This window comes from Taudactylus pleione, unplaced genomic scaffold (genome assembly GCF_031769625.1).
Source record: "Taudactylus pleione unplaced genomic scaffold, aTauple2 ptg000170l, whole genome shotgun sequence".
NCBI classification, from domain to species: Eukaryota; Metazoa; Chordata; class Amphibia; order Anura; family Myobatrachidae; genus Taudactylus; species Taudactylus pleione.
The window spans coordinates 6330032-6458743 of NW_028284572.1; the positions used below are offsets into that span (position 1 = coordinate 6330032).

General features: G+C 43.3%; 2 protein-coding genes across 3 annotated transcripts; one reads left to right on the forward strand and one right to left on the reverse strand.

The window, feature by feature from the left end:
* Nucleotides 1-64372: 64372 nt before the first annotated feature.
* Nucleotides 64373-101545, forward strand: CTSO (cathepsin O). 2 transcript variants are annotated; one of them, XM_088475355.1, is made up of 9 exons: nucleotides 64373-64740; nucleotides 72482-72587; nucleotides 75346-75485; nucleotides 76603-76743; nucleotides 87147-87314; nucleotides 87575-87696; nucleotides 94428-94591; nucleotides 97662-97754; nucleotides 99448-101545. In XM_088475355.1, exons 1-9 carry the CDS (start codon nucleotides 64480-64482, stop codon nucleotides 99480-99482), a joined length of 1230 nt encoding a protein of 409 aa, XP_088331481.1. In that variant the 5' UTR covers nucleotides 64373-64479; the 3' UTR covers nucleotides 99483-101545. The 2 variants fall into 2 exon arrangements, with proteins under 2 accessions (XP_088331481.1, XP_088331482.1); XM_088475356.1 differs by lacking the exon at nucleotides 76603-76743.
* Nucleotides 101546-101958: 413 nt separating this feature from the next.
* Nucleotides 101959-112930, reverse strand: TDO2 (tryptophan 2,3-dioxygenase). Its single transcript, XM_088475357.1, has 12 exons — nucleotides 112896-112930; nucleotides 112684-112789; nucleotides 112094-112184; nucleotides 109766-109836; nucleotides 108602-108729; nucleotides 107916-108102; nucleotides 107546-107653; nucleotides 106880-106991; nucleotides 104817-104874; nucleotides 104624-104703; nucleotides 104037-104127; nucleotides 101959-102210 (listed from the first exon to the last, which is right to left on the reverse strand). The coding sequence occupies exons 1-12, from the start codon at nucleotides 112928-112930 to the stop codon at nucleotides 102057-102059; spliced, it is 1221 nt and encodes a 406-aa protein (XP_088331483.1). The 3' UTR covers nucleotides 101959-102056.
* Between the last annotated feature and the right edge of the window lie 15782 nt (nucleotides 112931-128712).

A 128712-nucleotide genomic window follows, 5' to 3' on the forward strand; every position in this document is an offset into this window, starting at 1 on the left:
TGCAGTCTAAGTCGTCTTGTGATCCCAGACTTACACACATTTACACAGACCCCTTGGCCACACAATGTAGGAAATAGCACCCAAAGTCATCACATTCCTCCATGGATATCTGGGTATTCCGATTATGGAGTACTGTAGCAACAGTAGGGATCCCATTAGGGCATTTACAGTGTCCAATAGCACTACATTATGCATTTTGTCACTTCGGTACTTAGAGCATCTAAGTCCTAAGAGGATTTTCTATTCTTTCTGTATCATATTCTGAGTACTCAGATATCCAAGGGAGAACCCGAGGACTTTGGAGGCCCAGAAAAGCTTTTAATAAATTGACTTGTATGTGAATTTTTTTTTTTTCTATATTCAAGTTTTCATAATTATAACACTATGGAGCATAGTCATCTAAGTTCCCTGAAGTAGCCCAATACTTTGGTATCCGACTCCCTGTGAGTTGCGGCATTAGATACTATGCTACCGAAACAATTCACGATTTCTCTTTTATGGGAACAGCTGCTTCATAAAGCAGAATAAGCCCCTTTGTATCATTGTTTCTTCTCTTCCTCTGTCTGACATGTATGGCCAAGGAAATATTACTCCAGAGAAGACTTATGCAAGAAACCGTTGATAACAAACAAACACAGATAAGCCTGAATCAATATACAGTATCCAGTTGGTACAAGCATATCAGTACTTTATTCAGCACAATTATTGATTAATGATAATATACCACACTATCAGGCACCTGCTTGTTTTTTATTATTAATTCTGACTGGATCAGATCTGCTTGTAACAGGCCCTTTAAGGACAACTGCCATCTGAACATAACAGGGAGTGTTTTCAATTATTATTATTTTTTATTGACCCATTTCATTTTTATATATGTATTTACATTTGGCACTGTGATTTTATTTACTGCTTAACCAAGTGCTTATCTCACTCAACTGTTGTCATTTAAACAAATGGCCTTATTCATCTTCCTGTAGAGAAGAAACATTATGGGGTCTATTTACTAAGCCTTGGAGAGAGATAAAGCGGAGAGAGATAAAGTACCAATCAATCAGCTCCTAACTGTCATGTTACAGGCTGTGGTTAAAAAACTACAGTTAGGAGCTGATTGGTTGGTAGTTTATCTCTCTCCACTTTATCTGTCTCCAAGGCTTAGTACATCTCCCCCTAAATATGGTATGGTCACATAATAATATCCATTTTACACCAGAGCTAAAACCCGGGTTATTGCAGGGTTAACCCGGGCAGCTCCCTGGTGTAAAAGGGGAGAGGGTTGGATCGCCGGGTCGAGTGACCCGGCAATCCAACCCAGGTAACTAGCAGGGTTTAACACGGGCGTAGCCCGTGAAACCCTGCTGTGAGAACAGCGCACTCCGGGTCACGATGACCTGGAGTGCGCTGCAAACCGGCCGATTGGTCCGGCTTCAGTGGCGCTTGGAGATGACGTCATCTCCAAGCATCCACTTTCACGCCGGGAAAGCCGGGTCTATGCAGACGCGACTTTGGTGTGAGCATCGCCGACTCGAGAATATCCCGAGTCAGCACCGGCTAAATTCCGGATCTGATCCGGATAGGAACTCTGGCCCTGATTCAGAGCCGGACGCTCTGACAGAGCGCTCGCTCTGAATCAGGGCCATCCCTCCTACCTTTTGGAGCGGCCTCCTGGCCGCTCGCATAGCTGTGGGTGACCACCCACAGCTATAGCGAGCGGCCAAAATGATGGTCACGATGGTCAAGACCATCGCGACCATCGGGCTTGCGACGAGACCCTTTTGGCTCTATCAGAGCCAAAAGCACTCCCACTGACATCACTAGTGTCAGTGGGTCACTAGTGATGTCAGTGGGGCCGGCCCCAGACGGTAGGCTTTCCCATGGGAATGCCTCCATCCGGGCAGTCATGCCCCCGGCACGCCCACCAAAGGGGGAATGCTGTCAATCACCATCGACAGCACGCCCCCTTTGGTGCGAGACCCATAACGACGGCTTGGCCGTCATTATTCGGGTCTCGCGCATGAGCACGACGGAGCCGCCTCCGTCGTGCGTATGCGCATTTGGGCAACATCGACCCGCTTGCGAGCGCTCAGTGCTCGCGAGCTGGTCTGAATTAGGCCCTCTGTTCCAACTCCAGGTCAGACCCAGAATTTTGGTGGAAAAGGGGTATTAGAAAGTTGGCAAGAAGAGTAAATTAAAATGGACATTGTAACATACTGTATGTGCATTTATTTGGGATTATTAATATGTTTCAAATCATTTAATTATTAATTACATTTTTCAGATCATCTAACTGTGCTTTGCCGGGCCAGCCTCTCTATAAATAGGGATGCGCAATGAATACAACTGGCTGAATTTTGTATTTTGAAGTCAAACTGCTACAGTATGTACAATATACTACTACAAATAAGGAATATTCATGTAAACCTAAACCAGCTCACTGGCTGCTGGCTCAAAATACTGTGATCTGAGTAACAGTATGTGATTACATTTATCATTCATTCATAATCGGGATCATTTAAAGCTGGACACTATTTTTTTGCATAAGATAAGCATTTTTGTACTGAGCATTCATTTGATAAGTGTATCCTTAGTATATATCAAGAATTTTTAACTTATGAAGCATTACATCTGGCAGAAAGGGAACAGACAAAGGGCCTGATTCAGAGCCGGACGCAATTAGCGCTCGCTCGTCCAGAAAATAGGGGTGGCTATTCAAATCAACCGTTCGCTCTTTGCGGTCTGAACGAGCGAACAAAACTTGCGGTCGTTTTTTTAAAAAATACGCCCCCTGGTCGCTCGCATCCTACGTCATGTCCGCTATTTATTAGATTAATCGAGTACATCGACCAGGGTATGAACTGCTCGCTATTCGTGTGGTTGGTTTTTGCTACCACAATTTTGCGAGCAGTTCTGGCTATAAAATAACCCAGTGACGTGGTCAATGACGCTGCTGTTTTAATTATGCACACCCATAAAATGCCCGTTTTGACCTTTAAGCACGCCTGCGTTCGGATCTTCACTCCCCGTTTTCAAGCACCTTCCCCCGTTACCACCCACATATGCCTACTCCTGTCACTCAAATTATCAGGCATTCGCTATTTTGTGAGCACATGAATTTCGGCCGCACTGACTGGTTCGCGCATGCATATAACGATCCGTACGCATGCGCAGTTGGGCAAACATCGCTCGGAGCGAACGAGCGGCCACTTACGAGCGGCTCTGAATCGGGCCCAGAGACGGTTATGAATAGGTGGATTACACAGTGAGTTAGGACATATTCATGTAATTGCAGCATAATTAGATGTAGATGTATCCGCAGGTATGCCTTTGAGGAGACTTACCTCATGGTGGAACTGGAGAGTTATGGCCTGATTCAGAGATGTATGCTATGCCAGAGGTTCCCAAACTCCACTATTACAGTCCAGGTTTTAAGGATATCCATGCTTGAGTCCAGGTGGTTAAATCAAATTGACTGTGGTATTAATTAAGTCACCTCTGCCCAAACATGGAAATGCTTAAAATGTGGATTGTAATGGCGGCGTTTGGGAAACTCTGCGGCTATGCACACAGCTGCTGTGTCTTTGGACACTTTTTCTGCCTTACATTCTATCCATGTAAAAGGTTGTGCCAATATTATCAGGAGCCTGCTCATCATTATTTATTATCTGTTGCTAACAGACATCCTTCAGTATATCCTTTGTCTGTGAGTTTTTACTGCATTCCAGAATATCCCAGGTTGTGATAAGTGGGAAGAGGCCGGGATTCTCATGCCCTCTCTGTGAGCATCCCGCTCTGTGAGCATCCGATAACTCAGCCCACGCAGACGCACTTACCCTGTCTGTGATAAGTAATAAGTAGCAGCAAAAGTGGTCAGTGCTGGGGATCGTGGGACAGCTGCCTTTCAGAGCTCCACAGTCAGTAGTGCATAATGATTGCACCTCCATTTCTATTCTTTGTGTTAAGCTGTAATGAAATGATTCAATAACCTGGCTGATAAAACAAATATCACTTGCAACTGATTCAGTTGTGTGGTATATACTGCACAAGTAGCGTCCATATAATTACTCATACAGTATACGTATAAAACAGCAGTAAAACAAAATGGCATAAGAATATATTTGTTTGTATGCAATTACTACAATTAAAACATTTTTAAGGATGCTTCTTTATCAAAGCTACACTACCATGTCCAGCTTATTAGCTCTGCCTCTTTCCAGAGACCTGTGGTACCCTGACAGAAGTTGTTTTCGTGGACATTGTGGTTGTGTAATGCTTTGTGATCAGGAAGACCAATGAGAAGTGCAATCACATCATTGAGACTTCCCTCACCCTTCCACCAGTAGTAAGTGGTTTATTAAATCTGTTACATACTGTAACTACTGTGACAACACTCACATTTTAAAATTAACATTTAGGAACGAATTCACTTTGTAGAGAATTTTTAAGTGGTACGTCATCATGTTCCATGGATATCACATGTTTTTTTTACATCACTGTCTATGGTAGAACTCCCCTCAATGCATTAGATGATGGCCTATACAAGGTGCATGGGTGGGATTAATTTGTAGTCTAAAAGAAATTTGGACCTGAATAAGAGGTTCCAGCAGAGTTGATGCCACACTCACGTGGCTGATGTTTTCAGTCTGCGTATGCAGGTAGTTATCACCAGGAGCCGCAGAACAAATTTGGATGCAGAGAGGCAATTTTGTTGGACATTTTTTGGTGGCAACGGGGATGACTAGCCAGATGTGGTCATGTCTGGTGGTACTAACCTCTTTAGCCATGTTCAGATGGAGAAATTGTACTAGCAATATAGCTGGTGAAATCTACGATGGTGTGTCCCATGATGTGTCTGATGGTGCACAGCTGCGGATTATCACCACAGTCGGTGGACTGCTCTGTATGAATCCCAACGGCTGTTGCTTTAGCATAAAGATGCAGTCACGCTGTATCAAAAGACGCAGTAGTGTGTACTTCTGAGTAAGACCCATTGCGTGGAACTGTTGCAACAATGCCACGGAGCCCACCTTCAGTACTGAAGTGTGCCAGGGGCAGGGACATTGACAATATGTGCAGCAAATGGGAAAGATTTCTGGACTGCACAACCTGACTATATATATAATGGGAGGTGCTACCTGATGATACTAATTGCAGGCACAGAAACAGACAAATCTCAGGTGCACAACTCCAAATTATTAATAATATATATATACTTTGGTGGTGCCCTGGGGCAGCTTGGCTGGGCCAGTTTTGGGGGGTCCTGTGCTCTGAATTTGAACCCTAGTATGTTAGGGACCTACCCGAAAGAGGTTACCTGGATATGGTGGGTAGGCCCATAACCTTGGCCATGATTATGCTAAAAACCTCTATTGATTGCAAAATTTTATTGCATTTATATATATTATTAATAATTTGGAGTTGTGCACCTGAGATTTGTCTGTTAATATGTTGGACTGGGCGATGACACATTGGGAGAATCCCCAAAGTTCTGTTCTTGGACCTCTCCTATTCTCCCTCTATATGTCCTCTTTAGGTGAGCTCATCAGTTCTTTTGGCTTCCAATGCCATCTCTATTCTTATGATACACAGATCTACCTCTCCTCACCTCCCCCCTCTCTATTCACTCATTTCTCCAGGCTCTCTGCTATCTCTACCTGGATGTCCCAGCGCTTTCTTCAACTTAACATGTCTAAGACTATCCTTGACTCCTCCCTATCCTTCAAAACACACATTTAGTAACTTTTGCAACATTGTCATTTCCATCTCAAAAATATTTCCAGGATCAGAACCTTTCTCACCCTGGATGCTATTAAGACCCTCATCCACTTACTGGTCATCTTCAGATTGGACTACTGTAATAACTTTCTCCTATCTGGCTTCCCTGGCACCCACATTTATCCACTCCAATCTGTCCTCAATGCTGCTGCCCGGCTCATCCTCCTCTCCAAATGTACCACATCTGCCTCCTCTCTCATACAAGCCAACAACTTGCTCCCCTTCCCTTTCTGAACCTAATTCAAGCTTCTCATACTCACTTACAAAGCCCTCACCCATTTCTCTCCCATTTAAATCTCTGACCTTATTTCTCTTCACACTCCTGCACGTCCTCGTTTCTCTGCAAATTAATGCCGCTTCTCCTGCCAATTGATTACTTCCTCCCGCTCCCACCACCAATACTTTGCCCGAGCTGCTACCTACCTCTGGAATTCTCTACATCTCCCCACCAGACTCTCCCCCTCTCTACAAAACTTCAAACAGGCTCTCAAGACCCACTTCTTCAACAAAGCCATCCATTTTCATCCTAACCCTCTGTCCTATTCTCACCGTTTACCCCATCTATGTCACTCCTGTATGTCTGTTCCTCTCTTTAAAATGTAAACTTTCACAAGCAGGGTCCTCTTCCCCATGTGCTTACCTTCCATTACTTATACTATCTACTGCATACACCTTACAACGGCACCTGACCCCACCCTGCTACTTATTAGAGGTGCAGCAATATTAATATACCAAGTACTTGTCCTGCATTGTCTTCTACTGTAAGTCACTATTCTCTTGTTCTGCTCAACTGTTTATGTACTTTGTTAGGCACAGCAAAACCCTTATGGAACCATATAAATAAAGGATAATTATAATAATCCAACAATTAGGACACATGAAATAGCTTGTGCGCCGATGAAAAGCATGGCCAGCCACCAAAGAGTGTGACCAGTCCATTGAGGACATGTGCCCAGAGCAGGCAGTATTTAGGCAATTACAGTGCATGAACTGGAACCCAACCCTAGGGACTGTCTGTCAAATGTTAGCCTGGGAGCAAGGACACAGCACTGGCCCATAATGCATAGCAAACGGCCATCTCTTATTTTAAGTATCATAAATATGACTGCAGTTCTACTATCCCTCCCATCCTGGGTATAGCCAGTAATGTTCATCATAAGGTCTCACTTGGAATAATTTTTTGATGAATAGAATCCTTAGCCACGGTTGTATCTTTTACAACAGTTACATCTGCGTCTTATGCTAAAACACGGTCGATATTCTACAGACACCTACTTTCAGCGTCTTAAGACGATGCATTTCCATCGTGGAGGATCTTTAGATGCATCATTGATGTACCATCGATACTTGTACGAGCCCTATGGCATATGCAATTTCTGAATCTGAGTATGGCCGCTTTCAGAGTCATGCCTGCATCTGCTTAGCCACATCCCTGTTACTCCCAGATACGCCCACTAAACATACAGACGTCTAACGCTGTACTGCGTTTCTGAGCAGTAACAATCGGGACATATGCACAGTGTGACTCAGATGCATGTACAGTACAGACTTAACGCATTGACCGTTTGCAGGTGACATTGCCACTGCGTCCTCCTCTGCACTAGGCCCAGAGTCACAGGATCGATTCAGCTGCACTGACTCTGAATATTAAGCGTTTCTTGGCGGTGACTGTGAGTTGGCTAACAGATGCATGAAGATATTCTGTCTAATGGTTATGTAATGGGAGTGTCGCCGACATGTTGCAGGAGTGGTTTTAGACTCAGACGCATAATCCTGTACTGTACATTGGAGGCCATACTCTGATTCTGTGCATGGCATGTGGCTGGTGCAAGACCCAATGGTACTTTTGATGGTTGAGGCTGCAAACACTCAAAGTGAGCGTCCCAGCCCTTGCACATTCAGATGCACGCTTGTACACCAGTGGAAGGGCTTGTATTAGCAATAGCATAAAGTCGCTGATGCGATTATGGTAAAAGACGCTAATACAGCTGCTGCAGTGTGGGACTAAGAATTAGCCCCTTACTATATTAATTTATGTAAACCTATGGCTCTCCAGATATTTTGGAGTTCCAGAATGACCTCTGGCATGACATGTCATGTGTACTATAACAATAAAGAGACAGAGGGCCTGATTCAGCGCCCGCTCTGAATCAGGGCGGGGATTTATTTTTTTTTCCTGCCCGCTCGCTAATCTGTGGGTGCCCACCCACAGCTTGTGCGAGCGAGCTGGAGATGGTCGCTATTATCACGACCATCGGGCTTGCGAGGAGACCCTGTGGTAGGGTCTCAGCTCTCGCAAGCCCGAGTAGACTCCCTGCTCTAATAGAGCAGGAAGTCCACTACTGACATCATGAGTGATGTCAGTAGGGCCGCCCACAAACGCCAGGCGTTCCTTTGTGCAGCCACCCCCCCTCCCCACCTACAAAACGGGGCGAGCTGTCAATCAACATCGACAGCCGCCTCGTTTTGTAGCGAGACCTGGAGCAACTGAACTTCAGTCGCTCGCTGGGGCTTGCGCATGCACATGTCGAACACGGCGCATGTGCAGGGGCCAAACATCGACCCGCTTGCGAGCGGGTCTGAATCAGGCCCAGAGTTGCTGATAAAAATAAATAAATAAATCTACTAAAATAAATGAAAAAATAAAGTGTCATGGACTGAAGACCCATATACTTTGCAGCTTGTATTCTGACCCCTATGTTTCACCTCTGTAGCTTCAGTACAGGGAGTCTATCCACGTGGAAAGCCTGCATTGCTATGCAAAGTAAACTCTGATATATTTAAGTCTCTTTTTATACTATAAAAATATGTCCCAAGAACTTCAATTAAAATGTATTTATTTTTGTTTTTCTAGCAACATAGGCCCTCATTCAGAGCCGTACGGAAACAGCAGTACGCTCGTTGCGTTCCGATGTTGACTAACCGCGCCTGCGTCGGTGTAACACTGCGCATGTGCGTACGGCAGATTGCGAGTTTTTTTGGTCTCGTTCGTCAAATAGCGTACAGGAAGTGACATGTCAAATGTGATTGACAGAACAGGGCTTTTTGGGTGTTGACGGGGGTGGAGATGGAAAAACGCAGGCGTGGCGAAGCGTTTTTGGGGCGTACATACATTAGCAGATGCGAGCGTAAAATGTGTACGGACTGACTCATACGTCACTGGATGATCCTCTTTCCCTTCAAAATGCTCGCACAGCTTAGGGTCTGGATTACTCGACCACATTGGCGATGGCCTTCTCCTCCATCCCGGCACTCCACGATGTTGCTGCGATTAATCGCGGATGGTCTGAACAGCAATTAGTGGTGGATTGAAAACCGGCTTGGTATGTGTTTTGAAAGCAGTTTTTTGTGTTAGCACAAAAGCGTACGCAGGTGGAAATCATAGCTGCTAATGTGATGATTACACAATCAATTTACGTACATTAGTGGTAGTTTCTTTTGGGCTTAATTTGTTGGTTAGGGCCTATTGTAACAATAATGTCATCATGTTTTTTTGGTTTTTACCTTTTTCTTTTGGCCTGTTGAATTTGCATCGTTATGTTAAATTTGAAACGTTCCTTAAAGAGCCCTTTTTTTTTTGGCCATGTAAAATGTGGTTTTTGCCAGTTTGTGCATTTTGGCCCAGGATTAAATGTAATCCATTTTGACAATAATGTGAGAATACAATGTCAGTTTTTTACTTTTTTTTTATTGCTCAAACAAAAACTAAAAAATAAAACCAATTTGTGGCAAAGTTTTTTTGCAGGGTTCATTCCCAAAGTTACAATAATTGGGCCAACATAAAAGATTTATGAAATGTAGAACACAAAATTAAAAACAATTCACAAGAAAGGAGAGGGAAGTTTTGACCAGAAAGGAATATGAGCCAAGCACAGAAGTAGTGTGGGAAAAGTCGCCATTGCTGTCACCGTTTTTTCACCCGTTTGGCTGGGGAGGGAGGGCGCCAGACCGGGTCCGGGATGTCATCGGGCTGGCCTGTCCAGAGGCAGATGTTGTGGCCTCTGGACTAGGCACAGGGCTAGGCACATTTGGAGGATTGGCTGATGTTGTGCCAGAGGTGGAGGATCCTGATGTTCCGGCAGGAAGGGAGGTCGGCTCCACCATGTGCTGGCGAACGAGCTGCTCGAGGGCATTGGCGATGCGGATGTTGGCCCTGGTATTTTCCGCCAGGGCCTGACCAATGGTCACATTGGCCGCAGCATTTTGCTCCAGGGCCTCAGCCACCCGTAGCAGACTGGCGTCCATCCTCTGCAGAATCTCCGTATGGAAATCCGATTTGAAATTGAGTTCTGTGAGGAGGGCCACTGCCTGCGAAGGGGATTGCCCTGGACTGGCTTCAGCAGGGTCCTCAGCCGGATGTACTGGTTCCTCCCCTGCAGAGCCAGCAGAAATTCGGCGGCCAAGGCTCCCCTCTGGAGCAGACTCATCCGTGTCTCTGTTAGGAAAAATGAGAAAAGACTCACATTAGAGTCTACATATTGGCCCACTAACATTTCAGAGTTGGTGACATCACAAGATTTACCTGGGACAACATGAGGAGCCGCAAAGTCTGGCATGTCCGTATCCATGTTGGACATGCCAAACACCTCCACAGGCTGCACACACCCCTGTGCCAGCTCTTCTAAATCCGTCAACTCCAATGACACAGGGGTGGGACCCCCACCTGTCCCCCTTGCATGCCTAGCCCTGTCCGCGAGTTTTTGCTTTAGGCGATATTTGAAGTCGCCCCATCTGTGGGATAAAATGGGAAACATTATCCTTTTGTTTAAAATGGGGTTTGTTTTTAGGGGGGGCAAGTGTTTACTTACCGCCGTTTGACATCCCGGGCTAGACGGACATAATCACCCACCCTATTGACAGCAACGGCTACCTCTTCCCACATTCTCCACTTCTGGCTTGTACTCATATTCCTGTCTGCCTGTGGCAGGATGTCCACACACTTCTGAATCAAAACCTCCATCTCCTTTCTTGTGAAATGTGGCTGCCTTTTCTTTTTGGCAGCTTTGGCCGGAATACTGGGCCCAGCAGCCTTTTCCATGTCATCCTCCTCACCTATTTGTGTAAATATGCAGATTTCTCTAATTCACAACTTGCCCAATCTTATGTTTCAAAGTAATCATTGAGACAAAATGCATGAAAGACTTACCGCCTGACTCTTGTCCATTGTTTCCCTGGTCTGTAGCCATGTCTGAGGTCCAAACAAGAAATACACCAGAATTTAAATGTGTTTTCGTGACGTATTTATACATGCGTCCTTATTTTGCGGCCGCATCATTTATTGTGCGTTCCTATGATCCCTCCTTAATTTGTGCGGGAAACGAAACACTATTTATGGCTTGGTGTGTCTCGAGTCGAGGTGGCGTTTTTGGATTGTTGGAGGTTACCTTGGTTGGAGTTTCTTGTTTGCGGATTAAGGAGTTGGCGTTTGGAGTTTATTTAGTTTGCTCGATTTGCGTTTTTATTTTCCGTTCTCTTTTTTTTTTTTTTTTTTTTTTGGCCTCGTTTCTTGATTTGGTAAGTTTTGGGAAGTCTAACTTTGGTTGAATTGGTGTCTCATTTTGTTTCTTCTTGTTTTTATTTTTTTGATCCATAATTTCATCTCTTTTAGGTTTTTTTTTATTTCGGACCCAAAGACCTTTTGATTGGGAATCTCATATATTTGCTCTTGGTAAGTCCATTTTTTAACTTGTATTTGCGACCTAATTTGCGCATTTTTCTCTGTTTGTATAGTGACTTGTATTTGCGAACTAATTAGCGCATTTTTCTCTGTTTGTATAGTGACTTGTATTTGCGAACTAATTAGCGCATTTTTCTCTGTTTGTATAGTGACTTGTATTGGCGAACTAATTAGCGCATTTTTAAAAGCTTATTAATCCTGTAAAATTGTTTGTGGTTGCCCTTTAGCATTTCTGGCTTACATTTCACCCCAATTTGATGTACTGTGTGCAATGTCGTTTTGCTCTTTGCCCAAATGTGTGTTTCGCCTATTTTATGTTTTGTCTAGCACCGAATTTAGAAACATAAATGCACAGACTAAACTTTTACAAATTAATATAGGGATTATTTTCAGTTTGGACGTATCATGACAATACCCCGGCATGTAAGCAGCAATGGATGGTATCATCAAGCTAAGTTGTTCTTATTTTACTGTTGGGGTGGGTCCAAAGCCTTACATTCAAATCTTGCCATTTCAGGTTGATCTTGGGCGGATTGTTCTGGCCATGCTCCCGGAAGCCGACCAACCTCAATCTCGTCCCAGGCATAGGCATCGTAGGCGTGCAAGGCCCCAGATATTTCGAACACGTGTCACCCTTTTTGGAATGCCCGATGATGAGGTTTTAAGACGCTACCGTCTTCCTCCCAAAATCATCATAGACACTCATTAATAGAGAGTGATCTTGAGCGGCAAATTGACAGTCCAACAGCAATACCACCACTTACGCAATTTATGGCGGTGTTACATTTCTGTGCCTCAGGATCGTTTCAAACAGCGGTGGGAATAGTGGCGGGCATCTCACAATCCTCCTTTTCCAGGATCCTGAGGGCAGTGATGGAGGCACTTTTCAAGCACCTCCATCATTTTATTAAAATGCCTTTGGATATGGGTGCCCTTAGTGTGGCCAAGGCCAATTTTTACCAAATAGCTGGCTTCCCACACATCATAGGGGTTGTGGATGGTACTCACATACCACTTCAGCCTCCAGCACGGCTGGAGGCAATATTTCGCAACTGTAAACACTATCACTCCCTGAATGTAATGGTGGTATGTGATGCCTCCCTCCAGATCCTGTCCCTGAATGCAAAATTACCAGGAAGTGCACATGACTCATTTGTCATCCGGCAATCAGGGATATGGCACAAATTAAACAACCTACAAGCTGGTGATGCGTGGCTTCTGGGTAAGTGGAGACCTTTAGTACATAACAATGTTAAGCTTGATACACAGTGATCGTGATGTAGTCTATTGTTTTTCACAGGAGACAGTGGATACCCTTGCATGCCCTGGCTGCTCACTCCTTATTTGGCTCCCACATCAGGCCCACAAAGTGAGTTTACAGCCACCAGGCAAGTGGTGGAGCGCTGTATCGGCCTTTTAAAAGGCCGATTCAGATGCCTCCACCGCTCTGGTGGCGAGCTCATGTATTTGCCGGATATGGTTTCAAAAATTGTGGTCCTGTGTGGGATCTTTCACAACATCGCCATAAGGAGTGGTGTTCCAATGCAGCCAGAGGATGCCTTACCTGAGGATGGCCCCCCCGAGGTTGGTCGGAGGTCAGTATGTGGTAGGGCCATACGCGATGATGTGGTGGCCCGATATTTTAGGTAATTATTGACCAAACAGCAGTGTGTATACCCAATGTGTTACTGTTTTTTGCCGTTCATCTTTTTTAATATTAATTCTTGCACCATCTTCTGTTTGTTTGCATAATCTTTGCCACTCCCACGATGACTACTTCCTGCTACCCTTCAAAAACCTTTATGTGGAAACTTCTGGAATATATTATGACACCCATATTGCAACGCCATATTTTTGAAATCATGTGGGCATGGACCTTCGTCAACCAGTTCTTGATTTGTTGTGTGTTTGTTTCCTGTTTTTGGTATGTGGTGTATTTCTGATTATCACTGTGTGTTTTGTTTGTGAGTGACCACTTTGTTTTTTGTTTTCTGTTGTGAATAAATTTTTGGAGAGTGTAATTTGTTTCCTTTTTGGGCACGTTAGAAGCAAGTGTAAACAAACTCCCAAACGTTAATTTTACCTAAGGGGTAACCCAGTAATGAAGCAAGTGGAGCTAAAATGAAATATGTTTTCGGGGTACTAACCAACACACCAAGGAATCCTGTACAATCAGTTGCCTTCGTAAGATTGGCCACCAAATAGGAACCTGTAAAATGTTGTAAACTATCATGTTGTCCACCCCAAAAAAGGAAAATGACATTGGTACTGGGAGGTGTTTCTTGTGCCTGTTTGCCTTCAAAATACAACACACAATCTGTAGTGAGATTCTTTGGCAATCCTTGCTTGAAGAGTCTACTTATGTCAGTGTAAAGAATCTTGGATTTACTAAAAACGCATGAGACAGAGCGTGAATTAAAAGTGATTTATTTGTAAACAATTAGAAAAAATAAATAAAATAAAACTAATTCCTAAGGAGGACCGCCAGATGGTCAAGGCCCTGCAGAAGCCCGGTGACTTGCTCCCGCATACGGGCCACACACTCACAGATTTCTGCTCGACGCCTCTGTTCCTCTGTGGGTGACAAAAGTTTGGGGATTAATAAATCAATAATGAAGCAACATTCCAAAAAAACACAAAACAAGCAAACCAAAACTTAAAAGCTTGTGGCCAAAAAAAACATTACACGGATAAAACCCAGCACCCCAAAATGTCCTAGGCCAAAAATACAAGGGCCCTAAAAAAATGCACACAGGTGTGATATGTGTATGGTGAAATCAGCAGGAACAGGTAAAGACAACCCCCAAAAATACCCTAAGGCGACAGAAAGCCAACAAAAATGGGGACGACACATGATTACATACAAACAGTTTGTGGTGCCCAAAACAAAAAAAAAAACATACCGTTCGGCAAAACGCCAGAGCGAGAAGCCATTCCCTCGACCACCTCGGAGGTGGCTACATTCCCCAAACCTAGGGGCAGGGTGTTTGAAGAATCCTGGGGGGGGGGTATTTGGAGGAGGGGCAGATGGAGGAGAGGGGGAATTGGGCTGGAGGGGAAGTAGACCAGAAATCTCGGCCACAGGGTCTGGGGAGGAGGGGGTAATTGAGGAATTGGGGGTTGGAGAGAGGGGCCGGGACCGGCGTCTTGTCTGGCGATGACGCCGTAGTCCTTGCTGTGCCCCTAAAAGATGAAAAAAAATTTGTGGTTAGTTTCAACAGGAATCCGAAAAAAAAAAAAATGTACAATGACTAAATAGGACAGACATGAAAACATGCACATGCAGATATGACTACAATGACTAAATAGGACAGACATGAAAACATGCACATGCAGATAAGACTACAATGACTAAATAGGACAGACATGAAAACATGCACATGCAGATATGACTACAATGACTAAATAGGACAGACATGAAAACATGCACATGCAGATATGACTACAATGACTAAATAGGACAGACATGAAAACATGCACATGCAGATATGACTACAATGACTAAATAGGACAGACATGAAAACATGCACACGCAGTTAGGGCCCACAAGATAAACTTGAAAACCACAGTCCCTAAAACTTACTTTCCTCGATCTGCATGCGAAAGCATGCCAGCAAGCGGGGCGTACGCCGGTGCAGGTCCGACCACCTGCGCTCCAGCTGGCCAATATGTCGGCGTGAGCCGAAGGAGCGCAGGCGGCGACGTACCTCCGCATATGCAGAACACTTTCGGCTATTTGAGATGGGTTGAGGCTGACTGGTGATCCGCCTGTCCATCACCTCCGTGAGCACCAGCAGTTCGCGCCTGGTGAATGCGGCGGATCTCATGATGGCAATGGTGTATTTTTAGAAAATTTATTTTAATAAAGCACCCAAAAAAAATTTGATTGGCTAATGTATTTGGGAAATGAACAGGACCAATTCTATTGGTTAGTGTATGAGTTATGTGTTCGACAGGGCCACAAATCTCTTGAGAGTTATGATAGGCTTGATGCAGTGACATGCGTAAGCAAATTTAAATAAAGAAATGAACCACAGAAAATTTGTGGGGATACAAACAAATAGAACAATTATTTAATTGGGGCTAACATGTCTTTTGAACAATAAAAGCGAAGGTTTCAGCCGTACGTATTCTGCGAGTAAACACAAACACGGACAAGATTAAAGTTTATTGCATTGTGTTGAAAAAAAAAAACAATTAAGCGAATTGATACATTGATTGGCATGATACGATTGAGGGAGGTAGGCAGAAAAAACGAGCAGGTAATCGGAATCTGACAGGCCCACTTCCGGTTTGTACTTGTGCGTGCGTTCCCTTCAAGCCATTTCGGGGATGTACGCTCGCTATTTGGCATGCTCGTTAGTTAGAGGAGGGGTCGCCTGAGTTTGGGGCGGATTTTTAGCTGCGAACGAAAATACGAGCGAGTGCTTGAATTTAAATATTTTTTTACGTACGCCGAACGTACGTACGCCCACTTGCGAGTGGGTCTGAATCAGGGCCATAATTTTGATATTGCTTGTTATCAAGATGGCCAAATAGTTTGATTTTATCCCAGTTAAATGAAAAAGTGGAAGTTCTAAGATATACAGTTGGGAACTATTTGTCATGAACAGCCCCTGAGCGGTGACCATTGTCATAACAGGACGGCAGTGCTCCCTGTGCCAGCCCTGCCACCTGAATGCATAATGTGATGACGTTGCGCTGCCTCAAACTGCTGTACAGGCTGTGGAGTGTTCCAGGAACCCTGCTAGCCAGATGCAGGGGCTGCATGGCAGCAACGGTGCCGCCCCAGGGCCCTGCTCCATAGGCGTCGCCACCACTCACACACCCCTAATGATACTCCACTGCCTCGGTGATGATAAGCTCTAAGGGTTAAGTTACCAGTTTGCCAGGCTAGACTTCAGTTATCATATTAGCTAAAGTGGAGATTTTATTTTTTTAAACAGTTTAAAAATAGATAAAAAAAATTTATAATTTTTTGTTAAAACCTTTAGCTCAAGTCTACAGTTTGATCATTTCAGTACATAGAAGGAAGAAAATGTACTTACACCATTTCATTATACTTTATAAGGAGTGAATGACCTTTTCTTGTTCCAGTTTTGAAATTATGGGTATAAAATGAGAAAAAAATGTAAAGTTGATTTCATTTTACTCAATGATTGTGGCTGAATATTTCATTGAATTGAAATGTGTCCAAAACGTGAAACTTTTTTTTAATGATAATTCAATATTTTTTCAGCATAGAAAAATTGTCTCTGATAAATGATTATTTAAGATATTTTCCAGTTCTATTTTGTGCTCAAAGTAAATTTCAGCATAGTTCTCATGAAACAGGTGCTAGAAACAGATGTACAGTGTACTGCAGCAACATTAAAAAGGACAGTTTGATTTATAGGTGTATTAAAATGACCCAGACAAATTGATATTAAGCCAAATTTATGCTCAGGTCATTTTGCTTCAGTTGGGGAGATTTTTGCTCAAGGCATTTACATTTTCAGACTCTTTTTCTGAAGTTATTCAATTTTATTGTACATTAAAACATGGTTTGATATTCAGTGACACAATGTTGCATTAACTGAAATTAATATACATGAACACAACTGTCTTATTCACCATAATAAGCATTGTTTATACAAATCCTTCTGATTAGACATTCTTGACCATTTTGCACAGATATTGCTCGGTGTGGTGGGTCCCACAATGACCAAAATCCCTAATAATAATCCAACTTTGATAAATGTGCAAATCAGCTAATTACTGTTATTTTTATTTGTTTCATATTGATGACAGCAATCTTCATCTGTTATTGACAATTGAACAAGATATGACCTACTGGTATTTGGTTGTGAGTTGTCAAATTAGATTCAGATCCAGAGGGGGATGTATCAAATCTTGGAGAGAGATAAACTGGAGATAGATAAAGTACCAACCAATCAGCTTCTGTACTTTTTAAAATACAGCCTATAAAATTACAGTTAGAAGCTGATTGGTTGGTACTTTATACCTCTCCACTTTATCTTTCTCCAAGGGTTGATACTGTACATCTTCCTTCCAGTCATTCTGCATTCAAATAACATGACTATCGCTGCACATTTGTGAAGAATTTAAAGAGACACTATCATCAATTATCATAACCTATTGCAGTTGTGTATTTTATATACTGTCAGATATAATTTTGCACAATAGCCAGGGGCGCCAAGAGGGGGGAGGGGCGGTTACTATTTATCCGAGCCCGGGCTTCCTCAGGGGCCCGGCGGGGGCCTGGGTCCGGTGCCGCCCCCCCTCCCTTCTCCCTCCCTTCTCCCTCCCTCACAGCAGCCCAGCATACAGCGTGTGCTGAGCTGCAGTGGGAGACTGCTCGTGGCTTCTGAGCAGCAGCCACAGCAGTCTCCTATGCCTGTGGGGGGGAGCGATCACACTGATCGTGCCCCCCTGGCTTTGTGCCGGGCTGAGGGGCTCACAGCGCCCCCCTCCCCAGTGCGCACTGAGTGGCGCTGCAGAAGTGTTTTGTGTTTTTTTTTTCTCAAAGGGGTGTGCCCACGCCTCCCGTGATTGGTCACACCCCCTCTTCACCTGGGCCCGGCAGGGCTCTGTATGCCCCTGACAATAGCCAATAGTGCTTCACTGGGAAGAACGGCAGGAGGTGGCTGCATTACAAGGCAGCAGACTGAACTCTAGAGACTTTGGTGCTGGGCTATTTGAGTACACCAGTTTATTTAATTTCTAGGCCTGCTATTCCAGGCTACTATCTGTGTATGCTAAAGAGCAGTGTCTGCTTCCATTAAAAGACACTGGTACACCAGGAAGGTGCCTGTCCTGTGTCCTTATTTCTCCGACCCTGTTAAATATTTGGCGGCCCGTATAGAGAAACTGCGCTACTGAGACGCAGCACAAATGCTCCGGTATACTTGAGTACGGCTGGCGAGCCATAAAAGCCGTAGTGGTATCAAAACTCTATATAAATTACTCTGCTGTGGGAAATTTTGGTGTGTGTATGAGAAAGAGAGCAGAGGAAAAAAAAATGTTTCCCTTTACTGTGGTGCCGAATTCATGTGTTGCAAGTCAAATGCTGTTAGCATAATATCCAGGTGTTAATTGCATGCTGTGTAGTTAAAATCCACATGCTTTCTGAACCAGAGCAAAGCTCACATTAACCATTGCATTGCTGGAGAGGAAAAATAGTGCTTTATTTTTCCTGACTATTATTCTTGAAAAATGATTTGTTATACTTTATCACTGTTGCATGGCTGAAAATGAGAACAGACTTTGTTGTGAAGCTATAAAAGTGTACCACACATTTATGTTTGTTTGTTTTTTGGTAAATGATGGCTGCTCATTGCTTAAAACCACATAAGTCTTATGGTGGGTACACACTATACGATATGCTCCCTGAGCGATATCGTGTAGTGTTGTCCCCGGCAGGCTGTGCTCAATGTCGTTCATGACATTGAGCACAGCCGCTGAACGATATCATTAACGATATCGTTCAGCGTCGGGCTCTCTCCCCCATTCCCTGACATGCAGCAACCTGACGAGATCGTCAGGTTGGCCTGCATGTCAGCCCGATGAACGATAATGACGAACGACCCGCGGGAACGCGCGTCGTCGTTATCGTTCATCTTTTTGTGGTTAAAAATGGACGATAAAGTGGGCGACTTAACGATAACGATACCGTTATCGTTCAGTCGTCCACTTTATCGCCCAGTGTGTACGCACCATTTGATAGGCCTCCTGAAGTAACAATGGCGGAAGTATTTCATACTATAGCAACTTTGTTGCCCTCTCATCAAAAGACAGAGGAACAAATATTACAGCTGGTGACCCAGTCAGTGGGCATGAATGCTGCAGGGCATTTAAAGAAAATGACTGCCTCAGATGATCCAGAGGCGTATTTGTTAATATTTGAGAGGTGGGCACAGTGTTTAAAGTGACCAACCGCTTATTGGGTGGATAGACTTGCCCCCTATCTTACTGGCGAAGCACAAAAAGCCTATGCTGACTTATTCTCCACTGATGCAGAGAGGTATGATCAGGTCAAAAATGCCATTTTGACCAGGTCAGGATTTACTCCAGCTGGGAAGGTGCAGCGCTTTCATGAGTGGGCCTTAATACCTGGGGTCCTTATTGCCAGACAGGGATGGAGTTGGCTTTAGCCAGAGGTCCGCGCTTCTGCACAGATTGCAGGAACGGTAGTTATCGACCAGTGCATAAGGGTCGAAATATGCAGCGCTGGGTCGTACACGCTAATCCACAGAACCTGGAGGAGTTAGTTGTTTAGTTGGAGTGGTATGAAACCGCAGGAAATATGATAAAAATGCCAGAAAAGAAACCAGGGAATGGGCGTCCCATTAATTTGGCACCCCATTGGCCTGTGAATCCCATCTACACTCACTGTTAGCAGAGACCACAACGGAGTCTCTGTGGTCATCTGCTATGAGTTTGGAGAGCCAGGTCACGTAAGGCGGGCCTGTCCAAAGAAATCAGAGCCTATGGACCGGGATGTGGCTAACATGGCGCTATGTACCCAGCCTTCTGTACTATAGTACCCCTGGACTCCAGACCCCCATTTATATGGGAGTCTGTTTTGCTAGATGGTCAAGACCTACTGGCTATAATTGATTCAGAGAGTGAGCTAACCCTGATTTCAGAGGATGTCCTACCCAGGCCAAAAGAGAAAGTGCCAGGGTTAGTGGAGGTTATTTGTGTACATGGATCTATATGAAGTTTTTCCCATGTGCGTATGAGTCTCACCCTAAAGGGGTGCACTTATGAGTTAGTAGCCGCGGTTGGGCCCAAGCTCCCTTACCCACTTAAATTGGGATGCAACTTCCCAGGGTTCGCTGAGCTCTTAAAGGCACCTCAGAGACTGGACAGAAATAAAGTTTCTAAAGCCCTACCTCACAAAGTGAAGAGGGGTGTGTTAAGATGACCAGTCCTCTTTGGAGAGGGAACCTCTAAGCAATTCATATCAGAGGAGGATACTTTTTCTCCGGACTGGGGTACTTTACCAGATGACAGAGATCTGCAAAGATTTGCCCGGGTACAGCAAGATAAAATTACCCTCAAGAATGTTATACCCAATATGGATGATGCCAAGGGAATGCTGGAAACCATCTTCCCTCAGGTACCTGAGCACCTTTTAAGTTTGCCTGGACCTTAAGATGTCCCACTGGCAGACACATTATCAGCAGAACAACAAAAAGAAGGTCTTGGTCCGCAACATTTGGGATGTGTTTTCTTCTCAGCCGGGGCGCACTACCTTGGTAGAACACGACATAAATGCACCTGAAGGGGTGGTCATAAAGCAGCAACCGTATTGCATTCTTGAGGCATGGTGGCAAGCTGCCCAGCAAGAAATGAAAGAGCTGCTCCAACTTGAGGTCATTGAGGAGTCCAGAAGTAACTGGTCAAGTTCCATTATCCTGGTCCCAAAGCCATCAGGGGCATTACATTTCTGTAATGACTTTAGGAATCTGAATCAAGTTTCCCAGTTTGACGCATACCCACTACCCCAGGTGGACAAACTAGTGGAAAATTTGCAGAGTAGCCAATGTCTTATGACCCTAGACCTCACAAAGGGGCATTGACAAATTCCTCTAAGCGAGACGACCAAGAGGAAGACTGCCTCTTCAATGCCTGTTGGCCTGTATCAATATAAAATACTTCCTTTTGGCCTTCATGGTGCACCAGTGACATTCCAGCACACATGGATCGCCCCAGAGGTATGCCATAGCTTATCTAGATGACATTGTCATATATACGGAAGTTTGGGAAACACACATGCCCAAAGTCCAAAAAGTACTGGACAACTTAAGAGAGCACAGGTTTACATCTAATCCTGCCAAGTGCCATCGATCTTTAAGAGGCCAATTACCTCGGGTATTTGATTGGCAATAGACAAGTGAAACCCCAACAGCGGAAAGTGGAGGCGATTCATTCCTGGCCAAGACCTTCCACCAAGAAACAAATGAGAACTTTCCTTGGGCTTTTACGCTATTGCAGCAGTTTCATTCTGAATTTTGCGTCCAGAGCTTTACTCTTAACTGAGACCCTAAAGAAGGCTCAACCAGAAAAATTCTCTGTCAAAACAACTGAAGCAGCCTGGGAAGATATGAGGACATCCCTGTGTTCGCAACCGGTCTTACAGGCACCTGATTACCAAAAACCTTTTGTCCTGCAAACAGACTTCTCCATGACAGGCTTAGGAGCTGTTTTATCACAGTTCTTTTCGGGCGTCACAACAAGAAATAAAATATGCCATAGTTGAGTTAGAATATTTGGCGATAAAGTGAGCAGTAGAAGCCCTAAAGTATTATCTCCTGGGAAGGGAATTTGTTTTGGTCACGGATCATGAACCTCTGAAGTGGATGCACCTCAACAAAGAAGTCAACCTCAGGGTTACGCACTGGTTCTTGACCATTCAACAGTATAAGTTTATCGAACAACATCAGGCAGGAGTGTAATATACAAATGCGTACATATAATTTGAAAGAACTGAATGGTGTTGGTCGTCACAAAAAAAAATGTGCGCTTCTCCAAGTTTGGAAAACTGAAAGGGGGGAATGTGTGGTGAGAGGGGTTGTCTCTCACCTGAATTACCCACATTCTGGTGGGATCAGCTCTCTCCAAGGGAGATGAAAGCAAAGCTTGTGCAGTTTGCAGCAGCAAAGGAGATTTGGAACTCCAGGTTTTTAAAGTTGTTACTGAAGACAGGAAGAGTTTAAAACTTTAATTCACCCAGTGCTCTGAGCACTGATGCCAAACAGCGGCCAGTGACTAGGCCGAGTGTGATTAGTGCCAGGGACTGACTGAATAGCTATGCTGAAAAGCATGGGTGGCTGCATTCCATGGCAGCAGACTGAACTCTAGAGACTTTGGTGCTGGGTTATTTGAGTACAGCTGTTTATTTAATTTTTAGGCCTGCTATTCCAGGCTATTATTTGTCTTTGCTAAATTACAGTGTCTGCTTCCATTAAAAAACACTGGTACACCGAGAATGTGCCTGTCGTGTGCCCTTATTTCTCCCACCCTGCTACAATACATACCCGGCATTGGCCGTGTTTAAATCTTCAAGTTATTATGTTTTATTACGTGATGTGGTCTAAATCAAGAAGGCCCAGAAAATTTGCTTCCTCGGTCAAAGTTCTGCCCGGCGCACTGATCAATGAGTGTTGATCAGTGTTATTTACTACAGTTAAGAGAGCTGAGATACTTATAAAAAAGGGAAAGATCACTTTAAAAAACAAACAAAACAAAAACACAACATCCTGTTTGCTTTGTAGCACTAGATTGCAGATGCTACTATGTCTGACAACACACAGTAGCCTGTTTGCACTGCAGTGCACTGGATTGCAGCTGTTTCTGCTAGCTAGTGTGTCTGACACATACACAGTGAGAAAGATGCCTCCAGCTAGTCATCCTTCCCAACTATTACTACAACTATATCCTAATGGTTTAATAATGGTTTTTTTTAGACCAACTAAGCCCACATCCTCTCCCTATAGTATCCTGTGTGAAATGGTCAAAAGGGAGGGACTCTGATATGCACTCCAAAACACGCGAGATCCGTCATTTCAGGGAAATTTACGTTTTGCCTCACTCTGATAACTGAGCCGGGAATGCTAACTGTGTCCATCTTTGAATCAAGCCCAGTGTCATGAAGAGAAATAAATTAACCTTGTGATATAGGGAAGTCAGATAATCCAAACTCTGGGGTTAGCCATGTTTGGATTCATGTGTGATGTATTACAGTTCTATATTGTTAGTCATGATGTTAAGCCATTGTTGGGACCACCTGATAGTATTAAGCCTGGTTTGATACACTTAAAACTAGTATTGCACATACTCCAACAAAAAAAAATCCAGAATTGAAGACATTCAATAACCTGTTTGCTAGTAGCACCATTGTCAAACTACTACTGATCTGCCATATGTGACTAGATGAGTGAGTCATTTCCACAAACTTTGCTCCAAGACATATTCTGGTAGCCATGAAAGATAAAGTCATTGTAGAACTTGTTTGCATACCACTTTGGTCATTACCACTCTGAAGAAACAACACAATTGGTGTCGGCAATGGTGCTGCAAATAAAAAAAGAAAAGCACTGTTAGAATGTGCATCATTCTCAACAAGGCTCTCATCGCCCCCTCAGGACTGTTGGACAATTGCTAATATTCCTGAGTCTAAGGTTTTCAGTAATCTTGATGCTAAATGCAGGTTTTGGAAAATTTCCTTTGGCACTGAATCATCCAAGCTCACTACCTTCATGATGCTCATCTGTAGATATGATTTCCTATGCATGTCCTATGGTCTAGCCACAGACATCGAAGTGTTTCAGCAAGACATTGAACAATTATTTGCTGGCTCATGTGAGATGCCTAAATCTCAATCCTGACAATGTTGATTCAGAGTCTCAGAGGTCTTTATGTTGGTCACCTCTTAACCAACACTGGAGTCAAGCCTGATCCAATGAAAACTGCAGTCACATGGTAATTGTCACCACTGAAAGATAAGCTTTGCCTACAGTGATTCTTTGGTATGACCAATTACTTGTCCAAATGTATACCTCATTAAAGTGACATCATACCGTAGCACCTTTATGTCAGTTTTTACATCACGATTGGCAGTATCACCACAGTGCAGCAATCATAATACTTAAAACCTTATATTTTCACATATCCCATTAAAGCTTCTTAGATATGATCTGAAATTACACAAAACCCACTGAATTTCTACCACTTAAACTTAAAAAAGCAATGAAATTCTGATCACTAACGCTGACGCCTTAATGGATGTGTTCCTTGCGCAATACAGATATGGTATGCCATCATACCTTGTGGTTAACTGCAGATTCAGCAATTTCACAGAGTGAGATTGCTGTCACTCACAAAATGGTGGAGCTGCTAATTCACAGAATTGTGTGCTCATTAGAATACACACATGCAGTCTATGTGGCACACACATCCCACTCAGTGCCCACAATCTCCCCATTCATTCACCACAACAATCCCACTGGGTCAGTGATATCCGTCTATGCATCTGTGTTAAAAAACTGAATAAAAGTATATATTAAAAAAAAATGTGTGCCCCCCCACCAAGAAACAACCATCTCCGGTTTCTTGAGACCCAGTACTGGTTGTGCTGAATACAGGGGACAAACAAAGTAGGGGTCCACTTGTATGAAGCACAACCAGCACCTGGCTTTTCAGAACCAGTCCTGGTTGCCAAAATACAGGGGACAAACGATGTAGGGGTCCCCTGTATTAAGCGTAACCAGCACTGGGCTCTGAGATGGTCCTGGTCCTGGAAATACAGGGGAAAAAAATGATTAGGGTCCCCCTGTATTAACCAGCAGCTGACCCTTTCCAAAGGGGGGGTAATGCCACAGCCTGGGGATCCCTTTCACGGGTCCCCAGCCAAAGCATCACCCTGATTGCTAGTCAGCCCAGGCTGGGGATACCTGGGGAGCAGGATACCCCCTAATAAACTGGTCCCCCTCTCCAGCCATTTTGAGTACACCCCCTGCTGGAGGCACCTACTGAGGCTGCACATTTGTGAGGTAATAGTTTAAAAACTGTAACTTTCTCAAGTACCTGAGCCCCAAAAGGCCCTACACTGGCACCTAATAAAACAAACCCTAAGTCTAAATTCGCCCTGTACCCTGACTTATACCTTCCCAAAAATCTCCCATCGAGAACAGCAGAAAAGTGGTCCTAACTGAAAGTGTCAGAAAAAATTGACAGTTGGAACTTTACATTGTTCTTCTGTACATATTGCTGCCTCATTACTTTCCTCTTCTCTTACAAACACATATGAGCTTTTAACTTATCTATACACATTGACAATAACATCCACAACCTGTCGCCATAACAAACATTCAGACAAATCCAACAAATATATTTATATCTCGCTCCTGTTACTTCTATTAGCTGGTGACATATCTCCAAATCCAGGCCCAACCCACATGCCACACCCACAACGAACTATAAATCCTGCTAACCTCATAAACATTGCATGCCTCCGTTCACCATCCAAGTCACTAAAATGTGCCTTATGGAATGCACGCTCTGTCTGCAACAAACTAACATCCATCCATGATCTCTTTATTTCAACTAACCTCAACCTTCTGGCAATAACAGAAACATGGCTAACACAATCAGACACTGTCTCCCCTGCTGCACTTTCACATGGTAACCTACACTTCTCACACATCTCCAGGCCTAGCAATTGTAAAGGAGGTGGGGTAGGAATATTACTCTCCCAATCTTTCACATTCACAGTTCTCCCACAGGTACCTTCACTCACATTTACATCATTTGAAGTACATTCTATCAGGACTTTCACCCCTTTCTCTCTGCGAGTTGCTGCTATCTATCGCCCGCCTGGGCCACCGCAACAATTTCTGGAACATTTTTCAGCCTGGCTCCCTCACTTCCTATCCTCAGACATCTCCACCATCATTATGGGTGATTTCAATATCCCCATTGACAGTCCACAATCTCCTCATGCCTCCAAACTACTCTCTCTAACCTCCTCTCTTGGCCTCTCCCAATGGACTGACTCCTCTACTCATAAGGAGGGCCACTGCCTTGATCTTGTATTTACCAGACTATGCTCAGTTTCTGATTTCACTAATGCTCCTTTCCCTCTCTCAGATCACAATCTTATCACCTGCACACTCTCCTCCATTACATCAACCTCAATGTCAGTGAAATCAACCAAACCTCCTAAAACCCGCAGAAATATTAATGTGATTAACTTTCAACAACTATCTACCTCTCTACAACAACGACTCTCACCAATTTCTGAACTCACTTCTCCTGAGACTGCTGCATCACACCTAAACCAGATTCTAGTAAAAGCCCTCGATGAAGTAGCTCCAGCTAACCATCACACTCCGCGTAGACTTAGACGTCAACCATGGCATTCTAACTTAACAAGGCATCTACAAAAACTCTCACGTAAAGTAGAATGTCAGTGGCGAAAGTCTCGCACTCCAAGTGACTTCCTCACATATAAGTCTATCTACAACTCTTATCGTACTGCTCTGGACACTGCCAAGCAAATATATTTCCAATCTCTTATCTCTGCTCAAGCCTCTAACCCCAAATGACTTTTTAATACATTTAAACTGCTTCTTACCCCTCCCTCACCCAAGCCACCTGCTACTATCTGTGCACAAGATCTTGCTTCCTATTTCAAGGACAAGATTGATAATATCCGAAATGAAATGTTATTCTCTTCCTCAGCTAGTGACCTTCTCAATTCCCTACCTGAAACCTCTGGCACATTCTCTTCATTTGACCCCACAAATGAAGATGAAGTATCTACACTCTTATCATCCTCCTACTCTATTACCTCTCCTCTAGATCCTATACCCTCACAAATTAGTAAAGCTCTGTCTCCTGTGCTCATCCCAACCCTAAATAAAATCTGTAATCTCTCTCTTTCTACTGGCATCTTTCCATCACTGTTCAAGCATGCAGTGATAACTCCCATTCTGAAAAAACAAAATTCTGACAATAACACTCTCTCTAATTACCGTCCTATCTCCCAGCTCCCATGCCCCTCCAAGCTACTGGAGAGACTTGTCTACACCCGCCTCGCACACTTTCTTAACACCCACAACTTATTGGACCCACTTCATTCTGGCTTCCGTTCCCAGCACTCCACAGAGACAGCACTGACTAAGGTAGTGAATGATTTGGTCACTGCCAAGGCTAAAGGCCATTACTCACTCCTAATTCTTCTAGATCTCTCTGCTGCTTTTGACACTGTGACCACTCTCTTCTCGTACAAACATTACAATCCCTAGGTCTTAAGGACACAGCTCTTTCTTGGTTCTCTTCCTACCTATCTGATCGCTCTTTTTCTGTTCGTTTTTCTGATTCTGCCTCCTCTTCGCTACCTCTATCAGTTGGAGTACCGCAAGGCTCTGTCTTAGGTCCTTTGCTATTCTCAATCCATACCACCTCTCTTGGCAAACTAATCCGCTCTTTTGGATTTCAGTACCATCTGTATGCGGATGATACTCAAATCTACCTATCCTCTCCAGATTTATCACCATCTGTATTGGTCCGTGTCACTGAATGTATTTCTGCCATTTCATCTTGGATGTCATCTCGCTACCTGAAACTTAATATTTCTAAAACAGAATTAATTATATTTCCACCGGCCAATAACAGTTACCAATCTGATCTCTTTATCACTGTTGATAACTCAACAATCCACCCCACCCCACAAGCTCGCTGCCTTGGTGTCATCCTTGATTGTGAACTGTCCTTTGTTCCCCACATTCAATCTGTCTCAAAATCATGTTACATACATCAAAAAAAAATATACAAAATTCTACCATATCTCACACAAGACAATGCAAAATCTCTAATCCATGCACTCATTATTTCCCGCATTGACTATTGCAATAGTCTCCTTACTGGTCTTCCCAAAAACAGGCTATCGCCATTACAATCCATTATGAATGCAGCTGCAAGGCTTATCTTTCTTGCCAAACGTTCATCGTCTGCTGCCCCACTCTGTCAGTCCCTCCATTGGTTGCCGGTTTTCTACCGTATTCAATACAAAATACTGTTACTTACACATAAGGCCATTAACCGAATTACACCAACATACATCTCTTCACTCATCTCAAAATATCTCCCAACCCGACCTCTCCGCTCAGCACAAGATCTGCATCTCTCATCCCCGCGCATTACTTGCTCCCATTTACGGTTACAGGACTTTCTTCGGGCTGCACCCACTCTATGGAATGCCTTACCACACACAATAAGACTTACCTCTACTCTTCAATCCTTCAAGCGTTCCCTGAAAACTCACCTCTTCAGACAAGCTTATCAGATTCCAGAACTGACCACATAACCTTCATAGCTTCCATGTCTTATTACATCCCCTCTCACAGTCCACACATAACCTCACATATTGTCTTTCTTTCACATACTCCTGACATTTTGCCGACGTTCCTGTGTGACTGGATCATGCAGCCAACCAAGGAACTCTGCATTCTGGCCGGTCCAAATTGCAATATATATAGCACCTATCCTTGTGTATCAATGCCTATTTCCCTATAGATTGTAAGCTTGCAAGCAGGGCCCTCTTACCTCTATGTCTGTCAGTTATTACCCTGTTTTGTTCTATCAATGTTTCAATTGTAAAGCGCAACGGAATATGCTGCGCTATATAAGCAACTGTTAATAAATAAATAAATAAAATAAATTGTTCCCAAATCCTCATTTTACTTTTTTTTTGCCCTGAAATTTGGCATGCAGCACCAAGGAACAGTTCTACCTGTCCTGGCCAAATTTCAGCTCAGTAACTCATATAACTTTTGAGGTGTAGCCCCTTAAACACCATGACTCCCTTTGGGAGTTCTCTATGGAAGAATGCCGTTTTTTTCGATTCAGCCTTAATATAAGGACACGACTGTGCCCTTATAATACTGCACTACAGAAGAATCAGTTATGTTGTCTTCAGATACATCACAAAATGGACTAGGTGTCAGGGCAAGGTACAGTAAGCTCCCAGAGCTTTGTCCCTAATAAATCTAAGTATACTCAGAGAAATAACGGTTAGCTTTGGTGTTTGCCTAAAAGAAATTTGAAACTTCATTCACTCAGTTACAGTTGAAGTGGATCATCAGCCCCTCATAACCATCTGGCAGAAAGCTCTCTACAATGCTTCCCGTACAGAGGATGATGTTAAAAAACTGATAAGATATAATTTTGATGTATTTACAAGCATGGCAGGGAAAAAGTTGTGGCTAGCGTCCTGCCCAGTGCCTATTTAACTCTGGCTGACAACAAATTAATTGTAAAATCGGTACAGGTTCTTCCATCCAACAGGAAGGTAGAAATCAGAAAGGAAACTGTGGTTGTTGACTTCTGCCAATATAACAGATTGAGGGCCTGATTCAGAGCCGCTCGTAAGCGGCCGCTCGTTCGCTCCAAGCGATGTTCGCACAACTGCACATGCGTATGGGTTGTAGTACGCATGCGCGAACCATTCATTGTGATCGGAAATTGTGTGTTCTTGCAAATTAGCGAATGCCTGCTAATTTGAGTGACAGGATGAGCCGTTTGTGGGTGGTAACAGGGGAAGGTGCTTGAAAACGGGGAGTGGAGATCCGAATGCAGGCGTGCCAAAAGGTCAAAACGGGCGTTTTAAGGGTGTGCATAATTAACAAAGCAGCGCCATCGACCACGTCACTTGGTTGTTTCTTAGCCTGAACTGTTCGCATGATTGCGGTAGGAAAATCCAACCACAAGCACTGCGAGCAGTTCAGACGCCTTTCGATGTACTCGATTAAACTAATAAATAGCGGAGATCACGTAGGATGCGAGCGGCCAGGGGGCGTCTTTGCAAAATAGCGAGCGCATATTTAATTTGCTCGCTCAGACATAGAGGCGTCAACAGACCGCAAAGAGCGAGCGCTCAATTTAAATAGCCGGCCCCTTTTTCTGAACGAGCGAGCGCAAATAGCGTCCGGCTCTGAATCGGGCCCTATATTACATGGTTCATCATTGTCTTCTATGGAATTCAAGCAACATTTGAGCCCATTGTTCCTCATGAAGGATGAACCCACCTTCTCAGATGGGATTTCTGTGGACAGAGGTTAATTATGCCAAATACCATCCAGAAGTACTACACCCAACAGTTACACCATAGGCATACTGGTCTTGAGGCAACCAAACACGTGCCCTGATTCAGAGCCGGATGCTCTGAATCAGGGCCGGCCTTCTTGTTTTTTAGAGCGGCCTCCTGGCCGCTCGCATAGCTGTGGGCGACCACCCACAGCTATAGCGAGCGGCCAGGAAGATGGTGGCGATGGTCAAGACCATCGTGACCATCGGGCTTGTGACGAGACCCTTGTGGTAGGGTCTCGTTGCCACAAGCCCAAGAGAGATTTCGGCTCAAACAGAGCCGAAATCCCTCCCACTGACATCACTCGTGATGTCAGTGGGGCCGCCCCCAAACAGAGGCGTTCACATGGGAACACCTCCGTTTGGGCAGCCACTCCCCTGGCCCTCCCACCAAAGGGGGCGTGCTGTCACTCAACATCGACAGCATGCCCCCTTTGGTACGAGACCCGGAGCGACGGTTTGCCTGTCACTATCCGGGTCTCGCGTATGCGCACAACGGAGCCGGCTCCATCGTGCGCATGCGCACTGGGCCACCATCGACCCACTTGCGAGCGCATAGTGGGTCTGAATCAGGCCCACAGTGCTTAGTAGTCATGATTCTAGTTCACAATGTCATGACACTAGGAGGATTGAGAATCGAGTCAGGACCCCTTGCTGTAGCTAAGAGGTGGGCTGCTGCAGAAGAGAGATTGACATGGCTGGATTACAGGTAGTAGGAGCAGTATTAGGTGTAGGCACTTCAGCAGAATGCAGGTTTGCAGAACACACTGTGAGTGTGCAGGTTCAGTCTTTTGGGATTACCTGAATGCTGGATCAACAGACAGGTGCAGTTTTACGGGATTGCCTATATGCAGGAACTCAAGGGCAGATGCAGGTTTTCAGGATGTCCAGTGCAAAAAACAGCAGGTTTTCATGATGTCCAAAGTTGGAACACTGGAGCAGGTATTCAGTATACCCAATGTAGGAACACAGGAGCAGATATTTAGTATACCCAATGTAGAAAAACTGAAGCAGGTATTTAGGATGACCAAGTGGGCCTGATTCAGAGTTTAATGCGAATGCTCTGCAGCTGTGATTTTTGCAACTTTGGAAATGCGAAGATAACTAATGCAACAGCGGCCGGGACTTGTACCAAGATGCCCATCTGAGCCATAACAATTGTCTGCAACTGCGTACTGATACACAGCATCGGGCGCAGATCATGCAAACATCAACTTCCTGAGTGAGTCTAAGGTTACTCAGAATGGCTGCTGTAAGTGAGACTCAGGAGGAGCCATGTTTCCTGCATACAGGATCGCAGATGCAGGATGTGACAGGACCCCAAATGTGACACATCTGTGGTTTTAGCCAACACTCTGTTACCTCCCCAAACACACCCTGACTGTCAATCACACTGCAAATAAAGACTTGCAGTATGAGACTACAGTAATTTACCTTGACCCATTCGCAGTGTGACTCAGAAGCACGTGCAGTAGCTAAAAAAAAAACGCTCCATTTTCAAAAACATCGGCATAGCTTTCAACTCTGAATCAGGCCCATTACAGCAGGTAGTCAGGAAGTCCAATGTAGGAATATTGGAGCAGGTATTCAGTATATACAATGTTTAAATCAGAAGATTGTGTTTGCTGCCATGCTCAGGTTTCTCCAGGTCGCTTCTGATTGTCAGCCAGCAGGACTCCTTCATCTTCAGCAAGAGAGGAGGATGGTAAGAGGTGAGGAAGAGAGAAGTGGAAGATGGTGGGATGAGGGGCAGGGCAAGAGGAAAGGTGGTTTGTGAAGGACACAGGGGAAAGGGTGATGGTAGGGGCAATATATATGGGAGAGTAGTGATGTCTGGATATGGGAGGGCTGCAACTGGATGGTCACAGGAAAGGAAGACTGGAACTAGGGATGCAGGGCAGGAACTGCTGGACCAAGGGAGATGCAGGACAGGGAAAGTTGAACCTGGGCAAGGCAAACGCAGGATTTTTAAAGGGGGGCTCCAAATACTTTGTTACAGAACCAATCCAAAAATTCTAACCAGAATAAGCCTGCAGCATACACTTTATTGTGTAGTTCAAGTGTTATAATATATATCTATATATATACAGTATATCCCCCTCCCCCAGCACCCATTTACATGTGAGTCAGACAAATACCTGCATCGGCCATCAGGACATTGGGAGTGGAAGACAGTGAGTGCCTCACCCGGCCAACATCATTTATTAAAGACTACCCACCCCCCGCCCCAGGGGGCGTTACAGGGAGAGCGAGCACAGGGATAATGAGAGGGAGTTACAGGGATACAAAGGGCAGGGACACAAATATATATATATTATAGACAGGGCTTAAAGAACTCCTGGAGAGGTGGTGGAATTCATCTCTCCCGCCAAATGTTATATATCAGTGTTATTTTTCTGCTGTGCCTCTGATTTTTTTTTATGGGGTCCCCACAAACTAGTCTATGTCACTTGGATGCAAAATGTTTTTTTGCAACCCCAATGTATTGCCTTCGCTTGATTCTTTCCTTACCTATATGCTGGTTTCTCTGGAGAAATTGAGCTTCCCTAGGCACAGTGAGTGGCTCTCTGTCTGTGGGACTTCTGTGCAGGAACTTGGTGGAGGTAGAACTAGTTCCACCTACCATTAGAGATGACAGAACTCAGTTCCACCCAGTTCCTGCACACTTTAAACTAGGGGTGAGCGGGTTCGGATTTCTGACATCCGAACCCCCCCGAGCCCCCCCGATCCGAGTCCGATCCGAGTCAGGCTCGACTTTTCCCGCCTGACTCGGATCTGAAATCGAGGCAAAACGTCATCATCCCGCCTTCCGAGTCTCGCGGGTTTTGGATCCTATATAAGGTACCCGCGTCGGCGCCATTTTCTCACTCGGCTGTGGACAGTGAAGAGGGAGGGTGGGAGTTAGGGCTGTGTAGTGTAGTGTAGTGTAGTGTAGTGTAGTGCTGCTGTTGTCCACTACTTCAAAGTCCATAGGGGCTGGCTGTGTTGTGCTGTGCTGCTGTTGTTAATAGGGGCTGTGTCCACTACTTCAAAGTCCATAGGGGCTGGCTGGACTGTGTTGTGCAGTCAGTTCTCCATAGGGGCTGTGTCCACTCCAAAGTCCTGTGCAGTGTCCCAGACCTAAAGGGGTGCTGTAGTGTTGTCCAGGGGGTGCTCTGTCCATCAGGGGTGCTCCCCCCAAGTGCTAAAAAAATAATATATTTTCTGTGTTTGTGAATTGTGTGCGCAGTAGCCGCACGTGCATCAACAAAGTAGTGCCAAGCGTGCGCCTGTGTCATAAGTAAAGGGCCGGCTGGCTTGACCGTTAAAGGGTGCTGTAACCCCCGAAAGTACACTCCAGTCCAAACCAAAAAAAAAATATTTTCTGTGTTTGTGAATTGTGTGCGCAGTAGCCGCACGTGCATCAACAAAGTAGTGCCAAGCGTGCGCCTGTGTCATAAGTAAAGGGCCGGCTGGCTTGACCGTTAAGGGTGCTGTAACCCCCGAAAGTACACTCCAGTCCAAACCAAAAAAAAAAATATTTTCTGTGTTTGTGAATTGTGTGCGCAGTAGCCGCACGTGCATCAACAAAGTAGTGCCAAGCGTGCGCCTGTGTCATAAGTAAAGGGCCGGCTGGCTTGACCGTTAAGGGTGCTGTAACCCCCGAAAGTACACTCCAGTCCAAACCAAAAAAAAAATTATTTTCTGTGTTTGTGAATTGTGTGCGCAGTAGCCGCACGTGCATCAACAAAGTAGTGCCAAGCGTGTGCCTGTGTCATAAGTAAAGGGCCGGCTGGCTTGACCGTTAAGGGTGCTGTAACCCCCGAAAGTACACTCCAGTCCAAACCAAAAAAAAAATTATTTTCTGTGTTTGTGAATTGTGTGCGCAGTAGCCGCACGTGCATCAACAAAGTAGTGCCAAGCGTGCGCCTGTGTCATAAGTAAAGGGCCGGCTGGCTTGACCGTTAAAGGGTGCTGTAACCCCCAAAGTACACTCCAGTCCAAACCAAAAAAAAAATTATTTTCTGTGTTTGTGAATTGTGTGCGCAGTAGCCGCACGTGCATCAACAAAGTAGTGCCAAGCGTGCGCCTGTGTCATAAGTAAAGGGCCGGCTGGCTTGACCGTTAAAGGGTGCTGTAACCCCCGAAAGTACACTCCAGTCCAAACCAAAAAAAAATTATTTTCTGTGTTTGTGAATTGTGTGCGCAGTAGCCGCACGTGCATCAACAAAGTAGTGCCAAGCGTGCGCCTGTGTCATAAGTAAAGGGCCGGCTGGCTTGACCGTTAAAGGGTGCTGTAACCCCCAAAGTACACTCCAGTCCAAACCAAAAAAAAAATTATTTTCTGTGTTTGTGAATTGTGTGCGCAGTAGCCGCACGTGCATCAACAAAGTAGTGCCAAGCGTGCGCCTGTGTCATAAGTAAAGGGCCGGCTGGCTTGACCGTTAAGGGTGCTGTAACCCCCGAAAGTACACTCCAGTCCAAACCAAAAAAAAAATTATTTTCTGTGTTTGTGAATTGTGTGCGCAGTAGCCGCATGTGCATCAACAAAGTAGTGCCAAGCGTGCGCCTGTGTCATAAGTAAAGGGCCGGCTGGCTTGACCGTTAAGGGTGCTGTAACCCCCGAAAGTACACTCCAGTCCAAACCAAAAAAAAAATTATTTTCTGTGTTTGTGAGTTGTGTGCGCAGTAGCCGCACGTGCATCAACAAAGTAGTGCCAAGCGTGCGCCTGTGTCATAAGTAAGGGCCGGCTGGCTTGACCGTTAAAGGGTGCTGTAACCCCCAAAGTACACTCCAGTCCAAACCAAAAAAAAAATTATTTTCTGTGTTTGTGAATTGTGTGCGCAGTAGCCGCACGTGCATCAACAAAGTAGTGCCAAACGTGCGCCTGTGTCATAAGTAAAGGGCCGGCTGGCTTGACCGTTAAGGGTGCTGTAACCCCCGAAAGTACACTCCAGTCCAAACCAAAAAAAAAATTATTTTCTGTGTTTGTGAATTGTGTGCGCAGTAGCCGCACGTGCATCAACAAAGTAGTGCCAAGCATGCGCCTGTGTCATAAGTAAAGGGCCGGCTGGCTTGACCGTTAAGGGTGCTGTAACCCCCGAAAGTACACTCCAGTCCAAACCAAAAAAAAATGATTTTCTGTGTTTGTGAATTGTGTGCGCAGTAGCCGCACGTGCATCAACAAAGTAGTGACAAGCGTGCGCCTGTGTCATAAGTAAAGGGCCGGCTGGCTTGACCGTTAAAGGGTTCTGTAACCCCCAAAGTACACTCCAAAACAAAAAAATATATATTTTCTGTGTTTGTGACTTGTGTGCACTGTGGCTGCACGTGCATCAACAAAGGAGCAGCGCCAAGCGTGCGCCTGTGTCCCATAAGTAAAGAGCCGGCTGGCTCATTTCTTAAAGGGTGGTGTAACCCACAAAGTGCACTACTCTCCAGCAAAAATAAAAAAATATTTTCTGTGTTTGTGTGCGCTTTAGCCGCACGTATATATCAATATAACATAAATGGAGGACCAAACTTTCTCCGATAAAAATAAAATAGGGAAAGATCAAGAACCACTTCCTCCTAGTGCTGTTGCTGCTGCTGGGAGTTGTTCATCATCCCAGAGAGGAAGTAGGAACATCACTACTTTTACTAAACAATTGACCCTCCAACAGTCCCTAGCGATGAGGATGAAGTACGACAGCAGTCATCCTTAAGCAAAACGTATAACTGAGGCCTTGACTGCTATGTTGGTGTTAGACGTGCGTCCGGTATCCGCCATTAGTGCAGTGGGATTTAGACAATTGATGGAGGTAGTGTGTCCTCGGTTCCAAATCCCGTCTAGATTCCACCAGCATCCTCAAAGCAGCAGCGACAAGCGTGCGTCTGTCTGTTAAAGGGTGGTGACACCCTCAAAGTGTGCTACACAAACAATTAAAATATTGTTCTTTTTTTTTCTGTCTTTGTGAAATGTGTGGGCTGTAGCCACACCTGCATCCTTAAAGCAGCAGCGACAAGCGTGCGTCTGTCTGTTAAAGGGTGGTGACACCCTCAAAGTGTGCTACACAAACAATTAAAATATTGTTCTTTTTTTTCTGTCTTTGTGAATTGTGTGGGCTGTAGCTGCACTTGCATCCTCAAAGCAGCAGCGACAAGCGTGCGTCTGTCTGTTAAAGGGTGTTGTAACTCTCAAAGTGCTCCAAAAAATAAAATAAAAATTTTAATGTGTTTGTGACTTGTATGGGATGTAGCCGCACTTGCATCCTCAAAGCAGCAGCGACAAGCGTGCGTCTGTCTGTTAAAGGGTGGTGACACCCTCAAAGTGTGCTACACAAACAATTAAAATATTCTTCTTTTTTCTGTCTTTGTGAATTGTGTGGGCTGTAGCCGCACCTGCATCCTTAAAGCAGCAGCGACAAGCGTGCGTCTATCTGTTAAAGGGTGGTGACACCCTCAAAGTGTGCTACACAAACAATAAAAATATTCTTCTTCTTTTTTCTGTCTTTGTGAATTGTGTGGGCTGTAGCCGCACTTGCATCCTCAAAGCAGCAGCGACAAGCGTGCGTCTGTCTGTTAAAGGGTGGTGACACCCTCAAAGTGTGCTACACAAACAATTAAAATATTGTTCTTTTTTTTTCGGTCTTTGTGAAATGTGTGGGCTGTAGCCACACCTGCATCCTTAAAGCAGCAGCGACAAGCGTGCGTCTGTCTGTTAAAGGGTGGTGTAACTCTCAAAGTGCTCCAAAAAATAAAAAACTATTTTTTTAATGTGTTTGTGACTTGTGTGCGATGTAGCCGCACTTGCATCCTCAAAGCAGCAGCGACAAGCGTGCGTCTGTCTGTTAAAGCGTGGTGACACCCTCAAAGTGTGCTACACAAACAATAAAAATATTCTTCTTCTTTTTTCTGTCTTTGTGAATTGTGTGGGCTGTAGCCGCACCTGCATCCTTAAAGCAGCAGCGACAAGCGTGCGTCTGTCTGTTAAAGGGTGGTGACACCCTCAAAGTGTGCTACACAAACAATAAAAATATTCTTCTTCTTTTTTCTGTCTTTGTGAATTGTGTGGGCTGTAGCCGCACTTGCATCCTCAAAGCAGCAGCGACAAGCGTGCGTCTGTCTGTTAAAGGGTGGTGACACCCTCAAAGTGTGCTACACAAACAATTAAAATATTGTTCTTTTTTTTTCGGTCTTTGTGAAATGTGTGGGCTGTAGCCGCACCTGCATCCTTAAAGCAGCAGCGACAAGCGTGCGTCTGTCTGTTAAAGGGTGGTGTAACTCTCAAAGTGCTCCAAAAAATAAAAAACTATTTTTTTAATGTGTGTGACTTGTGTGCGAAGTAGCCGCACTTGCATCCTCAAAGCAGCAGCGACAAGCGTGCGTCTGTCTGTTAAAGGGTGGTGACACCCTCAAAGTGTGCTACACAAACAATAAAAATATTCTTCTTTTTTCTGTCTTTGTGAATTGTGTGGGCTGTAGCCACACCTGCATCCTTAAAGCAGCAGCGACAAGCGTGCGTCTGTCTGTTAAAGGGTGGTGACACCCTCAAAGTGTGCTACACAAACAATTAAAATATTGTTCTTTTTTTTTCTGTCTTTGTGAATTGTGTGGGCTGTAGCCGCACTTGCATCCTCAAAGCAGCAGCGACAAGCGTGCGTCTGTCTGTTAAAGGGTGGTGTAACCCTCAAAGTGCGCTCCACAAACAATAAAAATATTCTTTTTTTTTTTCTGTCTTTGTGAATTGTGTGGGCTGTAGCCGCACTTGCATCCACAAAGCAGCAGCGACAAGCGTGCGTCTGTCTGTTAAAGGATTACATCGGTGACAGCATCCAAGTAGGCATGTCAGACAGTCCGTACCTGTACTGGCAGGAAAAAGAAGCAATTTGGAGGTCCCTGTACAAACTGGCTCTATTTTACCTCAGTTGCCCCCCCTCCAGTGTGTACTCCGAAAGAGTGTTTGTGCAGCCGGGAACCTTGTCAGCGAAAGGCGTAGGAGGTTGCTTCCACAAAATGTGGAGAAGATGATGTTCATAAAATGAATTATCAACTCTTCCAGGGAGACCAGCCTCCAGAACGTACAGAGGGACCTGTGGTTCCAGCAGGGACGAATTAATACTCTGTGAGGATGAGGATGTACACACTGAAGAGGGTGAGGAATCGGTGGATGAGGAGGATGAGGATGACATCTTGCCTCCGTAGAGCCAGTTTGTGCAGGGACAGATTAATTGCCAGCTTGTTTTGTGGGGGCCCAAACGAACCAATCATTTCAGCCACAGTTGTGTGGCAGACCCTGGCGCTGAAATGATTGGTTTGTTAAAGTGTGCATGTCCTGTTTATACAACATAAGGGTGGGTGGGAGGGCCCAAGGACAATTCCATCTTGCACCTCTTTTTTTTCTTTGCATTATGTACAGTTTGGGGCCTAGTTTTTCAAACTGCCATCCTGTCTGCCACTGCAGTTTCACGCCTAGATGGGTCACGTGTTTGTGCCGCCCACTCGTGTCGCTTAGCATAGTCATCCAGCTACCTCGGTGCAACCTTTTGGACATAAAAACACTATTGTGAGGTGTGAGGTGTTCAGAATAGACTGGAAATGAGTGGAAATTAAGGTTATTGAGGTTAATAATAGCATAGGAGCAGAAAAACCTACAAATTCTGTGATTTTAGCTGTTCTTATGCTTTTTTTCAAAAAAATACAGATCCAAAACACAAAACCCAGAACCCAAAACACGGAAGGGTGGTTTTGGCAAAACCAATCCAGATCCAAAACACGAAGAAAGATCCAGATCCAAAACCAAAACACAAAACACGAAAAGTGGCCGGTGCACACCCCTACTTTAAACCCTGATAATAGATAAACAAACACACACACAGTATATATACTTGTCTTTTCAGGGTCTTTCTAGCTGTGATGGCACTACAAGTCCCAGCACATCCAGTTGACAAAGTATGATGGGACTTGTAGTCTCATCACAGCTGGACAGTCAGTGATCTAGTTGCACATACTACCTTATAGGACACCTGCTTTTTACCTTTCCAAGTAGAGCTCGAGCAGGTCATGTTGTTACAGTGCAGCTGCAGCAGGGTCCAGGATCACTGTGGTCAGATTGGACTGCTCGGAAGGGGAGCTGAGGAGGATGAGGTGGCTACTTCCGCAATCGCGACCCGCTCCTGAGTCCTGACAGCTTTGGCGAGTCGGTTTCAATTAGAGACAATTAGTTAGATTTCTTTCTACTTTCAGTTTATTGGTAAATAGTCATTTAACCTAAAAAAAGCAAATTAATTATTTTTCACACTCCAAATGATAACCAGATTGTGTTCCCCCTACCATAATGGCAACCAAACCTTGGATGGTCAGCACAAAAGTGTTAACCTCCCAAAAATAGAACCCCCTTCCCCAAGGTCAACCAGCCCTGGGTTGAAAACCTAAATAGAAAATAATATTGTTCTTTACAGTTGACTACAGGTCCCAGGAGATCTGCCATGGCACACAAGTACCAGCATGCCCAGATATTAAGAGCCCACTGGCCCCTGTACTCCACCTGTAAAAATAAGTATTAATAAAAAGACAGGACTCACAAACCAAATATTGTAGTGTTTTATTAAATAAAGACACGCTGACACATTTACCCATTTATTACTCACAAAATGAAGGGGTTCAAGACCTCTATGGTTCCTGTATCATCTATGAATCTTGGCAAAACTAAAAAATAGAGCTTCTGCTCCTCTGGTAGCTCAGTCGTGAATGAGAGGTCACTCAGGGACACTTTATAGGAATGAATGCTGCCACAGTAATTGGCAAGAGGGTGGGAACTGACCAATCTTAATGATCTGTGCAGTGCTTCACATCAACTCGTCTGCCAGAGGCAGGTCTATTATTTGGGTGGGTTTGCAGTTGGCTTTGCGGCTAGTTCTAAACCCGTCGTATAACAAAGCATCACGGAGCTTGACCTCGGCACTTAAAGCCATCATCAGACAGTATGGGCTACACTTCCTATAAATTACCAGGAGAGTGTTCTGTAGGTCAGCAGATCATGCATGCGCAGTAATATGGCAGGGTACCGAAAGAGAAGTGAAGAAGTGATCGCTAATGCCCCTGTCCCTGGAAGTGATTTTAAATACATTGGGTGAAACCAAATTAGTAGTGTCTACAAGAAATTATAATTATTAGGTATAAAACCCAATAATTTGTAAATATGCCCCTAAAGGAGAGAAGACGTTTGATAAATATAATAGGCCTCATATTGTATTCTTGAGGTTTTCCTCTCACAGGCTCACAGACAGGACCATATCACTGCACCACTGACTGTATATAAATCATTGGTGCCATCATGTGGACCTTAATAAGCACTACACATGATGTGTCCAAAAATGCAAAATAAATAAAATAAGTGTTTCAATACAGACTTTCTTCATTTATCACCAAAAAATATAGCTTGTATAGCAGAGAGAAGATAAATAGTCCTGGTCATAAAACCGTTGTACAGATTTCCAATCATTTAAAAAAAAAAAACCTCTAGTGTTCTCCTCGCTCTGCACTTTATTGTTGGTGTATCAAAGCATTTAAAAATGTTTTAAAGACCTTTGGTTCTGAGAAGATATGAATAATTTACAATATTACATACAGATACAATTGTAATGGCATGTATGCATGGAGGGGATTTTACCACATACAGGTTGAGTCTCCCATATCCAAATATTCCGATATACGGAATATTCTGAAATACTGAATTTTTTGGCATGACTGAGATAATAAAACCTTTGATTTTTGATGGTTCAATGTACACAAACTTTGTCTAAGGCACAAATTATTAAAAATATTGTATAAAATTACCTTCAGGCTGTGTGTATAAGGTGTATATGAAACATAAATGAATTTAATTTCTGTACACAAACTTTGAGCCACAAAATTATTGAAAATATGGTATAAAATGACCTGCAGTCTGTGTGTATAAGGCGTATATAACACATAAATGCATTCTGTGTGTATATTTGGGTCCTATTCCCAAGATATTTCATTATGGTATGCAATTATTCCAAAATACCAAATATTCCGTTATCCAAAATACCCCTGGTCCCAAGAATTTTGGATATGGCAGACTCAACCTGTATTACAGTGTCAGGCATAGGAACAGTATACTAGTAGAAATAGCAAATGTTTACATACAAAATACATATAACGTTTAGTTATTAATATGGAAAATATAAAAATTGCCCCCACGCTACTAACCACATATATCGATGTACTCAAACTATCCAACACTAGTGGTCAATCTCCCCACCTATTCCAATACATGAATCATATTCAGTATGAATAATCATATTCATATTCAGTCCCATCACAATATACAGTACATAACAAATGTTTACATCTATGTTTTTTTTCCTAAGAAAAAATGTGCTGGTACTCCCCCAAAGTTACAAGTTGATACAAGATTTATAGTACCTTCTATACTCTGGAAAAATCTCAGGGGTCTATTTACTAAGCAGTGTTAGGAGACAAAGTGAAATTAGATAAAGTACCAGCCAATCAGTTCCCAACTGTCTCTTTTCAAACACAGCCTGTGACATGGCAGTTAGGAGCTGATTAGCTGGTACCTTATCTCATTTCACTTTGTCTCCTAACACTGCTTAGTAAATAGACCCCTCAGACAGTTAAGCTCTATGTGGCATAATGTGAACTGGAGACACTGTGTGGCATAATGTGTTTTGTCAGCACTACAATGTGTGTTGTGATATGGGGGGAATGCAATATGGCATAATATGAAGTGGTTGCACAGGTATAATGTGAACTAGGGCACTATTACCGTATGGTGCATAAGATGAACTAGAGCAATGTCAAATGATAAACAACTGCGAAGAGAGGTGTCTCTCTAGAACCATTGATGAGGTCCCTATTCAAAATGTTGCTATGGGTCCACAAAGTTCTGGCTGCGCCTCTGGGCTAAGTGGTTCTTATCTGCCATCAAATACTATATTTCAATCAAATAATCTCAAGTCATTGATGATCTAAATATATACATACAACCTTTGTTTATAGGACTGCGCCATTTTCTACAAGAGTGCTGAGGTTTAAATACATTCATTTGTTTCATTCCCCATCATGAGTTTGAGAAGAAGGAAGGCCCCTCTGCCTCTGGCTGGATCATATGGTCCAAGTCCCACAGTGTCTTTGCGTATGTGTTCCCCAAAAGGTCCTGCTCATCCTCATCCATTGAAATGAGCCTGTTGGCAGACACTAGGATCTGGGGAGTCATGGCCTCAGACTGATCCCCTTCTTGCCACTGCATTTTTTGCATCCTCTCCTCATGCTGACATCCGGTTGCTGTGGGGGTTGCTGGGGGAAGGGGTTGAACATGGAGGCTGGTGGGATGGTTGCTGGATACCAGAGATGGGGGGGGTCGAACAGAGGTCTGTTGATGGAATATCCATATGCTCCTCAATAGTAGACAATGTACCTTCTTCCTTAAACACAGAAGGCTGTAACAAAACATTTTTTCAATATTATTTAATTGATGTATCAATTGATACTTCATTTACTATTTTTGTTTTTATTTCAGTTTCCTAAAATGCTGGAAGAGTGGTTAGCTAGTGTCAAAGATTTTGAAGATCAATGGAATTTCCCTGAATGTGGTGGAGTCATTGACGGGAAACATATATACGTATAATGCCACCAACTAATAGTGGATACTTTTACTACAACTGCCTGTACAAAGGATTCTTTAGCATTGTTCTAATAGCCATGTGAATGTCAAATATGAATGATTGTTTGTGGACATTGGTAAAAATGGTAAAGTGTCTGATGGCGGGGCATTGGAGCGGACACTGTTCCATGACGAGCTCAAAAACAACACACTGGACTTGAACAAGAGCAAAATACATACAGCCTTAATGTTGTTTTTGTAGCATAATATGGCAGTCACTACGATGCTCCGCATTATTTGGTGACCAATGTTACTTACTATACATTATCTGGTGGTCAGTGCTACACTCTCTGCATTATCTGGCATTCATTGCGGCGCTCTATGCATTAGCTGGCTGTCACTGTTACGCTCTATGGATTATTTGGCGTCTCTGTTACGCTCTGTGCATTATCTGGAGGTCACGGCTACGCTCTGTGCATTATCTGGAGGTCACGGCTACGCTCTGTGCATTATCTGGAGGTCACGGCTACGCTCTGTGCATTATCTGGAGGTCACGGCTACGCTCTGTGCATTATCTGGAGGTCACGGCTACGCTCTGTGCATTATCTGGAGGTCACGGCTACGCTCTGTGCATTATCTGGAGGTCACGGCTACGCTCTGTGCATTATCTGGAGGTCACGGCTACGCTCTGTGCATTATCTGGAGGTCACGGCTACGCTCTGTGCATTATCTGGAGGTCACGGCTACGCTCTGTGCATTATCTGGAGGTCACGGCTACGCTCTGTGCATTATCTGGAGGTCACGGCTACGCTCTGTGCATTATCTGGAGGTCACGGCTACGCTCTGTGCATTATCTGGAGGTCACGGCTACGCTCTGTGCATTATCTGGAGGTCACGGCTATGCTCTCTACTTTATCTGGGGGTCACTACGATGCTCCCTGCATTATCTGGCGGCGACTGCAATGTTACTTGCTTTTTGTGGTGGTCACTGGGATGCTTCCTGTAGTATCTGATGGTCCCTTCATTAAAAAAAACGGTACTTTATTTACTGCAAAATGCTAAATGGTTTCTGCCATGATGGTAGATGGAATAATAATGCAGTTGTCATTATGTTATATTTTGTATGTGTTAATGATACATATGTTCCTGGTGTTTATGTTACTGTAGGTAGCAGCCATCCCACCAGGCACAGAGTAGGAAGAGGTCATGTTCTTATAGAAGATCCAAATGGAGGCTAGAGGAAAGAAAAACCGTATACATATGCAAAAACAATAAGGTGTATACTCACTGAAGAATCTCAAAAGTTCTACTGGACTGTATAAAGTATTCCTAATTATTGCTGAAACCAGAACTCAAATGTACCTGCCCAGGATTGTAATAGCAAATAAAGATTCTTTTAGTGTTTACATCTCTCAATGATTCGTGATTGGTCCGCACTGAGTGAAACCTAACCCACTGCCCATGCTTGTCATAGATGTTGAATGAGAAGCCATGATTTCTGGCAAGGAGCATGGAAGATGGAAAGGAGAAATTACTAAATCTAGAGTAAACTGGTGCTGACAGCAGTATGGAGAAAAACAAAGTGAACGAAGGACATGTCGTCCAGTGAGATGGGGCGGATGGTGAAAACTCTGGATCAACATGATTATGACTGTGTTCGGAGAAATTATCTGAGGATCAACTATAGAAGATAACTATTACTACAGCGACTCATTAGAACACTGAAAGAAGAATTCAGGAAAACACACAGTAAATACCAGGTCCACAAAATATGGTCCGATCTCGAACACAAGGAGCAGCACAAACTCCAGAGAATTTGTGCAAACATTAAAAAAAGTGAGTATTTCAACCTCTGGCAATAGTGTTCAAAAGCTGACATTTGTTTGGATTGGTGACATCTGTGGTTGGCACTGTCACTTTCTTGCAGAATGGAAAAATTATGACAAAAAAACATGAATCTTCTGAAAGAAGCATCAACCCAGATTCCAGAACCTGTATGGAAACAGAGCAAAAATCACAAGAAGGTACATACATAAATACACTCATTGGCCTAGTTATTGATAAATATATGTCCTACTGTACATGTATCTATAGGTGAACATATCACTTCTCTTTTCCACAACAGCTGAAATTACACACACCGCACAAGACACAAGCACATCTGGGGGCAGGAGCACAAAGTCATTACCAGCAGTGTGGTGAGCCTAGACCACTAGTCAAGTGGAAGGCAGAAGGTGTCATAAATTATCTGTGCCACTAAAATATTATTCTGTTTTTCCCCATTTAGATATAATAGAGATCTAGGATGAAAGCGTGAAAGGGGACAAGAAGGGAGCAGACATAAACCCACCAGAAAGTTCCAGCATCAAAAGTAGCATTAAGGAATTAGGAGAAAAAATGACAGTGGTTTCCAAACAAATTATTAGAATTAAAAAGAACTTTACACATGCATATTATATTTATGACCAGATAATACAAGGGCACCGTAATAAGGAAAGTGTCTGAATAAATTCTATTTTGTTTTATTCTATGTAGGCCCTGCAGTGTAATTTGGTAAGTTTGGGGGGTTGGGTGTTTTATAATTTTGCTGTTGTATTATGTGCAATTGTCTGCAAACACATACTGTTATAGGTTGTACATATAGGACCATGCCAGTGATGCATCACATGGAAACAGGCTGGGATGTTGATGTGTGAAGCATTGCTGGCATGGGACTGTATGAGTGACATATGCCACTATATGTTTGCAGATTCCCAATTGGCATTGTGCACAACCATAGATATACAATGGTAATAACAGCGCTCCAGAGGAAAATGACTGTTTCAATGGTAGCAGCTTGGGAAGCGGGCAGTCCTACCCACGTATTTTTATCTAATATATAATAGCTCCAAATCAGCAAAATTACCAGCCTGACATATAAACACAAAGGGTTGACATATCAACAATACATGACATTACTACATACCAAGACAATTAGTAAGGAATCACAATTGCAAAAAAAGACACCAGTGGAGTTAGATTCAGACAGGTCATTTTCGGTCTACAATTCAGAAGAAGACAATTTATACAAAGATCTCATAGACCTGTCCTTCGACATTGGTAACATCAACACCCAGAGAAGAGAATACACCCATCAACAAGGGTCAGCATTAACAGTAACAGATACACAGAAGGAGATACCTGCGTCATCCACCAATCAGGAAGGGGGGCCCACCATATTGGAAGTGCAAACCCACAGTAGTCCTAAAGGGGGGGATTCTTTTTTAGATCTGGAGGCAGGCGTCCGAGCCTGCCACACACCCACTTCAAATCACAAGGGAAAAAGAAAAACACAGGATGTAGAAGAGGTTGTAGAGGTCGGAAACACTCCCAAAAAACAAAGACAAAAAAAACACAAACCCAAGAACAAAATAAACAAAGTATATTCAATCTTAACACCTTCTCTTGATCAGTGCGGTGGTGCTATCAAAAGGCCTGAAATTCGCACCCACAAGAGGTCCGTACAAATTCGATACACGATACATACTGTGATTTGCAGGCTTTCATTAGAAAACTGACTCTCAATAAGTATTTCGCAAGCAATCCCATCTTAAGGAATACAACAGATTCAGATCAGTCAGGACACGTAGAATACACGCATACCCAATTCAAACCCAGATCGAATTTTTTTCCCCACCAACATAACAATCATCTAATCAAAACTTTCAAACTACTGGTCACAGAAGACATTGAGAAATTAGAGGTTAATAGCATTCCTACAAAGAACAGACAAAGACAAAAACTATACCATGACAACCACAACAACCTCACTAATAATGAAAGAAGGGCACTTAAGGAATTAGAACGGAATGATAAAATTGTTATCAGGCCGGCGGACAAGGGAGGGGGAATAGTCATACTAGACAAGAAACAATATATTGATGAATCACTAAGACTTCTGGGAGACACTGAGACCTACAAACCATTGAGATCTGATCCAACCAAGGCATTCCAAATCGAACTTGATACACTACTTAAGCAAGGTTTGGATACAGGCATACTCAATAAGACAGAATTCAATTACCTACAAACAAAAATCCCATCATACCAGTCTTTTATCACCTCTCAAAAATACATAAAGACCAATATAATCCACCAGGACAACCCATCATTTCTGGGATACAATCCATTACATAAAATTTAGCACAATATACAGATTCCTTCTTACAAGATATAGTGAAAAATCAACCATCGTACATCAAAGTTACTACAGATATTATCAATAACAAACAGTAACATGGAAACCCGACTATTGGCTCATCACCTGCGATGTAACTTCACTATATTAGCGTTCCCGCTAGGCTGTTTTAGCGAGGTGCGGCGCCCTGCCCTCCTTCTGGAAGGCAAAAAGCGCCCTGCCCTCCAGAAGGAGGGCAAAAGGCGCCCTGCCCTAACAGCCTGCGGGAGCCGTCTTCACCCACGGGTCGCAGTGTCCCGCGGGTGAAGAAATGTTCGGTGACCCGGTCAACACCGGAGAATAGACGCCGGGCGCATGCGCCCGGCATCTATTCTCCCTGTCTGCAGGGCTTGGGGGCTGCCCGGCGTGTCCGTAAGTGCCGGGCATGCCCCCAATAGTGACAAAAAGGGGATGCGTCTTATAGACACGCCCCCTTTTCAATGACCATGCCCCCTTCTCGGTCGCGCACGCGCCTTCGGCACGCACACGAATGTGCCCTCTCTAGCTCCGGCGCCCTGTCTCACGCCGGAGCTAGAGTGAACACTACTATATACTATAATAAATCAACAAGGACTTGACAGTACTAGATATTACTTAGAAAAGGACACTGCTTTACACCAAGAACAAATCAATTTTTTAGTTTCATCAATAGATTTCATACTCTATCATAATTATGTGTGGTTCAACAGCACATTTTATCTACAGACAACTGGCACTGCCATGGGATCGAGGGTGGCCCCGAGTTATGCCAATCTCTTCATGTGTAAATGGGAGGAGGAGTGCGTATGGGAGGGCCATGACTCGGGGCAACACCTCAACCTATGGTGGAGATTTATAGACGACATCTTATTTATATGGCAAGGTACACGTGACACACTAGATGAGTTCATCAATCACATATCCATGAATGATCGGAATCTTAAATTTACAATGAACATCAGCCAGCACACCGTCCAATTTCTGGATCTAGAGATCTTTATTCAAGGGGGTACCATTCAGACAAGGACATTTAGAAAAAACGTGGATGTTAATGCTATGTATTAGCCACAAGCGGCCATCATTGAGCATGGCTAGATAACATCCCTAAGGGACAATTTTGCTGAATCAAAAGAAACTGTTCACAACAAAAAGATTATTTGATACAAGGTAGTCTCATGAAACAACAGTTCTTAGAAAAACAATATAATGTAAAAATAGTTGATAAGGCATTTTCAGAAGTAACAATGATGGAGAGACACAAGCTCCTGAAACATAAACAAAAACAGACGAGAGAAATGGACAATCATATTCAATTTATCACACAATACAACAATTCGGGTAGGGCTATCAAACAAATTGTTCAAAGACACTGGGGGTTACTGATGAAGGATGAAGTCCTAAAAAAACATCTTTCAGAAACACCACATGTCATTTACAGAAAGGCCCTGGATCTGAAGAAAAAAAACTCATCAGGAATCATATAAAACCCAAGACTCTAGTGCAGTCCACCATGTTCTCAGTAACCCATCAGAAAGGTTGTAAAATGACAAATTCTAATAGAAACTGTAGGAAAATAACAGAATTTACATCTACTACCACGAACATGACATTTAAACTAAAATATGAAATGACATGCAACATGAAGGGAATAATTTATTTACTCAGATGCACTTGTGGTTTAGAATATATTGGTAGGACCACTAGACCACTAAAAAACCAGATATATGAGCATATAAGAAATATCAGAATTGGTTACTCAAATCATAGTGTATCACAGCATTTTAAAGAACAGCACAATTCAGACCCATCAGGGCTGTTCTTTATGGGCCTTGAACATCCTCAGCCAAATTGGAGAGGAGGTGATTATAGGACAGAAATGAAATGGGTCTTCTTGCTAAAAACTATGACACCTCAGGGACTTAATATTGAATTCAATACTAACGCACTGCTTTAAAATTCAAAGTCCCAGCATGTTGCGTGCTTATTTTGACTCACATCTGGTTTACTAATATAGTTTGCACAGCATATGATTTGAGATCATTAGCTGTCATTTCCATTTTTACTTATGTAAACAGAAATACTCTGATATAGACCAATATCATGTGGCTACAACTGATTACCTATGTCATTCATTAATCTTAGTTGAATAGGTAACGTACGGTAAGGTTACACAATATCCATTAGACAGCCACCTATTAGAGACATTAATACACATGGCATTATTCCCATTTCCATCTCTGATACAATTCACTAATTGGCTTAGTTTAGGAATTTAGATTAGTTTAAACCAACTGTTTATATGCAAAACATGCAATTCCTGACTACAAACATTATTCACAATGTTGTAGTTTGATTACTGATGTTAATCACACTCACCTACACTGATTGGAGATTGACAAGTTATAGGTCGACCTCTGACACACACGGTTATCCTTGACAAAGGCCGATACAGGCTGAAACGCGTTGGGGACACTGCTGGAGACACTATTCCAACAGGCCATCAGTGGCAGCATCTCCCCCTAGCTATCATTCACTCGGGATCCCTATCACGTGACGAAGGACGCAGACGGTGATGGAGACCGTAGCGACTACACCAACAAACGGCATCACCGAGAATCCACGGGAACAGAGAACGGAACATAGGACCAGAGGACTGAACCGTGAGGGTTTCCTAGGAGGTGGGAGGACAACACACGAGTGGTCAGACCAGGTAAGATCCCATCAGTGGAGGAAGCACCCAGCGTAAGGTTCACATACCTGAGCTGGGAGTCGCTTCCTCCCAAGACTTTTGCATACCCACGGGGCTGGACTGAGCGGCTTGCACTTTCAGAGAAGCGCATTGCCGGTCGGATCCACATTGCTGGCAGCACGGTCCGGGACGCACCGGTCAGACCCGCACTCGCCCCCCCCCTAGCCCGAAGGCAATGATCTCATATGGAGTCGCAGACTAGCATCCCAATAGAATAGATTATTAACTCAGCCCTTAGAGATCACGGGATGCCGTATCTCTATAGAAATTATCCTTTATACAACACAGGTCACAAACAGTTCACGAAGGTGACATACCAGGACATATTGCATTTATCCATCACACCAAGATCCATCTTGCAACCATTTTTCTGCTTACAGCTGCCACTTATTGCTGATCATACAGATACTTACACCATTTCTGTATGTTTTACTAATAAATAGATCAATATCTTATCCACGTTTTTTTTCTGTTTATAGCATCTGTTGCATTATAGGGGAAGTAAGAGTAGGAGGTTGCACATCACACTTCTTCCTTTCACTGCATGTTCATATTCTCAAATTTTAAATTTATTCTAAATAACATACAGCATTTAGAGTATATTACATAACATCTACCAAGGTTTATCTTCAGAGGTTAGCGCTTGACAAACTCCCTGTTTGATTGTGCACGACCATATAGGATGCAGTGTTATTTGGCTGTATTCAATTAGGTGCGAAAAGCAGTTTTCGGCGATAAAGTTTTGCGAGTGACGTCATTTCGCCATATGAAAAGTTTCCTCCATATTCAATTCCGGAGACTTTTTGCCGGTGTGGAAACTCAATGCAATGGAACCGACGAAAAAGTTTTGCCTATGAATAGGTGTCGAAAAAAAAAAGTGCAGAATTGGGGTTTTTGGGTGCAAACTTCGAAAACCCCTTTTTTTGGGGGTGAAAAAGTTAAAAAGTAGCAAAATAGACTCCAGGGGGTCCCCTAGTATGCCCCGTGTGTTTTTAAGTTTGCAGGTGGTTGCGGCAGGTGGATTTTTTATGTTTTTTAAACTTCACTTTAGCAACTTTAAAATATGCTAGCACCCATTTTCAAGTACCCCAAATTTGCTGGGACTACTTATTTTCTTCCCAAAAACTGCTAAATGCTATTCTTCACCACTTCTGCTAAGACGCTAATTAGCAGCTATTGAGAGCATTTAACTACCCCAAATACCTTCAGCCCTTTTTGAAAAAGCACTTGCGAAATGCGCGTCAAGGTATTCAATTGTGCCAGTTAAATAATGCCATTTACATTATGTGACTGAAATGTATATGGTCTGTGTTTGTGATTAGCCGCGGCCTTAGAATAACGAGCGGGACACTGCCCGACGCTGCAGAGTCAGAGAGGGTAATAGTAACCACTCGCCTCCACAAAGCTCTGCTGACAGCCCCGTATATACGGTGATGATAGAGGCTGTGTCAGCGAGCAAAGGGGGAGAACTGTACTAGCCGTGTGCACCACGTTGACAGACGCACGAGAGCAACATGCTGAGTATGGCTGTGTCAGCGCTAAGTGAATAGTTACCTCTAATTATAACCCACTCCAAGTGTCACAATATTATCAGGATAATATAGAATTCCCACTAGTACTAATTTGCTATAAGATCAATAAATAGCTACTTATGTGGAATGATTCTAAGTGTTATACTTAATAGGATAACACCCCGATCAAAGATTGGTGAGATAATGGGCCTGATTCAGATCCGGACGCTATTTGCGCTCGCTCGTTCAGAAAAAGGGGCTGGCTATTTAAATTGAGCGCTCGCTCTTTGCGGTCTGTTGACGCCTCTATGTCTGAGCGAGCAAACGAAACATGCGCTCGCTATTTTGAAGAGACACCCCCTGGCCGCTCGCATCATACGTCATCTCCGCTATTTATTAGATTAATTGAGTACATCGAAAGGCATCTGAACTGCTCGCAGTGCTTGTGGTTGGATTTTCCTACCGCAATCTTGCGAACAGTTCATGCTAAGAGACAACCAAGTGACGTGGTCGATGATGCTGCTTTGTTAATTATGCACACCCTTAAAACGCCCGTTTTGACTGTTTGGCACGCCTGCGTTCAGATCTCCACTCCCCGTTTTCAAGCACCTTCCCCTGTTACCACCCACAAACGCCTCATCCTGTCACTCAAATTAGCAGGCACTCGCAATTTTTTCGAACACACATTTTCCGACCGCAATGACTGGTTGGCGCATGCGCATTTTACGACCCATACGCAGATGTGCGAACATCGCTCGGAGCGAACGAGCGGCCGCTTACGAGCGGCTCTGAATCAGGCCCAATGCGAGTTGAATAACCAAATTGTAATCTCCTAAAGAGCTTTTGGAATTAATATACTGCTTATCAAGGCCATAATGAATGTCTTTAGGAATAATATACTCACAGCATATGCAGCAATGCAGAGATCTATTTGATTTAGAATATTACATAGAGGACATACGTAACTATTCAGTTGACTAATGGAGATTGATTTAATATTAGTTGTATAACAATAGGAGATCCAAACACTACGAATTCAGGTTTTGAGACAATGTTATGGAATGAATAAATAGAGACTGCTCTATTGATAAATAATATCCTGAACATTTCTCTACCTAATAAAATATTTAGACATATATGAACTAGCACAATTCTATATTTAATCACTTTTCATACTTTATGTTTCATACTTTATTACTGTATTTCGTTTTTTATTTTGCTGTGTTTTAACACCACTTGAGCGGATACTATTATAATAAAAGTTAAGTTTTAACTACAATTATTGCAAGACTGCTGTGCACTCGTATGGGACAATCTTTTTTCTTCTTATGTATTATTAACTATTATGTCCCGGAGTAGCACCCCTACTACAAATAATAGATGATATTACATATCGGTATTAGTCATTAGTGGGGTGAAGTCTAACCAAATAATATATACCTTGGTGCGACCCCAATTTTCCTTCTTCTTTTCTCTATCCCTTTTGTAAATTTGATACCTTCAGCAGGCCTATTCAGGGGCATCTATAGTGATCCCCAATGTCAGTGCATCTTTTGGGAGGTGTCAGGCCGATTTTCCTAAATCGAATACGGGGATAAGCGGGGACGAGCACCATACTTTTTTGGATGGAAAACCAGCGATGTCGGCAAAAAGTCCGGCATTCGAAAAGTACAGGACTTTTCGCACCTAATTGTTATTTGAAAAAAAAATATTAATTTAAAGGTAAACTGATAGTATTGTAAGGTAAATAAACAATATTTATTTTCCGCAAATACCTATACATAAAGATAGATAGATAGATAGATAGATAGATAGATAGATAGATAGATAGATAGATAGATAGATAGATAGATAGGCAGTCTAGTATATATCAGGGGTGGGCAATAAGCGGCCATCCAGGTGTTGTGGGACTACACATCCCAGCAATCCCTGATACAGTTTTTTCCAATAGGGCACATTATATAGAGGACCTGATTCAGCAAGGATCGCTATTCTGCTAGAACGCATGCACAGCAGTTGCTAATATTAGCGGTGAAATGCAAATGTTTGCAATCTCATTGCGATCACAGCTTACCATAAGGACGCCCACTTCCCCTTACACACATCCGTATACTTGGGCAATATAGCGAAACAATCGGTAACATCAAGTAACATCGGACCCATATGCACAGTTAAGGCAGGTCAGACCTCACTCAGGAATTGTTAACTTCAGGTCATGCCATGAGGCCTCAGGCTGCGTATGGAATTGCAATGGATAATTTATGCACACCCCTGCAACGCCGTCCCAACGCACTGCCACGCCTGCGTTCGCCCGACCACCCCCCCATCATCACCCACAAACGGCACTTCCTGTCAATCACTGTGCTCGGAGTCTGCGTATCCTCTGCAAATGCATTTTGCATCGCAATTGCTAGTGCGCACATGTGCACTACGATGCATACGCATGCGCAATGCGAATTAATCAACCGATTGCGTGCGTCTTTGCAACTGCGATCCTTGCTGAATCAGGCCCTGGAGTATTTGTGCTGGGGAAAGGTGTATGATGTATGCTTTTAGCCAATTCCACTTTCATTAGTGGTTGTGGGACTAAACATCCCAGCAAGTCCAGACAAAGTTTTGAATAAATAATATTTTGTATCACTATATGGGCCAAATACAGTGTTGACAAACGAAACAAGGGCAAATATTTACATCAACAAAGAGGCCAGTTTACACAAGAGCAGGTAGCAAGCCACCGGACTTTGGTTAATTATGCACTCTCACAGAGGCGGCCCTGCTTTTGGTGTACAATTTGTAAGAATAGTTGCAGGTGCATACACACTGCACGTTTGGTTCGATTTGTCATAAGAAACGGACATTTTTCAGGCTCACAAAGATGAGGTCATTAAAAGTGAGTGGTGACCAGGGGTTAAAGTGGGCCGGAACGGGGCGGAACTGCGTTCCGTCACTTCTATTTGGAGACGGAACCAGTTCCATAACACATTAGTGCAAAGTATACATTTCACCTCAGCTGTGCGCAAGCACAAGTGGAGGAACAGGGTGACTGAGGCCTTAAGGTGCCTACACACATAGCGATGTGCTCACAATCCAACGATGTGTACGCTTTCTCCTTGAACTCTCCTCGGGAGCTCCCCGGCAGTCGTGGGCACGATTTGGTCTGAAAAAGCTGCCAATTTGACACACGATCTATTGTGCCTCCTAAACTATCCAGTACATTGTGAGTTGAGATTGTCAGATCTGCTCTACAGCATAGTAGATCTGAAGATGCGATGTACGACCTGTGGGGACACGCATCGCATCGTGATCGTGAGTGGGGACTCACGATTTGGGCATATTTTACACGATCTGTCGGCCAGATCGTGTAAAATATCGCTATGTGTGTAGGTACCTTTAGAGCTGATGATGATCATTCACCCACAGGGTCAAACATTACCTTCACCCTTAGTCTGGAGTAACCTGTTGTCCCTACGTAAGAAGAGGGCATGTCTAATTGGGTGCGTTGTTTTCTTCAGGGCCCTTACTGGCAAACTTGTAAATCAAGCCCTTCTACCGCCGCGGAACACTGGGTGAAATCCTTCACCGGTGAGTACTGTGGTTTACTGCGCCTTGTAAAGTCTAACCCTGACAGTGCAAGTTACTTCTCACACACAAGTCACGCAACTCCTTACACACTAGTTAGTAACATTAACATACTCCCATAACAACTTGGCAACATCACTAGTGTGTTGTTATTGCCCCTCAGTTAACGTATGCAACAATGCTCCTATGTTAACTGATGTTAAGTAAATGGGGACGTATTATGGCACTAATCTGAATCCTCTCCCCCGCCTTCCACCTCCTCCCTTTGACACCGGCTCCTCTGCTCCCTCTCTTCTGTTGCCTGTTTCTATCCCTTCAATCTCTCTATCTCATCATGCACTATCCGCTCTGCATTCAAGCATGCCCTTGTCTCCCCCATTCTTAAAAAACTCACTCTTGATCCTGACACTCTTAGTAATTACCTCCCTATCTCTATCCTCCCCTTTGCCTCCAAACTCGCTAAAGTCAACAATGACCTCCTGCTGCCACATCTAATGTCCACTACCCTCTGCTCAATTCCCTCAACATTTCTGCTGCTTTTGACACTGTGGATCACCCTCTGCAAAACCTACACTCCCTTGGTCTGTAGGATACTGTCCTCTACTGGCTGTCCTCCTACCTCTCTTTCTCCATCTCCTCTCATGACTCCACTTTACAACAACTTTCTCTTTCAGTAGGTGTCCCCCAAGGTTCTGTTCTTGGACCTCTCCTAATGTCCCTTTATACATCCTTTTTACGTGAACTTATCAGCTCCCTTGGCCTACAATATCATATCTATGTGAATGACACTCAGATCTATGTCTCCTCCCCTGACATCTCCCCCACTCTCCCTACTCATAACTCCAACTGCCTCTGCTATTTTCTCCTGGATGTCCCAGCGCTTTCTTAAACTTAACATGTCTAAGACTGAGCTTATCATCTTTCCACCCTCCTAAATAACCTCACCCACCATAATTTCTTTATCTATTGTCAGCACCACCATCTCTAGTCCATAAGTGGACTGTCTTGGAGTTATCCTTAACTCCTCCCTCTCCTTCAAAGCAAACATTCAGTACCTTTTGCAGTCCTGCTGTTTCCATTTCAAAAATATCTCTCTCTCCAACATACTACATCTGCATCCCCTCTCCTTTAAGTCCTACACTGGCTCCCCTTTCCTTTCAGAACCCAATTCAAACTCACACTAACTTACAAAGCTCTCACCCAATCCTCTTCTATTTAGATCTCTGCTCTTATCTCCCTTCACACTCCCACCCACCCACTTCACTCCACAAATTAATGCCGCCTCTCCTCCCAACTGATTACTTCCTCCCACTCCAAGATATTTTCTGTGCTGCTCTTAACCTGGAACTCTTTCCTTCTCCCTATCAGACTCTCCACCTTTCTAAAAAAAACTTTAAAAATGCGCTCTCAAGACCCACTTCTTTTGGATCAGCAGCAGATGATCGCAACAGGAACCGTGGAGGCAATATATAGCTCTTTCTCATATAAATTTGGGTAACAATGAGAACTGCCTTTGGTGATGGATAACAGCAATGGATAGCTTAGATGCAGCCATGAGGGACCTAACTGGTCCGACTGGAGTTACTTGCAGAACCAGACTGGAACTGACAGGAGTGACTCGCAGAACTGGAATGGGACCAGTAGGAGTAACTTTGATAATGTAACTGCCTTTGGCGATGGGTAGCAAAATGGACACTGAACCGGGCTGGACCGGCAGATGAACTTGCAGAACCGGACGAGGATCAGCAGAAGTAACTTGCAGAACCGGACTGGGACCAGCAGGAGTAGCCTCCAGAACCAGACTGGGGCGGGCAGGAGTAACTTGCAGAACCAGACTGGGGCGGGCAGGAGAACTTGCAGAACTGGACTGGGATGGACAGGAGAGCTTGCAGAACTGGACTGAGACCAGCAGGAGTAACTTGCAGAACCAGACTGGGACCGGCAGATGAACTTGCAAAACCGGACTAGGATCAGCAGAAGTAACTTGAAGAACCAGCAAATGAACTTGCAGAACTGGACTAGGATCAGCAGAAGTAACTTGCAGAACTGGACTGGGACCAACAGGAGTAGCCTCCAGAACCAGACATTGCGTGGGCAGGAGTAACTTGCAGAACCAGACTGGGGCGGGCAGGAGAAATTGCAGAACTGGACTGGGATGGACAGGAGAGCTTGCAGAACTGGACTGAGACCGGCAGGAGAACTTGCAGAACCAGACTGGGACTGGCAGGAGTAACTTGCAGAACCAGACTGGGACTGGCAGAAGAACTTGCAGAACCAGGCTTGGAACTGCAGGAGCCTAGACTAGTAATTTGCATGCTGGAAGAATGCAAAAGCATAACCTGTTACACCACAGCAAGTAACTAATTGTTCAGGCAATGAGTGCATGCACTCAGCCTCCTTTTATCCCTCCCTGCTGGCTCAGGATTGATGTGGTGCTGAGTTGGGTCTGTGACTGGGTGAACGGGGTCATGTGATGCAGACCCATGGAAAGAGCAGCGGGACTGCCGGGATTAGAAACCCGCCCGAGACTCCAAGATCAGGGCCACCCATGATGTAGGATCTCCCCAAGTGGCCCTGCAACCCCCTCCAACATCCTCGGACAGTTAATCTCGCAGACCACTGGCGGCGCTGGTGCTGCACTCTGAGAGTCGGGAGGCTGGGGACACTCTGTCCACTGCTCTGCAATTGTCAGGAGTCTGGATTTTATTGTGGGCAAAGGAACTGGGACCACTGGGCTGTATTGAAGAGGCAGATATGAGTGGTGGTTAATTTAGCTTCCAGCTCTGACCTGCTCCGAGCACTGTCTGTATATGTAGTGCTTGAACTTTAATGAAGAACTGAAGAGGCAATTAGGAAAGTTCTTTATTAGAATGACCGGGCTGGAACTGGAAGGTCACCGGTATTGGAGCCAGACTGGAACCAGGAGATATCCGGACTGGGACTACCACTGGAGCCAGACTGGAACTGGGAGGTGACTGTACTGGGACTGGATAAGCTAGATCCAAGGCTGGGACCAGCTAGGATTGGATGCCGGGCAGGGACCGGCTAGGCTGGGTTTAGTAGTGCTGCTGGGCAGATTAGAACAGGTAACTGAAATGACCAAAGTGGAACTACTGTTGCTGGAAACTGTAGTGCTGCAGAGCAGGTCAATGCTTGAAGCAGAATTAACCAGGCTGGGGCTGGTATTGCTTGGAGCCAGGGGCAGAACTATGGGAGACAACGGAGGCGCCTGCCGCCGGGCTCCAGCTCTGAAGGGGGCACCTTCTCCATTGTCCACAACATATTTTCCCCACTTAGGGCTGTAACTGTGCACCTAGAGTGTAACGTCATGGCCGCCCAATACATGGCACCCTTTCCCGGCACCTGAGAAGCCACCATACACTAGTGGAGAGCTCCATGTCAGACCATCAGCTGCTGCCTTCGTCTATCTATAGCCTGTCTGCATGCAAATTTCACAGTGTCAATTGCACACTGTGATAGGGGTGGGGGCACCAAATTATAGCTTGCCTCCGGGCGTCTGGTATGAATTTACGCCACTGCTTGGAGCAGTAGTGCTGCAGAGCAGGTCAGAGCTGGAAGCTGAATTAACCAAGCTGAAACTGGTATTGCTGGGACTAGTAGTGTTGCAGAGCATGTCAGAGTTAGTAGCTGAAGTAACCAGGCTGGAACTGGTATTGCTCAGAGCAAGTATTGCTGCAGAGCAAGTCAGAGCCGAAATCTGAATTAATCAAGCTGGAACTGGTATAAGACACACTGTATGTCTAGGAGGCAGCAGACTGTAGCACCCTGGTGTTTGGTTTAGCTGAAGCACCACAGGTGCAAAGCTCAATTAGGAGTGAGACTCACAGAAACACTAATGCTTGGCATACACTCTACAATTATCTGTGAGATATCTGTCAAATCTGTCTGGTGGGAAGGAAAAGCTGGTCTGTTTTCTAGTGTTTGGGAGCAAATTTCTATTGTCATTTGCTCCCATACATTATCAGATTTTCATTCCAACCAGCCAGATTGGACAGATATTTGACAGATAATTGTAGAGTGTATGCCCAGCATAAGATGCAGGCACAAGAGCAGATCTGTAGAATGAAATTCTGGCAATGTAGGAACACAGGAGTCACTGGGTATCAGTGTAACTTGGCACGCTGAAGGTTTCAGCAGTACTGATACTTGGAAACACAGAGTAGCTGCAAATTGCAAAGAAGAATCCCAGTAGTACTACAACAGGAATCTCAGGTGAAGACTGCAGATTAGCTGCAGACCAGGAAATCAGCAATGTGATTTGCTAATCTGGTAGTCAACTAGTGAACAGGAAGCGCTTATATAGGAGATGCAGGTCACAGATTGGCTGCCAGTCACCTGGAATAAAGAAGCATTAAGACTGGGGGAGATGCGGTCACATGATTAGAGTCAAGATGGCTGCGCCCATGCTGAGTTGGGACTAGTCATACAGTCAAACTAGAAATAAAGGCAATACCGGTGTCACGGATGTGTTAGGCTGTGGACCTGGACTGAGGGTTCTGGCTGGAATGGAGTCAGTGAGGTCTGGGCAGAAGCTTGGGGGTCTGATATAACTTTTCCTCATGCAGTTGAGAGGAGTAGAGTGGCATGGTAAAGTCTGGTACTGGACCCCGGGATTGAACCGGAAAAACTGAACACCGAGATGGAACCAGAATACTGGACACCGGGAATGAACCAGAATGCTGGACACCGGGATTGAAGCGGAATGCTGGACACCGGGATTGAAGCGGAATGCTGGACACCGGGATTGAAGCGGAATGCTGGACACCGGGATTGAAGCGGAATGCTGGACACCGGGATTGAAGCGGAATGCTGGACACCGGGATTGAAGCGGAATGCTGGACACCGGGATTGAAGCGGAATGCTGGACACCGGGATTGAAGCGGAATGCTGGACACCGGGATTGAAGCGGAAAAACTGAACACCGAGATTGAAACAGAATACTGGACACCGGGAATGAACCAGAATGCTGGACATCGGGATTGAAGCGGAATGCTGGACACCGGGATTGAAGCAGAGTGCTGGACACCGGGATTGAAGCGGAATGCTGGACACCGGGATTGAACCGGAATGCTGGACACCGGGATTGAACCGGAATGCTGGACACCGGGATCGAACTGGAACAGCTGGAGGCAGGAGCGCTAGTGATGGAAACTGTGCTGGAAGAACTGGAAATTCAAATAATACTCTAGCAACTTGCAGCAAGATATAACAACAAGGCACTGGCAGTTTGGGAGTGTTCAAGAGGCTCCCTATATACTCAGGCTGTCCAGGTATTGGCTGAGAGTGTCATGTGATTGCAGACTGGCTTCTGGTTGGCTTCTGGCTAAGCACCTGAACCTGACTGTCAAGGCTGCACCCAATTCTGATTCATGGGGAACTCTGGTGCGGAGCACACTGTGCATATGCAGAGAGAATGACAAGTACTAAGTACTGAAAACAATAATTCCACATGAACTCTGCAGTTCAGGTCCAGAACTATCAGCTGGACTGAAAACTCTGCTGTAATCAAGAATCTGCAGACAGAGAGACTTTCAGGTACTGTACATAATCAACCTGGAAGGGAATCCAGCAACACAGACACATGCTGCAGTTATTATGCTGTACAGTTCTATCAGGCAAATCTGGATATCCTTAACCTGCAGGAAAAGTGAGACAGAGGCCCTGATTCAGAGCCTGACGCTCTGACAGAGCGCTCGCTCTGAATCAGGGCCGCCCCTCCTCCTTTTTGGAGCGGCCACCTGGCCGCTCGCATAGCTATGAGTGACCACCCACAGCTATAGCGAGCGGCCAAAATGATGGTCGCGATGGTCAAGACCATAGCGACCATCGGGCTTGCGACGAGACCCTAAGGTAGGGTCTCGCTGCCGCAAGTCCTGGAGTGCTTTTGGCTCTACTAGTGATGTCAGTGGGGCTGGCCCCAGACGGTAGGTGTTCCCATGGGAACGCCTCCGTCTGGGCAGCAAAGCCCCCGGCACGCCCACCAAAGGGGGCGTGCTGTCAATCACCATCAACAGCACGCCCCCTTTGGTGCGAGACCCATAACGACAACTTGGCCGTCGTTATTCGGGTCTTGCACATGCGCACGATGGGCCGCCTCCGTCGTGCGCATATGCACTTGGGCAACATCGACCTGCTTGCAAGCGCTCAGCGCTCGTGAGCGGGTCTGAATTAGGCCCAGAGAGCAGCTGGGAAGACCTGGTCATCGCTGCTTTGTGACAGTCAGAAGTGACATGCACAGGGTGCAGTAGCGCACGCAGGGGGGGGTTCTGAATACCCAGAAACCCCCCCTGACGGACCAAATTTGTTTTTTTAGAGACGGAGACAGCACTGTCTCCGTCTCTGCACTGCTCTGCGGGCGTGACGGAGCTGCCGCGGTTCCACCGATGAGCTCTAATTGCAAGAGTTTTCTACAAAGGATGCATGTGCAGCCGCAGCTGGCCGATGGCGCTGCTGTGTCACAATCCCTGCTGCGCTACGATTGGCTCAGAGGGGGCGTCTCAGTCTGGTGGCAGTAGGGGGTGGAGCAGCCGCGTGTCTCCCAGTGATCCCGGCTCCCGCTGTTGCTTGTCATGCTGTGTGGGTGCTCCAGGGCAGTGAAGGGCCATCACGGTCGTCCTGGTGCAGGTGCTCTGGTGGATCTGGCTCAGCTCCAAGTCCTACGTCTTCAGCTGGGAGGGAGCTGCTTTGCATGCCGAGCAGTAGCAGCTTCGCTGACATGGGCTCCAGCGGTGACCCTCCTCCTTCTCTCTCATCAGCCCTCGGTAAGTGTACTTATGTATGTATGTATGTATGCTGTGTATAAGTATGCTTATGTGTGTGTTTATATGCTGTATGTATGAATGTATGCTGTGTATGTGTGTATATGCTGTATGCTGTGTGTAAGTATGTATATATCTTGTGTGTAAGTATCCTCGTGTGTATGTAAGCATGCTTATGTTTGTGTGTGTATGCTGTGCTTGAGTATGCTTAGAAGGTGTGTGTGTATATATATATATATATATGTGTGTGTGTGTGGAAACCCCCCCTTAAAAATCCTGCGTTTGCCACTGGGGTGATCCAGGAGATATGACATGCACAGCGTACCACATGGCACGACAGGATGCCATATGAATAAGGTGAGCTGATCCAGAAGAGCGTGACAGGAGTGATGGATGCATACCACGTCCAGGGCCGGTTCCAGGGGTCGGAGTATCCTGTGCCAGCTCTTTACAGTGCGCCCCAACATCGAAAATGGGGGAGGGGCCCTAATTACAATAGGCCACGCCCCCTAAGTGATGTTATTTGGAGGCATGCCCGTATGGCACGCCTCCAAATAACATCAGGCTGGGGGGAGCCTCACTAGCTGAGCTTACCCAGCTCTCTCCCATCACTGAATGTATGATGCGCGCAGCATCCATTCAGACTCCGGTGTCTCCTGATTTGACAACCCGCGGGCCACTTTGGGATGTTGAGAGGGGTGTGCCCTCTATAGGTGGCGCCCCTGTTCAACCGCACTGGTCAAACACCCCTAGAGCCGGCCCTGGCAACGTCCATTTAGTGCCAGGAGGAGACTGAGGGCTAGCCTGACGAGAATCAGGGAGCATGACACGTGGTCACACCCACAAAGACGGCTCACCAGGGGGCATGTCCTAACAGACACAAGGCCATGCACCCTTTTGCTGAGCACATGAAATCCTTAATTTGATTCTCTGCATGTTGAGAGGCATGGTAATATGAATTCATTACACAGTTACATAGATCAATTTGTAATCATATTACAAATAGAAAAGGAGCGCAGATATTTTTTTAAAAATTTACTATATTCAATTTGGACATCCAATTTCATAAAATCACATAATAAAACACACAACATATATTCAAATGAGTACATATCCACAGTGGAAAAATATATATAAAAAATAGTTGCATGATATATAGATATATATATATCTCTCTCTCTCTCCTCCAACTTAATGCAATCCAAGATAGCAATATTGTAGCTCCCACAAATAGTAAATATGACCGAGATAGTTCCTTTGATGAAAAGATTTGAGCAATTAAATCCAGATGGTAAGTTAAACTTTATCCAGCCTTTAATAGTTACTCCTGCGGGATTGTTGCAAATCCTTATCAAATAGCAGATGAAATAAAAACACTGCCACCTTCCCGTTTATTGGAATCTCTCTGGTGAGTATTTATGAGCCCTTTATAAGCGGAATTAAATCCAGTCCAGCTGGAATAAAAGTCCCAAGTTCTTACCGCTCTGTGAAGTCAGTGGGCAACTCACAATATTCGGAGACCGTGTCCTTTGCAGCGGGGAGGGAGTGCGTCAGTCACCAGTGGTATATTGGCATTGTTTGCTGGAACCTTAGGATATAAGCGATTGCAGCCGGCAAGGTCCCCTTTCCCTTAACGCGATTTTCCGCTATTGGGTCTCATCGGTTTCTTCAGAAGGAATCGTATATACGATCCAGCAAACAAGTATTGGTTTTCACAAAGTTTGCGGCTTCAGTGTTTTTTCACCATTTTGCCAGATGTTACTATGGTACAGTATACTAAAGTAAAATTACAAGCATTTCATAAGAGTCAAAGGCTTTTATTGACAATTACTTTAAGTTTATACAAAGAGTCAATATTTGCAGTGTTGATCCATCTTTTTCAAGACCTCTGCAATTCGCCCTGGCATGCTGTCAATCAACTTCTGGGCCACATACTGAATGATGGCCGCCCATTCTTGCCTAACCAATGCTTGGAGTTTGTCAGAATTTGTGGGTTTTTGTTTGTCCACCCGACTCTTGAGAATTGACCACATGTTCTCAATGGGATTAAGGTCTGGGGAGTTTCCTGGCCATGAACCCAAAACTTTGAGGTTTTGTTCCCCAAGCTACTTAGTTATCACTTTTTCCTTATGGCAAGGTGCTGCATGATGCTGGAAAAGGCATTGTTCGTCACCAAACTGTTCTTGGTTGGTTGGGAGAAGTTGCACTTGGAGGATGTTTTGGTACCATTCTATATTCATGGCTGTGTTCTTAGGCAAAATTGTGAGTGAGCGCACTCCCTTGGCTGAGAAGCAACCCCACACATGAATGGTCTCAGGATGCAACATAAATATGGTGTTGTGGTGGTGATATAAAGTAAGTGTATATGTTTTATGTATTTTTACCCTGATGATGGAGTAATAAAGTACGCCGACACGTCGGCATACTTACCTGCAACTATTTTGCATTTATTGACCCGAGTGTCTCCGTCTCTGTGTATGTATGTGGGGCTCATGTGTGTCTAGTTCCGCCCTCTTGGACACACATATATATATATATATATATATATATATATATATATATATATATATATATATAGAGAGAGAGAGAGAGAGAGAATATATATATATATATCATTTCCCTCTCTCCAAATAACATTGTACATTGCAACCCTTTCCAAACATGTTTAGGCTTACAGAATCTATGTGATGACAGTGCTTCCTCTTGTCACTGTTTCCTAAACCGTTTCTGAAATTGGTCTCTGGCAAGATGGCGTCCCTGCTTCCCTAAAGAAGACAATGAGATGAGACAGTCTATCCCCTTTTGTCACTCTTGTGTTAGCACTAGCAGTACAATGCCATTACTTGTTAGTGGACTGTTTTCCGTATTGTTTGTGTGTATTGCTAGTACCCGGCAGGCAGTAAGAAATAATAATGCTGTGCCAGTGTATGGCCGGAGGGTGCTATTAATGTGAATATGCCGTGGCTGCTGTGGTCAGCACTGTGTGTGCATATAATGATCTCCTGTCTCCCCGTGCTGCCGTATAGCCGGGACAGCAGCAGCTCTGTACACCCAGCGCTCAATGTAAGCAGCAGCTATGTGCGAATCCCCCAGCACCGCACACCCGGGTCCCATCCAGCTTCTGGGAACAGCACTTTTTCCAAGTTCATGGAGACGTTCAACAGGAAGTACCCGGCTGGCAGTCACATCCTAGAGGAAAGATACCAAACATTTCTGGTACTCGTGCATATTGTTCTTGACTGTTAAACGTTTGCACATTAGTTGTCTATGGGTTACTGCAATATTTAGAATTTCGAATAATTGTCTGCAACTCTGAATACATTTGTAGTTTCGTAGTGATAACACATTGCTACTGTATCCCAGTACATTCTAAGCAATACACTTTATACACAATACTGGTGTTCTGCAAACTCCCGCGTGTGGTATAAAAGGTCAACAGACAAAATGTCGACAATGTATAGGTCGACGTCAAGAGGCAATAGGTCGGCAGGTACAAAAGGCCGACACAATCTAATTGGCACTTTTATTTTAAGCCTAAGCCTCCCCCTAGTGTCTAAACCTAACCCCTCCCTTGGTGCCTAACATTCCTCCAAGTGCCTAAACCTTACCCTCCCCCAAGTGCCCAACCCTAACCTCAAAAATGTTGGAAAAGAATTGTGTCAACCTTTTTTGTGTTGACTATTCGAACCTGTCAACTTTTTGTACATGTCGACCTATACATTGTCGACCTTTTGTCTTGACAACCCTACATCTGGATTCCCAAACTCCTTTATGTACTCTGACAAATTCCAGATTTAAAGAACCACTAAACCCCCAAATTGATATTCTAATCTATTTTTAATGCATTAACATGCACTACATGTAAGACCTATTGTATTACCTCTCTGGTTCATCACAGGTAGCTGAAGTCCTACTTGCAGGTTTCAGAGAGGACATGCAAAGAGCAGGGCCCCTTTATAAAGGAGGTGACAGGGTTGTGTTGGGACCACCCACTTTGATTGGCAAGAGGGCTAATCTTGGTTCAAGCACCCAAGTTCTTTCATAAGCCTGCTCAACTCTAGAAGAGGAGGTGAGGTCATAAGGCACCGTGGCCCACAAGGGATTTCCCCTGTACACCTGTGAACCAGTTTGACTCTGGAGGACACCCACGCAATCATGAGGAGAACATACAAACTTCTCACAGATAGGGCTCTGGTTGGAATCAAACTCATGGCCCCAGTGCTATGAGGCAAACAGTATCTTTATTTTGGGCTTTTATTCCTGGGAAAAATTCTGTCCAAGGCATTCTGTCATGAAAAGGATCATGGAGTAAACTAGTCACTATCTTTTACATAACATGCCCCTTGTGCATATTAAATGCTGTTGGTATGTGTGTGTGTGTTGGGGAGGGGGTGTAGTCATATGTACTACACAAAGGGTCTGGTTATATTAAGGAATTACTTTTCCAAGGATAAGCAACCCCTCATAGGGGTCAATCCAGTTAGGTGCGAATTGCGAGTAGCGAATTTGTTTCTTGAAATTCGCAGACTTCGCATCATTACGCGCTACAGAGAATTCTCCAATCCAATTAAAAATGCCTATTCGCACAACTTGCAGCGGAGGTTTGCGAATTGACTGCCAAATGAAAAAGTGGGGAGACCTAGCAGGACTGTATAGAAGGCTGTTTGTGGGCATTAGGATTGTACTGTAGGTTTTTAAGTTGTGTCAAATGGCTGATTTGTGCCTTTTAAAAAAAAAAAAATGCAAGAAAATGATAAAAAAAAATAACTTTTTTTCGTTTAATCTCAAACGAAAAATGCAAAAAAAGTAGGAGAAAAGGTGCTTTTAGGGTACTATGAGGGCACCTTGAAAAAAAAAAAAAAAACATTAATAACAAATATTTTTAAATTAAAAATATATTGTAATCAAACATGGGGTACCTAAACTAACGAAAAGTTGATTTTGGGGTAATTTGAAGGACAAGGTAATGACATATAATTATTGGACTAATTAAGGTGATTGGAAACTTCCAATTGCCTAATTAGTCATTATTACGGAAGGTTTCTAAGGGGGTCCTGACTTTTTTACCTTTATAATAAAGATTTTCCTTTCCATCTCTCACCCTCAGGGAGGTGCGAATGAAAAAATGATAATTCAGTCTGACTGATTCAGTGCGAGTTGCTAATTGGATTGCAAAATGAATTCACTATGCAAATTCTAAGAGAAAATAACAATTCGCAATTCGCACCTAATTGGATTGACCCCTGAAGCTGCCCATCCACTATGCGATTAAACCTAGTGATTGAGCGATAACGACCGTCGTTATCGCTCAATCGCTTGGTAATCGCCCGAATATCGTGCAGTTTAATATCTAATACGACCAGCGATACGCGTGCACGATGGTCCTATTGGACATCTATCATCAGGCAAACAAGCTGGTCAACCTGACGATAACGTCAGGTTCAGCATGTTACCAGATGATTGATGATCCTGCACTGAACGACTGCTCGCTCAGTGTAGGCACATCACAGACATAGAAACGACATCACGATTACAGTGTCGTGTAGTGGATGGGCAGCATTAGAGTAATATAATCTTTTTTGTTCAATTTGTCACTTTTGTTCCAGCAAGACCTCTTAGTATGTGTCTTGTAGTTAAGTAATTATAATTACAGTTATGAGAACCAGTAGACCATTATGCATAGTTCCAAAAATCAGTCAGGAAAAAGGATATATCCTCCCTCCGGGTACTTCTGAACATTTAGGGCTTGATTCTGAGTTTGAAAATGCAGCGTAAAATAAAACTTCCAGACACTATTTACCCCATACTGTACTTACCTATTACCCTAGGGTTTAGGGTTAGGTACTAGGGGGGAGGTTAGGGTTAGGCACCCCTAAGAGAGGGTAAGGGGGGGAGAGAGTTAGGTTACTTACTTTACTTACCTTGTCCGGATCTGCACTGCTGCCGGTCTTCCGGCGTCAGGATTTGAACCGCCGGGCATAGGTCCGGAGGTCATTCATACCGATCCCCCTTAGAACAGTAGGTGGTCCTCTAGCATTCCACCTACTTCCTAAAAAAGTGGGCAGGAATGGAGGATAATGCTGAGATTTTTGGGTCCATTATATGTCATCTGCATCGCCTATCTTCTCCCCGGAGAGAAGGCAGCAAAAGTAGACAAGTATCATTTACTCTGCATGCAAAAACAGCAAATATATTTCATCCCTAATATTGCAACCTGGCTCATCCCTGTGCAAAGTTAATTTGGAGCAGTATACAGTACTAGGGGCAGGATGGGAAAATGCAATACGGTCACCTGCTGTAAAATGGCTACTTGGAGGTCTAAGGTCTCGGATACTTGTAGCTGTTTTTCCCAGTCGGGCTGTTAAAGGCTCATACACACTAGACGATGTGCTGTATGAACGATATTGGTGAAAGATTTCTCTTGAACTTTCTGTAGTGCAGGACAAACGATATTGGGAGTACACACTGAAATATATCTTTAAAGATCTCTTTCAGTGAAGTCATCCTGCCACATCTCTGAACAGACAATTCTTGACGATATCGTCAGATTGGCCTGCATGTACGGACTGCAAAGGACATCGCTAACGACCCATGGGAGCACACATCGTTGGTTGTTTACTGCATACACACTGAACGATATATAGTGGAACTATATCGTTATCGTCCATATTGTTCATAAAAATAGTCTAGTGTGTGTATATGGGGAGGGATGCTTAGTGAAACATTACAGCAAGTGGTATTGTAGTTTTAATTGGAAGTTAAAGTTAGTGTATTATAGAGTAAAAGTTATGGAAACCCCCAAGTTGAATAGTATTCATAGTACAACTATTGTGTTATACAGATATTTAGTAATCCACAAGGTGGCAGCATATGCACATAAAATATATATTTTTTTTTCATTGAGTTGAAGATATTCGATCTTGCTAAAACAAACTATGGGAAGTTTAAAGTTAAGAGCTTGAATAGCTAAGCATCCCATCAAAGGAACATATATATTTGCAAGATTACAAGTTAAAACTAGGTGTATCGCAGATATAAACTAATAAGTAACGTTTACGTAATATTACTTCATGCAAACAATGTATATGGATCCAGTAACTATATTGTGATTCCAGCTCATATAAACTTGTTTTAAAAGCAAAGTAATCTCCGACATCTTTAAGCTGTAAATCTAATACTATTGAACACAGAGTTAATTTATCTTGGAAAACTGATTTATTCTTAGTATTTTATATTCATAGACCAATAGGTCTATTTATGAAGCAATGATAAACCCTTTCTTTTTTTGACGGATAATTGTTATTTAGCAATAACGATACAACAGAGAAATCACTGATTTCTCTTGGTGTCCCTGTTTTAACACTGTTTACCACATCCCCATGGTTTTCTATGGGGAGTGGGTGTCCACACAATTTAGCAAGCAGGCGTAGGTAACAGCATCTTCAGATGGCATTTCCTGTAATTGGCGCTGGAACACCTGCGATGTCAGGCTTTGCTTTGGTCCCTGCCAGGTCAAATCCTGTGTACACACACTCTCACTGCCTTATCTGAAGTAGAGAAGACCCTCACAGAGCAGCCCCAGTTTGCTAAATAGCAGCACTACTTACTTCTGTATTGGGTGATTCTCTGTGTGACACATGGGACATTTACATACATTCAAGTATGTGAACTGCTTCTATGCCACCATTTTTTTTTTCTGGTGTCCAAGTTATAAATACTGCCTTGGTAGAAAATATACGCCAGAAAAAATTCATTACAGTAAACCGTTCCTTCAGGAATTTTTAAAAGCTTTATATGATGCACTATGACTCAGAGTCCCGTGCATTGCTCAGAGTTCTTTTTTAAATTAGCAAGAGTGACATTTGCATACCTCCCAACTGTCCTGCATTCATTGGCACAGTCCCGTTCATTTCTGGGACTGTCCCGCTGTCTCACCGGCGGGACGCAGTGTCTGTTATGAACTGAGATATCAACTGAGATGAGTTAGTCCCGCAACAGCCTTGAGGGCTGGATTACTTGGCTAGCTGCGGCCGTGGAGCAGCCTCAACAGCCTTGAGGGCTGGAATACTTGGCTAGCTGCGGCCGTGGAGCAGCCTTGAGGGCTGGTAAGTCTTTGACTAGTCGGGGGCCCGAGGGTAATGAGATAAGATGCGGCCTTTGGGCTGTGCAGCTGCCTTGGGGGCTGGTGAGCCTTGGGTTGTTGTGGCCTGTGGGCCGTAGAACAAGATGCGGCCTGTGGGCCTTGTAGCAGTCTTGGCAGGCTTTGGCCTGAGGCCGTAGAGCAAGTTGCAGCCTTTGGGCCATGCAGCAGCCTTGGCAGGCTGTGGCCTGTGGGCCGTAGAGCAAGATGCGGCCTTTGGGCCGTGTAGCAGACTGTGGCATGTGGGCCGTAGAGCAAGATGCGGCCTCTGGGCCGTGTAGTAGCCTTGGCTGCGGTGGTCTGAAGAAGGACCTGTTCCGCCATGTTGGCACAAGTGGTGGTACGCAGGATTGCATACTTTGGACGCTGGATTGTGACCTGTGCCGCCGAGTTGACACAAGCAACTGGACGCTGGAGTGCGGCCTGTGCCATCTGGTTGACACAAGCAGCTGGATGCTGAACTGTGCACTCTGGACACTGAGTGCTGTCTGTGCCGCCTGGATAACAGAAATGACAGCGCGTGGGTATGCGGACCGTGCCCCCTGGATGACACAAACGGCAGGTAGTAGATATGCGGACCGTGTCACCTAGATGACACAAATGGCAGGTAACAATAGTAGACAGGAGGTCTGGGTACTCGACTGGATAGCAGGAGACAACACCAAAACCGGAAACGTGTGAAACGCTATCACCGGCATCGGAGCAGCGTTCGCACCAGAAGGAAATAGATGCAGGAGCCAATCCAGAACGATCCCGGAATGATGGACAGGAGGTAGGAGGAGTTTTAGCGAACGCTCGCCTGGTGTTCGCCTCGTCCTGCATTCGTAGTGCCGCAGCTTGTGACAGTGTCCCGCATTGCGGAGGAAGTTGGGAGGAGCACACACCACTGCTCAGCCGCTAAGCAGAGAGAGAATAGATGCAGTGCGCATGCGCACGGCATCTATTCACAGTTCAGGGGACGCCTGCAGGCAGCCCAGCATCTCAGAGAGCGCTGGGCACGCCCCTGAGTGATGTAAAGTGGGACGGACAGGTCATGCCCCCTTTTGGAGCACACGCAAGTCCCGAAAATGAATATACAAATGTTGGGAGGTATGCATTTGTAGGCAATCAAAATAGACAAATCATGATGTAAGAACTAAACCAGATGCTAAAACTATAAGTATTTATTTATGTCAGTCATTTTGAACTATTATACTTTTGAATTTAAATGCTTCCTATCCTTTCCATCCATTGGCACGGATAATAGGGAAAGAAAGTAAGTGATAGGGGGTCTAATGCAAAATTGGTCGCAAAATGAATATAACGGCATTTAAACAAAACACAAGCAGAAAGTGTATTTGCATTCCTATGCATGCAGACTCCGAGATGTGTATAACTTCCATTCTCCTGTTGCGTGAGTGATTTCTCAGCAACCATCTGTGTTCATCTTAGCCTCACTGGAAAGGGCATGCAGTATGTGCACTTTGTCAGTAATAACTTTCAGATAAATCACCCTCTATTTAAAACATACATTGCACAGCGTGCCATGCAGGGGACTTGAACTTTCAGATCATTGATCACAGTCAAACACTTACCACATGAGCTATTTGCTCTTGTGTAGCAAGCCTAGGATTTCTATCTATATGTAAGCTAGTTGTACATGTTGTTAGAGAGCAGTTTTTCTCAAACTTGCTCTTCTGGAACCCAGACTTTAAAATGTAACAGTTGGTAACATACCCGTGCACCTGCTAGGAGGTCTGGAAAATGTGACCTGTTAGTGTTTCTCTACCCCTGTCCTCTAGAACTTCTGAGTACTTTTCCCCTCCTCTCTATGTGGGAAAGATTTTTACCTGACAGCAGTGTTGTCAATTTGTGTGTAAAATATAGTATAACCATTAAATAGCATTACAATTTTATTAATCAGTAATGTAAATAGAAAATATTTTGTGTGCAGTCCTCAACAATTTACTGAAGCTTACAGTAAGTGAAATAATTGTGCACCTCTATTATAAACTATTTATTTATGTGCAGCATACTGTACAGTACTCCTTAGCTACTAGTGTTAATTAAAAAAAAATCCCTTTGATGATGTGCACTGTAAGGATGACTGGTGGGCAGCGGAACACTCTTGTTACCATTAGAGTATTGATAATCAAAAAATACTGGGGTAAGTCATTAAATACAAAGCACATGTTTCTTTGTCTAATTCATATCTGCCAATATTTTTTACTCCTCATGGGGAGTTTCCCGAGGGTAGATGCATGTGACTACTGTGGACAGGTATGGTGTATTGCATCATTTTGGCCCTCCTCCCATAACCCCATACCATGAAGATGTAATACTCTGAGCATTGCAACCCCATCCCCTAATTTCAGTAGGAAGTTGGTAGAATGCGGGAGGGTAACTGGCTCTCCCATCAGTCTTTGATGATGCTCCAAATATTAGTCAGTAACCTTAATGTTACAGGAGATTAGGCAAGTATGACCTATTTAACTCACCAAATGAATACAAAAAGCTATTGACATGAAGGCAGTATAATGGGATGGAGTGAAAATAGATCTCAGTATTATGGAACTCTGGGGTCTATTTACTAAGCCTTGGATGGAGATAAGGTACCAGCCAGTCAGCTCCTAACTGCCATGTCGCAGGCTGTGTTTGAAAAATGACAGTTAGGAGCTGATTGGCTGGCACCTTATCTCCATCGACTTTTATCTCCATCCAAGGCTTAGTAAATAGACCCCTATCTCTCCAGAACCATTCCTAGTTACTAATCCTTGCAAATGGAACTGATATAGTATGTTTACATTTAATCAATGACACTTGCACTTTTTCACCCAGGAAAGCTTGCAAAGACATGAACATCTAAACAGTTTTGCATATGATAGCAGAGATGCATATTATGGACTCAACCAGTTTTCTGACTTGTCAGTTGAAGAGTTTTCTCGTAAGTTAAAATCAATTATTTTTATTTTTTTATACCTGTTTTTATTATTTATTTTTCTATTTATGGCTCCCTTGTACTACCATCCATAGTCCTTTGTGGCCAATGAAATGTCAGATTTTGAAGGTGCAGTATTACTGATCAATGCACTAATTTAGAATCTATAAACAAATAAATGCCCATTTCTGAGAGACTGTCAAGTTTAGTATACATGTACTGGTTGACTCTCCCATATCCAAAATGCTTGGGACCAGCGGTATTTTGGATATCGAAGTATTCCGTATTTTGGAATATTTGCATCAAATAATGAAATAACTTGGGAATGGAACCCAAATCTAAACACAGAATGTATTTATGTTTCGTATAAAACTTATACACACAGTCTGAAGGTAATTTTATACAATATTTTGTATAATTTTGTGCCTTAAACAAAGTTTGTGTACGGGCCATTCCGTGTCAAATCAACACACTTAAAATTGTACCTCACCAGCTCAGATTTTGTTCAAATTTGGTATATGGAGAGTATATTGTATATGTAGTCAAAGAAAAATATTATTTAAATACATCATGCCATTTCCAAAATAGGGCTATGTTAAAGTTTTCAAAAATCTGTCAAAATCGCACAACCAGCATATTTTCAAAGCGCCATAGCAGCTCTCCTAATTAATCTAGAGAGGTGGGAGTGGTGTCATTTTAGTGTGTTTTTTATGCCCTTTCCTGATGATATACAACACAGTAGGCTTTGTGAGGAAAAACTTTTTCCAAATTCAAACTGAAATTTTTGATAATGATTATCTCAAAAAGTGCACCAACAAAAAAGTTTAAAAAAAAATCTGGAAAAATTTTATACATATTAATGTTAAATGTCAAAATCTAAAAGTGGGAGGATAATGGGTTCATAGTTAAAAATTATTTCAAACAGGAGTAGGCACTACATTTGAAAAAATCAGGGCCTACTTTTAAATCCAATTGTGGGAACAACTAAAATTATCCCAACACTCAATATTTGAATTTAAATGTAAATTCTCTTAATTACTTTTTGTCAATATCTACATGTGAGAATATATAATATAGATATTATATATTCTCACATGTAGAGTTTGTAAAAAAGTAATTAAGAGAATTTACAAAAATTCAAATATTGTAGGCCTAATTGTAGAGCCAGCCTACAACGTCCATATGAGAACCAAATCCTCACACCTCTCCAACTTTATCAATGGGCAGTAGAAAATACTGTTTATCTGGAATTAATTTGATGTTCACAACGCAAGAAGACTATATTGAGTGTGAAACATTTTTGAATTGAACGTTTCAGCCAGTCAGTAACTATTCAGGGAACACAACAGTATCATGCTTTTATACCTTTTCATTCAAGTACATCAAAAATATCTGTGAAAACCTTTTCTAAGGCTACAACATCATCTGCAGTATTCGTTACAAACTCCAGTTGGCTATATATCCGTTGTGTACTGTATATCAAGAAATGATGGCTTGCTTATGTGATGAACAAGAATGAAGATGAAGACAAATTAAAAGTGACCTTCCTTCACCCAGCTGGACCTTCACCATCATTCTTTTATCCAAGGAAGCCTGATGTACTATGGATACCTCTAATACCTCTAATAGATGTCTTATGCAAAGTCGACCCTATAACTCCCAACTGGAAGAATTTATGTCCTGTCTCCTGATGACACTTTAAAAACCACTAAGGCATTGTCAAACTATCTTCAGCTAACATTGTTGACTGACTAATACAATATCAAGTACAGTATTTCTATTCAACTTGATTTTGTATAATTAAACTAATGAAGCCATCAAATCTATTATTACCTATTACTACTTGTAATACACCCGGCTTTTTTGAATAAACTACCTTGATTTTAAAATAATTTTTAACTATGAACCCATTATCCTCCCACTTTTAAATTTTGACAAACATTTAACATTAGTATACACTATTTCCAGAAATGTTTTGAACTTTTTTGTCGATGCGCTTTTTGAGATACTCATGATAAAAAATGTCAGTTTGAATTTGGAAAAAGTTTTTCCTCACAAAGCCTATTGTATTGTATATCATCAGGAAAGAGCATAAAAACTCAGTAAAATTACATCCTTAATTAGGAGAGCTGCTATGGTGATTTGAAAATATGCAGGTTGTGCGTTTTTGACAGATTTTTTAAAACTTTACATAGCCATATTTTGGAAACGGCATGATATATTTAAATAATATTTGTATTTTCTTAGGGTACATATATACTCTCCATATACCAAATTTGATCAAAATCTGAGTTGGTGAGGTAAAGTCAGTGTGTTGATTTGACACGGAATGACCCGTACATTGAACCATCAAAAAGCAAAGGTTTCACTATCTCAGTCATGCTAAATAAATTTTCTATTTTGGAATATTTCGTATTTTGGAATATTTGGATATGGGAGACTCAACTGTATAGGCAATATCTGAATGTGGACTCATAACAACCAATAATCCTTACGGGCCCATTGAGATCCGGTCACATGGCCTAAGCTTAGAGCACCTAACTGTTATTTTTCAAACACAGCTTGTAAAATGTAAGCTAGAAGCTGATTGGTTAGTGCTTTATCTCTCACAATTTTCTCTCTCTCCAGTCTTTGATAAATACCCCCATAAAGATGTGCCAAAGAAAAATAAAGGATAATAATAAAAAAAGAAACATTTTTATTTTAATATATTTGCACATTAAAGACCAAATGGATTATATTTTATTCACATTTGGTTTTTTAGAAACTTACTTGAAAAGCTACCCTACAATGAGCCAAGACTACACTATACTTAATGAGACTTCTGTGAGAAAAGATCCTTTGCCTTTACGGTTTGATTGGAGAGATAAAAACATGGTGACCCAAGTGAAAAATCAGATGGAAGTAAGTTACATATATGTTTTCATTCTTAAATGGTCTATACTGTATATCTTATTGATTGTAATTGTAATGGTAAGCTTATTGTTACTGTATTTCAAAGGCTTATTCATTTGGCTGTGGGTTATATTATTTTCAGTGACGTTCAGTGAGATAAATGGCTGGGGAGGCACTAGATAGTATCAGAGTCAGATTTACAGATACATATATGAAACTGAGGCCATTGTACAAAGGTGCAGCAGTATATAGTGCTGGAAATTTGGTGTTTTTTTATCAGGGATGTGCGGAAAAGGTAGACAGGGGAGGCAGTGCCTCACCTGCCATACACTTTTTACTCCAGAGTTTTGACTATAAAAATGATTAGAATAATACAAAGAAGATATTTATAATATTTTTTATGTTTTTCTTATAATTTTTATAGTAAAAACTGAAGTATACCTAAGTATGACAGGAAAGGCTCTGCCTCACCTACCTCACCTCACTGCACATCACTGATTATTTTATCCAACTGTATCACTCCTTGAGATTTGGCAGAAACAAATATATATAATAGCTAAAATCACCAAACAACTTTAATTTCAATCAATAAAGCAAAAAGCAGTTACAGTTGTTCATTGGCCACCTATGGCTGTTTGGAGAATATGGGTAACACTCTCTCCAACTACCGACCCATCTCTCTCTTTCCTTTTGCCTTTATTTTTCACAATTTAAAGTTTTAAAAACATGGACATATATAGAGAAGTATTTACTATTTTACTATGCAATAAGTATAGGTAAAAAATGGGGAAATCTGCTTGCCACCCCCCCCCCCCCAATAAAAAGGCGAGATAATGTAGGATAACAGTATATAGTGTATTAGTGGCCCTCATACAAGTATTTGGGGTTCTTCAAATGGCTGTTATTTGCATTTTTCTAAAACAACCAAATCATGATTAAAAGCAAGTGTGTTTTTTCAGCAAAATAAATGTTCTTTTTGAATTGGTGATGCATAAAAATACCTATAAGTATATTTCTTCTTCAGGGTCCATAGGGATCCACAGGGATATCATGGGGTGTAGGTTGTGGTTAAGGACCAAACACCAGACTTTTTATGATTTATTTATTATTCTTACACTGTCCTTAGGACGTCTGTGCTGTCGCTCCATCACCCCTCCGCGGCCGCAACTCCAGCCATGACTCAGTACTTTCGGCAGGGGCTCCCGGGGACCTTGCTAGCCGGCCCCACGGGAGGACCCCAAACTGCAACACGGACTTCAGGGGACAGGTAAGGCGGGTTACCGCTCGCGGTATCCCGCAGTTTAGCAGTCTCACCTGCGGTCTCAGGGGACAGACCGGAGTTGCTGAGTGTGAACGCCCAGAACTGGCTGGGGAATTCACTAGACCACCAGGGACACCATCTGGACATGGAATCCAGCGCCCCGAGGTCTAAAAATAGTCATGGGAAGGTCAGCCATTCCCTTTCAGCTACCCCCTCCCCCAGCTCTAGGTGCCATCCCACAGCGGTCTCGTCGATCTCCTCAGACCCCGCCCCCTCTGATCTCCGTTGGCCATTTTCTCTTAATGCAACACTCACAGATTTCTCTGGGAAACGCTGGGTCCGGTCCCCTTACATACCTCAAACTTCTGCATTGTATGTGACTTATGCTAGCCCTGTCTGTCTGTTTTACATATACTGTCAGCTTATATCTTTTCCTGTTTTTCGCTTATAGCCCTAATATACCGGTGTATAAGGGTCAAAAACTACTGCACTTCACATTTACTTGTATTTGTGCAGTTGCACTTCACTCACTGCCATATCTGAGCTGTGATCTCCTGCAGTTTATCTAAACCATATTTAGAATCACTATAGTGCATGCCCACTTGTGTTTGGTGATTGTCACATACTTGGTGGTTTCATATTGCTCCGTGCCATACTGTGTGCTATACTACTCTGCAGCTATGTCTAGCAAGGGCAAGAATAGCAATGAAGCAGCTGCACCTATACTGCTATCATGCAGAGCCTGTACAACAGGTTTATCTGAGGAGAATTTAATGCAGGACAGACTTTGTGCAAAGTGTTGTACTTCACCAGGCATGTCAGTCCCTCCAGCCCCTGCCCAAGAGCCCACCTGGGCCTCCTTGTGTCAGGTGCTGACTTATATTGCGGACCACCTAGCAGTCCCGGCAGTAATTCCCCCTACGGGGTTGCCACAACAGGTACAAGCAATACAGGTACCTCCTATGCCCTCTCCGTGGGTAGATATGTTCTCTTCTTCAGTACAGAGGCTTCTTCTACAGTCTTTCAAAATATGTTGCAAGGTGAGAAGCCCCTACCTAGTAAAACTACTAAGCGTCCTGTGTGGAATCGGAATGAAATAACGATGGACAGGATGCTGGTTGGTTCAAATCCCGACAGGGGAACGGTAAGTAATATTCCCCTGTCCTATTTACACTCTAACCCTCCTTTCCTGTACCCTAATACTAACCCTCCTTACCCCGCACCCTAACCGTCCCGGTAAGTGCCTGAACCTAACCTTCCCCCCTTAGTGCCCAACCCTAACCCTCCCCCCTTAGTGCCTAACCTTACCCTCTCCCCCCTCCCCCCCGGTGGTGCCTGAACCTACCCTGCCCGAAGCCGAACCCTAACCTCCCCCCTGCTTGGAGCCTAATGTTAAGTAAAATAATACCCACCTTTCCTCGGTATCCTCACGATCGGGATGCCATCTGTCGGGATTTTGGTGCCGATGTTGTCTCGGAGTTCGGGATTCCGATGCCGGGGTTCCAGCAGACGGCATCCCGCTTGTTGGGATCATCACCACATCCCTTCTGTGTTATCTTCACAGTCTACATAACTCTCAGATTCTGAGTCATTTGAAGAGGCAGACAATGCTGATCTTTCTAAGTCTGAGTCTCCCTCAGGGGAGGAAGAACTTCAGTCTAGAATCAATATACCGGCTTTAGTGAGAGTGGTCAAATCTGTCCTCCAGATAACAGATGATGAACCCGCCCCCAAACCAAAACACCTGCTATTTAAAAAACAAAAGGTGGTTTTGGCAGAGTTTCCTCACTCAGATCAGCTTTCAGAACACATCACAGCACTTTTTACTCCTGGTAAAAAATTTCATTCCCAAAAACGCTTGATCTCTATTTATCCTATTCCGGCAGCTGTCTGTGCCAAATGGGCAGCTCCCCTGCAGTAGATTCCCATGTCACACATTTGCATAAAAGCTCTATTTTACCCATCTCTACAGCTTCCTCACTGAAGGACCCAACGGATAGGAAGATTGAGGCTGGCCTAAAATCTGTGTATTATCTTATAGGAACTATTGCTCGTCCAGCTTTGGCCACGTCCTGGTGGCTAAGGCCATTGAAGGCTGGACAGATGCTTTAGAGGAATCATTCTCCTTAGAGGCCTCCTGAGAACAGATGTCCTATATAGCTAACATCAGGGATGCGGCCCCCTATTTAGGAGAAGCGGCTTTAGCTACTAGTCTTCTGGCCTCCAAAGCCTCGGCTACTTCAGGGGCTATCCGCCATAGTCTTTGGCTTCGTTCATGGAAGGCGGATACTGATGCCAAGAATTGTCAGTTTATTACATATAAAACTGAATTGCTGTTCAAAAATAAAATAAATTCAGTATCATATATAAAACACACATTTATGCCTATATACTACAACAATTGCCTTAATACATTGCAACATATGAATTTTATCAATGGTATGTGAATAGATCTTAAAAGTTCACTGAAAGCTCCCAAACAGCACTTGTACAATATATATTTCTCTGTTAAATGATGAAGACCTGGGCCACCAGACGCCCATGTGGCAAATCTGAGGACATGCCTGACGGGAAGGGCCTTCCCCTGGGAGATCCCAGAGTAGGAGGCTGACTTCTACTGTTTGCCCAGCACTGGCATCTGACTACCACAGACAAGAAGTGGTCTCTCACGGGTATGCCATCTCTTTTCTAAAAAGGCCATCCCAACAATTATTTTGTGCAGGCCCTCCTTCGAATCCGAACAAGGCCCTGCTCCTCGAAAAAGCCATTCAGTCCTTGCTGCAAGAGGGGTAATAGCTCCAGTTCCGCTGTCACAGCAAAGGAAAGGTTATTACTCCACCCTGTTTCTGGTTCAGAAACCAAATGAGTCTTATTGCCCTATACTCAATCTAAAATCTTCAAGTTCATCAGGGTATCCCTCAAATTGGCGCAAGGAAGGTATAAAATAAGGTCAAACAAAGGAATTTCTTTTTAAGAATTCTTATGTGTTTCCCTTCTCCAGCGTTAAGATGAGGATATTTCAGCCAATTGAGGTTCAGATTTTCTCCTCCCAAATGTGTACCTCAATCCTTCAGAGAGAGAACAGAGAAACATAGTGCAATATGCCAGAAAAAGGACAAAATTTATTAACACATTGCACTCACATAGAAATAAAGATAAAAATCATATCACCACAAAGGGTAAATACAGGGGCCTTGGGTTGCTCCTCCGTCAGATGGATTTCCCAAATCGATTAGAGGCTGGAGGTTTAAAGATATTTTCAAAATCTTTCCTACTCCTTTTGGGTACTGGACAGCAGGCAGCAGTTCCCCCATACAATAATAATCACCAGGCTTAAATCATTATCATTGTGTGGGGGAACCGCTGCCTGCTGTCCAGTACCCAAAAGGAGGAGGAAAGATTTTGAAGACATCCGTTTGATGTAAGGACCTTTATTGTATACCTTCCTTGCGCCAATTTGAGGGATATATTTGTTTTGTGTATATCGATATTTAGAGGATTTGTGGAGAGTCATCTTTTCCCTCAAAGGCTGCGTGGTTTAGATTGCGCAGTCAGAAATATTGTTATCTTGTACAAGTTCATCAGGGTGCCCAGGTTCATATGGAGCCTATATGGTATCTCTGGACATTCAGAATGCTTACCTACATGTACCTATAGTGCCCTCTCACCAGCAATACCTTCGGTTTGCTATCCTACAGCAAAATTTCCAGTTTCGTGCTCTGCCCTATGGACTTTCTACAGCTTCACGGGTCTTTACAAAAATTATGGCTACCATGGCAGCCCACCTGTTTGGTAAGGGAATCCGGCTGCTCCCATACCTGGACGACCTCTTGCTCTTAGCAAGCTCTTAGCCACCATCTACAGGTAACCCTTACTTTCCTGCAAAGACATGGTTGGCTAATCAACTGGAAAAAGTCCTTCCTGAGCCCTTCCCAAAAGAAGGTCCATCTGGGGGCTCTTTTAGATTCTCAGACTCAGAGAATCTTACTGACAGCGGACAAGATCTCCATACTGCAAGTGTGCAGATTACTCCACAGTCGCCGAGTGTCAATTCACTCAGCAATTCAAATTCTGGGATCCATGGTCTCCTCCTTCAACATGGTGGAGTACGCTCAGTTCCACTCAAAGCCCCTGCAACACCTAATCCTTTCCATTGGGAAAGGGTTACCTCTCCGGATCAGATCCCAGACGATGGTGCTCGCTCCAGAGTTGCGTCGGTCCCTCTCCTGGTGCCTACAGACGATACACCTAACGCAGGGTCGCCCCTTCTAGATCCCGGAATGGGTCCTCCTCATGACGGACACAAGCCTCCGGGGCTGGGGCACAGTGACCGGTCAACACTCCTTCCAGGGCCATTGGACATCAGTCGAAACGACCCTACCAATCAACATGTTGGAACTCTGAGCCATCTACAATGCCCTCACTCTGGCTCAGGACATTCTTCAGGGAAGCTTGTACTGGTGCAGGAAGACAACGCCACTGCAGTGACCTACATCAATAACCAGGGAGGCACTCCAGCCATGTCAGAATTGTCACGTATTCTCACATGGGCCGAATGTCACCTCCCAACCATCTCAGCGGTGTTCATACTGGGAGTTCTAAATTGGGAAGCAGACTTCCTCAGCCGTCACAACTTACATGCCGGAGAGTGGTCTCTCCACCCAGAAGTCATTTAACTCCTAGTGGACAAGTGGGGCCTGCCAGAGGTGGATCTCATGGCCTCCCGACACAATCGCAAGCTGCTGGTGTACGGGTCCAGAACTCGTCCTGGTTTCCTTCCCAAGGTTGTTTCTCATTTCCATATTAATGAGGAAATTGTAGTTCCGACCTTCCAATCACCAGACCTCTCGGCAGGTGAGGCCTTCTTGGATGTGGTGCGTGCTCTCAGGGAATCTGTTTTCCAAAGAAAACTTGTACCTTCCATGTAGATGCTATTTGTTCTTTATGGATTCCACAAGAGGAACTGGCCAGCTAACAAGCAGACTCTGGCCAGATGGCTTTGCATGACTATCTCACAGGCCTATACGCAGGCAGGCCTTCCTGTACGGCTACAATCACTGCTCATTCCACTCGCTCTGTGGGTCCCTCGTGGGCAGCCCACCGTGGCGCCTCAGCTGAACAGCTTTGTAAGGCAGCCACATGGTCTTCTGTCCACACCTTTCTTAGGTTGTATGCCTTCGATACCTTTGCCTCTCAGGATGCTTCATTTGGATGCAGGATACTCCTCTCAGCTCAGGAACGTCCCCACTTTTGAATACTGCTATAGGACAACCCCATAGTTTCCCTGTGGATTCCTATGGACCCTGAAGAAGAAAATGAGCGTTATGATAAAACTTAACTTCGTTAACTCTCTTTCTTTAAAGTCCACAGGGTCCACAGGGCACCTGCCCTGACGCCCCTGGCTTCTCTGTGTTGGGTTTCCTGGTCACCAGTCTCCGTCTCCCTAGTATGTGAGTGTGATTCTTCTGTGTACCAGTCTTCTCTCTTTCCTCCTCCTGCCTTGGGCTTGTTACAAAACTGAATTGTTTCAGGCTTAGGGGTGGGGTATAGGGGGAAGGACAGGAGCATTCTGGGAGCTAAATGCTTGACTTTTTGGTGTTCGGTCCCTAACCACTACCTACACCCCATGGTATCCATATGAACTTCGAAGAAAGAGAGTTAACAAAGGTAAGTTTTACCATAACTGTCTTTATTTGTGTCATTTAAATACACTTTAAAAAAAACAAAAAAATACTCCTCTAACACCCTCCTGCAATCTTAAAAACACCTGTCCCACTCATACAGCACCCTCATATACCTGTTCCACATCAATTAACCAATTTTCCAGCACTTTGTACTTTTTCACTCCAAAAATAACATGTCATTATTACCCAAATTAAGCTAATTAAAAAAATATTTTTGCATAATTGGTCATTAAGGAGGATGTAATAGTGGTCTGAATTAAGCCCCGACATTTTTATCCAAAAATAGGCGTTTGCACATGTTATCACCTGCTCATGAGGTGGTAAAAGCTTATTGCAAATTTTTGCTATGGAGAATTCATACCTGCGAAAACCGCGGCTAATAGGATTACGCGATAAGTACAAATTCGCTCGATAAATTGTTTTTCGCTAAAAAGTGGGTATTGAATTCCCCTCTAAAGATTATACTCCACTGTAGAAGAGTCTTGGACCCTTTGGGATATTCCTGTGACATTAACCTGTTTGCCTGCATTGCCTGGAATTCCAGAGAGAAGGGTACACGTTACACTGCTGGACATAAAGTACTGGTGAGGTAGAGGCTGGGATCATGCCGCGGCTGAGATACACTACCGTTCAAAAGTTTGGGGTCACCCAGACAATTTCGTGTTTTACATAAAAATTTACTCTATTTATTATTTAGCAAATGAGTTGCAAAATGAAAAGAACATATAGTCAAGACATTGGCAAGGTTAGAAATAATGATTTTTATTTGAAATAATAATTTTGTCCTTCAGACTTTGTTTTCGTCAAAGAATGCTCCTTTTGCAGCAATTACAGCATTGCAGACCTTTGGCATTCCAGCTGCAATTTGTTGAGGTAATCTGAAGAAATTTCACCCCACGCTTCCTGAAGCACCTCCCACAAGTTGGATTGGCTTGATGGGCACTCCTTGCGTACCATACGGTCAAGCTGCTCCCACAACAGCTCAATGGGGCTGAGATCTGGTGACTGCGCTGGCCACTCCATTACAAACAGAATACCAGCTGTCTGCTTCTTCCCTAAATAGTTCTTGCATAATTTGGAGGTGTGCTTTCGGTCATTGTCCTGTTGGAGGAGGAAATTGGCTCCAACCAAGCGCTGTCCACAGGGTATGGCATGGCGTTGCAAAATGGAGTGATAGCCTTCCTTATTCAAAATCCCTTTTATCTTGTACAAATCTCCCACTTTACCAGCACCAAAGCAGCCCCAGACCATCACATTACCTCCACCATGCTTGACAGATGGTGTCAGGCACTCTTCCAGTATCTTTTCACTTGTTCTGCATCTCACAAATGTTCTTCTATGTGATCCAAACACCTCAAACTTCGATTTGTCTGTCCATAACACTTTTTTCTAATCTACCTCTGTCCAATGTCTGTGTTCTTTTGCCCATATTAATCTTTTCCTTTTATTGGCCAGTCTCAGATATGGCTTTTTCTTTGCCACTCTGCCTAGAAGGCCAGCATCCCGGAGTCGCCTCTTCACTGTAGACGTTGACACTGGCATTTTGTGGATACCATTTAATGAAGCTGCCAGTTGAGGACTTGTGAGGCGTCTATTTCTCAAACTAGAGACTCTAATGTACTTGTTGTCTTTCAAAGTTGTGCACCGGGCCTCCCACTTCTCTTTCTACTTTGGTTAGAGCCTGTTTGCGCTGTTCTCTGATTGGAGTAGTACACAGCGTTGTAGGAAATGTTCAGTTTCTTCGCAGTTTCTCGCATGGAATAGCCTTCATTTCTAAGAACAAGAATAGTCTGTCGAGTTTCACATGAAAGTTCTCTTTTTCTGGCCACTTAGAGAGTATAATCGAACCCACAAATGTGATGCTCCAGATACTCAACTAGCTCAAAGGAAGGCCGGTTTTATAGCTTCTCTAACGAGCAAAAACGTTTTCAGCTGTGCTAACATAATTGCAAAAAGGGTTTTCTAATCATCCATTAGTATTCTAACGCGCTTAGCAAACACAAAGTACCATTAGAACACTGGAGTGATGGTTGCTGGAAATGGGCCTCTATACACCTATGTAGATATTCCTTTAAAAGACAGATGTTTGCAGCTAGTATAGTCATTTACCACATTAACAATGTATAGAGTGTATTTCTGATTAATTTAATGTTATCTTCATTGAAAAAAACAGTGCTTTTCTTTCAAAAATAAGGACATTTCTAAGTGACCCCAAACTTTTGAACGGTGTAGGTCGTAAGGAGAACCTGACCGGTATCAGCCGCATATGGTCTCCAGCTGGAGATTAAGCCTCCCTCTCCCTTTCCCTCGATCAGCACATAGGGTGTTGCCCGGATCTCCCGAAGTGGAGACAAATTAACATTTGTATGCGTCTTGTACCATCAATAATATGGAGTTGTTGAAACAGGCATTGCATTAAAATTAACTGCAGTTACAGTCTAAAGGACTGAGATACTTCCGATACTTGGAGGATACGATTATATCTGCACCTATTACGAGTTTTCTTGTGTGGACATAGCAAATATCCCTTTTATATTAGATTCATTTGGGGGGCGATTCAATTCAATGTGAACTGAATAGCGCCGGGAGCGAGCTCCCGGAGCTATTCAATTCAGTGCACTGTGTGGTCGGAGAATGCCGGTTATCGTGCCTTAACAAGGGTGTTAAGGCACGTTAACCGGCATTCTCTGACCAAAGTACCGGGCGCGTGACTGTTAGCGCTGCGCTAAGTAGAAAAACAGCTGCGTGCCCTGCACTTTGGTCGGATTTCTCCTCGCATCCCCAGGGGGAAGCGAGAAGAAATCCTTAGCACGCCCAAACAGCGTGGCGAATTGAATAGCTGCGGGAGCTCCCTCCTGCGGCTATTCAAAATCGCGTTGAATTGAATCCTCCCCTAGGAGATTTAAAGATCCACCTCCTTTAACAACCCAAATAAGCAGAGTCATATTAACTGTTTTCTAAACAATTTGCATTATTTGTTTTTTTATTATTTTTTACAGTTTATGGAGAATTTGTGATGTTTTTAGAATATCTTGTTGACGAGGACATTAGATTATTTATAATAAAAATGTGTGATATCTTCCATATCAACCTTCTCTTATATTATTAGTGCAGAGGTTATTAATAGTATTCTGTGTAACACTTTAGAAGAATATCAAAGAAGTTAAAGGATATGTCTACTCTTGTGAACTTTGTCTCAATAATGAAATATAATGGACTCTAGCTCCTGAAATATATGTGTATATAATGCAGGTCAAAACAGTATGTCCAGTTTAGGTACAGAGCTACAGTATCTCATCGACTTATTTTACATAGGACAGTTAGTCATGAGATTTGATAGAAAATAATCAAAGCTGAGTTGAAAAGAAGATTTATCAAGAAAAGTAAAGAGAGGAAAAGTTGGCCATAGCGGGTGTAGTAGGTATTACCGCCCGACGGCGGAAGCCCGGCAGATATGAAGATCCCGATCGCTAATTAGGTAATTATAACTAACCCCATTTTCCCCCCTAACCCTCCCTTAGGGGTGCCTAACCTTAACCTCCCTCCCAAGTGCCTAACATTAACCCCCCTCGAGGTGCCTAAACTTAACCCCCCCTCCCGCGCAGCCTAACCCTTAGTCTCCCTGGGGGGTGCATAACCCTAACCTTCCCCGGGGGTGCCTATCCCAACCCCCCCCCCCCCTTCCCCTAGCCTAAATCTAACCCACCCAGGGGGGTGCCTAACCCTAAGTCCCCCTGGGAGCCCTAAGACCTAAACCTCCCCCCCCCTCTCATATGTAATATATGTATAGCTCTACATTTATCTATATATTGAACTATGTAAAGAACTTCATACTGCTCTGTGCAATAAATATAATCGATGTATTGCACAACAGACTGTTCTTTCATGACAGACAGGAGTGTGAGTGTGCATCATAGACTTAATGCGCAGCTGGAAAATATCTGTTTGCAACTGTTCACAAGCAATATGAACTGTTACTAATAGGAATATAGGACTATCTGCATTCTAGCAGAACTTAGGATGTCCGTAAGAGCTTTTACTGTATATCTTAATGCAAGTTGGCCCTTCAAGTGAGTGTTCTACCTTCCGGTGACTATATAATTTTATGGCTTGCAAATGCTTTCCTGCAACTCTCCCTAAATACAGTACATAGCTTTTTTTTCTAACATCCTTCTGTACATTGCAACAACATGTTTGTGCAATCAGGCATAGCTGTTAACACTCTTTGTTACACACTGGTGCTGCATTTATCTGTTATATAGTGTTTTATGCTATATATATATTAGGGATGTGCAGGCTCGGATAGGTTCGAGTTTGCACGTGGAGTTCGGATTTTTCCCTCCAAAAAAACGGAACTCAGAACGAGGCAAAACGTCATCTTACATGGACGAACATCATCATTCCTGGTCTTTTGTCCAGGAATGATGATGTTCGTCCATGTAAGATGACGTTTTGCCTCGTTCTGAGTTCCGTTTTTTTGGAGGGAAAAATCCGAACTCCACGTGCAAACTCGAACCTATCCGAGCCTGCACATCCCTAATATATATATATATATATATATGCCCCTATGGATTTTTTCTTCCAAATGAAAAGTATATAAATTGTTTGACAGTCTGCGTTACAAGTGTCCGTGGGCAGATATATTTTTTTGCTTTTTTTTTTTCACCTCTGAAATTCTTATGATACACAAAACAGAGTAATTATTATAAATCTTTATTTTTTCAGTGTGGTGCCTGTTGGGCTTTCAGTATAGTTGGGTCGGTAGAGTCAGTTTATGCCATCAATGGACACCCACTTGAAGACCTCAGTGTACAGCAGGTCATTGACTGTTCCTACCTGGATAGAGGCTGTAATGGTGGATCCACCTCTAGCGCACTGAAGTGGTTATATCAGGTGGTTATGTTTTTCCTATTTCCATTCATAATGGAATTGCTTTCAAATGTCTTTTGTTTTTGTTTTTTTGTTTTTTTTATTCTATTCATTACATTTGATGTTAATAGCTGCTTTTTATTTTTGTTTTTATTTTCAGTAATAACTCAAAAAACAAAATTTACTTTTAGCTTGATATTACTGTATTGGTCTAGAATACGTTTGCTGACTTTGTATGTACTCCTAAATTATTTATCAAATGTTGTTCTATTTTTGTTTTGAAGTCTCAAACAAAACTGGTGAAGTCATCTGAATACCCCTATAAAGCAAAAAATGGACTATGCCACTATTTTCCCAGGACACAATTTGGGGTTTCTATAAAAGGATATGAAGCTTATGACTTCAGGTAAACTATTTTTTATTTACATAGGGTATCTCTTAACATATAAAAAATCCTGGCTCATTCTACACTCTGGATACTTTAGCACTAAAACAAAATATCATACAGGCATGTTAATAAGATCCACTGCACTTCGGATGCCTAAATTTACAGTTACTATACCTTCAGCTATCAATTCAGGGTGAGCAATGGAATCACAGTGGCACTTCATGACCTTGAGGGCACTGGTTCTTGCAGTCTTTATTCTCATGAATTTTAGATCAGCCCACAGAATTGATTTTTCTAATGTAGTTATGTGGCATGTGCACGTTAAACCATAAGAGTCCCTAATAGTGCCCATCCACTTGTAGATGTGGGGACGACGGCAGGATTATGTCATCTCTGTAGGGGTGAAGTGCATACACTCAACGTTCAGACGTTCAGTGTATGCACATCAATCCTCCCCGAACATGGGCAACCTGACGACGGTGGTCAGGTTGACCGTCATGTTCGGGCGATGATAGATGTCGGAAACAATCAGTGGGGTGTACACCTCGCTGATAGTTTTAGACATTTAAATGCCCGGTGTGCAGCCGATAACTGAACGATTGCATGATTACGATGTCGTAATAGTGCAGTCGCTCAGTATTATCGGCAAGTGGATGGGCACCTTTAAGCTGGGTACACAAGTAAAGATTTTCTGTCCAACCATCCAACTAGTTGATTGGTTGGAATGAAAATCTGGTAAGGTATGAGAGTAAATGATGATCAGCAATTTGCACCTAAATGCAAGAAAACAGATGAAAATGGTCGTTAGACAAGTTTATTAAATGTTTGATCTAAACCATTTGTTCAGACAACAGTTTTTGTCCATTTTCCGGCGTTTGGGAGCAAATTGCTGATTGTCATTTGCTTTCATTCCTTACCAGATTTTCATTCCAACCAGTCAACTAGTTTGATGGTTGGACAGAAAATCTTTACATGTGTATGCACCTTTAGTCTAAAATATTTTTGCGTAGTTTGAAAAAAAAGAAAACATTTTTTCCTTTCTTAGTAGCTTATGGTTATCTTGGAAAACAAAAGGGCTTATTTTTCCATATTGTAGCAATAGTGGCCTATTTATCAAAGTAATTATGTCCTTAAAACAAGTGGAAACATCTTTTTTCAGCATGTTTAAGACAGAATTAAGTAACCTGACTAGTTAACGAGACTGTAAACTAAGAAATATCTCCTGCTTTGCATGTAACAGCGCTCGCAGCAGTCAACCCCACAGTGGAGCTGAAGTTGGCATCAGCCCGCTTTTCTTTATGAGGGGAGCCCGGCTGAAAAGGGATCTTCGGATTCCTGCCCGGTGGGCAGGACCTCTTCCTCATTCCTATCACATATATCGTGCTTTGCACTTGTGCGCTTGATGGCCTCATATGTGCAGTTGCATGTCCAAGTCCGAACCCAGAAGTAAAGTAATAGCATAAGCCGGGATGGCTCCTGTTGGAGTCTTTGTCCCGGTGAATGCCCCTTGAAAAACATGCCATATATAACATTCCAAATTGCCATGATATGCAGTGATAAGGAATCTTTCATTTTTGCAACATTAACACAATTTTTTGTCAGACTAGTGCTCCCGGCCCCCCTGACGTTAAACGAGGGGGTGAGGTCAGCATCAGAAGAAGTATAGAGAGCTGCCCAGATGCTCCAGACGGCTCTAAGTACTTAAGGGTGCGTACTTTAGACATTACAAGCAGCACTGCAGCTGCTCTACCACCACTATATTATAACTTCCCATAACTCTGTCACAACTTGTGTGCAGTGATCGCTGGCGCAGGAACCAAACAAAATGGATCCTCACCACAACATCGGACCCTCAATCTGCATTTGAATTGGCAGCTTTCAAGCGCCACCTTTGATACAGTGTGAAAGGTTGCATAAAGGCATATATCTTGATTCCATCATCTTCAACTCTAAGGATTCTAAAGGATACGGCATACAGTACTTTTCAGTGACTATTGTTGCCTTTTATATCCACTTGCTCATTATCTACACTCTCTGGAATTTGGTACTACTGAGCACCCTCATTTTGATGCAATTGTTTTTTAATCTTATGTCAGTTATATACAATAATAAATATCCACATTAAATTAACGTTATAAGGTATTTATGGATTTAAGCTTTAGTGAAACTATGAAGGACACTGAATATTTGCTTTTAGATGGTATAAGTCATGACTCCAGAACTTTTATGTTTGTTCAGTTCGAGTCAATGTACCTTTCTCTGTGGAATTTTAACACTGTACACATCAAGACTCTTGTGTTACAGTTTTTCATTTGTTAAAAGCACATGTCACATTAGCAACAAGCAGGCTACAGAACATTACATTGTGGGCCCATAGCAGAATTTAGGTAAATTTGGAGAAGGAGCCCAGTGATGCCATTCTAACCGCTGGGTTACTGCACTTTACTAAAAAGAGGACACTTCTGACTATGTGCTCGCTCACTGTGGTCTCCACTTTGCCCTTTTGAAAGCAGAGCCAGAGTCTCAGAAGTTGTTTGCCCACACATGGCACTGTTAAATTTCAGGCCTTGAATTGACTTCACCACCTATAATTCTGCCCTTGTCAAGTTAGCAGAACGCCCTTTCACATTTCTCCTTTTGAAATATGTAGAATCCAAAGAGCAAAATAGCTGTCTTCTGTACTTGATGTTTTTATATACAGATGTGCCCACATACATCTGTCCTCTGTGCGCTACAAGTCACACCACACAACGCAGGAGCTCAGTGTGACTCTGTAGCGCAGAGTGTCTTTTTGTGCATCTTTTTACCTTCAGATGCGTCTTATTTGCACAACGATGCAATTAGATAGTACAAGCAGCTTCTGCCGATATGCAGCATGGCCATGTTCTTTGTGTGTCTGCAGGTGTATCTGCATGCTAAATGCTGCTACAGTGTTACAGCCATAGCAATGAAAGCAAGATACAGAAATAGCATCTTTCCCATTGTCTTCTAGCTGTTTTAATAATGTAATTGACCCAATTTTATAAAGCAGAAGATTTTGTGTAACAAATACGTTAGGCATACCGAACATATTTGGCACCCAGGGCGGGTCCCTCATTTTGCGCATAGAGCACAGATCTGTTCCTGAGTCCCCTCATCATCATCACAGACGTAACATGCCATTTGACAAAGGTAAGGGGATTCGGGAGCTGCTCTGCACTGTATGCACTGAGCATTCGCAACCCAGAGTCGCAGCAGCCTCCCACAACACTCAGTCACTCCCACTGTGCTGAGCAGCAGTGTCGTGATGCTGTGGCCACTCAGCACTGTGCTACCAGTCTCCCACCACTGTGTCCCCCCCAGAGTCTGAACTGTGAGTGGCACAGACAGACTCCACTGCATGACACCCCCTCCTGCAGTGGTACCCGGTTTGGACTGCACCCCCTGCCCACCAATGATTGAACTTCTTTACATAGTCCACTAGGTCATATTTCTGTCAATGAATTGTGTGCTTTGAAAGTTGTCTGAATGAAGAAACATACAGTTTGTTAAGAAATAAATAATGTACAATGATATTAGATGTGACAACTGCATTGCCATACAGACTGAATGTGATCATGAACTCCTCAACACGTCCTAAGTATTTTTTTATTATTATTACCAGTTATTTATATAGCGCACACATATTCCGCAACGCTTTACAGAGAGAACATTCGGCCATTCACATCAGTCCCTGCACCAGTGGAGCTTACAATCCATATTCCCTAGCACACGCTCACACACATACACACTAGTGTTAATTTTTGTTTGGAGCCAATTAACCTACCAGTATATTTTTGGAGTGTGGGAGGAAACCCACGCAAGCACAGGGAGAATATACAAACTCCACACAGTTAGGGCCGTAGTGGGAATCGAACCCATGACCTCAGTGCTGTGAGGCAGTAATGCTAGCCATTACACCGTCTGTGCTGCCCTAAGTAGCTGAACGAGCAGGCTTGGGAATTCTGTCTTGTGAAATCTTTTCCCCTACCTGGTTGTGATGAGAGCAGTGTACTCAGCACTGTACCAAAGGTTATGTCTGCTGGGCCAGTATACTAACATAATTATTTATTTAGATTTTTAACTTCACGGGAGATAGGTCCCATTGGATCTAAAGTGCACTATTCATTGATCCCTTGTTTAGATGTCTTGTACAACACTTTATTTTTCATCTGTGCTTTGAACATTACTGAGTTTTTACTAATATTCAAAGCACCTAATTCTCATTGAAGTGAATGAGAAACACTGGGACACTGCATGCAAGGTTTTCTGGACGCTGTCACTCCTGCCCGGCAGTTTGGGCATTCGCTATTTACTTTAATGTACCAGCATGGAACAGTTTGTCAGCTATGAATAAAGTACAGGTGTGTCCTTACTAAGCTTTGCTGAAACGGCGCCAAAGCTCCCTCTATCTCCCACCACATTGATAGATAGACAGCGGTGTGCCATGTTATTGACTGTTTTTAATGTGCGAGTTCTGTCAAAAAATTCCTGTTTGAATGTAATTACTAAATCTACCAAAAAAGTAATATTAAGAATATTATCGAAACATTTGCAGAATATTAGCATGAAGTAGCAAAGAGCATTAAGATTACTAACAATGCGACAGAATGTGGGAGATCATGTAGCTACAGTATACTGTAAGGGACAAACCACAATGTGTGACCTGATTTTCCTATTTTAGCAGCATTTACTGTCATAATATACTTTCCTACTTTTTGCTAATATTCAGCTACATTTTTGCTAATCTGTTTAATTTTGTTGTTACTTTTGTGTGAATGTTGGCAATGAGAAGCTACTATGTTAAGTACAGAGCACTAGAGGGAAACCTTAGCATTAGATGGTGTCAGTAACAGAGCTCATCATCATGCGCCACTCTTTACAATGTGTCACACTGAAGGCAAAGCTAACCAAGGACACATCTGTAGGTAGGACCGCCGTTGTTCCAACAATGAGTCTGATGCAAACAGGAACCCATTCTCTTTGCGGTTTTTAGTATGCATACTGATAGGGGGTGTTTTTTTCCTTTTTTCTATTTGTACACACCGGCCATTGCCAGCCTGTTTAATCCCAATATATCTGAAGCAAATTATTCTATTTTTTATATAATAACTATCAGGTTATGAGTAACATAAATATATGAACTTCGCAAAGTGTTAACCAGAATTATATACCTTTTAAATCATTTGGATAATTTCCTTTCATAAAGATAACGATGCACACCAAGTGTTATAAGTAAAACGTTTTTATATATCAAATCTTCATAAAATCAATGCTTGTTAAAATACAATATAGACGAGAGAGAGAGAGAGAGAGAGAGAGAAATGGCTGCTGTGTGAGATTGTGTGTGGTGGTTGTTGTGACCCTTTGTCCTATTGTTCAAACCGCATGGTCTCTGATCACAAACTCCATTTTGAATGTCCCTCATTGAAATCTCCCCTAATGCCATGTTCTGTAATAGCAATACTCTCACCCACTACAACTGTGTGATATCTTTGGACCAAAACAGTACATTATATTGTATACCAGTGTCTAATTATTTTCAACTTCCATGATATAACACTGCATCCACTATACTATACAAGCTTTTCAGATACTATAATGTTGTATAATACATATAAGCTGATTCCTCTGTAATAGTTAAAATACCAGTATACAACTAATAGTACACAATTCTATCATAATACTATAAAGCATCCACCAACCACATGGACCAACTTCAATTTCCATTAGAGACATGGGTCAATGGGGGAAGGGGGAGAGCACATGGAATTTCCTTTGTTCATACCACATGGAGGTAGCATCTTTAAATTCCCAAACTATGATAATATATAACTTCACAATACTATCACAACATGGCCAGCAATCTGCAACTCCCATGGAACCACAACCACTAGCTGATATCAAACAAATATACATCTACAGATTGCAACATTTCACCCAATCTCCATCCCAATCTCAACTACACAATGATACAGTCAGACCACGAGAATACAACACATGGGAAGGAAGGGGGAAAGAAGTACAGATTAACACAAACCAAGGCACAACCAAAGCACCACAGCCTGACAACCTGGCCTTTAACAAAGATTCCACTATGATTAAATCAAAGTTAGTTACAAATACCCATTATAGGCTAACTAATGTACAGTTTTATTAGCAGATATCTCCAGGCGATTGAAGCTGCATCTTGGCAGTCTTCTGGGGAGAAAGTCTGCTGTCCTTGTGTCTCCCTGGTGTGTCCTTGCAAGCATGTGTGTTTCTCCAAGTGTTTGTGTCTGCATCTGTGTGAGATCCTTCCTGTGTCTCTGTAGAGTGTTTGTGTGAATGCCCTCCTCCCATTCCTCACCTGTGGGATCTTGCCCATAAAAGGACATTCAAACCTTATTGTATAGGGTCTTAGGCAGGAAGCTGTGTCTCTTAGCTAGGGTAAACAAATGCTAATTAGATTGTATTGTGAGCTGGTTTCTCTGTTGATATTTCTAAGTTCTGGGAATATTATCACATCTCATTTATATATTTTGGTTTTAGCTGTATAAGGAATTATTATTATTGATTTTAATATACACACTGTAACACATACACCGTGTACTGCAGAACTGAGTGATTTACATTACTATAATTATTTCAGAACTATTAATAGCTGGCATGAAGTTGTTTTTTTATAATTTTAATAATTTGTATGTAGGATTAAATGTTATAATTTAATCATTGCGATAATTTTTTCCCAGTCGTGTTGAGGAGGAAATGATGATCTTGCTAAAAAGTGTGGGCCCATTAGCAGTCATAGTTGATGCAATAAGCTGGCAGGATTACCTTGGAGGAATAATTCAGCATCACTGTTCCAGTGGACATTCAAATCACGCTGTCCTAGTAGTTGGCTTTGATAAAACAGGTAAGATGACATTTGCATGAATAATTTAATGTCACATGGTTAGATAAAGAGTAACCTCTCCAACAGCTCATCTTTCATAGTCAACATTCTGGTATCTTGTGTGAGTCCTGCAAGCATTCATTAAAACACACATTTTTGTTATCATACTTCATCTCCTTCAGGTCTCTGTGTCACTAGTCTTGAGGTGGGTAGAGCTGGGCCAACCTGTAGCCAATTAATTTCTCAAAATACAGTACTTAAAGTTGCAGTGATTATTACAGGAGATCCAGGTGATGGTCTTGTGGGTGGCAGTGACTTGTCGATTCGTGTGACTGTGGGGATTAGAGCTACATGTGACATGAACAAGGTGATCACAGAAATGAAAAGTTAAAATGAGACTCATACAGTCAGCTGTTTGCTCCATTCCCTGAACCTATAATGGCGCAGTTATCTTCTATTTCTTTTCTGACATGATAGATAGATAGATTTAATTGTCTGTTCAACTAGATGACAAGACCAGTGTGTATATCTTAACTGCTCCTTATAAATGATCAAAATCTACACAGCTGTCCACAGAGAGAGAACCGTGGGTTCTCCAGGCCTCTTGTGAGACATGGGTTAGATTGTAATAATGCCTGGCACGCTAAATATAATTATATGTCTGATCCTAATGCTCATAGAAATACTGCACCTTCTGTAAATATAGCGTGCCAGGGATTATGCCATTCTAATCTTATTTGATTTAGATTTTTGTTAATAAGCAAAGATTAAATTAAGGTTAAAGACTTTACATTATTTAGGGGTAAATTTACTAAAGTGAGAATTTTTAGAAGAGAGTTTTAAAAGTGATGTTGCCCATAGCAACCAATCAAGATTCTAGCTATTATCTTCTAGAAGGTGCTAGTTAAATGTTAAGTAGAATCTTATTGGTTGCTATGGGCAACATCACTTTTAAAACTCTCTTCTAAAAACTCTCACTTTAGTAAAGTTACCCTTTAGTATTCCTTCATATCTGCCACACATACAGTACACATCCACCACCCGGAGAGAGATTGGCAACATTCCATTCAGTTCCAGTGGTGCCAGCACAGTCTCTCAGCTATCACAGGTCACCGCAGCTTTAGCACCGTTTAAAGACTTTCATCTCCATGGCTCCCCTCCCTTATTTTTTCTGTGTTAAACTCAAACAACAGTTGAATATAGAAGTAAGGAATGAAAAAGGGCATAGTTGGAGAAAGTTCCTACACATTCAGGATTACTTGGAATAAGGGTACATACTTGGGTGCAGATATGCTTGAGATAAATTGATGTACCACAGGGGATGTTGGTAAGTAAATGGGTACATGTTACATAAGGATGAGAAACCTTATTACAGCATAGTACAGGATTTCCCAAACTCTGCCATTACAGTCCAGGTTTTAAGACTATTCAGATAATTCAATCAAAGTGACTGAGGTACTAATTAAGTCACCTGTGCTCAAGCATGGATATCCTTAAAACCTGGACCGTAATGGTGGAGTTGGGGACCTTTGGCGTAGTGTATTGCTTAATTCACTGTGATGTGCTATTACATATAAAAAAAAAAAAATAGTGAAGCAGTAAAACCAGAGGAGCTTGATGATGTCAACAGTGGTGTTTGCAGCTAAGAGCTGGGGACTGATCTGTGTGCAGGGCAAAAACACAGCATAGTTAGCACTTGAATTCCCTGGTGCAGTAAGTTCATCTTTACTTAAATCTACATGATTTAAAATGTGGAGCGCCCTCTAAGTAAGGGATAATGTACAAATGAATATTGCATGGAGAGCCTGTTAATTTATGTAAGTTACTTATGGACAGTCGGCCCTAGGCATAGGCAAAGTAAGCAAATGCCTAGTGGCAACCAAGCCCACCTAGGGCCGTTGGATATTTGGGGCAGTCACGGCGGAGCACCTGTTGCCGGCTCTGGCGTCCTCGATTGGAGCTCAGCTGACAGCTCCGATCAGGCCCGGCAACAGCAAAACGTGAGCGGGCAGCGGCGTTACAGCCGGCAGCTGTTTGCGGGGGTGGGGCACCTGGACTGATTAGCGATGGGGTAGGATGCACCAGGACGCGACCTGCCAGCCTGAGCTGTGAAAAGCAGGCCTGTAGCTTGCTGTACCTCGAGTCAGATTGGCAGGTCTGTGTGCTGCACTCAAATAAGGTAAGTCTGAAACTGGGAGAGGGCCGGCCAGAGTGCTGTGGTGCTTACTGCTGGGATAGGGGTGCTGGGTCAGGTGAGGGGTGCCACTGTGCTGGGAGAGGTGGGTGGGGGGGGCGTGCTGTGCTGGGATGGGGTGCTGGGTTCAGGTAGGGGGTGCTGCTGTGCTGGGAGAGGAGGGTGCTGCGCTGGGAGAGGAGTAATGGGTGCTGTGATTCTTGCTGTGCTGGGAGAGGGGTATCTGGCTAGATGAGGGCTGGGGTGCTGAGTTAGGGGGGGTTCTGTGCTGGTATTAGGGGTGCTGGGTCAGCATAGCACCAAACCCCCGCCACCCCCCCCCCACCCAGCACAACACCTGATGTGGTGCTGGGAAGGGGGGGGACTGTGCTTGGTGAGGGCTGGAGTGATAGGTGCTGTGCTGAGAGAAGGCTAATGGTTTCTGTGATCTGTGCTGGGCTGGGGGAGGGGCAATGGGTGGTGTGCTGGGAGAGGGGTGAGAGGGGCTGTTCTGTGATCTGTGCTAGGAGAGTAGTGAAGGGTGCTGTGATCTGTGCTGGGAGAGGGGTGCTGTGATCTGTGCTGGGAGAAAAGCACAATGGAGAAAGGCCACAGCACAGTAAGACCATGCCCCTTCTGTGAGACCACACCCCCTTTCAGGATCCCACGGGGAGTGGGGGCACCACCCAAAATCCTGCCTAGGGCACTAATTTGGCTAGGGTGGCTTTGCTTATGGATATATTCATTTAGAATTTGGAGGCATTGATTCCATTAATGACCAGTCCTCTTTTTTTACTTTATTTGGATTATTTTGTGGCTTGCTAAGTTTTCCAACTTGTTCTTAATGATCATTTATGGTTTGCCTTTGTGTATGAATGGTTTCTACATGTATGCTGGTTTTATTTCTTGTTCTTACAGGTGATCCTCCTTACTGGATAGTAAAGAACTCTTGGGGAAAATCTTGGGGCATAGATGGATATGTGCATATTAAAATGGGAGAAAATTTATGTGGTAAGGTTTAAGGTTTTATATATCTTTTAATGGATAGCTTTAATGCAGTTATATTGTTTCCTATTAGACTGATTACATATATTTTACAGTATTATATGCTTTTAAAACTGCAGTGCAAGTGGTTTTAAAGTGTTTCTAATAATATTCACTTGTATAATGTTTATAATGTTATTTGAGAAAGGTATCCGATTGTGGGGGAATGATTTTCTCCATGCACACCAGACTTTACCTCTTTAAATTAGTAAATATAATGCAGTTGGCATCTGATAATAAAGAACTATAGTTTTCATTCATTTATATGCACTGAAGTGCCAAAAGTAATGGAATAGCAGTACGTAAAAGTAATGGCAGGTGGTGTCACCGTACTGTGACGTCTTGGAAATGCCAAGACCTGCATCAGTTGTGATCTTGTGTCTCGTGAGTCAGCTTGAACACCGGCTAGGCTGCTCATGGGAAGACGGCGTGAATTATCAGATTTCGAACGGGACATGATAGTGGGTGCCCGGCGGATTGTGCATTCCATTTCCGAAGTTGTGCAGACATTCAACATTCCTTGATCTACGTTGTCACGTGTGTACTGGGAATACATCATGGAGGGCATTACCACCCACTGTGGATAGCGCAGTGGATGACCATGGGTGCTTAATTCGTAGCAGCGTCTGGCCAGAATTGTCCATGGTAACGGACGAGTAACACTGGCTCAAATCACATCCACATTCAATGCAGGAGGTACCAGACATATCCAGCAGGTCAGTGCAGCGTTCTTTAGCTTCCATGGTGTATATGGGAGCAGAAGACACACCAGAGTGCCCCTGTTAACACTACGACACCGGACACAGCGTCTCATCTGGACTTGTGACATCGCTAATTGGACCCTGGAGGACTGGCAAAATGTGGCATGGTTCGATTAGTCACGTTTACAGTTGTTTCAGCCTGATGAAAGGTTTTGGGTGTGGCGCAGATCCCATGAGGTCATTGACCTCAATTGCCAACAATGCACTGTGTGGGCTGGTGGTAGTTACATAATGGTGTGGGGTGTGGTCACTTGGCATGGGTTAGGTCAGCTGGTGCAACTGAACATGTTTTTGAGTGGTAACTGCTACATTGCATTTCTTGATGACCATTTGTAGCCCTTTTTGGACTTCATGTAGCCCCACAACAATGGAATATTCCAGCATCTGTGTCATCGGTCCCAAGTTGTCCAGAATTAGTTCGAGGAGCATTCTGGAGATTTCCGACGAATGGTATGGCAACCACGTTTGCCTGACATGTACTCAATCGAGAATTTAAGGGACATGGTGGAGAGGTCCTTTTGCACCCAAGATCCTGCACCTATCAGGGAGCTGCAGGAAGCTATCCAGACAGCAGCATATGTCAACATCTCTTCAGAGGTCTTCCGTCCACTTGTGGAATCTATGCCACGTTGAGTTGCTGCACTTCGCTGAACTAGAGGAGGTCCTACCTGTACATGATACTACGCATCTATCCCATGACTTTTGGTACTTTAGTGTACGTACTAACGTTCAGAATGGGTAGGAAAATACTTATACTCTTTTTGTGAATGTTACATAAAACACCACAAACTTTATTAAGTTTAGTTGTCTATTTACTTAATTTCCATTACTTATCTAGTCAATAAATGTGTTTTAATGACATGTAGTTATTACAAAAAATAAATTGTTCTGTTCTGCAGGAATAGCTGACTTTGTAACCGTACCAGTTATGTGACTAGAATGAGAAGCTGTGATATGCATCGCATCTCAAATTGTGCCTTCGAAGACATTCTACAAGCTATTGACATAAGCACAATCATGAACAATCCCAGACTTGTTTGGGGATATTAGTGAACAAATATTATGTCTGAAAATTGCATCATAGACTTGACAAAGTTGAAATGCATTCAATCAAGTGGAAATACTGTATCAATGTTGCCTGATGAGTAAAAAAAGAGATCCCTTCAGGTCATTCAAAATTGAGAAGCTATACCTGAGACCTGGAAGCCTTTTTTGGAGTGAAGAAAAACATGATGCATTAAGGGTCATTCCATAAATGTGAGTGAACATCCTAGACTTTAAGTGTCCAATCCCAATGACATACAGTAATTGTCAATCTCAAGCCAAGCAAATAATTTTAAAAAATACCCATATTCATATTATATTGTTTTGTTGATTTTATCACATTAAAATAACCAGATCACATGAAATTACATGTTTTTTTACTTGCAGGCTTCAGAAAGCACCTTCATAAGACAGTAGTTACTTGCCAAACATGAGGGTTCTCAAATGTGTTAATCAAAAAACACAGGGGGTTACATAGCCTAAAAAGTTATGTACAAAGCTAGTTGCCATATGTCCCTTATTAGTAAAACTTAGATTTAGGTTTGTTGGTTTGTTTAATCTCGGCAATACAACAAGCATGTTTTAGGTCCTGTAGTATGGTGTGGTCAGTAGCAAAGCTTACACCCTACTACCCGGCGGAAGATCTCACCACCACGGGTGCCGAAGACAAGAGATCCTGCCGGCACGTTGTGGTAGGGTAGATGTGGAGAGGATATCTTGCCAGCTCAGGCCCCATGTTCTGCCCCTTCTCTCTTTGTGCCTTCCACTGTTCACAGTGCCCATGGGTGACAACTCCCACTGTGAGTTACGGCACCGAGAGTCGGCAATGCCTGCTTAGAGTTTACCACATTTACTGTAATGTACACAGATTCACCTGCCCTGCAGCACAGTATTCCTGGAAAAGGTGGGACTAATGCAATAGCCTATGATTTGCAGGAGCTGGTGCAATTTCGGGGAGATGGTAACTAGATTTTAAACGGCAATTATTTTAAAGGAAAAACCAGGTTAAATGTAATGACTATCGAGCCAGCTCCCGCAAATCGAGCTATTGCATTTGGCCCTGTGTCTGTTACATAGACCTACAGCTGTCCTTTAATGCAAATTATTTGCGCATGTATATTTGTATGTATGTATCCACACACAGTATAATTAGAACATGGAATAATATATTCAATAAAATGCTGGTTACAAAGAAAAAACTCCACACGCAGGGGCTGATTCACTACCGTACGCCCCTGCGTATGCAATAGCGATTACGCACGCAGTTCAACTGCAATAGTATGCTAATACATTGCTAATTCTATGCTTTTGCTGTCCCATCGCAGCTCTACACAGGGACGCCCACTTTAGTTAGCACACATCCGTAATGTTTAGCAAGACTGCAAAACCATTGGTACAATCGAGTACCATCGCAGCCTAACGTACACTTGCACAAGCTCTGAGCTTACTCAGTAATTGCTAACAACCATGCATGCTATGAGACCTCACACTGTGTAGGCCATCGCAGTGGCTAATTTATGCACGCCCCTGCAACGGCGTGCGAACGCACTGGTACGCCTGTGTTTTCCCGACCACCCCCCTGTCGACACACAGAAACTGCATTTCCTGTCAATCACTTTGCACTGGGTCTGCGCAGCCTGTGAAATCGCAGTCCCGATCGCAGTGGCTACTTCACGCACTGCGATGCATACGCAAGTGCAGAATGCAACAATCGGCCGATTGCTTGCGTAATCGCAGTTGCGTACGGTAGTGAATCAGCCCCACAATGCAAATAGAACATGGAAAATTATATTAGATAAAATGCTGTTTACAAAAATAATATACTCCACACACAATACAAATAGTACATGGAATGTTTGTGATATTATAAATTCAGGCATTCAACAAATGGAATCTCTTTTAAATGATGAATGGCTGTATATTTGTTTTTTTTAATAAATAAAGTATATTAAGTTACCACAAATGTTTGTTTTATTATATTTACATAACATTTGATACATATCTGATACTGTATACTGATGTCTTTAACCTTGTTTGTAATGATATATTTAACTTGTAAAATGTATAGAAAACACAATAGTGTATATATTAATATCTACGTAAAATTAACAATATATGTATAACCATAATAATTACATTATTTTAAACCATTGTTCGTTTTTCCTTTATTTTGTAATAATTTATTAGTAGAAGTTTAGGTATTTATGAACGAACAAGGGTGAATACTTTTCCTTGTTTGAGCTGTTTCTTATAATTGTATTACAGTATGTTTTATTCTGTTTTAGTTTTGGCTACCAGTAATACCATCAATATAGTTAATGGTAGTGACTGCTATTCTGTACTTTTATTAGTCACTAGTGTGGATGTTTAAGGTTGTTAGTTGTATTTTTGTGTTTGTTTTTATTTTAGCAATGCAAAGTGCCAAACATGGTGAACAAAAGTAGTTTCTAAATGTTGATACACCTTAGTCAGACTCATCACTGCTGAAATAAGAGCTGTCACAGCATTCAGCCGTATACAGAAATTTGTGTATACTTGGGTTCAGTCGAGGTATCCAGTGTCTGGGCACCAAAAATGTTGACAGGTTGAAAAGATCTACAAAAACTTTGTATCTGTCACTGTTGGCAAAAATAAAATTGTACATTAATTGGCTCATATTGCTAGGCATATGATTGCTAATCACTTAGAAAGGCTGACATTTACATTTACAGTGCATCCGGAAAGCATTCACTTTTCCACATTTTGTTATGTTACAGCCTTATTCCAAAATGGAATAAATAGATTTTTGTCCTCAAAATTCTACACACAATACCCCATAATGACCATATGTAAAAAGTTTTTTTTTGAGATTTTTGCAAATTTAATAAAAACAAAAACACATGTACATAAGTATTCACGCCCTTTTCCATGAAGCACAAAATTGAGCTCAGGTGCATCCTGTTTCCACTGATCATTCTTGAGATTTTCCTACAGCTTAATTGGAGTCCACCTGTGGCAAATTCAGTTGATTGGACATGATTTTGAAAGGCATACACCTGTCTATATAAACCAAGCATGAAGTCCAAGGAATTGTCTGTGGACCTCCAAGACAGGATTGTCTTGAGGCACAAATCTGTGGAAGGGTACAGACAAATGTCTGCTGCTTTGAAGGTCCCATTGAGCACAGTGGCCTCCATCATCCATAAATGGAAGAAGTTCGGAACCACCAGGACTCTTCCTAGAGTTGGCCGGCCGTCTAAACTGAGCAATTGGGGGAGAAGGGCCCTAGTCAGGGAGGTGACCAAGAACCTGATGGTCACTCTGTCAGAGCTACAGCATTCCTCTGTGGAGAGAGGAAAACCTTCCAGAAGGACAACCATCTCTGCAGCAATCCACCAATCAGGCCTGTATGGTAGAGTGGCCAGACGGAAGCCACTCCTTAGTAAAAAGCACATGGCAACCCGCCTGAAGTTTGCCAAAATGCACCTGAAGGACTCTGACTATGAGAGACAGATTGAACTCGAGTGCCAGGGGTTAAGTTTTGAGGAATCCACGCACCGCTGATCACCAGGCCAATACCATCCCTACAGTGAAGCATGGTGGTGGCAGCATCATGCTGTGGGGATGTTTTTCAGCGGCAGGAACTGGGAGACTAGTGTGGATAGAGGGAAAGATTAATGCAGAGACAGAGACATCCTGAATGAAAACCTGCTCTTGATCTCAGACTGGGGCGACGGTTCATCTTTCAGCAGGATAACGACCCTAAGCACACAGCCAAGCTATCAAAGGAGTGCTTCAGGACAACTCTGTGAATGTCCTTGAGTGGCCCAGCCAGAGCCCAGACTTGAATCCAATTGAACATCTCTGGAGAGATCTGAAAATGGCTGTGCACCGACGCTTCCCATCCAACCTGATGGAGCTTGAGAGGTGCTGCGAAGAGGAATGGGCGAAACTGCCCAGAGATAGGTGGCCAAGCTTGTGGCATCATATTCAAAAAGACTTGAGGCTGTAATTGCTGCCAAAGGTGCATCAACAAAGTATTGAGCAAAGGTTGTGAATACTTATGTACATGTGATTTCTTAGTTTTTTTTTTTATTAAATTTGCAAAAATCTCAAAAAAAACTTTTTACACATGATCATTATGGGGTATTATGTGTAGAATTTTGAGGACAAAAATGAATTTATTCCATTTTGGAATAAGGCTGTAACAACAAAATGTGGGAAAAGTGAAGCGTTGTGAATACTTTCCAGATGCACTGTATTTATAGTAAAAAATGTTGCAGATTTACATAATCACACAAAACTATTACTGTGAGTGATAACTCAATATGCATCATGCAGAAGTCTCACTACACTCCTTTCTATAAAGCCATATGTCACAATATAAAACCAGTAGAACACAGCCTTATAAAGAACATGCACAAAATCTGGATTATATTTTCTTAGCTTTAAAGAAACAATTTACCTCACAGTTGAGCGTAAATAGTGGTAGCCAGACGAACCACCAGTGCCAGCTTTACTACCAATCATTCTGTGCACCATGCAGACATGAGTATCTGATGAAACAAATCATGGACGTCATGTAGGAGCACTTTCAGTAAGTGCTTGGAACAGAGAAAAGGAGTTTGTTTTGTTTTTAAAAAAACAAAATGGAATATCATGATAAAATCTAGAATACATTTTTTTTTTTTTGCTTAATCTACCACTATTAGGAGTGACAGAAACTCGCTCTGATTTCTATGGCAACATGCAGTGCATATGACTATCTGCATATGATAATATGGGAAGGTAGAACATGCTTTACTTTTGCCCACCCATGCTGTGACATCCATCTGTTGTACAGTATGCACTGTATCTAAATCATCTCCAAGTCAGTATCCATCTCTCATCCGACAGAACAGAAAATAGGGGAAACAAACTGTGTATACTGATGATAATGCAGAAAACATAACTTGAGGCAAGCAAGAGAAACATCTGCTAAATAAAACTTGGAAAAATAGAATAAACTGCATAATTGTAGATTTGAAAATTGCAGAAATGTTTAGTACTTACATCTCCATTTGGTCATCAAAATATCAATATCCATTAGAGAAGTCAAGAGCTGAAACGGAACCTGGAACCGAGGTTCCTCCCTTGCAAAATAAAATGTTATATAAGGTTTAAGTGATTATTGTGGCATTTTTGGATATCTGAAACTACATGGCATTGAACTTATTTTGCGAAGTTACATTTTCTTCTGGTTTACCTGTAGAAGTAGATCATTAAAGCCCCTTTCAGTGCTTTATATGACAGTCTTCTTTCTCCTGCAAAACATTACATCAAAATGTATAAACTACATAGGTTTTCATTTTACTGTAAATGTTGGGACATCACTTTCTGTGAAATATTTTACTTTGTATTGCTAGTTTTAGGATCTTCACTAGATTATTACTTTATTCGTGCATAGACATGATGGTTAGTGGAGAAAGTACTATTTAAACCAGATGAATATATTAAAAGAAAAATGGAAAGGTTAGATGGGGAGGCCTAATACATAAGTACATCAAAGGGCAATAGAGATTTATCTAATATCATTTTTAACCTAGCACTATCCAGACTATAAAGGGTGATTAATTGTGAATGATAGAAATCAGCATAGGAAGTGTAAGCTGTGGAAACCCTGCCTCCATGAGATGGCAATGGCAACTTCACTTAACAAGATTTAAAAATAGACTGTATCCTTTTGTTTATAAGATACAATATCTGGAGATAAAGGGGCATATTTAATAACGAGTGGTATTTTTGTTATCACTCGTAACGATTCTTAAATGGAGCTCCAACCAATCAGCTTTAACTGTGTAAAAATGACAGGAGCTGATTGATTGGATCACCATTTAAGATTCGTAATGAGTAATAACATCACTCTTTATTGAATATGCCAGATAATTAGAAGAGGAATGTAAGGCAGTTATGTATTCAGTATTTATCAGACTGATGTTTCTGAAGTCGTCAAATTTTTTCCCGTGAGGCTACAATGTGGCTACAATAGTAGTAATGTTGTACTACTTGTTTTATTTCACTTTCCACTGTGATCAACACAATTGGACTTAAATAGGCGATGAACTGGATGGATGTTAGTTCACTCCTTACTCCGTAATGTACATACATAATATAGAGTAATTGACTAGTTAATAGAAGGCTTTGCTACACATTTGTTTACCTCCTTTGTGTGCCTACAAATCTGCAACAGTGGATACATTGGAAATAGAAATGAGCCACACAATACAGCACATGTGCTACCTTGTAAATGAGGTCCAAGTCACAATGAGGTTTTTGTTCTCAGGTTCATATACAAGGTGTAACATATCAGCCACTGTTTCTGGCATATTCTCACCATCTTTGCACCATCTTAGCAGTGTGTATTAAATCCATCTTTATTTGTCTGTTCAAGTGCTGAACTATGGTCTCTGGGCCTGATCTGATTCGGATGCGGTGGCAAATGCCGTCCCAGCTGCAATCCCGTACACAGTGGATGTCCGCACATATGCAAATGTCTCAGTCGCTGGGACTTGTATCGAGAAGCCCACTTGCGTTGTCTCAGATTTGCCGCTTGCGGAAAAAGACACAACCATCGGTCAATCGTCGAACTTCAGGGTAACCCTACGGTTACTCAGAATGGCTGTTGGAACTGAGTTGCCTTTGCATCTGCGCACGGGATTGCAGACTGAGAGTCATCACCCACACATGGTCCCTGCATGTCAATCACTTTGCGAATAAATCCTCACTGTGACCACCATTGAAGGATCGTTGTGGTCATTTGTGGATATGTCAGCATTGCGACCGTCTCTGAATAAAGCCTTTATGTTCATTGCAGTAACCTCTCAGATCATCTATTGGTTATTTCAGTTCTCTGTTGCGAACTATTTGTAGATCAGATTGCTCATTGATTGCAGCGGTTTTTGCCCTTGACTACTGTACACATGAAGGTTTTGCTTGTTGACTGTCTGCCCCCTGACCTATTGGAATGTTGTTGGATTTCAATTTCTATTATGTTCTGGTAGCATTTTAGTTTGTCAGCAGCCAACTTTGGAAGCTGATGCCTTTGATCCTCCTATTGTGTAGTCCATGTCCACTTGCAGGATTTTTTGAAAACCAGAAAGGCCATTACAAGGCATACTCCAAGAAGCTAATTTCCCTGCCTACACTTATCCTTTCACTATGTCACTGCGGTTTAAAAAAAAAGATAAAAGTAGCCTGTTTTTTGTTTTAGCCAAACAGTTCAGGTGAAGTTTGCCTGAAAGGACAAACAGAATATACTTTGAATAGTACCTTTACTGAGAAGATGTTCATGTCGCTTCTCATCAAACAATGCAGTAAAGACTTCCTTTTGCTTCTGGAGCTCTGCCAGCTGCTCTTCCTTGTCTTCAGAGTCCGGTTTGGCCTTAATACAATAACCAGAAGTCCTGTTAGCATTTTTTCCTATATCTGCTATGTGCTCATTAAGCTCTGTGTACAGAATGTGTTTGTGAATGTTACCGTCTTTTGTAGCATATTGGAATACCATTTTACATCAGAAAGTATATCTATGGGGCTTCTAGTGCATCGTTTTCACGGTTAAAGACAGATTAAATAACATTATCATTATATACCTGGGTAATCATTAATTACTCTTACATGGTCTTGCCATTGTATTGCTATTAGGGCATGCTGAAACTGGCAGGGCATGCTGGAATGTGTAGTTCCGCAGCAGCTGGTGGGCCGCATGTTGAACACATCTGGTCTACATTATTCATAGCTCGGTCAGTATTTAACTAGTTGTGAAAAATGTTGATGTGAGAAAGATGAAGACATTTTAGAGAGTTGACAAACTAATAAGGTAGCATAATAAGAAATGTTGGGAAGAGAAAATGAGGCATCCTCTTTGGGGGTGATAATAATGATCTACAGAGAGATAATGGAAAGAGCGGTTGCATGTCTTTGTTTTTCTAGACATACCTTTGCCAGCTGTAGTTGCTCCTCTAATCCTTGTAATATATTGACCTGCAGCTTTCCCCAAAAGTGAAAGCCGGCTTCTTCAAGTCCAGGCGTACGCTCCAGCCATGCCTTAAATGAAATAGGCATGATATAGGCATGATATACTGCACATGTGAAAAGATATTGACATCTGTGAAATGTAAGTGCTGTGTAATCCACTAACACATACTGTTATAAGACTGATCATTATTTCTCACATACCTTTCTATAATGGGAAATTGTACAAATGCAAATTATTCTTACATGTTTGAATATGTTTTCCTAACTGGTGTTAATGTAATTACTCATTTACTTTGGTTTATATCTTTAATGTTTGTATTCTTTGGCTTACCTCCACAAGGAATAATAGTGTTGGTTCTTCCTCAGATTTTAGAAGCATTTCATTCTCCTTCCCTTTGAAATTATCACGGTAATGACGTCTGTTGTAGGGAACTCTCAAACTTTCAGGAACACCAATCTTATTCTCCAGTAGCCGAAACTGCAAGCTTTGAAAGCCAGAGGCGGGGGTCAAGTATTCCCTAGGAGGAAAAAACACACAAGGTTTTCTCATACCAAGGCTATAAACAAGTCCATGCTCACTATTGACTTAACTAATTGTTGGAATGTGTTCTTTCTGGGCTGGATTTACTTTATTCAAGTCTGAGTATTAGGGTTATCAAGTAGAACAACCTAGAGTCTGGCCATGCTATTGTTTTTCTGATGCAAAAGTAAGATAATGATGCACAATGAGCAATGTATGAAGATCATTTCTCCATATTGGTATATTAGTGTATTACTTTGTGTACTGATTCTCTGTCAGGACTTTGTAATGATTGTTAACTTGCCTACAAACAAAACTTTGGGGGAGATTTATCAAATCTTGGAGAGAGATAAAGTGAAGAAGTTGTTCATACCAACCAATCAGCTTCTAACTGTCATTTCTCTAGCACAGCCTGTTGCTATGGGCAACTTCTCCACTTTGTTTCTCTTGAAGATTTGATAAATCTCCCCCTGTGTGAGGATTTGTTAAAGAGATACCTGAATTCAAAAAAGTCCAAGGGTGTCATCGTCTCTAGAACTGAGAACTGTTCCACCAGTAATCTGAGAATCATGGATATGCGATGAATTCGAGTCACAACTTTCAGCATATTCCTTTCATCTTTCACCTAATTAAAGTTATACGAATATACATTCAGGAGAGAGAATGAGAGTGGTGAGGAAAAAATAATTTTGTACTGTGGTCAAAAAAATATAATTCTTTAACCAGATTATAAATGTGTCTTAACCAATGTCCTATTATATATGAATCTTTCACATGCATTTCTAGTATAATATTATTATATTTTAGTTAGTGATTTCTTTTAGAAATGTTTTACTTTTTATCTTGAAGGCATCTTATTATTCTAATACTACCTGATTTTCTGATCTAAGGGGCCCATTTATCAATAATCACATTCTCAATGCCATCCGTGTGCGATATTAGTGCCCAAAATCTAATTGCAGTATGTGATAACACTGCCAGAATGTATCAAATAACTCATGCAGGGACAGAGGCTCAGAAAGGAGCACGTCCCTGCGATGGATTTGGAGTGAAGCAACCGCTCTACTGACCTTGCAAAGTGTATCCTATAATGCTTTAGCAGCTAACTCCGTTTTTAGATGGTGTTAGCTGCGGGAGCCAAACTGATAAATCTAACAGCGTGGCTGTTGTCAGAAATGGAGGAATATCGGGCATCCCTTCTTAATCTTTAATATTGTTGGTATCTCCGGGACACTTGTGTTTTCGGGGAATATGTCGGAAATATGATAATAGGCCCCTGAATCCTATTCTATCTCGTTATCCCAGTGATATCTGTTGAACTGTGCAGTCACAGGGACTCAAGTTTGCAAATGTAATATAGTTTAAAGATAACAGTAAAAACATGCTCAAGTCACTAAGCAGCAGTAATTATGTACCTTTGGGAAATTGTTGTGAAAATAGGACCTCCTGAGGACCATGATGGAGAAACCCTTAGGTATTCCACCAAACTAAAGGTGTCGCTAGATGACCTATTCTGACTGTGCTAATGGTTCCCTGTCACATCTAGCCATTTGCACAAGTAGATGTTTCAGATTTGGCTAGACAAATCTATGTAAGAACAATCTCAACAGCCCATGTTATTTAATAATACAAAATAACAATAATATCCAAGGTTTACTTACATGTCCATTTTGAAATATTTCTCGAACAGAATCTAATTCCCAGAGTATCTGCTTGAACCAAAGTTCGAAAGCTACAGTTCAGGAGCAAAAATAAGTATTTTTAAGGATGCAATTAAAGTAATGCCAATGCCAGTGTATTATGTTTAATTTAGGACTGTGTTCCATTGTTTTTTCAATTACAGATTTAAATTCATAATGCAGATGTCTAATATCCAAAAATAGTGTTGCAACCATGAACCAAGGTCTTTGCTGATGTCAGTGATTACGCTCAGGACTTTTGGCATAACAAAGATCAACACTGACCTTTGTAATAGCACAAAGTACCACATGAGCTGCACATATTGTGTTAATAGCAACAACAACAAAAAATTATTATGAAACATATTGTCAGCATATTTACAAAATACTGTACATGAGCTCTTCCATACACTGCTTGTGACTGCTGTACTGTGGTTCCTATTGGCTATACTAGGCCTTATTTAGAGTTAAAAGCATAATGCAGCTAAATGTTGAAAATGTAAACCTGGACAAACCATTTTATGATGCAAGTGGTACAAATGCAATTTTCTTTTGAAACTATTGCCTGCTTTTGCTTGTGGCATACGGCATTATTTTAACACTGCATTATATAGCTGAGTAACCGCACATCCGCTCCCAACTTAAATCTGTTTGCACATTTTAAATCCTGCCTCCTTGCAGGTCAACATGACATTACCAAGGTCCGCCTTTCAGCTGGATTAACTAAATGAGGCCCACTGTAAATAATCTATATAAGGAGGGGTTGGACTTGTTTACCATGATGTTTTTAAATACTGTATTTCCTCTATTGCGTTGTGAAGGGAACACGCAGGGAATATTTCACCCTTAGAAATTATTGCAGCCTACTGTATCTTTGGTTGACTAAGATGAAAGCAGTGATAACTCTGTTTTGGTTTGATGTCTGCTGCCAGTGTGATGAAAAGATGCCTGACGCTATAGGAATCAGTGTGTACCCTCAATGTCACTGCCGATATGCGCTCCCGCGCAGCGTCAGTGACATCGCCCCTGCATGCAGGTCCGATGGGCAATATAGTTAGCGAGGACCATGCTGCCGAATGCAGCATGGCCACACTGTCGCTCCCGACATTGGCTAGCGTGTATGCAACTACTGATAAGTTCATTAAGATTATTATTGTGTTGTGTTAAGGCCTCAAGCAGCAACTTTGGTTACAGTTCTTTCACCCTCCCTGATCTCTGATCAATGGTAAAAGCTAATCACACTGTACGTAGTCAGGAACTTCCCGACTGTGAAATTCCGGCATGGGACTAATGATAGGCGTCTAAATACTGGGAGAGTTAGGGTACTTACCAGGCGCCACCGGGATCTTCATCTGCCGGACTTCCGGTGTCAGTATTTCATCCGCCGGGCTTAGGTCCGGCGGTATGTCATACCAATTCCAATCACAATGGCAAATTTAGTTGTCAGGCTGCCTTTTGGCACAACATTATTGGTTTATCTATGGGGACCCCATAGCAATATTCCTCCCCGTGCCCCAGTGAGCAGCTTTTCATTTGTTTGCACTGGTTTTAAACAATCCTTTGAGGTTACATCAGCGCAGCTTCATCTTTTTCATTCATAGCCACCTGTCACAGCTACTGGGCGACTCTGCATAAACACATGTGGCTCTGACACTGCCCCCTTCATGATGGCTAGCCCCGGCTGGTCCCGAAGATGAAGCCTCTAGGACCCATTAGGTAGCCAACCAAGGGCGCCAAGAGAAAGAAGTGGGTACTGTTTACCCAAGCTGACTGAATGGGCCGAGTCCGCTGCTCCCCCCTTTCCCTCCTAGTCCGGTCAGTGGCAGCAACAGAGTGAGTACAGGGAGGCTGCTGTCACTCTGCCTGCACCTGATAGGAGGGGGAGAGCAATTGCACTGAACGCGCCCCCTCCCGGATCTCCCACTTGATGAGTGGCACAACAGAGTACCCCCCCCCCCTCCCCGTGGAACGCGTGGCATTGCTTCACATCTGTACATTAGGCTATGACCCATCGCCATTACCTGGGCACGGCCAGGCTCCCAACCTCAGTGCACATAGCTATTCCTGCGCGAAACCCCATCTCCCCACTGTCATTGCTACATAAACATAGGATCAGCAGCTGCTCTGATGCAGGAGGGGGGATACTGTGTCACCCCCAGCAGGAGGCGCCAATAGGTAAATGCCTAGTGGGAAATCCACCACTGATTACACAAACAAGTGATTTGTAAGGTTTACAGTATAGATTCTGTCTCGTGGTTGCTTCCATTAGAATCTTACTGTATCTCTGTCATTTAATTTTATTCTGCTTACCTTGATGAGTGACAATAAATAGGTGCTCATCGTGGATTTTATTTCCTTTCTTTTCACTCTGTAGTTCCTGTGCGTCCAGCACTTTATCAAGCTGGGGGGAAAAAGTGTGTTACTCGCTTGCATTGTACTGTAAGTCTTTGGAACATTTGGCTTTTATTTGCAGTTGTGATCAAATACCAGCTGACAAATCACTATTGCATGTGATATTGCTGCAGTACAGAGCGGCACAGAAATGTAGCTTCCCAGGCAACGCTACTGTTCTAGAGTTCTCAGAGACAGGCTGGTTTGTAGCACAGTAATGCAGTAAAGTACCAGCTTTCCAGGTTTGTAGGAATTATATCTAGGTCATGATGTGCAAAGAGTCATTATAGTCTCAATAAAGGAATGAAGGGAGTCGGGACATTTTATTTAACTACTGTATGTAGATTCCTAGATCTTTACCTGTAGATGGTATTTGCCTTCTGGTGAAAATAAAAGTTAATTTGTTAAGTTGATTCTAACACAGACAATTCAATTAATTGATGAAATGTTTTGAATTTGCGGTGTGGTAAGGAACTAAAGGGGATCATTATAAATCAAGCATGACTTACTTGTAGGTAGTCCCCATATATCAGTCCTCCTCTGCTGGCTTTATTTAACCCTTCTTGTGAGCTGTCCCCATTTTTGTCCTCCAGAGAAAGTTCATTAAAAGTGTAACTAAAACAGATGAAATATTTGCATTTATTTATATTGCCAAAAATATTTTATTCTCTATAACAACATCTCATGCCAGAATCATTGTTTGGAAAAGCATTTTACTTACTAACTTCTCTTTCCCATAAAAGGGCAGCCACTCATTGTTTATATTGTGTAGTCGCACTCAATGTCCAAAAAACTAGACTTGCATCATTTGTACTCTGTTATATAGCTGTTGCTGATTTTGTGTTGGCCAATCCCTCACTCATCTCTCTTTCTGCCCATACAAAGTCAATAATTATTAAACAATGACCGAGAAACTTATATCAGTGTTTGTCACTGTCAAAATACAGTAGTTGTAATATTTGCTTGCAGCACAGAATTGTGTTTTCTGTACACATTTAGTATAACCATGTAACTTAATATTTAAAATTATATATTTAAAAAATAAGGAAGGCATACTTTTATCCCCCCAAGAAGGTGAAGTTGCTGGCAGATCACAGAAAGCATTTGCTATGGTGACCGTAATCTCGCAATGAACAACACGTTACCTGTATGTCACTTGTCATTTGTTCTTGTGTTTGCTCTGGGCCCTTTTGTTTGCTCTTGTGAGTGGTTTTATGGTAAATCGCTGTTTTTTTTTATTTTTTAGAAGAGTTTTGCAGAAAGAGATATTAGATAGTCAAATATGTTTTTAGGGATGAATATTGGTTGTCATCTGCCTGTTTCCCAATTGATTTTGAAGCGTTATCACAATTTATCTCTTAATTGGGTAAGAATGTTTTGATTAGCACTCAAACTGTGCTTTACAAGCTGAAGGAGTGACACAGGGAATATAGTTGTCTTGGAGTAGGGCAAAATGAAACAGAAAGTACTGAAGTGCCATCTGGGTATTTGTAAACATGTAGATGAGATTCCAGTCAATCAGTGACAGATCATGAGAAAACTGCCTTTGATTGTAATTGCAGGTAATAACATTAGGAGGCAGGAATGTTTTTGTGGAGAGCACCAGGTGCAGTACATCAGGAAGTGATTGATCATTTATGGTGTCAAGGCACTTTGTAAGAGCTTAGTCAACAAGACCATCAGTCTGAGGGGGGCATGACATTTTTCATTTACCTTCTTATTTAACAATGACATTTCTGTTACTGTTTTATGTATAAGCATTTTAACTTTTGTTAATGTCAAGACAAATGAATGTTATATTGGTGTAGATGATCTAAAACATCCATATAACAATATGTGTGTAAGATGTATTTTACCCTTCAGTCACTTATTAAATTAACCAGCATTGGTGGCAGCATGGAGTAGTATGTGGGCTATTTTGAAGGCCATAGTGAGGACGGTGCAACTGGTGCCATTGCCCAAGGCACAATAACGTGGGTGGCATAGCCGATGCCCCAGCTAATAATAGCTCTTCATAGCTGGTGTTGTGGTGCCAGAACGCACACTGCAATAGATGATATGCGGGCGGCTGTCCGGTGTCTTCCCTCCTCTATCTCGGGCTGTAGACTTACAGTGGAGAACAAACAAGACATCACTACATCATAATGTCTCACGTCCGGGATAGTGCAGGGAAGAGGAGCTGCATAGACGCACCCAGCCAGCCGTGTCCAGAGAACATAGTAGACCTTTAGAATGTACAGTAAGAAAAGAGGAAGAAGAGGGTAGAGGGCAATGGAGAAGCATACTGTATATGTAAGAAAACAAAGCTATGGTGGGGTGGGCGGGCACGAAGAGAGAACATGGCAAAATGTCCATGCAGAAATACCACATTTTGTATTTTACAACTATACATTGAATTATTCACCACGTTCAAGCTCTACACACAAACACCAGAAGGCAAAGCTCCCATATCGGCTTCAGACCTGTTTCTCACTCCAATGTGTTTATATTGCTAGAAAAAAAAAAGTGGCTACTGATTGGTGGTAGCTTTTTGGTTATATTGTACAGATGCAATAACATTTTTATTACAATATAAAATAGCCATTATATGATCATCACATACTGTAGCAGCGCTTCTGAGGGAGGTGTGCCACTTGGCGTAGAGAACAATTATGTTATAATATATTGTATTAAGTTTCCCGCTACGGCTCTAACTGTGTGGCGTTTGTATATTCTCCCTGTGCTTGCGTGGGTTTCCTCCGGGTGCTCCGGTTTCCCCCACACTCCAATAATATACTGGTAAGTTAATTGGCTCCCAACAAAAATTAACCCTAGCGTGTATGTGTATAAGTATGCGGTAGGGAATATAGATTGTAACTGATGTGAATGGCCAAATATGCTCTATAAAGCGCTGCAGAATATTTGTGTGCTATAAAAGCTGGTAATAAATAGCTCACAGGCGTAAATTTTACTAAAGGTTGATTTTAATAGATTAAAAATTGATCTAAATCGATCAACAGCGATGTTGTGTTTCAAAGGCTAATTCTTTACAGGTGATTAGTCTTAGTAAAAGTGTGATTTAGCCTCTGAAACACAACATTGATGTTGATCGATTTTTAAATGATTACCTTTAGTAAATTAACCTCATAGTGTCATTGGCACCCTAGAATTAACATAGTATTTTATGTAGCACTTTTTTGAGTCTAAACAGACTTTACTGTACCTCTCCACATGTCCCTCAGTCCTCCCCAAGTGCCCCTTAAATGCTCCTCATACCTCCCCATGTGCTCCTTATGTGCCATCAGACCCCTCCATATTCCCCTTATCTATGTGTCATTCGAGCCCTAATCATGCTCCATATGTGTCATTCGAGCCCTCCACATGCTCCATATGTGTCATTAGAGCCCTCCACATGCTCCATATGTGTCATTAGAGCCCTCTACATGCTCCATATGTGTCAACATGGGCCCTCTACATTCTCCTTATGTGTCATTAGAGCCCTCTACATGCTCCAAATGTGTCAACAGAGCCTGCCACATGCTCCTTATGTGTCATTAGATGCCACATGCTAATGGTCCTGATTCTAAGTCGCATGTAATGCCAGTGTTCATGTAGTTGAGCAAATTTTTTTTTTAAACTGCACATGCATGAAAATTTCTGAAAACCCCTATGGCGCATGCGTTACATGGAGTGTACACCCAAAGGTGCTGTTGTGATCGGAACAGATGACATCAGAAATGCTGTGGAAAAGTGATGGGTGTCCCTGGGCAGTGACTGGGAGGTATTGCACACAACAATGGTCCATTCAGTGTGTTATGGGAGTGTCGCTTCAAGTAGCTGCATTCCCAGACACACAGTAGCAATAGAAGGCCATGGTCAGAAGGAGAACTTGCACTTGCCATAGGGCTGGCGTGACCGATGATGACGTTTAAGGACGCACCAATCGGTATTACAGCATGTACGGGAGCTGTCTCAGTCCCTGCACATTCGGCCAAATTGATATACACAAAGGAAATAGTTTGTAGCGCCATTTACATAAACTCACAGATGGGCAACCGCCAATAGACACTGCTGTGTGCACTTTTGGGTCTGACTAAGAATCAGCCCCTGTGTGTCATCCGAGCCCTCTACATGCTTATTATGTGTCATTAGAACCACCTTATTTCCCTTATGTGCCATAGGTTTGTCTAATGAACATTTTGCACATAGGAGCATATAGAGGACAAGGAGTCATTGATTATGGTGTAGAAGAAAGAACTTTCCCTGTGAGAATAGGAGGTAACAATGGCAAATTTAATTATAGAATTTTAAAATGAATTTTAGGCATGCTAAACCTGAAGAGACTGGGTTTATTTCCAACCTTATTATAGAATATGTAGCATTTTTGAGAAGATCAGCTATAAAGTTCTGCCTTCCCTATTCATAGAAGTTCTTGCTATAATGCTGTAGGCTTTATGTAACTTAGATGTTGATGGGGCTGTCCTCTGGGCTGAACGGTCTGTGACATTAATCTCGTGATCAATCTAAGAACATAGCATATTTGGGAAATTGGTATACTTCTGGTAGCTACTAGGGAAGTATTAATGCAATGAGTTGCAACAAAACAAGGGAAGAACCCTTGGTGGGGGGCACAACTTATGAATGTATGTAGTCGTAATAGAGGTAATAAACTTTTAATATTTAACTTTCAAAGCACAATCATGAACTCAAAGCCACAGAAATGTGGTAACAATTTTCTAAATATTGTTTTTTAATAAATAATTTTGCAAGTGCAAAGCAACACAATAGTATTTATAAATAATAGAAAGTGTTCTTTAAGTGAATATAGCAGAAACAGTGTCTCTTTCCCAGTTGGGTGAAAATATTTGTCTTCTTAGTTCCCCTCTGGGTATATATGTGATAAACACAGAGCTAGAGACATTAAATATGTATTTGAGATAAATATTATGTCTGCTGATCTTTTTATCAAAATGTAATATTGGGTATGACAGGGCTCGACAAATCCCGGGGGCCAGGTCGCCATGGCTACCAGATTTTGCTGCCTGGCTACTAGATTTTGCAGTGAGAGAGGAAGCAGATCCTCATCAGCTCCGGCGGAGATTTGTGCAAATAGTATTGCGGTGTTCATATCATACACAGGAGTGAAAGTGCTGAGTGTCGCCTGTGGTGACTGCTGTGCCTCTGTCCGGCTCGGGCCTGCACTGACGACTCCTCTCCATCCTGGTCTGCTCTGATCCCTGCTGTCTGTCCCAGTCTACGCTGATCCTCCTGTACGTCCCGGCTGTCTACTGTCTCCTATCTCTGGCTGCATAGAGCCCTCCGGGAGTAGGGTCTATGGTGTGACCATGAGGGGAGGAGGGTTTTGTTCTTTCTGGCACCATTATTTTATGTGAAATGTGGTCCGTTATTACTGGAGGGTGGAGCAGGGGAGCTGTGAAGAGCAGTGAGGGGGCCTCCATTTTTCTGTATCCATTCAAATGTGACCATTTTGTGGACTAGTAAAGTGTACAGTCAGGTGCATAAATATTGGGACATTGACAGAATTTTCATATTTTGGCCTCTATTCACCACCACAATGGCTTTGAAATGAAACAAACAAGATGTGCTTTAACTGCAGACTTTCAGATTTAATTTGAGGGTAATTACATTCAAATCAGGTGAACGGTGTAGGAATTACAACGGTTTCTATATGTGCCTCCCACTTTTTAAGGGGCCAAAAGTAATGGGACTATCAACTCAAAAGCTATTTCATGGACAGGTGTGGGCTATTCCCTCGTTATTTCATTATCAATTAAGCAGGTAAAAGGTCTGGAGTTGATTCTAGGTGTGACATTTGCATTTGGAATCAGTTGCTGTCGACTCTCAATATGAGATCCAAAGATCACTATCAGTGAAGCAAGCCATCATTAGGCTGAAAAATCAAAACAAACCCATCAGAGAGATAGCAAAAACATTAAGTGTGGCCAAATCAACTGTTTGGAACATTCTTAAAAAGAAAGAACGCATCGGAGAGCTCATCAACACCAAAAGACCCAGAAGACCACGGAAAACAACTGTGGTGGATGACAGAAGAATTATTTCCCTGATGAAGAAAAACCCCTTCACAACAGTTGGCCAAATCAAGAACACTCTCCAGGAGGTAGGTGTATATGTGTCAAAGTCAACAATCAAGAGAAGACTTCACAAGAGTGAATATAGAGAGTTCATCACAAGATGTAAACCATTGGTGAGCCTCAAAAACAGGAAGACCAGACTAGAGTTTGCCAAACAACAACTTGTACCAGAGTGATGGGAAGAGAAGAGTATGGAGAAGGAAAGGAACTGCTCATGATCCAAAACATACCACCTCATCAGTGAAGCATGGTGGTGGTAGTGTCATGGCATGGGCATGTATGGCTGCCAATGGAACTTGTTTCCTTGTATTTATTGATGATGTGACTGCTGACAAAAGCAGCAGAATGAATTCTGAAGTGTTTCGTGCAATATTATATGCTCATATTCAGTCAAATGCTTCAGAACTCATTGGACTGCGCTTCACAGTGCAGATGGACAATGACCTGAAGCATACTGCAAAAGCATCCAAAGAGTTTTTTAAGGCTAAAAAGTGGAATGTTATGCAATGGCCAAGTCAATCCCCTGACCTGAATCCGATTGAGCATGCATTTCACTTGATGAAGACAAAACTGAAAGGAAAATGACCCAAGAACAAGCAGGAACTGAAGACGTTTGCAGTAGAGGCCTGGCAGAGCTGCGCTAAACTGGACATATGCTGAAATATTTGATAGGCCTGTCATAAAATTGGTTTATATCCAAATATAAATGAGCCCAAAGCAGTTAGTAAGATCTACTTTTTTGATAAAAACACACTGATACTTTTCAGACAAAGCATGTAGCCATAGGGATCATTGTACCTTATAACCAATGCAGGGAAATTACACTAATGGTCCCATTTGAATGTACATTTTATAATGGGGGTAAGGTGTAATCAGGAAGATTGCTAGACTCTTCAGGGAGACAGGTAGATTGCTGCTATTTCAGGGAGTCTCCCTGACAATCAGGGAGAGTTGGCAAGTATGAAATAGGGGCACTCAAATTACACAGGTTCTAGGACTGGCTCCAGTGGAAATTGGTAGTCTGTCAAAAGCCTGTGAGAAAGCTACCAAAGTATCCTTTTAACCTCAATCTGAGCAAACTTGATGACTCATTCAAGTTCATATTAATCCCAAACCTCTTTGTTTAACTAGGCGTAACTAGAACTTTGTGGGCCACATAGCAAGATCTTAAAAGGACCCTCCCTTGAAGTAAAAAAAAAACCATACATTTGTCCCACACAGCCCATTCATGTTATGCCACACAGTAGTACCCCTTATACACATGCCACACATTAGTAGTTCCCCTTATACATTATGCCACACAGTAATGCCCTTTACACCACACAGTAATACCTTTACATATTATGACACATAGTAGTAGTGCCCCATATAACAATTCCACACAATAGTAGTGCCCCTTACACATTATGCCCCCTCCCAGAAACTCACCTGCCCCGTGTCCCTCTAGCAGCCTCTTGCCTCCCCCTGTGTGCCATGAGTAGCCAGCAGGTATTGATTTGGGGCCAGGCAGCCAGCTAATTACAGCTGGCACAGTGGCAGACTTGGACAGACAGCGGCGGCGCAATTTGAATCTGGCGTCAAGCCCAAGTCAATTGGAGCTTGCGGACTGGCAGCCAATCAGGAGCTGCCACTTGCTCCCAGAGCCAGTCCTGGTTTTAACAATAGGGGAAAAAAATGCGTGGGTTTCCCCCTATTTTTAAAACCACCACCAGACTCAATTTTAGCCAGGGTATAATGCCACAGCTAGGGGACCCTTTCACCTGGTCTCCCTGGCCAAAGCATTTACACCCCAAGCTACTGTAGTCAGCACAAGCTGGGGATCTCAGGAGAGGTGTGCCCCCCCCCCAATAAGGCCCCCACCCCCCTCCTGTGCACCCCAGGCTTACGCTGAAGCCCAGAGCTCTTCCCTGCACCCCTGGCCGGTGGATGCAGGGGTAATAGTGTGAAAATTAGAATACTATCATTTTTACAGTGTAAGTACAGGTGCCAGCGTGCCAGTTCTTTGGCACTTGTGGAACTACAAGTGCCCGCACGCGGTCGGCACCCGTACCCTTACCCCCACTGGAAAAAAAAAAAAGGCAACACACACACCGTAGAGTGTAAGCGTTTATTACAACACACACTCACACATACTTACATTCTACCAGATGTTCCAGTCCCCTTCTCCAGTAGAATTCCCACTGGTTACCTGTGAAAAAAAAAAAAAAATCCAATACTCACCTACTTCCTGGCGTAGCATCAGTCCCCTTCTCCTGCAGGCTCAGTGGGACTTGGCAAAAAAAAAGTGAGTACCCGATCCATGTCGGACATGTAGAGATGTATGTGTTAACACATACATCTCTACCACGGTGAATGATAAAGACCACATGGTTTCTGTCATTCTCTGGGCCCGCCAGCTAATCAGAGGCCGCTCTACAGTTAGCAACCGCTGATTGGCTGTGACCCACGTGACTGACAGTCAACAGCACATGGGTCACAGCCAATGTAAAAATGAACATCTTATAAGATCCTGCCCCAGGGAAGAGATAGAAGCTGATAGCTTACGCTTCCTGATTCAGGTCCACTGTGGGTACTGTGCATGCACAGCTGTCGACCAGTGCATGATCATCGGGGGCAGCGGAAAGGGGTCCGGAGGATTTCTCTTCAAAAGAATATGCCCATAGGTTACTAAACGCCAGCTTCAGAGGGGTTGCTTTGCAGTTGGCCATGGCATTAGCTATGAACAAACCCTTCCAAACATATTTTCACTTTCATCCAACTCTGAATTTGCATGAGCACATGTACTAAATCGTGGGGCCAAATGTTATAACAGGGTGCAAGTTTTTTGTGCGAGTAAAACTTTTAGAATGTGCTAGTTTGTCCCGCAACTCGCAAATGTAATAGGGTGTGAGTAATTGGGTCCCATTTTGACTCACATGCGATTTCATGAGAGTTAAAACTGCGGGTAAACTCGCACCTTGTAATGCGACTTTCATTACAAGGTGCGAGTTACACAGAAGCATGTACAGATCAGTAAGAATCCTGCATGCTTCTGTGTTAAAAAAAAAAAACCTATGAAAGTGTAGAAAAAAAAATTACGTTGACCTATCCTAGAAGCACAACCAGCACCGGACTTGAGTCAGTCCTGTTTGTGAAAAAGACGGCCCCCCGTATTGTCCTCAACCACCGCCAGGCTCAGTGAGCCAGTCCTGGTTGTGGAAATACGGGGACAAAATTAGTATGGGTCACCCCCATATTATGCACAACCAGCACCGGACTCCTTCTAGTGGGGGTGTAATGCCACAGCCGTGGGACCCACTTCACGGGGTTCCCCTGCCAAATAATTATTACCCCACACTAGTCAGCGCAGGCTGAGGATCCCTGGGGAAGTGTAAAAAAAAATGAAAACTAACCTACCGCTTGTGTTGTATCCAAGTCTTTCCATGTAGGCATCCACTATCAAAAAAAACAAACCGAAAAAACACAGACTGCACAGACATCACAAATGACTGCTCAGCTGTGACATTTCACATAGAAATTCGTTGCCTCCACCTCTCTCAACTAATGAGTGGTTCCCACCATTAATTTCAATAGCAGGAACCGCAAGTTTACTAAATATTACATAATGGTTCCCACCATTGAAGTCAATGGTGGGAACCGCTCATTGGCTGAGAGACGTCTTCACCAATGAACGGTTAGCCAGTGCATTTCTGTGTGAAGTACGGTACTGTCTGGGGTCCGCATTTTTTCGTTTAGTTTTTTTCAGAAGACGGTGGATACCTAAATGGAATGGAGTGGACATGATACAAGGGGTAGGTGAGTATGGATTTATAAAAAATTTTTACAGGTCCCGAACTTGGATTCTACTGGAAAAAGGGACAGATCAGCGCTAGGGACAAGGTAAGTATAAAGTGTGAGTGAAGGTAAGTTTGAGTGCATGTGTAATAAAATAATAAAACCTTTTGGTGTCTGAGTTCTGTCATTTTTTTATATTTCTTTTATAGGTGAACTAGAGCTACCAACTGGCCCTTAATGCCCCGCATGCTGGTACTTGTGGTTCTCAAAGTACCAGCATGCAGGGGAGGCATACTGGGACCTCCTGTAAAAGACAATATTATTTATTCTACTTTTTGACACAATCAACCCGGCACCCACCGACCAGGGGTGCCGGGATAGCCCTGGGCTATCACCCCAGGGCTGGGGTGCCCTGGAGAGGGAGAACCCCTTTATTGGAGGAGTCTCCACCTCCCCAAGAATCCCCGGCCGTGAAGCGGGTCCTACGGCTGTGGCACTACAACCCCGCTAGAAGGAGTCCGGTGCTGATTGTGGATAATGCGAGAGACCAATACTCATTTCTTCTTCAGGGTCCACAGGGTTGACCATGGGGTTTAGGTTGGGAACCAAATCCGGGCACCACGCAGTTAAAGTTTTCAGCTCCCAGGATGCACTGGTTTCACTCTCCCTATAAGCCCGCCCCCAAGCCAGAGGCACCTCAGTTTTAAGTTGGTGCCTGGCCGGAGTCGGGTCACCATTAACTCGGGGGGCTGATTAGCAGCCCCTAAGCTACTTTTTATTTTATGAGTTTAAAGTTTTTTATTTCCTTTTAGACTCTTCAGAGCGGCAGCGTCGGACTGTCCATAGGACGTCCAAGCTGCCGCTCCTCCACCCCACCGGCACCGAGACGCCAGTACAGATCTGGGGATCTTGGCAGGACCCCAGAGTCTGTAGTAGCCATACTCTGTGGGCGCCCAGGACTGCTGCCAGATCGACAGGGACAGGTAAGGTCGCGGATCACCTATGCCTCCAGTCTCTGGGGACAGACCGGAGGTGCTGGCAGTGGCGGCACCCCCCAATACCCCGCGTGTCCACTAGACCACCAGGGATTTAATGATCGGCAGCGGGAGCCGGAGTCCCGGAGGTAATAGCTTGCCAGGGGAGGCAGCCTTCCCTGTTCAGCGGCTCCTCAGCTCAGCGCGCCTTTCAGTTCTACAGTCTGGCGTCCCTGAGCTGCCTCTTCCGTAGACCACGCTTCCTCTGAGGTCTCCAGGCGGCCATTTTATTTCTATGGTGCAGCACAGAACTCCTAGGACAGCAGTTGGTCCAGTCCCCCTACGTACCTCACCGTTTTGGTATGTGTACACAGTGCTATAGCCTTCCCAGACACTGAATCTGGGCAGTTGAATGTAGTGCCATTTGCAGTATATTATATGTAATATTTATGAATGTATATTTCTGCATTGTATGTGCCTTATGCTAGTGCTGACTGTCTGTGCTTTTTCTCTCACCTGTCAGTATATATCTATCCCTTTTCTTTACAATCTGCCCTAATACAGGTGTACTTAGGGTGGTACTGAGAGCTCACATACTGTATATATACGTGTAAATATCTGTGAGGTTTGTCACATACAGTTGCGTGCTGCATGTTGCCACATTTTAGATTGAACTGTGTGTTGCATACGCTGGTAATGGGTCCCTGCAGCTAATCCTAGCGTCAGTCAGGACCAGTATAATGCTGCTTGATATTTCCACAAGAATGGTTAGTCAGATAGATCTGACCAGAAAATAGAGCACGATACTGTACCCATTTTTGCTATCCTGCAAGTCATGGACTGAAGGTATGTGTACAGAGGATTTCACTCAGAAAGGGTTATGTATATGGCGCTGTCAGGTACTGGGCCCCTTACAGGACCCCCTTGGGCGGTTTCTTTCTCAAGATCCTGGCCTTCATTGCGGATTGCCTGGCGGCCCACATTGTTGTAACTTACTTGGGGTTACTTCAACATGCTGCCCTTTCATCTCAGGGTATCTCGCAGTTTCTTGCGGTTTACTCCTGTGACACAGACTATCACAGTACATGCAATTCCCTCAGGTACCACTACAGTCTGTCATTTCCCTTGCAGGGATTATCACAAAAGCCACCCTGGGTGGATGTAGTATCTATGAAACACAAAATGGCGTAATAAACACCCTGTGGTTACTTCCCAGTCTGCAATGCTGTCTAACATACATAGTCAGCCAAGGGTGAACCTCACCTAAATCAAATCACCCTCAGTTTCAGCATTATCTTAGACTGTGTTCCCTTCTCTGACTAGCGGGTTGATCACATGGCATGAGTCTGGCTATCGCCACAAAACAGTCATCACAAAAGCGTTTGGCCTCATGTTTCCCATTCCCTGAGGGTTATTACAAGTAATAGGAATCACCTCCTGGGGTGGATTTTACTTGTCTGTTTAAGAGCCTCCCGTTCCTGCCCGGATGGATTCTGCGGATCCATAGGTGGTAACTTTGCCTGAAATCAATATACTCGCTTTCAGAGGCTGTTGTCCATCCAACCATAGCTTTCGCATGGTTGGCTAATGTTATTGAGTCCTGGGCTGATGGATTTGTAGAGCTGTTTCCCTCAGAAACTTCTGGGGATCAGATGTCTTTTGTTGCTCACATAAAAAATGCAGTTTCATATGTTGGAGTAACTATATAGGATATCAGTCTCCTCACCTTCAGGGCTTCAGTTGTGACTGTATCCGCCGCCATACCCTATGGCTGCGCTCTTGGAAGGCAGAGGTGGACTCGAAGATAGACCTTAAAATGGATACCCTATATTGGGAAGATCTTGTTTGGTCCTAACCTTGACAAGATTGTAGCAACGTTGGAAGTATCACTAACAGCTAAATTTCCGCCTCCAGCTACTCCCACTACAAGACCTCGGACTAAATCTGTTAAGTCTTTTTGTCCTCAGGGACAGCCTAAAGGCCAGTCTTTTCCTAGGCTGTCGGCCTCCACGAGATCCGCCATACCCGGTACCGAGCAGACCTGGACATCCAGACATCCTGCTTCTAAACCTAAGGATAACCCATCATCCTGACAGGACAGGTCTTCATCTGGGGGATCCCAGAGTGAGATACCGACTTCTTCAGTTCGCCCAGTGCTGGCGTCAAGTCACCACGGATGCTTGGGTAAGAGTTGAAGTCTCTCACGAGTTCGCCCTCTTATTGCTTAGATGGCCTCCCCACATGTTTTGCTACACAGGCCCTTCTTCAGACCCGAACAAGGCCTTACAAATCCAGAAAGCTATACAGTCCTTGCAGTAAGCAGGGGTAATTATGCCAGCTCCACTATCTCAGCGAGGGACTGGTTATTCTACTTTCTTTCTGATGCAGAGGCCGAATGGTCCTCATTGGCCTATCCTCTATCTCAAATCCCTGAACCAGTTCCTAAAGGTGCCTAGGCTCAGGAGGGAACCCCTACGCTCCATCATCCGAGCTATGGAATCTGGGGACTTTATGGTATCACTGAATATTCAGGATGCGTACCTACAGGTACCTATAGAGCCCTCTCATCAGCATTATTTCAGGTTTGCTGTTCCACAGCAACACTACCAATATTCGGACTCTGGGCCTGATTCAGAGCCGTTCGCTATTTGCGGTCGTTCGTTCAAAAACAAGGGGTGGCTATTCAAATGATCCGTTCGCAAATTGCAGTCTGTTCACACCTCTAAGTCTGAACGAGCGAGCAAAACATACGCTCGTTTATTTGATAAAAACGCCCCCTGGCCGCACGCACCATACGTCATGTCCGCTATTTATTAGATTAATCGAGTACATCGTACAGCGTATGAAATGCTCGCTATTCTTGTGGTTGGTGTTTTCAACCGCTATTTTGCGAGCAGTTCTGAGTTAAAAAAAACCAAGTGACGTGGTCAATGACGCTGCTGTATTAATTATGCACTCCCTTAAAACGCCCGTTTTGACCTTTAAGCACGCCTACGTTCGGATCTCCACTCCCCGTTTTCAAGCACCTTCCCCTGTTACCACCCACATACGCCTCATTCTGTCACTCAAAATAGCAGGCCCTCGCTATATTGCGTACCAACGATTTTCAGCCGCACTGACTGGTTCGCGCATGCGTACTAAAAACCGTACGCATGCGCAGATGTGCGAACATCGCTCGGAACGAGCGTACTGCCGCTAGCGAGTGGCTCTGAATGAGGGCCTCTGTCCTTTGGACTGTCCACAACCCCACCAGGATTTACCAGATTTATGGCTTTTATGGCAGCCCACCTGTTCAGGGTATCCGACTGCCCCAGTATCTGGACGGCCTCCTGCTCTTAGCAGGATCACCAAGGTACTTTAAAACGATTTCAAATTAGCCATTGCTTTCCTTCACAAGCACAAATGGTTAATCAACTGGGAAAAAGTCCTCCCGGAATCCCTCACAGGGTATGATTCATCTGGGAGCCCTGCTGGATTCTCATAATCGGAGAATCCTTCTGACATCAGACAAGATCTCCCACTCTTCAACTACTAGTGCGCAGATGTTTCCACAGCCGAGGAGTGTCATTACACTCTGTACTGTGGGTTCTGGAATCCAGGGTGTCTACCTTCGGAAGGGCGGAATATGCTCGGTTCCGGGAGTGCTCCATTGGGAAGCGGACTTCCCCAGCCGTCACGACGTGCATCCCAGGGACTGGTCTCTTCTCCAAGAGAGGTTTCAACTCCTAGTGAGCAGAGGAGGCCTCCCAGAGGTAGTCTTCATGGCCTCCTGACTCTGTCACACACTGCCGGTGTTAGAGTCCAGAACTAAAGGTACTGAAGCATCCTTCGGTGACGCGTTGTCAGTGAAGTGGACCTTCCACTTTGTGTACCTGTTTCCTCTGGTCTCCCTTCTTCCTGGAGGTCTTCGGAAGTTCAATCAAGACGGAGGTACTGTCCGGCTGGTGGCTCCAGATTGACACTGACGTCACTGGTACTTAGATTTTCGGAGTCTCTCCATCAACACTCCGTTCCTGCTGCCTCAATATCTGGACCTATTTTTTCAGGGTCCTTGCCTTTCCCTGGACCTGGATTGTTTGTCTTTGCCTGCATCCCTACTGTGGTCCTAAGGCTTCTCTGGCTCTGTCATCATCGGGATGTTTAGAGCGCGTAGGCCAGCTTTTGCTGGGATCTACCACAGAATGTGGCATACATAATTCTTATGGTATCGTACCTGTAGCTATGATCCTCAGGTGTTTAGGATTTCCAGATGTTCTGGCATTCCTTCCAGCTGGCTTGGGTCTAGCCCTCCGCCTGGCCTTCCTGAAAGTGCGGGTCTCTGCACTGTCAGTATGGTTTGGATGTGGAATTGCTCCACTCTCGGGTATCCAGACCCTCCTTACGGGTGTTTTCTGAATTCTACCTCCCTTTATCCCCCCTAGGGGCTCCTTGGGATTTGGCAGTGGTTCTTTGTGCTCTCCTGGGGCCTCCATTTGAACCGCTAGTTTTGAAATCCCATGCATGGCTTATGGCATTTGCATCTGCCAGGAGAGTGTCGGAATTCTCATGTGGCTCCCTCTTCTGGATATTTCACCAAGACAGGGTTGTGAGTCACACTTGCCCTGTGTTTCTAAAGTGGTTTTTAAGTTCCATGTTATTCAGGAACATTGTGTACCGAAATTTCAGTCTCCAGTCCTCTCGGCTGGGATGGCCTCATTAACTGTGGTCCGTTCAAGTTCCTTCAGGAAATCAGACTCCTTATTTGTGGTCTATGAATTTCACAGGAAAGGATGGCCAGCCGATAAACAGACATTGGCTAGATGGCTTTGTATGTCTGTCTCAGGGCCCTACACATAGGAAGGCCTTTCTGTTTCTGTTGATGCTTATTCTACTCTGGCTGTGGGCCCCTTGTGGGAGGCTCGCTGTGGCGCCTCGGCTGTTCTGCCTTGCAAGGTGGCCACGTGGATTTCTGTCCACAGCTTTCTAAGGTTATATGCATTGGATTCCTTTGCCTCTCAAGCTGCTTCCTTTGGGCGACGGATTCTCCTCATCACAGGAGCATCCCCACCCTTATAAGGACTGCTTTGGGACATCCCCAAGGTCAACCCTGTGGACCCTGAAGAAGAAAATGAGAGATATGGTAAGAACTTACCCTTGTTATCTCTCTTTCTTCGAAGTCCTTAGGGTCCACAGGACACCTGCCCTGACGCACCTGGCTTCATATGGGCTGTGTTACTGGTTACCGGTTTCCCGTCTCCTTTTCTGTGAGTATGGTTCTTGAGTGTTCCAGTCCTCTCTCTCTCTTTCTATTTCCTCCTCCGGCCTTTGGCTATTTACAAACTGAGGTGCCTCTGGCTTGGGGGCGGGCTTATAGGGAGAGTGAACCCAGTGCATCCTGGGAACTGAAAGCTTTAACTGTGTGGTGCCCGGATTTGGTTCCCAACCTAAACCCCAAAGTCAACCCTGTGGACCCTATGGACTTTGAAGAAAGAGCGATAACAACGGTAAGTTCTTACATATCTAATTTTTGTCCCCCATATTTACACAACCAGGACTGGCTCACTGAGTCTGGTGCTGGTTGACGACAACATGGGGATACCCTACGTCTTTTTCCCCCATATTTTCACAACCAGGACTGGCTCAGAAAAGCCCAGTTCTGGTTGTGCTTCTTGGGGGGGGGGGGGGGGGCACGTCATTTTTTTGTACACTTTTGTAGGTT

Excerpts from the sequence above, each read along its gene's own strand:
- CTSO (XM_088475355.1), top strand. The coding sequence starts at position 64,480 with ATGCCGTGGCTGCTGTGGTCAGCACTGTGTGTGCATATAATGATCTCC. Across the intron at positions 76,744-87,146 it reads ACACGGACTTCAGGGGACAG|TGTGGTGCCTGTTGGGCTTT; the intron begins GTAAGGCGGGTT and ends TTATTTTTTCAG. Across the intron at positions 87,697-94,427 it reads TATGAAGCTTATGACTTCAG|TCGTGTTGAGGAGGAAATGA; the intron begins GTAAACTATTTT and ends ATTTTTTCCCAG.
- TDO2 (XM_088475357.1), bottom strand. The coding sequence starts at position 112,930 with ATGAGTGGCTGCCCTTTTATGGGAAAGAGAAGTTA. Across the intron at positions 108,730-109,765 it reads AAATATTTCAAAATGGACAT|GTGAAAGATGAAAGGAATAT; the intron begins GTAAGTAAACCT and ends AACTTTAATTAG. Across the intron at positions 106,992-107,545 it reads AGCAACTACAGCTGGCAAAG|GCCAAACCGGACTCTGAAGA; the intron begins GTATGTCTAGAA and ends TATTGTATTAAG.